Source organism: Mytilus edulis, chromosome 10 (assembly GCF_963676685.1).
Source record: "Mytilus edulis chromosome 10, xbMytEdul2.2, whole genome shotgun sequence".
NCBI lineage: Eukaryota > Metazoa > Mollusca > Bivalvia > Mytilida > Mytilidae > Mytilus > Mytilus edulis.
The window spans coordinates 6,817,586-6,920,526 of NC_092353.1; the positions used below are offsets into that span (position 1 = coordinate 6,817,586).

The 102,941-nt window shown below is 32.3% G+C and overlaps 3 protein-coding genes and 1 long non-coding RNA gene across 4 annotated transcripts; 3 read left to right on the top strand and 1 right to left on the bottom strand.

Moving 5' to 3' along the window:
• Positions 1 to 32,798: 32,798 nt before the first annotated feature.
• Positions 32,799 to 40,763, top strand: LOC139492329 (cerebellin-1-like). The gene is made up of 2 exons (XM_071280542.1): positions 32,799 to 32,971; positions 40,277 to 40,763. The coding sequence occupies exons 1-2, from the start codon at positions 32,809 to 32,811 to the stop codon at positions 40,741 to 40,743; spliced, it is 630 nt and encodes a 209-aa protein (XP_071136643.1). The 5' UTR covers positions 32,799 to 32,808; the 3' UTR covers positions 40,744 to 40,763.
• Positions 40,764 to 46,664: 5,901 nt separating this feature from the next.
• LOC139493252 (zinc finger MYM-type protein 3-like) lies at positions 46,665 to 49,804 on the top strand. The gene is made up of 3 exons (XM_071281480.1): positions 46,665 to 48,005; positions 48,703 to 48,935; positions 49,388 to 49,804. Exons 1-3 carry the CDS (start codon positions 47,062 to 47,064, stop codon positions 49,609 to 49,611), a joined length of 1,401 nt encoding a protein of 466 aa, XP_071137581.1. The 5' UTR covers positions 46,665 to 47,061; the 3' UTR covers positions 49,612 to 49,804.
• An 18,844-nt stretch (positions 49,805 to 68,648) lies between these two features.
• Positions 68,649 to 102,289, bottom strand: LOC139492330 (uncharacterized). The gene is made up of 6 exons (XM_071280543.1): positions 102,196 to 102,289; positions 95,187 to 95,255; positions 91,608 to 91,979; positions 90,151 to 90,423; positions 71,833 to 71,920; positions 68,649 to 69,315 (listed from the first exon to the last, which is right to left on the bottom strand). The coding sequence occupies exons 1-6, from the start codon at positions 102,236 to 102,238 to the stop codon at positions 68,853 to 68,855; spliced, it is 1,308 nt and encodes a 435-aa protein (XP_071136644.1). The 5' UTR covers positions 102,239 to 102,289; the 3' UTR covers positions 68,649 to 68,852.
• Positions 77,723 to 82,854, top strand: LOC139493253 (uncharacterized). Its single transcript, XR_011656958.1, has 3 exons — positions 77,723 to 77,796; positions 80,939 to 81,018; positions 82,268 to 82,854. It is a non-coding gene; the product is annotated as an uncharacterized lncRNA (long non-coding RNA).
• Positions 102,290 to 102,941: the final 652 nt, after the last annotated feature.

Here is a 102,941-nt window from a genome sequence, read left to right on the forward strand (position 1 = left end):
AAAATATGCTGCACAGCTCTATGTTTTGAACTTTAAACAATGGAAGTACATATCAACTTTTTATTCTAGGAAATATTTGTTTACGAAAACACCACTAAAAGTTTTAACCGCAAAGGGAGATCTGATGGTAAATAGTATTGCATACATTAACAGATATGCAACCTAGAGTTTTTTTTTTAACGAATATTGCCTTTATGTACCTTGAGAGCTTGGTTGTATATTTGGACAAGGATCTGGTACGATACATAAACTAACTGCAAAATAAAATGTGTAAAGAATATGTGTTAAATGTGTTGCTCACAGTCATTAGTATATTTGTGACTAATGTTTAAGTCTTTAGAAAACATGTGAATATCTACTGCAACACAAAACTAGTTTTTTACGGTTTAAGAAAGCCAGTGATGATTCCACAAGTTTGTTTATACCCTCGTGACCAATCGTATGCAAACAGTCGACCAGCTGTCAATATACATGTAGTAACTGTTTACATTACAGTATATAGATATACTTTATGACGAGTATATATTCTAAATGAGTAGATAGCAAACATATGTCTTTTTTGTGCAAAAGTTAACCTTATACCAATTTTATTGCATTGTTTAAGTGCTTTGAATTTAATTTGAAGGTAAAAGGTTCACTGTTAGATACCGATATATACCTAATGAACATTCTTTGGATAAGCATGACTATGTATAAATATAGATGAAAAAATATATATCATGATTTTTTAATAACACATACACAATGTACACTTCCTGGTTTAGTATACGTGTTTGGAAACCGAATAAATAAATGAACTTCATTTTCTTAACTTTAACAAATTACATAAGTACTTACATCTGCTTTTCCATATCCAGAATAAAATATATAAATAACCAGTTTTAGTTCCCATATTCACTTTACTAACAAAGCAGAATTGTCGTTATTTATTTTAATTTCATACTTCAACGATCATTTAAATAAAATGTGTTTAAATGCCATTTCTACATGTTTCTGAACATATAGGTAAGATAGTCAATCAAGCATTAATTTAAGTTTTTGTTATTTTAATTTAATTTTATTTTCTTTCCCATGCAACTTGTACAGGTAACACCAAATGCTACTTTACTAATGATACGTTTCATAATACATTATGAAGTGTTTATGCGTAATATATATACATTTGAAGTAAACGTGTGTTGTTTGCAATTGAATGATTTTGTATACTTGTTAAGAAAAATATTTAAATAAAGACACATTTCTTTAACCTATTTTTATTCTATGTAAACAAAAATGAGGGAGATAATAAACCAAGTGGCTTTAATAAAGGGATGTGATGTCACAAACATGTTACAACTATCGGTATACCTAACATGATTGCTGTTTTACAGTCGAAATACGCTGAAATACAAATTTTACTCTGAAGTCTAGATCGTAATTTTCATTATTATCTTTGAGATTTCTATATACATGTATCTCAATTTTACTACCTTTTCTGAGTAAAAAAAAACATTCTTATTTAAAGTAACCATTTAAAAGCTAACATTTTCGTTTCCAAAGTGGAGATAAACCTTTACATATCACTGACTCAAAACAAATATATCGAAGTAGACAGATATATTTAAGATGGATTCAACATGTTAAAGTCATTATTCTGAACGTCAGTTGTGTTAACATCTCATGCATGCATGTCAACTTGATTTTATAATGTATACCTCTTTGTGTGTCTTTGTCACATATGTTTAATAGTCATAGTGATAAAGATCATAACACCATGTTGACTGCTTTACTCCTAATTGTGACATTTTTGAAATTGAGAATGGAAATGAGGAATGTGTCAACGATTCAAAAATTCGACGAAAGAGCAAAAACACAGTCATCGAATACCACCAATGAGTCTTCAACACAGCGGGAAACGCCCGCACCAGGATGCATGCTTCAGTGGGCCCTACACAAAAATATGAAGCAGTTCAGTGATAATGGACGTCATACTATACTCCAAAATATATAAATGGACTAAAATTAAAAATTATACAAGACAAACGAAGGCCAGAGGCTCCTGACTTGGGACAGGCGCAAACATGCGGGGTGGGGGATAAAAATGTTTTGTGAGATATCAACCCTCCCCTTATACCACTACAAATGTAGTAAAACCTTTAATGTCTAGTTGGGTTTTTTCACAAATCATTGTCAATATAAATAGAATTTTAATGGACTGTCATAAAATGTGTGGGGTAACGCTAGCCATTCGTTTGATGTGTTTGAACTGTTGAATCCATGCAGAGGAAGATATTGAAAGTGAGAGTCTAGATCGACCTTAATTATCCGTGATATGCTCAAAATTATTGGACTATTAAATTACGGAATTAGATACGTGAGGGTGATCCGTGCTTGAAGAACGGGATGTCTTCATTTTAGAAAAAATATTGAAACCCTGTTAATGTCGAAAAATGTCGGAAGTACTGACAAAAAAGCGGTGATTCATAAAGATATATTATATATGATATGAGTCTTTAGTTTTCTTTGTTGTGTTAAGGACACTGCTGTTTGTTCTTTGGTCGCCTTATTATTGTCAGTTTATTTTCGACTATGAATTTGAATGCCGTTTTAATATCTTTCGCCTCTCTCCTATTCCTTAAATATACTATAAGATGTACTTTATATTAATCCTTTTCCACCTACAGGATGGGAGTGCATTGTAGCGGCATTAGCGTGCTCTTTTTCGACATCTACAAGGGTGTCAAAAAACTGCAAAACTCAGTTGGAAGAGCTTGACATCAAATCAACAAAAAACACACACATCAATATTTAAAAAAAACAAAGCACTGATATTAAAGACAGGCAGTTACAGAAAGCTAGTTTGAATATGATAATAAGAGATGTGATATGATTGCCAATGAGACATATATTTACAAGAGACCAAATGACACAGAAATCAACGACTATAGGCCACCGGATGGAGTACAACCCATACTTAATAGTGAGATATAAACGGACCCAAAATGACAAATGTAGAACCATTCAAACCAGAAAACCAACCCCTTGCTTTATGTACAAAAGAACGAACGAAAACAAATATAATAATCATTCTGCAACAAACGATGACCCCTGCATTACTGACACTGGACAGGCACATACAGAATGTTGCAGACTAAAACTAGTTTGAAACCAATTCAACTTATAAACAAATCATATATTCCACACAAAAGAGGATGCGGATGGTACAAGAGGGATATGCAAACTCATGAATGGCATAACTTGACAAATCGACAAGTCCATGGCAAAACAAACAACAAAAAGGCAAACAACAGTATAAAAATAAAGCAATATTCAAATTGAATTATTAATGGACTACAGCGTAATTCTTCAAGACATACACTTTATGATAAATCAGGACTTTCAAATACACGAAATAAACATAAGCTGATACTGTTTGATGAAACACCAAATGGGATGAATTCTGCATCTCATATCTAGGTAGACGTAGCTCTTATATATACATTTTCATTCATCCCACAATAAAGCTTTTGAAAAATCTTTCTCTAAGTAGGAATGAAATCCCCTAGTTTATGTTTATTCAAAAATAGTGTAGAAAAATGAGATATTTAAACATTTCAATAATGAAATAAGAAAACATAGTATCAGTCATTTGCAACTTAGACATAATGCTAACAACATATAATCAATTGTTATCAATGATCACTATTTGTTAAAATTGTAATCACCCTGTTTATGATAAGCTGCATTTGTCTCTTATATGCTCTTAGTTAAATTAAGATAGATCTTACTTGATGCCATTTTATCAATTAGTGATAATATTGATGACATAAATATTGACTCATTATTTTCGTATGATATAAATACTGCTTTTTCTTAATATTTTCAGAAATATATCAGTGACAAGCATTGTTTCACGTAATTTGTTTTAATTTTGAATACCTTCAATCGCACTCAAATCACAACTGTCTATATCTACTTTCTGTCTCTTATAAACCTTAAATATATTTCGTATGACTCTATACTCTATCTCACAATTTAAAATCTTATTAAAAAGGCTAAGTACTACGAATAAAGATGTACCTAAACACTATTTATATGGGCCGAGGAAACTGAATATAGTTGTAATACAATCTGATGCTTTTCATTTTTCTTGAACTATGACTTGTGTAGAGTCAATATAATTGCTGACACATCTTGTATTTGTGGTTGCAACATTGAGACTGTACACCATTTACTTTTCAACTGTTATTTATATACACACCAGAGAGAAATTATGATGAACATTATGATATGACTTTCTGATGACCTTATACTGAATGTTAAGTTACTGACATCTGGTAATCCTTATACATGTATGAGCAAAACATTCATATATTTTAACATGTATCCGAGTTGATTAAAAGGTTAGAGAGATTTCTTGTTATGAAGTAATATTGTATTTGCGGTACACTCACTTCATTATCATGATTATTACCAATTTTTACGTTATTACTCTTTCACTTTTTTTTAATAGATAGACTCGTGAAGTATTGTATATTCTAATTTATTGAATGCTTTTATTAATATTGTATTGCAATGTATTGCTCTTTGACACATTCCCCATTTCTATTCTCAATTTTATTATTCGGATCGGACTTCATACGTAAGGTTTACTTGTGTTCAATCCATTTCACTTATTAAAATGTGTTTAAACTAAACATTCTCAAGGTAATTCAATAAGTTATGATTAATTACTTACGAACTTCAATAAGATACGCTTTTAATCTGTATGTGTTTGTGTGTGCTTGTAAGTAGCATGCATGTCAAAAATCAGTTGTTATTATTGATTTATACCTTTCAGATGTAATGTTGAGCGAGCTTGTGTAGGCTGTGCCTGTTACTAAATTATTTTCATATCTTAATGAATAAAATTTGTTTAAAATTCAAAAGAACCATTCCATAGTTAGGCAGTTGGTGTATATCTGTCTTTTGTGAATCAGTTATTTCATGACGGTCAATCAACTAATGATGGCGTCCGTTTATTATTCTAAGGAATGGCTTCAATTGGAACCCCAACATTGACCGTTATGGACTATTTGTTTCAAAGATAATGCCAGATACGTTCCAATTGTTGACACGACAATTCCGTCCCATTTTCTTAAACTGTAACCTACTGTTTATCGGGTTTGTACTTAAATGAGTAACACAACGGGTGTCACATATATATATATAGATTAAGATATAATTACTCTTCCGCAGCACACCAGATCACCCCAAGTTTTTTGGTGAGGTTCGTGCTTATGCGTTAGTTTTCTTTTGTAGTGTTTTATGTACAAATATGTATTTCTTGGTCTTTTCGTTTGTTGTAATGTTGTAATAGCGTTTTATTCAACTTCTATGTAAAGTTTAAGATAGGTTACAAAATCAATCATGTGAGGTTTACTATTTAAAAAATAAATGGTGATGCAAGTCGAAGACGTTTTTATAATGTTTCACTATCTGTTATCAATCAGCTATTGTTTTGTCCATATAAATGAGAACCATTTGTTGTGGAAACACATTCCAATTCGATTTTAGTACAAATACATCTATACTGTGTAGGAGGTAAGTTCTAGTAAGTCCATTTCACTATCATTTTTGTGTATCAACTAATTCATACTGCTGATCATCTGCTTGCGCGCTGTTTAATGTACTGTAGTTTGAATCATTTCCTGGTTCAGATAAGCTGTCATACTGCATGTTTACGTTATCTATTGACATTGGCGGCTTACTCTTGGACCGATGTCTGAAAAGAAAACAAGATTTTTAAATGTATTTCAGACTTAAAGTCCAATAAATGTATTGTTAAGATATCATAATAAGTCTGAAAAATGCATGCCCTTGTGCAATGCCAACATATTCGTATTTAAAGGATAAAGGATCAAAAGTTTCAAAACTAAATAGTTATAGGCAAGGAATATTTTAAACATGTTATAAATTCGTATTTAAACACTTTAACAAAATAATCAGCATTACCCTTACGATTTTAAATGTGTATGGCAAGTCCATTTGGAATATACAATCCAATATTGTTTGGAGGAAAGAATCAAAATCTGGTGTTACCTTTCCGTGAATTAATCGTTAGGCTTTCCGGCCATACGACTATTCTTGTAGTAACTTGTAGAAAAAGTAACTTGATAGAAAAAAAAAGCACAATTGAATCTAAAACAAAATAAGTACCGTGAGAATATAAATTCTATCTAAATTTGGCCTCAAGTGGGCCTCTTGTTTTCTTAAATGGACAATTTTAACACTGAAAATTCTTCTAGTATGACTAAATATTGCCTTATTCCATAAACAGTACTAACTTAAACAGAACATTCCCCATTTTAATAGATTATAGCTAGAGAAATATCCAAGTGATACATTTAGGAAATTAAACAGCAAAGAAGGCAAATATCTCAGTTAAAAACATTTGTCGCGACTTGAATTTTGGTGTTTCCAATTGAACTCTATATTGCGAAAGGTGAAAAGAAATACAAAAGAACTATAGTTTGGTGTATGTTATACAATATAGTTCATATTGAACTCCTAGCAGTCCTTAAAGTTTTATCAGTACCCATCAATTTGACTTACAATGATGAATCAGCAATTTTCTCAACACAGTATTGTTCTTAGTGAATATTTTTTATTCTTTCTGATAAAAATCAAATGTACTAATCAAAAACTACTAAATAGTATAACATAACTGAAGTCTGATGCCCACTATCATTTCACACCAAATTTATGAAATTTTAATTTTGGATGTCTTTTCAAATAATTCTCTAGAAAATATTTCAATAGGTTTGGTTTCAAAATTTATATTGTAAATATACACACTGCAGTTATTCATAGATAAATACACAAAAATATATTGTACCCTTACATTCAATCACAGCGCTCCTAAGTTGACTTCCTTCACAAAAATAAAATCTTAATAATATTGAATTATATACATGAGTTAAAGCGGGGCAATAACTTTTTTATAATAAATATTGGCGGGGCGTAAAGTTTGTTTTTAATATTTGCTGTACACCGGCCCCAACCTCAGATAAATATTGCACAGTCCATAAACTTAAACTAAAATAGGGTACTATCATTCCTTAAACCTTGGATTTTCCTCAGCTTCGATTTGGCCGCTATCCATGCGTTATTATACTTATACAATTTCACAGTTGCGTTTCTGTGAGATGATAATGGAGACAATATCTAAGATTCAGTTAGTAAACAAAACAAAATATCTATGAATATCAAATAACTCACAAATAGAGACGTACCAGCTGTATTATAATAATACAAATTGCAAACATATTTATATAAAAAAAGATTTAACGACCAGTGCGCCAAGACAATTAAAATAAACATGATAAATCTATACACTCTGAAAACACGAACATGCTATGAAGAAAAGGCTTACACGTCACTGTAAAAGAGGGGCGAGATACCAGAAGGACATTCAAACAAATAGAACGAAAACAAACTGTCCACGCCATGACCAATGAAAAAGACAAACACACAAATAAAAGTACATATGAAACAACATAGAAAATTAAAGAATAATCAACACTAACCCCATCAAAAACATGAGGTGGTCTTAAGTGATCAGGAAGGGTAAACCGATCATTTGGCAGCCGTGTATGTTATTACAAACCCGGTAAATATTCAAATTCGATAGGTCACATTCGCCGCGAAAAGTGAACAAGATTGTAGTTACAATATAAGGATCATATCCAATATCATCTGTGAAACAGACATTACTTGTACGGTCAACAAACTTGTGATGGTGTTCGTAAAATATACGGAGGGATGATTTCAACTTCACAATTTGGAACTCGAGGATTAATGGCTTCCTTGTGAGAAGCAACCCTTTATCAAGGAATTCAAGTCCGGTAATATTGTTTTAACTAGGATATAAATACTCCATATACAGGCGCTGCTGGAATGTTGCTATATAAAAAGGTAAAGTTCACAAATTTTGGGAAGCTGAAATCATCTCTTTTGTCGTTAAGTTTTGTTTTCAACCGACCCTCATTGTCAATTTCCTAGATGCTAGTCAAGATATGAGGCGCACTCAACTGTATCTGTTGTATCCTTTATCTCTTCATGTAGTTCGATGGAATAGTTATCAAAGGTACCAGGATGAGGTCAACATAGTTAGGTGTACCTTTTACAGAAAATAATTGCTACCGCAGTGCCTGCTATAACAACCACTCCAGCACTTGCTCCAGTTGGTATGTATACTCTCGAGTCATCTGAAAGATAACAAAACCAGTAAATGCTGTTAAAGTTAATCCAGTGAGTAAGCATCTATTATATTCATACGAATATATTGATATTTATAAGTTAAAGGATCACATACTTATTTCGGAAATTAAGACAACCAAGCAGTTTTAAAACTCTAAACAGAAAACTAAACGATAATCAGACCGAAATTTAGAATTAATGGAATTGTGATTGCAGATACTTTTGTGAATTCACAGATCACATGGACTTAAAACAAAAAAGGATTTATAATGATAAAATTGAGAAAGGAAATGGGGAATGTGTCAAAGCGAAAACAACCCGACCATAGAGCAGACAACAACCGAAGGCCACCAATGGGTTTTCAATGTAGCGAGAATTCCCTCACCCTTAGGTGTTCTTCAGCTGGTCCCTTAAAATATGTATACTAGAACAGTGATAATGGACACCATACTAAACTCGCAATAATACACAAGAAACTAAAATTAAAAATCATACAAGACTAACAAAGGCCAGAGCCTCTTGACTTGGGACAGGCGCAAAATTGCGGCGGGGTTAAACATTTTTATGAGATCTCAACCCTCCTCCTATACCTCTAGCCAATGTAGAAAAGTAAACGCATAACAATACGCACATTAAAATTTAGTTCAAGAGAAGTCCGAGTCCGATGTCAAAAGATTTAATAAAAGAAAATAAATAAAATGACAATAATACATAAATAACAACAGACTACCAGCAGTTAACTGACATGCCAGCTCCAGACCTCAATTAAACTGATTGAAAGATTATGACTTCATCATATGAATATAAGGTACAATCCCTGCCGTTAGGGGTTTAGTATCATACTATCATAAAATATATGAGAAGAACATAACCCGTGTCATGCCAATAACTGGTTTTTTTTTTAATAAATGTGTTTAGTTCCGATGCAAAGACCCTATAAGTGAATCAGTATTAAAGCCAAAATATGCAATCTTTAATGACCTGACAACATTATCGTAAATATATCCCTTCTTAATAAATATGTTTAAAGGTTTTGTAAGCTTTTGAGGTGAATACTGACATTTTTTTGCTTTGTAAAGAATATTACCATAAATGATTGGATGTGAAATACATGAACGTATAAGATGTCTGCATGTTGAGTTATATTTACGAATTATTTCCTTATACCGATGATAAAATTTAGTAAATGTTTTGACCAGTTTGTGATATCGAAAACCTTGGTGTAATAACTTTTCAGCAATACATTAATTTATCGTATTTCTTTAGAATACATACTGAAGTCGTCATTATTGAGAGCCAATATATCATCCAAATATCTAAAAGTATAATTGTTAAATTTTTGTATCAAATGTTGTTTCGATGGGTCTTTGTTAATTTTAGTCATAAATTGTAACTCATAACAATACAAAAACAGGTCCACAATAAGTGGTGCACAGTTAGTCCCCATTGGAATTCCAACAAGTTGATGATATACGGAATTTTCAAAGCGAACAAAAATGTTATCAAGTAAAAATTCAAGCGCATATATAGTATCAAAGCATGTCCAATTGACATAGTTCTTTTGTTTATTGCTACTAAAAAATGATCTAAAAGAGTTTGAACATATATACTGGCATTCTAACTTTTTAAATGCCCAGTTAATAAGGGATGTGAAATTTTTCTTAATAAAAATATGAGGCAAAGTGTTATAAAGGGTAGGAAAATCAAAACTTTGAACAGATTCAAAATCACCAATATATGCATGCAATTTATCAAGTACTTCCAACGAGTTTTTGAAAATCCAAAAGTAATTAATTCCACTATTTTCAAAGGCTTTATTAGAACAATTTATTATCAGGGTTTTTATTGTACCAAGTGTACTAGTAAGTAAAACAGACAACTTAGTAGTGGAACAATGGCTTGAAGATGAAATAAATCTATATTTGTAAGGATGTTTGTGTAGCTTCGGAAGCCAGTACATAATTGGGACTTTCATTGTAATTGGTTCTGCTTGTAAAGAAGTAGCTAAAAATTTGTGTTTGTTACAGAGTCCAAAGATTTTTGTCAGCTTTTTCCCGTTTTACCCATTTCAAACAGTAGGTACGGAGTGAGTCGTGGATGATATTACGACACTCATTCCAATTAATAATTGACGTGGGACGATATTTAGGTCCTTTACTGAGGAATGATTTTAACTTTCGGTCGCGAACGATGTTAAGATCTCCTGTTATGACATGGGAAATGGGGCCATAGGTGTATTCGGAATTTCTACAATTACACGACATAGGTGTATTTTCAATGATATTTATATCTTTACACAATTGGCTATAATTAAACACATATTTCCGAGTAGATTTCTTGTAAATATAACAAATAAGAGGGAGTTCAATATTATCAAAATATCCAGGAATTCTGTCTTTAACAGAATGGTCGTTAAAAATACCGGCAATATTTACGAAATCAAAACCTTTATTGACATGCTTTATTTTAATAAAATGTTTTTTATGATCTTCGGGGGGGTCAATTTTTGGAAACAATTTAGAATAACAATATGCCATTATAATTTGAACAATTTCATACTGAGGACTGTAATATGAAATTGTGTTGCAATCCTCTAAAATTTTATTTTATTTATTCATAGGTAAAGATAAAAGCTTGGTTAACATTTAACAGATAATGTCTGCCGTTGTTTTTTGAAATAGAAATAAGGTCCGAAATATTTGTATGGTTGGTCCGAAATTTTCTTTGATTGCGATTTTTTCTGCGTCCATGAGAACGATTTTTACGAACAGTTTAAGAAACTATATCCAAAATATTAACAGAATCGGTGCTTGATATATTGCCAATTCCCATGATATTATCAATTAGACCGAGAGGGTAGACTGTCTGTAATTTTTTAATCCAATTTAATTAAATTATTTTCCGTGATCGTACAAACTTTGAATGAGATTCACCAGGCTGCTTATTTACTACTTCTAAAGGTTGAACTGTTAAATATTTAATAGGATGATTGTGCTTCTTAAGATGTTGATAAATGATACTTTTGAATTTATTGGGTCTTTTAAAACAATACAGGTGTTCTTGCGTGCGTTTAGATAAATATCGCCCAGTTTCACCTACGTACTGAATACCGCATCCCGGTTTGTTTCATGTGAGTAGATACATAATACTGTTTGTTTTTCAAGTATAATCAGTTTCAAAATTTAAAGAAAATGTGCGACCATGAAACGTTGAACTTACCGTATTGTTGGTGGAAAGACGGGGACATGTAAGTCATTTTTTGGCATGACACTTATCGATAGAAGGGTAACCACGATTTTATTGTTAAAACTGTTAGCGAATGTAGTATTTTTAGATAAGCGATTTTGAAGATTGAGACGTGTAGATACCCTTTGAACGAGTTTAGTATTTAATATTTTTCCATTTCTAAGCTTCATGTTTTTTTTTTGGTATGTATATTTTATTACAAAGGAGCAAAGACTGGCGTCCAGAATATGAACCAGCACACAGTAAATTGAATTGTGTAAATATGAAAAAAACTGTTCGACTAAAGACGTCAAACGCTTTTTGTCATAAATTTCCCGACAAATTTATCAAAAGATAGGGTATATCAAGGTAGCGGCTGACGTCTGACTACATAGATGAATAGGGCTGAATATTAAAATACTACTTTTTGATAAATAATCCTAAAGTAATGGACATAGAGAAGTTCTCGCTCGGACACACACTTCATAATCTAGTATAATATAAGAGCATAAACCCTAAGCACGGGGAGGCACTCTACTGTCTCCACACGGCACTAAAGACAAACTCTGTAAAAAATAAAGTTGAGAAAGGAAATGGGGAATGTGTCAAAGCGACAACACCCACCCGACCATAGATGTCTGAATAAACGGAATGTTGTTATGATTTACAAGATAAAACAGCCGAGAAATGTAGAGAGATTGCAATTATAATAGAGATATAAATATTAATGCAATAATTTACTTAAAAGATTTTTTCGATCCCTGTATCCACAACTTTAATGAACCAGCTTCAGTAAGAACACGAGTTAAACAAATCTTTTCTGCTGGATTTTAAATCCACTCAGTAACATGATCGAATCTTAAAGTTTGAACCCCACTGGGATAATGAAGTATCTATATCTTATACATTTTTTAAAGATTCAACAATTAAAGATTCATGTACTTTCTTGAATTAAAAAAACTATTGGTTGCTGCGTCATGTTTATTGTTAACTTTGCATCGATGTACGTCTCTAACATGTATCTGAAAGACAATGCATAGCTTTATTTAGAACTTTTTGTTTTATTCATAATGTTCTTCTCATTCATTTATTTTATAAATACTAAATATTTGCCCCAAAAATATAATTTTGTGCTATCATTGGAAATTGATTTGTTGGTCATATACATGTATTTCAAAATATGTCATTGACATGTTTAAATGGCCTTGATTTGTTATTGTATCTGGACAATTTTCCCTACCTTTTTAAGAATACAGAAATTCATCCTGCGTTGATCAATTTTACAAATATAGACTGAGGTTTTTTTTTTTAATATTTCTTTTAATTATTATTAATTTAATGCTTATGATACTGTATGTATTGCATCGTAAGATATATTTCATAAAAAAAAATTAGAAATCGAAATGTATTTGTTGCACATTGTGCTAATTTTGCAAATATATATCATCATTGATGTTTAAAACCTCAAAGTTGAAACATGTAAATGTTAATGTGAGATTAGTTTAAAGAAATGTCTCTTTTGTTATTTCAAATCGTGTGTTAACCAATAAATTCAAAAGTCGATTTAAAAACTTTAAATCAAGGCTTTTCGTTGACGGTCGTCCTTTGACCGATTATAGTTTACTTTTGCAAATTGAGACTTTGATAGAGTCCAACACTCATACCACATCGTCTTATATCCAATCAAAACTTTTAACTTAAACATGTTCTGCTTAAAATCTGGAATTCCTCTGCATTTAATTTAACTCTCATCTTCGAAATTAAGTGCCGACTTTTGTTATAATTTTCCGCCAAATGAATTTGACCCCAGTGTTCAATAACACGGTATTTTCTGACCTTCTAATCTAGGTAAGATTCTATGAAGCATTTGCATTTTCTATGTAAATGACTGTTTATCATTGGATAAATTAGCATTATTTCATATTTATTATATTTTTTGATAAATAGGTATTCAAACTTATGTATCGTTAATTTTGTTTGTGAGGGGTTCACACATTGCCGATTATTGCTCCCGTTTGAGACCAGACAGCGATAAGACACTATAAGTGAAAAAGTCAGATTACTATCCTAAATTATCTGGAATGTCCTATCATTGTCTGAACGCAGTCGTTTAAGTTCGTCACAAATTCCTATGGATCGGTAATGGTCCAAATAATTCGGCGAAGCACCCCGACAGTTAGGTGCGTCCTGTAATATTCGGGGAACTCAGCCGATTTTATCTAATCGGATTACAAGCGTAAATATGGCATGACAGATTCTGATGTATCGGATCAAAATCCTAACAATGTTCTGTGTTTTCTGGACGGTGTCCTGTGGAACGGGAATGATCAAGAGAAATTTTTCATTGCTGTTTTTCTGCCGATTGAGTCCAGATCTTGTCTATTGCGAACCGTCTTTGCCTAAACCGTCCAGTTAATAATACGAAATTCGTCAATAAAACCCACGCCAGAGTCCCGACAATTACAGAACGCAATACGACTGAGAACAGACAAAGCGTTTGCAATGCGATAGAGCGGACCGTGATCGGATTACGTTCCGACAGTACCTGATCATCCCGAGTATGCCGACATTTTTTGAACGGATAACTTCCGTCAGCGTCGGTTCACTGTCTGATCACTGTCTGATCCCTGTCGAAAAACATTCGGTAGAATCGGGACGACGTCGTGACAAACTAGGTCGAATTGTACTATGCGAAAGATACAAATCGGATTAGAAGTGGATTGAAAACGGGATCGTCGGGACAAATTCGCTTGGAAACGGCTGAATATCGACCGCTTCCTGAATAATATCTGATTGTTGTCGTGATTAAAATTTTAGTTAAAGTTTGAATTTCCATCCACGACTCACAGGATCATGATTAGACTTTTTACAAATTTTAATCGGGAATGGTCCTGTCAAGGACGGAAGTAAAAATCGTGAATGTGTGATCCCAGCTTAACGAGTTCATTTTAAGTAATTAAATATTGCCGTTAAATATTTGAAAAATGTAAAAAAGATATTAAAAAAAAATACAAATGCATCTCAGTTCTCAATTTACTTGTATCACGATCTTTAATGAGTAATTTGGCATATTATATTTACCAGAATGGTTCACTGGAGAGACTGGTGATGTCAATTGATCAATACTTGATGATTTGGTGATTTTATCTAGAGACTGTGTCGTTGTGTAGTGTGTGGATGGTATTACCCCTGGTACGCCACAAACAATCTTGAGGGTGCCATTTTGACCATTGACATGTACTGTAATTATAAAGAGGTTGTCAAATCTTTCTCTGTATTTATAGAATATTGTACATGTAGTTGTATTCGTTTGATCAACTTACTTCGTCTACGTTTTCATTTCCTTTTATTGTGATTAAATTCGATTACAACATCAACTTTTATTCATCGTATCCGTACAATAAATAGATTTTCTGTGCATTGTTTACCCAATGTTTTCAATGTCATCAAAGGATAAGCGCTTGAAAATATTTTAACTCAATCAAATGCTATGTGTGCTTGTCCAGAATTATGATCATTACTAAAGTCATTATCGTTGATTGATGTCGGTCATATATATTTGGTTTATTTGGGGTTTTTTTATAATTGTTTATTGTTTATAACAAAACTAGGACGTTTTGTTTTCTCGTTCGAGTTCTTTGGTATTTTGTCATGTTTGGACCTTTTATAGCGTACTATTTGGTATGGATTTTTTAAAAGGTCGTAAGTGGCCTGTAGTTGATTCAGTTATAAATGGTTATCGTGGTGAGTTCTCTTGTGGAATATTGTTTTTAAATCATGCAATTGATCCTAGTTTTATTCTTATACGTTATTTCGTTGCTGTTCAGCATAACACGTTCTGTAAACGATATGTTCTGCTTCAACTAAGCTATTGGTAAATATATAGAATTTAAAGTGGGTAACCCCGTAGATATTTATGTCAATGTTCATACATCGATAAAACGGAAATTTTTGAGGCCATTCTATATTAAATTTAAAGTATATGTCGTTTGGTTTTGAAGATTCAATGTTTAAACAATTTGGAATGTTTTCTCCAATTTAACGTGCATTATAAGGTAATAATTTAATTCTTTCCAAATTATAACTAGATAAAAGAAGTGATTTTGTCGACTTTTATTCAATTTATACGATACTGATATTTAAGGATGGACTTAGGATCCAATTAAGAGACTTGTAAGTTGTGTCCTGGAGCCATCTAAGACGCATCTTATGTTAAGACGTCCTATCTGCTAAAGTTTTTTTCATTAAAGATAAGAAAATCGTTTTACGTTATTCCTTTTAAAAAAACATTTATTAATGACGAAACTAATTGATAAAATTGTTTACGAATTTTATATTTTCATTTTTACATTTTAAATGTTATTCTAAAATTGTATCAGAAAGGATTGTAATTTAAACTGGAGAACAATTTGTTTTGAAACGAAAATTGGCATCACAGCGTAAATAACGAAGTTCAAAGTTTGAAATAATGCATAAAATATAAACTAGTTAATAACCGATGATGCGTTTCATTTCATTAACATCTTCATGTAAAATAATGAGCAAAAAGCGAAATCGAAACTTTAATGAGTTAGAATGAAGATATGATTATCTTAAGACACCTCATTAGGTGTCCTAAAGTAAGACCGAAAAAAAATGCAAATATATATCCCAAGTTAAGAGAGCTTCGAGAACACAACTGAGGACACACAATTGTCATAAGATGGTCTTAGGACACATCATTAACATACGAATGCTTCGAGAACACCACCCCTGAACTCCGAGGAAAATTCAAAACTGAAAGTATCTAACCAAATGACAAAATCAAAAGCCTAAACACGTCAAACGTATGGATAAACACTGCCTTATTTTCCGACTTGGTACTGGTTTTTTTTCTCATGTAGAAAATGGTGGATTAAACCTGGTTTTAAAGCTAGCTAAACTTTTCACTTGCATGACAGTCGTATTAAATTCCACTATATTAACAACGATTTGTTAACAAAACAAAGAGACATAATAGGTAAAGTGTCAGCATATACATGTATGTGTAGTTTAATGATAAGGATCAACTATATCTGAATTTAACATAAACAGACTCTGTAGTGTAGGCTTTGCTCATTGTTGAAGGCCGTACGGTGACCCATAGTTGTACATTTCTTTGTCATTTGGTTTCTTGTGGAGAGTTGTCTAATTGGCAATCATACCAAATTTTCTTTTGTATATGGCTTAGTCACTAAACTCTGTACTGTTCTATATTTACAGGCCTATTGAACTCAACTGTAAGTTAATAATAAGTATGGTAGCTTTATTAAGTTACCTCTTTGTATATCGATACAGTATCCTCTAGTAAAGTTTCCGGTACTAACTTTCGATGTAAATCTCAGCACACTGTTTTTGTTTAACACCAAAAAACGAGTTATTTGCCCGGATGTACATCCTATTGGAAACAGATTTTGATTTAGCTGTAATGTTTCCATGTAATAAAAGTCAAGATATAGCTCAATTCCACATCCTGATTCTTTTGGTGCTGAACTGGGTAAATTTCCATATGGTTGAATATACATTTGAGAGGTTTCTAAACTATGGTTTTCGATAAATACAAGGCATGTGCAATTATTTTCCTGTGAACTTGCACGAAGGGTAACATGATCAAAATTTTCATTCCCATCTTTTGATTCACCTATCTGTTCAATTGCAAAACCAGCTTGGCACATATTAGTTACTACGAAAAGAAAAAAAAACTATTAAACATTTGTGTCTAAAAATGCCAAAATTGTAAGTTTTAGATTCTTAATTTGATTTTGAAAAAAACACCTTCTGTTAGTCAATCATTTCTTGATAATTCAAATAAATCAAAACAAATCAAAGTGAAGTAAAGTAAATGACCAAAAATAACTCACTGTGGAAAAAATCCAGATAGGTCAACTATGCGTTGAGCTAGCCTTCTGTTTATAATGATGTGTTCAATATTATAATGATATGTTCAATAGTTAACAGTGTCTGCACAACAAGGATTATGTGTTTCAAAATATTGGAAAAACAATTCATTTTTACAGAAGAAACGTAAATTGATCCAAGGCAAATAAACTTCACATACAAATATTTAATACTCTTGTTTTGTATTCCATATTATAGGTTGTACTCAAGCCACGCCTGTTTTTGGGAGATATGATAGATATCTTGTTTTGTTTACGAAATGATTCTCGGAAATGATCTCTATGTTTCATCTCATAGAGACATTACTTTGAAATGTTGAAAATATGCTGCACAGCTCTGTTTTGAACTTTAAAAAAAAAGAATGGAAGTGCATATCAATTTACCATCCTAGGAAATATTTTTTTACGAAACAACTACTGAAAGTGGCACAGTTTTAGCCACAAAGGGAGTTCTGATGGTGAACAGCATTATATATATTTACAGAAATGCAACCTAGACAGATTTTTTTAAACAAATATTGCCTTTGTGTACCTTGGGATCTTGGTTTTATGCTTGGACAAGGATCTGGTACGATACATAAACTAACTGCAAAATAAAATGTGTAAAGAATATGTGTTAAATGTGTTGCTCACAAACATAAGTATATTTTTGACTAATGTTAAAGTCTTTAGAAAACATGTAAATATCTTAGAACTGTAACACAAAAATAGTTTCATTTTTTTATATTTTTAGTTATATTAATGAATCTACATTACAATTTCTATGTGTTCCATACATTTGGGATATGTATTACGGTTTAAGGGCATACGATACAGTTTTGATTCCGTATTCAAATTTTCATGTAGGCTATTTTTTACCTGCTTAAATCAAATATGTAATAAACAATATACCTTCATGTGCTACTTTTGAGTAAATTGAGGTTCAAATTTCAGATATTTTATAAAAATACGGATTTGTGGACGTATCTTATCTTTCTATAGAAATACATAACTTTTTTGTTTTAAAAGATAAACACAATCAGTTTTTGTTAAATTATTTGTAATTTATGTGTTTTATAAATATTGCAGATAATTGTACATTTTATTTTTACAAACAACTCAAATTTACCAAATGATCATGAATGTCGAAAAGAACGTCATTTTTTGCTGTATATTAATCAAATTAAAAAAAATTGCACTATTCACATTTTCATGAAAATTGGTACACATAATCTTCTCGCGTAATCAAACCAAATGGCATTTTTAAAAAGGGGTCCATGAACTCGTTTTCAAGTTAAATAAGTTTGAATGATAAAAATCAGTCGATAAATTAATCTTTTCCTGATAGTCATAGTTTGACGTCGCGAAAATAACAATTTACGTTAGCAACGTCATTACCTGCACTGTAACTGTATCGTATGCATTTAAGAAAGCAAGTATTGATAATTTTGAATGATTCCACAAGTTTGTTTATACCCTCGTGACAATCGTATTCAAATAGTCGACCACCTGTCAATGTAGTAAAATTCAGAATGTGTCAAAGAGACAACAACCCGACCATAAAGCAAACAACAGCCGAAGGCAACCAATGGGTCTTCAATGTAGCGAGAAACTCCCGAACCCAGAGTCGTCATTCAGCTGTTTACATCACAGAATATAGATATACTTTATGACGAGTATATATTCTAACTGAGAAAATTGCAAACATATGTCTTTTTTTTTTCAAAAGTTAACCTTATATCAATTTGATAGCATTGTGTAAGTGCTTTTAATTTATTTGAAGGTACAAAGCTTCACTGTAAGATACCAATATATACCTAATGAACATTCTTTGGATGAGCATTACTACGTATATAAATAGATGACAAAATATATATCATGATTTTTTAATAACACATACACAATGTACACTTCCTGGTTTAGTATACGTGTTTGGAAACCGAATAAATAAAGAAACTTTATTTTCTGAACTTAAACAAACTACATAAGTACTTACATCTGCTTTTCCATATCCAGAATAAAATATATAAATAACCAGTTTTAGTTCCCATATTCACTTTTCTAACAAATCAGAAATGTCGATATTTATTTGAACTTCATACTTCAACGATTATTCAAATAAAATTTGTTTAAATGCCTTTTCTACATGTTTCTGAACATATAGGTAAGATAGTCAATCAAGCATTAATTTAAGTTTTTAGTTACTCTTTTAATTTTTATGTTTTTCCCTTGCAACTTTGTAACACCAAACAATACTTTATTAATGATGCGTTTCATAATACATTATGAAGTGTTTATGCGTAATGTGAATATAAGTAAAAGTTTGTTGCTTGCAATTGAATAATTTTGTATACTTGTTTAGATCTAAATATTTTTTTATTATAAATATATATTAAGACACATTTCTTTAACCTATTTTTATTCTATGTAAACAAAAATGAAAGAGAGAATAAACCTTGTCGCTTAGTAAAGGGATGTGATGTCACAAACATGTTACAATTATCGATATACCTAACATGAAATTGCTGTTTTAAAAACGGAATACGCTGAAATGCAATTTTTACCCTGTAGTCTAGATCGTTATTTTCATAATAATCTTGGAGATTTCTATATATTTCAATTTTTCTACCTTTTCTGAGTAAAAAAAAAATCTTATATAAAGTAACTATTTTAAAGCTAACATTTTCGTTTCAAAAGTTGAGAAATCTGACTCAAAACAAAAAATATCGAAGTAGACCTAAATAAATAAGCGGCAGTACCCTAACGATTTTCGAATGTGTATGTCAAGTCCATTTGGAATATACATTGCAATGTTGTTGAAGGAAAGAATCAAAAACTGGTGTTACCTATCCGTGAATCAATCGCCAGGCTTTTTGGCCATACGACTATTCTTGTATATTAAAATTAGAAGCAGCAGGACAATACATTCGTGACTATTGCCGTAGAAATATTGTAGTGTCAGCTTTAGTCGTTTGTCGGCTGGGGTATTTTGTCTATACTATAAGAACACCGATGTGATCAAAAAGCTTATCAGACAAGAACTTTACGTATAGTTTAGATATGTAACTTCCAGAGACGTATTTGTTGCTACTGAGAAATGAGGCAACTGTGTTTCGTTTGCTATAATTCTAGCTTGAATGCGTCTATCTGAAATAATTTAAAGAAAAATATTTAGATCTGATACTAACCTTCTAATGTCAGAGGTATCTATAATGAATGACATCAGATCATCGATAAATACAACACCTGGCATATATATTGTCGAACAAAAAGTTTAAGGATAATGATGCTTGAGAATTTTCCGTAGAATTTGCTATGGATTTAAAACGATCTTTAAATTATCTGCTCTTTCGTCGGGTTGTTGACTTATTGCCCATTTCCATTCTCGATTTTATGTTTTCAAATTTAAATTCACGAAGACCAAATCTTAAAAGTTATGTCGCTGAACTTCATAGAGTGCAATCTTAAATTAAAATATTGTAAAATCCTTCCTGTCACTTTTGGGTCTTCCTCAGCTTCGATTTGGCCGCTATCCATGTGTTATTATACTTATACTTATAAGATTTTACAGTTGCGTTTCTGGGAGATAATATTAGAGATAATATCTAGGTTACAGTAAGTAAGCAATGAATATCAAATAACTCCCAAACAGAGACGTAACAGCTGTATTATAATTATACAAATTGCAAACACAGTTGTATTAAAAAGATCAAATTAACGACTAGTGCATCAAGACAATTTAAATAAACATGATAAAGCTATACACTCTGAAAACACGAAGTTGTTATGAAGAAAGGCTTACACGTCATTGTAATAGAGGGGCGAGGGATACCAGAGGGACATTCAACTAATAGAACGAAAACAAACTGTCCACGCCATGACCAAAAAAAAGACAAACACTCAAATAAAAGTACACAAGACACAACATAGTAAACTATTGATTTAGCAACACTAACCCCACCTGAAAGTGACTCAGAAGTGTCAGCAGATTTTGCTCAACATGTGGCAGCCGTCATGTTATTACAAACCCGGTAAATAGTCTAATAGGATAGGTCACATTCGCGAAAGAGGAAGATGAGTAAAGTTACAACATAAGGAACATATCCAATATCATCTGTGAGACGGATATTCCATTACGGTCAACCAACTTGTGATGGTGTCCGTAAAATTTACGAAATAATTATTTCAACTGCACCATTTGGAACTTTTGGTTTAATACCTTCATAATTATGAGCAGCAACTCTCTATCAAGGAATTCATAATATGAAAAGTCCAGTAACATCGTTTCAACTAGGATATATATACTCCATATACAGGCGCTGCTGGAATGTTGCTACATAGAAAAGGGATCTGCAATCATTTCATTTGTCGTTAAGTTTTGTTTTCAACCGACCCTCGTTGTCAATTTCTAAAGTAAGTGAAGATATGAGGCGGATTTTACTGTATCTGTTGTATCATTTATCTCTTCGTGTAGTTCGATTGGATAGTTATCAAAGTTACCAGGATGCCTTCAACATAATAAGTTTTACCTTTTACAGAACATAATTGCTACCACAGTGCATGCTATAACAACTATACCAGCACTTGCTCCAGTTGCTAGGTATACTGTCGAGTCATCTGAAAGATAACAAAACCAGTAAATGTTGTTATAGTTAATCCAGTGAGTAAACATCTACTATATTCATACGAATATATTGATATTTATAAGTTAAAGGACGACATATTCATTTTGGCAATTAAGACAACCAATCAGTTTTGAAAAACAGATAACTAAAATTTTACCAGACCCGAATTTAGAATTAATACAATTGGGATTGCAGATACTTTTGTAATAGACAGCGCATATAGACTTAAACAAAAAAAAACAAGCACTTATAATTATGTCTGAATGAACAGAATGTTGTAATGATTTACAAAATAAAACAGCATAGAAATTAAGAGACGTTTTAATTGTACTGATATCAAATTTAATGCAATAATTTACTTAAAACTATTTTTTCGATCCCTGTATCCACAACTTTAATGAACCAGATTCAGTAAGAAAGTGATTTAAACAAATCTTTTCTGCTGGATTTTTAATCAACCAACTAAGTGACATGATCGAATCGTAAAGTGGCAAACTCCACTTGGATAATGAAGTATCTATATCATAAACATTTGTAAATATTCAACAATTACAGATTCAAGAACTGTCTTGAAATCAAAATACTATTCATCGCTGCGTGATTTTTATTGTTAACTTTGCATCGATGTACGTCTCTAACTTGATTTAATGTATTTGTATCTGACACCTAAGACAATGCATAGCTTTATTTCGAACAGATTTTTTTATTCATAATGTCTTTCTCATTCATTTATTTTATAATTACTAAATATTTGCAAAAAGAAAAATGGTTTTGTGCTATCTTTGGTAAATTATTTTTTTTTTGTCATATGTTACAAAATATTTTATCGACATTTTAAAGTGGCCTTGATTTGTCATTATATCTGGACAAATTTTCCTACCTTATTCAGGATACAGGAATTCATCCTGTGTTAATGAAGTTTACAAATATAGGCTGAGGATTTTTATAAATACTTTTTTCATATTAATTTCGTGCTTGTGATATTGCATGTATACACTTCGTCACAAAAGTGTTGCAATCTAAAAGTATTTGTGGCACATTGTGCTCATTTTGCAAATATATATTATCATTGATGTTCAAAACCTCACCATTTACTTGTATCACGTCATTTAAAGTTGTAAACTTGTCATAATATATTTACCAGAATGGTTCACTGGAAAGCCTGGTGATGTCGATTGATCGATACTTGATTTGGTGAATTGGTCTAGAGTCTGTGGTGTTGTGTAATGTATGGATGGTATTAACCCCGGTACGTCACACACAATCTTAAGGGTGCCATTTTGACCATTGACATGTACTATAATTATAAAGAGGTTGTCAAATGTTTCTCTGTTTTTATAAAACATTTTAATTGTATCCGTTTGATCAACTTACTTCTTCTACTTTTGCTTTTCCCCTTTATTGTGAATTAACACATCTTCCTTCTTCTGAAATTTAAACCAAAGGACTGCCCAAGTCACAGAAATTTAAAGCCCTATTAAACGCATCTATAAAAATTTACATTGATAATATTATAATAAAGTTACCCCGTTGTATATCGATACAGTATCCTCTGGTTAGGTTTCCACTATTCAGTTTCGATGTAAATCTCAGCACACTGTTTCTGTTTAACGCTAATGAACGAACTGTTTGTCCAGATGTACATCTGATTGAATGAAGATTTTGATCTAACTGCGATATGTCTAACTGATAAAAGTCGAGGTATAGTTCCAAACCACATTCTGCCCTTTTTGGTGCTGAACTTTGTAACATCTGATATGGTTGCATATATATTTGATAGTTATTTAAACTTTGATTTTCAATAAATACCAGGCATGTGCAATTATCTTCTTGTGTACGTGCACGAAGGGTAGGTAACATGATCAACACTTCCACTTCCATGTTGTGATTCACCAATCTGTTCTATTGCTAAACCAGCCTGGCACATATCAGTTACTAAGAATAGTAAGAAATATAATTTTGGAAATGAAGATCATAAAACCGTAGTTTAAAAACATTGCAATAATTATTACTCGTAATTTCGAACTTTAATGAAGGGAAACATCTTTTTGCCCTGCTTAACTTATCAATTAAAAAAAATCAATTTAAAGTAAAAGATTAAATAAGAGATCACAGCGGCAAAACGCTAAATAATCAGCTATGCATTTGTCATCATCTTATTGTGTTTATATATCCTAGTTTGTTTTCTGTAGTGTCGTTATATATACTTAAAAGAACATCATCTGTGTATTACTGGTAAATATTATTTAGTCAAGTATTCCGTTTACACAATTACTTTTAAAAGACTTTCCTAATTATATAAATTAATCCATGAATAAAAAGGTTTGGTTATATGCTTGGGTTAACCATGGAAGTAATATTTATTACTTACATGGGTTAACCTATAGATGATTACAAACAGGATATCGATTGCAAATCTTATTTTTGCCGTGATTTTATTTGATCGAGCTCATATGTACCTTGAGTGCTTGGCTGTATGTCTGGACAAGGATCGGGTACACTATTTAAACTCACTGCAAAGTAAAATGTGTAAAGAATATCTATTAAATATGTTGCTTACAATCATTCGTAAAAATACAAAAACATCTTTTTCACTGATGTTTACGTCTTTGGTAAAATATATGAATATCTCTAAATTGCAACAATGAAGATATATTGCAAATTAATTATGCGATATTGTAATTTAGTTTCGTAGCATTATTATCTTATTTAGTTCTATATATTTACTTATATTAGTTAAACAAAACATTTTTCTTCTCAAAATTTATCATCGACGAACCTATTTTCCATTTGACGTCTATATATTTGCAGAAACAAATTCTTAAAAATTAATAATTTTTTCCTCGATGTATGTTTTAATATATGATATGTACGAACTCTGAACTATTAATTTCATAATTTTTGGTCAATTATTAAAAAAGTTTTCCATTAGGTTAATTTCGGTGTAGATTACCTGATGGAGTAAGTATAAGTAGTGTTACGGCCTTCCAACTAAAACAAAAACAACACACGTTTGTTTATTTGTACCATGTGACTTTGTATATTTAAATATTAAGATGACCTCTACTGACCATCAACCAAACATAGACTTCATGTCATGTGATTGTAATAATTGTTCTATATATGATAGGAAACTGTAATTTCCATTTTCTGTTTAAACAAATATTAGATATAGTATAAAATAGTATTCAAACTTTTTTAATTATTGACCAAAAATTATGAAATTAATAGTTAGAGTTCGTTCATATATTAACATACATCAAGGAAAAAAAATATTTTATAAAAACGAATTTTTAAGTATTTTTTTCTGCAAATTTATAATAGTCAAATGGACAATACATTGTATTACACTCTATAACAAGTGATAAATATAGTAATAATATGTATACTGTCGTGACAAGTAAACATAATGATTCATTGCCTTGAGTGTGTAGATAAAGGTTTATATTTGGTTAGCTTGCTTGCTAGCTTAACCGTGAAGTCATTGAAATAAAACTGTTTTAATAGATTTCTACATATTTCACTAAACGTTTCAATCAAGCTTTAAGTTTAGTTTCTTTTAAATTAGAGTGACAGTGGTATTCACACGAACAGAAGACGGTAAATACGTGTGTTTTGCAATGTTACCAATTAATAATGTCAATGAACAAAAACGGATTCATATAAATAGTATACATATATTATGGATATTCTAAATGAATTACAATCATTAATATATTTTGTGGTGATTTTTATAATGATTGACAAACTGATAACTGTGGTCATATGCCTCAATGGTATAGGTAAATGCAATTTAATAAAATTTAAATTAAGATTTTTATTTTTGTTTATATAGGTATTCCTCAATAATAGATAGTATGGACAGACTGTGAAGAATATTTCTTGCCTATTACAGGATAGACAAATGCATTGATTTCTTTCAATTGCTTAGGAATATGCACTTATTCTAAATTTACTGAAAACTGGTCTGTCATTCTTAAATTTACATGTATCAATATACAGGGTTTTTTTTTTTCCTTTTTTATTCTTACAAAAAATATTTTTAATTTTTCATATTTATGGATAAAACAGTTCATTAATTGATAAGCCTGGTCAAAGAATTTTTTATGAATATAGTATTTACATAGTATTGTGAATTAATGGGGTCAAAAGTAAGACCATTATAGTACAGAAATGATGAAAAAACATTTTTCAATTGAATTATTTTCAACCAACACGTCTATTTCACTGGAGACGCTTTAAAAGAGGGACGAAAGATACCAAAGGGACAGTCAAACTCATAAATCGAAAATAAACTGACAACGCCATGGCTAAAAATGAAAAAGACAAACAGACAAACAAAAGTACACATGACACAACATACAAAACTAAAGAATAAACAACAAGAACCCCACCAAAAAACTAGGGGTGATCTCAGGTGCTCCGGAAGGGTAAGCAGATCCTGCTCCACATGTAGCACCCGTCGTGTTGCTTATGTGATAACAAATCCGGTAAATAGTCTAATTCGATAGGTCTCATTCATGAAAGGGAAGGGGATTGTAGTTACGACGTAAGGAACATATCCGATATCATTTGTGAAACAGTTATTCCATAACTGTCAACCAACTCGTGATGGCGTCCGTAAAATTTACGAAGGGATTATTTCAACTTCACCATTTGGAACTCTTGGTTAATAGCTTCCTTGTGAGCAGCAACCCTCTATAAAGAAAATCATGAAATGGAATGCAAGCACGGGAATATCGTATCAATTGGGAGATATATATTCCTTATGCAGGTGCTGCTGGAATGTTGCTACTTAGAAATGGAAAGTTCACAATTGGAAAGCTGAAATCATCTCTTTTGTCATAAAGTTTTGTTTTCAACCGACTCTCATTGTCAATTTATAGATGTAAGTCAAGATATGAGGCTGACTTAACTGTATCTGTAGTATCCTTTATCTTTAGTTCGATGGGATAGATGTGTTCCACATAGTCACCAAATTTTGAGTTATTTACAGTCTTGAAAAGGTGTTATTTTGAAAAGTATCATATATTATGTCGCTTAGCAGCGATCAAAATGGTTGCCACGAAATCACTACAAAATACTGCTAATTATATTTATGTTCAAGATTCTCCCAATATAATAACAAATGTAATGTGAATATGTTATCTGCAAAATTATTTTTATTACTACCTAGCAACCAATAGGTGTCCATAGCAACTGTTATTTCTACCAACATTTCAATCTATTGCTTATAAATTTCAAATCAAAACAGAAAAATTAAGTACATGTTCACTTTGAGTACTAAACTGTAGAGAAGTCTAAGATATAAATCGGATAATGCTTTCTCAATCAGCAAAATAAAATCAAAACTCATACGAGACTAATAAAGGTCAGAGGCTCCTGATTTGGAAAAGGCGCAAAAATGCAGTGGAGTTAAACATTTGTAGTGAGATCTCAACCCTTTCCGTAAAACTCTAGCTAATGTAGAAAAACACACAGTAATACACACAGTAAAACTCATTTCAAAAGAAACCCGATGTCAGAATAGGTAACAAAAGAAACTAAGCAAAATGACAATGATAAACAAACATTAACAAATGACGACTAGCAATCCCTGACATGTTAGCTCCAGACCCCAACCTATTGTCTAACTGATTAAAAGGTTCTGTCAACATCATATTAAAATCAACACAATCTCTCCTGTAAGGGGTTTAGTATCATACCATTATAAAATATATAAGTAGAACATAGCCCGTATCATGCCAACAACTTGTTTTATAATAAATGTGTGTATATCCGATACAAAGACAACTTGAGTGAATCAATATTATGCCAAAACATGCCATCTGTAACAACCTGAAACAGTGTCGTAACTATATCTCTTCTTAATAAGTCACTTTGAAGGTTTGCCAAGCTTTTTGGGCGAATACCGACATGTGCGAGCTTTGTAAATGATATTACCATACAAGAGTGGATGTGAAATACCTGAACGTCTTGGTCTGCATGTTGATTTATATTACCGATTAAAGTCCTTGTAACGATGATATAACATTTAGTGGACTTGTTTGTGATATCGAAAACCCTCGAGTAGTTGTTTCTGTGTAATACATAGATTTCTTTCGTTAAAATCAAAGGCGTTGTTACATACACGAGCGAATCGAACAAGTAGAGATATATAAGTGATGTATCCATACTATTTTCTCATATGTAGAAATTCTGGTTTCATATACTAGTAGTTCATCTTTTGCACTGTTTACTATATACAACGCTTTTCTGCACCTTAATAATAGTACTTTAAGGGTATCAATATTAATATTTAAGGGTATCAATGACCATATCGGACTAGCTAACTGACTTGTGCTTAATATGAAAATAAGGTGTGTTCGTTAATGAGACAACTATCCACCAAAGTTCAAATAAAGCAGATGTAAGCAATTATAGTTAACCATACGGCCCTAAACAATGGGAAAAATACATACCGAATGATTGGCTATAAAAGGCCCTGTCATAAAAAATATGAAAATTCAACTACTAAGAAAACTAACAGCCTAAGTTGTAACGAAAACAAGAATGTGTCCTCAGTACACGAATGCCCCACTCGCACTATCATTTTCTATGTTCAGTGGACCGTGACATTGGGGTAAAATCTCTAATTTGGCATTAAAATTAGAATGATCATATCATAGGGAACATGTGTACCAAGTTTGAAGTCGATTGGACTTCAACTTCATCAAAAACTACCTCGACCAAAAACTTTAACCTGAAGCGGTACAGACGGACGAACGGACGAACGAACGAACGAACGGACGGACGGACGGACGCACAGACCAGAAAACATAATGCCCCTCTACTATCGTAGGTGGAGCATAAAAACAGGAAAAAACTAATAATTCTATGACAGATATGAACAAACGACAACCACTGAAAACTACAGGTTCTTTTCTTGGGACAGGCACATACTGATTGTGGCTGGGTTAAACCTATATGATCAACCCTCCCTCATGGTATCTGATAAATTCTTATATAAAACGACATGTTGGTAATCTTTGTGAAGAAAATTACAAATACCTTTAAAAACGTAATTAACAAAAGTTTAAACCATTTTCATATTTCCTCAGCATTCTAGTTTAGGACTATTTTAAATTATAAATCATCATAATGGTTCATTCAACACACACATTAAGAAAACATTTAGCTATGCTCAAACGTGTCTCAAACGTGTCAACGTTGCAATAATTGGAAAGTTTGCCTTTATAACTACTTATATGATTTCTTTTTTGTCTGTTCAGCCTTAACTGTTGCTTTAGAAAGTATTTATAAATATCAACCTTTACACTATTGTCATGAGAGTTTTGGTAAGAATCCATGCAGAAATAGTGAATGTAAGGTGAGGATCTAGAGCTACCTGAATTGATAGTAATACTGTAGGATGAGCCATTTTATCGGCAAATCCGCGCTGCAAGAATTTTAATCCGCAATATTACTTTTATGTATAGGATCTCAATAATGCTAACAGCACAGTTTTGTAATTTTGTGTATCATTTTTAAAGTATCTTCCTTATATTTCAACTAAAACATTTAAAGTCTTGATCTTAGTCAATTTTTGATTATTTTTACTTTTATAAAATGATAAATGATGAAATATGTGCATTTTTTGTCATACATCAGATAGTTGTTTTGAGTTTTTGAGTGATTTTTTTCTTTTTGGTGCATTTTATAGCTTACTATATATTTGTATAAGGGAAAGCCCATTATTTTTCCAATCTATAGAATCGTTTTTACTAGCAGGATGCTTCGGATATTTTATGTTATGTATAATATGGAATCATGTCTATCCTTCTACTTATATTTTACTTCTCTCTTTTTGGTTTTTCTTTTCGTCGGTAAAAACACAATGATAAGTGACTCATATGAAGAACCATTTTGTGAATGGAAACAAATATGCATAGGTAAATAATATTAAAGCTCATGAAGTATGTGGTTGACCCTATTGAACTCTATGCTCATATATAACAACTTCCTGGTGCAGTAGTCTTAACATGGTTTATAAACGAACAAACACAATGTAACATATAAAAATTGCAATTGTTCGAACCCTTAAACATTATTGTCGGATCATTATTCCATTATTTTACTTACTTTTAATTTTCCAAAGGATCCAAAATGAAAATTGAATATAAACTACTTTCCTTTTCATATTCATGAGCATTGCAGTGATAAAACTATTCATATATGTATATTAGTTTGAACATAACTTTCAATTCAAAAAGGAAATGTTTAAAGGCCGTGTGCATTGCCGTGCAATATTCAATCAAGTGATTATTTATACAATGTATCCCCATGACAGTACGCTAAATGTACGAATGAATGACAAAATGTCATGTGTATTCATCGCCATTATAAGCTAAATGTGTTTTCATAGACAATTAACATGTTGACTGAAAACACATGTTCAAGAAGTGTTAGTTGTTGTGAGAATTTGAAAAGAGAAAAACAAGCAAAAATAGATATAAAAATATGTGGTTTGAGTGCCAATGAGAAAACTCTCCATCTAATTCACAATTTGTATACGACACAGGTCTAAAAACTAACTATCTTAGTACGGTTAATATAACAGAATTTATACTTACAAAACACATTAACTAACATGCTGTTGGCATTCCTATGTGCATGCACCGGAGAATTGCTCCCTCTGAGGACAACCTTGATCCTCTATTGAAAAACTAACAAATTATTAACAGCAATAATTTAGAAATGAGATTTCACTGCCGACAACAATTTATCCATCTTTAAACAATTACGTTTCTTTGGCATCTGTCGACGATGTATATATAGAGACTAATAAAAACAGTTCTTTAATACATAAATATTGTCTTTTATATAGCCAATGGTAATTGATCATCTGGTTTCAAATTTCTTCCTTATTAATAGAACTATCAAGATATTATTGCGGTGGTTCATTTTGTACTGAACGTAAATTTTGTAATGTTTGCACGGTTTCAATATTTCTGTTGGAGAACAATGGACAAAACTGCTGTGCACTCTTTGTTTTCTGAATGTTTAGCAGATGCGGTTGTTATATGAAAAAATGTCCTTGACGGGATGCTTAGGCAACTATGAAAGGTATATTTTTGACAATAATGTGTAAATATGTAGCTAATACTTCACTGGTTCTATTAGACCAATACAGTGAATCCAGTGTTTGATATAATAGGTGTAATACCACCAAATCATGGTACGTCACATCCGGTTGTATACGAAAATAGGTCGAAAAAAATATTCCCTTGGATTGACAGTTGTAAGTAATTAATCCTCCATTTTATTGCAGTAAAACATTTCTGTTTCATAAACATATGTCTTGGGTATTTCAAATCACTATTATTTTTTTCATTTGAGGTCTATATAATATTTTGTAAACTTGAGGTTACATGGTTCCTACAGCTTGTACACATGTTAGATAAGGGGAGAAATTTGATTGGTTAACTTCCAGTGATGGTTATTTTATTGTATGCAATGAAATGTTATGTGAAAAATGAAAAAAAATTATAGTGTTGGACAGGATAAAACCTTACTCATGCCAAGTATTTCTTTATTTGAAACAAAGATAACGTCTGCAAATTTTTTGGAAAAGTGTTAATTTAGCAAAGACTAATAGGGGAACTTCAATAGTGATATTACACCTATAGCACTTGAGAAAATAGCCAGCCCGAAAAACTGTCACCGATCTTGACATATCATGTTGACTCTGAGCTTATTGTATAAATAATAATTTTCATAAAGACTATAAATAATTTAACACTTTTATCATATTTGTGCCTTTCAAAGACTCACATCGATATACATAAGATCTTTGCATATCATATACTATCTGACACAGAGTAGATTCATGCGAGTACACACAGTTTCTGGTAAGTTCAAAGCCAGTAACAACTTATAAAAAACATGCATCTAAGACTTAAATATCAACCAGTACACATCCAACAACCAATGAATTTAGTGTAAAAAGTCATTAACAGTCAACGAAAAACATGACCTTGTGCAATGCCAATGCCAGATACAGGTATCTTCTTTTTTTTGTAATGATAAAATCAATATTAATACTAATAACAACAATATTCAAAGATCTAATTATAATGTTGATTTCAATTGGTAACGTTTTAGAATAAGTTCATTTAATGGATCTATGAGTTTAGCCATGTTGTAATTAAGATTTAATTTCCCAGCTCGGTAACAACGTAACATCTCCGTACAAATAGGAATGTGTTATCCTGTTAAAAATAGTTTTCCACATATAATATCAAATTTCTAAACCAAATCTTTATATCTTGAGGAATTTAGTACATGTTTGAAGTAATTTAGGTAACGAAATCCAAAATTTTAAATTTAACTCGTATAAATGCAAGACTTAAATTGATTACACGAACTAACTGTTTAACTGCGAAAATTCAGTCTAGAATTTAGCGAGAGTCCTACATCATAAATGTGTTAGTGTAGATCTGATTCCTAGTTGAGTGTTCTGAATATTCTTTTAGACTAAAATGCACACTTTAGTGATATATAAAAATACCTAAGCTCTACTTTTGCAGGCATCTGCTTCACAGAGTCATCGTCAACAATTGGCTCTTGTTTTCCTAATATATATATACTAACACTATAACAAGAAACAAGATAACCAAAATAAATGAGCAACTCGCTTTCATCGTATGTTGAATGAATTCTGAAAATCTCTTAAACAATCCTAAGTGCAATAACAGTCATAAAAGAAACGTGACTTTCATTTCTAAAATTATTTGTAATCTACTGAACTAGACAGTCTTATCTCAGTTCTTGTCTTTAGGGGTTATATTTTATTTAATAGCAACATGTTGTTGTGTGTAGTTTGTCTGCTTTGTATTGTTTTTACCAGTTCCACTGATCAGGAGCTTCACACGTTAATCCAAAGAATGGAAAAGAAAATTGCAATGCTGGAAATGGAATTGTCCGACTTGCGATTATGGAAATCAGACATTGAAAAAAACTCTAAAGGTAATGGAGCTTTTACCAGACAAAAGTTGAGGTTAAAGTATACATTAGGCCGTTAGTTTTTCTTTTTTGATTTGTTTCACATTGTTCATGTCGATGTCATTTGTAATAGATAATTCAATATGAGTTATAATTCTTTATTTTTGATATTGGTACGTTTACCTATAACTGCTTTTATCTTACCTCTGATACATTTCTATGAATATGATTGGTTACCGTGGAGAATATGTATATTCCAAATTAGGTTAGTAGGGAGAAGGGGCTTATTTCAGTACCTGCTAGTAGAGGAGTTACGACTTTGGCACTATTTGCTTATTTGAATTATTGAAAGTTCTGTTTAATAATGTTATATCAAGATTTCTGATATAAAATTATTATTGTTGACATTATTTTTTTTGTGCAGACCAATTAAAGTAGGTTCTTAAAATTGAACACTTGAACACTTTAATATAAACATAAGAAGATGTAGCATGATTACAAATGAGATAACAAATAAAGATTGTCGGCAAGATGAATTCGTTACATAGTGTGCCAGTGACCTTATACGATATATACAGGGTCAGTAAATCCCAGTAAATTCCATATGGGGTTTGAGCTTCGCCCTCATCCCGTATGACACTTATTGACCCTGTATATATCGTATTAGGTCACTAACACACTCTGTAACTAATATTATCTTACGTCCTATACATTTCTAGGAATATGATTAGTTAAAAGCGTCCGCGTGGAGACCGTGTATATTTCATATTAGGTTAGTAGGGAGGCGGGGCTTAATTCATACACGGTAAGTAGTGGTGTTACGTCCCTTTATATTCCATATTAAGTAAAAAGGGAGGCGGGGCTTATTTCATACACGGTTAGTAGTGGTGTAAGGTTCCTTTATAAAAACAAAAAGGTACTGAGAAAAAATCTTAAAGGTTTCAACAGACAAAGAAATTGATGATTAAGATGGAAATAAATTCATAAAACACGTTTAAACTTAACAAGTCGTTATTGTTTGCATCTGTTTTTGTAGAATCAATGGAAGTAGTTTCGTAATGCTTACAAAATGGAAAACTAATAAAAAAAAGTCTTGCTCATTTTGATAGGTCACTAGTCTAAATTTCACACGTTAAGATAGTCGGTAAGATAAATTCGTTACATAGTGTGCTAGTGACGTAATACGGTATAAAATTATTATTGTTGACATTATTTTTTTTGTGCAGACCAATTCAAGTAGGTTATAATAAAATTGAACACTTGGACACTTTAATATAAACATAAGAAGATGTAGTGTGACTGCAAATGAGACCAGAAATATAGATAGTCGGCAAGATGAATTCGTTACATAGTGTGCTAGTGACCTTATACAATATATACAGGGTAAGTAAATCCCAGTAAATTCCATATGGGGTTTGAGCTTCGTCCTCATCCCGTATGACACTTATTGACCCTGTATATATCGTATTAGGTCACTAACACACTATGTAACGAATTTATCTTACCGACTATCTTTACGTGTGAAATTTAGACTAGTGACCTACCAAAATGAGTAGACTTTTTTTTTATTAGTCTTCAATACTGTTAGCATTACGAAACTACTTCCATTGATCCTACAAAAACAGATGCCAACAATAAAAACTTGTTAGGTTTAAACGTGTGTTATGAATTTATTTCCATCTTAATCATCAATGTCTTCGTCTGTTGAAACCTTTAAGATTTTTTCTCAGTACCGTTTTGTTTTTAAAAAGGGACGTAACACCACTACCAACCGTGTATGAAATAAGCCCCGCCTCCCTTCTTACCTAATATGGAATATAAAGGGACGTAACACCACTACTAACCGTGTATGAAATATACACGTCTCCACGCGGACGCTTTTAAACAATCATAAACCTAGAAATGTATAGGAGGTAAGATAATATCAAATATTTCAGTTTACTTATATAAATTAATAAACCGAGGTCATTTAAAAATCGGATGATCGATGGTACAAAGATATGTATACTGTGAATGGTTCTTTTAAATTTTTTCAAAAGAATAAGCTCAGTAGAAAAGTCAACATTGACCATCTGAACATACATGTTCTTACACCCCAGTTCTTTTGTTTGCTTTATAGTTTCTATTTCTGAAACAAGTGCAAGTTTAATAGATCTATTGTTACGAATAACTATTGAGTTCGACCACAGGGTGTGACGAGCGGGTTTTCTGGAAACCCCTGCTTCAGCATCCTAAAAACTTAGTCCATTGTTATTCATGACAATATAAATTGATTATTTTTTTAAATAGCATAAGATCATAAGAAATTACTTATAGTGTTCACTGCAAATTGGATCTCAATATTAAAAAAACTAATATTAGGTATCTATTTTGAACACAAAAACAAATCCTTTAAATACGCCTTTGCTCGAAGGAAGGTAATTGTTTGTATCCCAGTCATATCTATACTTTTAAACGAGAAGACCTCATTTTGTGTGTCGCTACTCTTTCTTCCACGATAAATTAATCATCATGCCTCTGTGTTCTATATGTAACATGCATAGTCGCATTTGTCATCCATTCTTATGATTATTCAGATTGAGTTATTTTTGGAGAAAGACGACAAAAAAGGAGTCCGGATATTGATTCCGTCATCAGACTGACTTTTAGTCAAAGATAAGACTTCCGGTTTGAAACATGCACAAGTGCAACCAATCGTATGATAGATAACAAAACTGAAAAATAAATAAGCCAATCAGATCGTTCTCCATATCATGGTGTTTAGAACGCAAGAACCACAACTATTATACCTCCTTAGAGTGGACAATTATTTTTCGCGTTTATCTACATGTAAATTACGATTATACTACTTTAATATATAGAGACTCTCTGTATTCTGTCTACTGTTTTCTTTGAAATGATTACTTTTTAAGGGGTCATACCAGTTGCATATATATTAAAATAAGTAAAACATGTGGAGACAAGAATGTGTCCATAGTACACGGATGCCACATCGGCAATATATGTAATAGGTTTCGAGTTGATTGGACTTCAACTTAATCAAAAACTACCTCGACCAAACACTTTAACCTGAAGCGGGACAGACGGACGAACGAACAAACTCACGAACGCACGGAGCACGGATACACAGACTAGAAAACCCTGATAATGCCCATAAATGGGGCATACAAAACATATTGTTGAAAGTGAAAGTAGTGATTTGGCAAAAATGAAATGAAAGTAGGGAGAGATTTGAGGGAGGCAGGACCTTTTTCGGGACGTCGGGATCGGGTGTTTTTATGCTTAGGGGGATCCGGGAATATATTTGTCGATTTCGGGATTTCGGGATATGAATTTCTTTAAATTCCACATCAAGCTGTAGATGCCCGCGATTTCGCGGGTGTGTTCTAGTGTCTATATACGAAAGCATTGATCTAAATAATAAAAGGAATTCTAACTCCTGGACCCCCTTGGTTGCCCAGTTGCGGATCCGGGGGTTGAAAATCCCCATTTTTGAACGATCAATGCATATATAGTAATGGTAAGAAACCTCCCCCCCCTTTTCTATTGAGTTGGGTCCCCTTTAAAAATGAATTAATCATCCCCTGATTTACCCCAAAAAGGGAGTTCATGGATATTCAATCTGTGTCTTTGTATGTTGATCCAGTCTGTTCCTCGGGTTTCTATGTTTGTTTATTCTCGTGAAGAGGGGATAAACCGTAAGATATAAAATACAGATATGATTACATTTATTAAACTGATACAGGTTTGTACCTTTGGTAATAATATTGCCTTTATCTTTAGTCTCCTCTACAAAATCCAACGTTTGCCACAAAATGTCCATATTGACAACTGCATTCAAGAAGCATAATGTATTTTGTTTGGTAATAAGATTACACGAAAAGAAACGGTCAACCTTGACCTGATTCATATTTGCACATGGATTTAACTGGAATATGCAAAACAGCAACTTTTACATTTGTACAATATACTCACTTGTCAAAATTTGCTGATGCTAACGCTGATGATGAGGATGAGGATGATGCATTGCACTAGACCGATACGCTAAACAAATTTATCGTGCCATTTTCACTAGTAAAACTAGTCGAAAAGCCCAATCTTATTATTCTAACTTCGATCCAGCCAGACTATAATATTACTCAGCTCCTTTGTTCTACCAGGGGCGATCTGAGCCGGATCACCCCTACCAGATCATCCCAGTTAGAGTTTCCTTGTTCTGCATGCTTGTCTTTGTTCTGTAACTTTTTGGCGGGAATGACTTATTAACAAAAAAACTTAGAATTAATTATTGAGAAAAGACACAATTTCAAAATTTATGTAAAACAAATCCATTGTCAATGCTTGGATTCGAACTCAAAACCTTTAGCATATCAACCCACGCCACATACCCCTAAACCAGGACGACTGGATACCAACTAAGTGTTATTTTACATACTAAAAGGAAGCAAGATATTTTCATAAGTGGGGACGAGTTGGCAGACCTTTATTCAAAGGGATTTTACCCTTTTCGAAATTAAAGCGAGTCGTCAGACTGATTGTTTAATGGTATCTAACCCATTTTATAGGTGGGGCGAGTTGGTAATCAAACAGTGGGACGATTTTTAAAAAAAGCAGCGATTTAATGTGGGCCGATTGGTTAGTCGGGCGAGTTTACATGATGTCAAAATTAAACATCGTGTTCAGGGTACCACTTATCAATTTAAAATACTAAAAAAAGTTTTCAAATTTTAGATTTTTGAAATTTTGATCAAAGTTTTAAAATATCAAAATTTCAAACATTTGAAAAATTTTGAAATTTTGAAATATTCACCAAATAGATAAAATTGCAAAAAAAATTTTTTAATTTTTTATCGATTGCATGACGATCATATATTGCCTTTCATAAGTGCTTAAAGTTTAAAGTATTGATCCGGAAGGAATACTGAATGTATTGTGTCGCCATGAACGTTACATGCTATCCACGAACGTGAGAGGTTGTTTGTATCTTTTTGACAATTCTATCCTCTATACACGCTGAATTTGAGAGTAAGATCAGATATAAGTAGCTTGGAGGTTGAATACATTTTTTTACATTTAAACCATTTACCAGTAAACGTAGACCAGAAACATTAAGCCTGTATATTTATATGATAGTTGCCGCTATACATTAAGCGCCCATCTATCCATTTGTATATGGGTGTCAACATTTTTGAAATGGTTATTTGAAAACAATTTTTAAAAGTTCATATCAACGATAATAATAGGATAGGATCAAGTTGAGGTGACCAATCGAGATGGTAATCTTTAATGGAATCGGAAATATAAATATTGTCACTAAGGTGACACTATATTTAACTTTAACTTCAATGTTAGTACATTTTTCAGGTGCAGCTCCATGAATTTAAAAATGTGGCCTAAGCCCTAGTTAGAAAACGTAAGGACCGATTCTTGTTAAACGGATATGCATTTATCATATACACTGTATGTAGTTCCGTAAGTGCTCGGTGGTCCCCCAAACCCGCCTCTGTTTTTAGATAGCGACTAAAAGGAAACGGAATATTTTTGCATCAATAGATAGTTCCGTATTTATTATCTGCGCATTTTAAAGTTATTTGCGCACAATCAACTTTGAGCAAGGAACAAGTAAGTTCGGACATATGAACGCTGAATTTTAAGGTAAGCATTTACCTGCGGAACGCTGAAAACTGAATATTTGAAAGTCAAGAAAAATATAAGAACTTGAACTATTGAAAAGGTTGATAGTCGTAGTCTAAGGGAGCAACCATTGACCTTAAAAAATGGGATATTTTTTTGTGTCGATGTGAAAATTTTGTTATCGCGCAAACTATTTCTTTTAGTTTTTAAACGCTATCAATCAAATTATTTGGTTCAAAATTTAAAACTATAAGGTATTGGAAAAATCTGGATTTTGTTTTGTCATTTGCTTGAACAGAATATTTCCTTCATCAAATTGGGGATCAAGTAATTGTTTTTTTTGGGAGGGAAACCGTACTTGAAGTTAAACGGTGGTTCCCTGACTAGGACCCATCCTTTTCAAATTCATTGATCTGTACCTGAATAATGCACCATTATTGAAGCCCCCTGTGGAAGTATCCAAGTCATATCAAGTACACCTTAATGAAAATATCTATATTTCCGATTCTCAAATATATTACCATTTATCGCTGATATGAACTTTCAAAAATTTCAATTTTCCAAATGCCGACACCTACAAACTAATCGTTCTGGTTTTGTAAAAGCTGAATACATTCATATCATATATTACGTTTATCATAAACATTATTTTCAGCCTGCATAGTGATGTAATAGTTGCTGCTGTACATTAAGCCCAATCTAGCCAAAAAATGTTTTTTTTTTATTAAAGCTTAAAGATGATCGTTCAAAATGTACATTTAATGCTTTCATCTGCCGACATGAATGCATGCAGATAGTAAGAAGTCATTAATTATAAGCAAAATCAAAAAAATACACGCGTATATTGAGCCATTTTATTGCTTAAAGTTTAGTAAAAGTATATACATAATCAACCCTACCAGACAATTTGTAACTGCGAGTTCATCAGTATTCACTGTAACTCTTAAACGATGGTCGCTGGGAAAAACCAAATAGTTCTGAATAGAAGTATTCGTTTCGTTCCACCTTTATTACGTTTCGTAGTTTACAGGTACCCCTCTATTCGACCCTTTTCTATTTTTGAACTTTCAAAAAGCGAAATAATCAAGACTGCACGTTAAGTTTATTACTTTCAAAGTTTGATCAAATATCTAACCTATCAAATATTAAAACGTTATTTAGAATTTTGAATTTTTTTTTAACCATTTGGTGAACATTTCAAAAGTTCAAAATTGTTCAAATGTTTGAAATTTTGATATTTTAAAACTTTGATTAAAATTTCAAAAATCTAAAATTTATAACTTTTTAATATGTTGAATTGAAAAGTGTTGCACGGACCGTCATACAGGTTATATATTATATAATTATATATAAAGTATGTTATAAATAGTTGTGTCGCGTTCTAAACTAGATTTTATGAATTGTAAATGCTTTTTCGTCTAACAGCTGGGATGTAAAATAGTTATCCAATTCGACCATCGGGGTGATCTGACACTGACACACCGCGTCCGTGGGATAACCATTACTGAAAGGTGCGGGCTAAAACATGTGAAAGATCAAATTCTAATTTTGATTTCAATGCCTTTAGTTTTACCCGCTCTGAGATTAAACCTGCGACCTTCCTCATTCGAGGCGTGCGTGCTCAATACTAGCTAGGAGGCATACTTATTAATTCATCAAACATTTAATGAAAACAACATATTGTTATTTTTGTAGAACACCTTCGAAAAGAAAGACTATTAATGCAACAGGCAGGCTTTGAATCTGGAGTGGCCTTCTCTGCATACATATCTAAATCGTTCAAAGCTGCGTCTTTTGGAAATAGCAGGGAAATTGTATACGACAAAATTGAGTGTAATGTTGGAAATGGTTATGATAACAACACTGGAACATTTAGAGCGCCTATTAAAGGAACGTATGCATTTACATGGTCAGTTTGTGGGTCGGGTGTTGATCAAGGCGAAATAGGAGTTGAAATATTAATAAACAATCAAATTCATGGATCAGTCTGGGTAGATTCAGAGCAAGTTAGTGATGAAGATTGTTCTACCGGGTTTGTTATACAAACCCTGAATGCTGGAGATGTTGTTTTTACCAGATCACATTCTACAGGAGCTTTGCAAGGAAGTGTAAGAAGTGATCAGTTCATGAGAACAACATTCTCAGGATGGGTTTTGTTTTGATAAATTGTTTATCACCTCGTTCTTTGTTTATTTTTTAAACGATATGTGATTATATGTCCTAAACACTAGTAAGGATTTTACTTTTAAATTGATTAATACGAGCTAACAGATGGTTTTTTTAAAAGTCGCATACACTGTTCTTGCTTGTCTGGTTTTTTTATATCCTTGTATTTGTGCTATTTTTATTAATTATGAATAAAACGAAGATGTGGTATGATTTCCAATGAAACAACTCTCCACAAGAGACCAAAATGACACAGAAATTAACATCTATAGGTCACCGTACGAACTTCTTCAATGAGAACAGCCCATACCGCATAGTCAGCTATAAAAGGCCCCGAAATGGCAATGTAAACAATCCAAACGAGAAAACTAACGGCCTTATTTATGTACAAGAAATGAACGAAAAACAAATCAGCAACATATAAACAAACGACAACCACTGAATTACAAGCTCCTGACTTGGAACAGGCACATACATACAGAATGTGGCGGGGTTAAACATGTTAGCGGGATCCCAACCCTCCCCTAACCTGTGATAGTAGTATAACAGTACTACATAAGAACGAACTATGAAAATCAGTTGAAAAAGGCTTAACTGATCATCAGATGAAAAAAAAAATACAAGTGGACGTGACCGAGTACTTGTACAGCCCAACAACAAAAAGACACTAGGTACAGATTTGAGAGTAATCGCTGTTAACTGACAGCTAGTTAAAAGGCACTAACAACTTATAAAAAAGAATCATGCATCTAAGACCAAATTATAAATTCAATGGATTTAGTGTAAAGACGTCATAAAAATCAGAGAAAAACATGACCTTGTACAATGTCAACATACAGTGTTTTTCTGTTTCCATGTTTGGAATTGAATAAAGTGTCTTTCAGAAAAACATTTGATTATGTGGTGACATGCCTCATTAGATGATATCCTCTCACTACATCATTCAAAGTTTGGTGACTATATTGAACGCATCAATCCCTTCGAACTAGGAATAAAGGATACCACATATACTGTTAGGACTAGATATATATCTCATATGATTCGACATTACACAGCTTATGTTTCCAACCGTGATTACCTTGATAGATTGCTTGATGGAGTGTAGGTTGCTTTACTTCCAATGGCATTTCCTTGATAGAGACATTCTTCTTAAAAAGAAAGTATTAAAGCAAGGTTTCAAAGTTTTATAAAGTGAAATGTGTCGATCTCTTCGATCACCAGACCGTAAAGGAATAGCTGGTTTACAGATGACAAAGAATATATGTTCCAATTGTCGTACTAATACCGTCCTCTTTTTCATTAATATGGCGTCACCAAATTAGACTTTCCAAGTTAGCTATACTGTGGGTGCAATATATGGAAAGAGTATCTGGTTGATTTAACTGAGATGACCCCAGGTTTTTGTTGGATTCTTGGCGCTCAGTATCTAATTTACTATGTCGTGTTTTGTAGCCTGTGTTGGTCTTTCGTTTTTGTTTATGTGAGATTATCATCGACTTATGAGTTTAAATAATCCTTGGACGTATTCAGACTCTTTCTTATTTTAGATCAACTTGACGTTAAGCAACCAACAATCAATCAATCAATCTTTTATTAGACTTTTATTAAGCTTTGTTTGAGAAACAATTTTGAGACGTCCTTCGATCTAGGGATACCATTACTTAAAAGAAAGAAAATCTGAAATAAGTAAGGTATCAATATTTCATCATGTAAAAAATGTATTCAGGATTATTTTCTATCTTAATTTTTTTTAAACTCAGTTACTTTTTTGTTAATGTGATGCACATTTCTATTATTTCTTGTAGGCTTTTTTCTTATTAGCATTTCCTTCGTATAATCTCTGTTTTAATCTGTTTGTAGCAATGTGTTTGAATTTTTTCTCTTGTTGTGACTCAGCTGGATGGACAGTAAGTTTATGTTCTTAGATTGCTCTATCATTTTGATTCTAATGATTTATCGATCATTTGGGTTTTTTTTTCAAATATGTTTCAAATCTTTCTTTTTGTTACCTTTAATTAAAATTTCTCATTTTTGTTTTTGTGTTTCTACACTTATGTTGTTTGATACTGTCATTTGATTATATCTATACGACATTCAGTGTTGTTAAACTTTCAATCATGCAGTATCTACTTTGACTATGTATAATTTCTACCTGAATAGTATTTATCTACTCGTGTCATTTGTACAGCACGGCCGACACTCGGCTAACCGAGAGATTGGTCGGTTAATCTATATTGAGTATGTGGCTATATGGGCGATTGGTCTGTTAATCGGGTTGGTTATACGTCTGTTAAGAGTAAAACGCTTAATTTAATGTTAAACTCTATTAAATATACAGATTTTTGGCATGTTATAAGAACCAAATCAAAAAAAGAAAAGTGTCTGACAAAATGATATCTATCATAGAACATTTTGCACTTGTAAAAACATTTCTTAGTCTGCGCAGTTTTCAGTAAAACTAAAAGGCGTCGCGCAAGTATGTAGTATTTATGCTTATACGCATAGCAATTTTTTTAATAAAGGCGAAACAAACAAATTTAGATATTATTTAAATGACAAAAAATAGTACTGTGTTTCTAAAAAATGAATTGACATTAGTAAATATTTCATAATTGTAAAATAACGTGAATAATACCACGTTTTAGTGAAAATTATGGGAATAAAGTCTGTTAATGGGTTGGTCAATTGAAATTGTGTCAGTTAAGAGTTATTTAGCCACGACAATATTTTGCTACCTTTATATTTTCCCCTTGAAAAATTTAAGAATGAGATGTTCCTGAGGGAACAAAATTGACAATTCGGTGCCACAGTATCCTAGAAAGAGCATTTTTATTTTGACTTTCTTTGCATTTTATTGAAGGGTGTGTCACTTCAATATAGCGTGATATGGATTGGCCTCTGGAATATGCATGAATTTTTAATTGACGTTTTCAATCAGCCTTAATTTTTGTGTCTGTTCGAAGTAGCACGTTCTTAATTCCGACTGAAAGTGTCTTTCTAATACAACACAGGGTACATATAACGTGTTCTCGTTCACATATGAACATGTGTACGGATTGATAGTTTAGTCTTAGTTGCATGATATTTTTATTAGTTGTTAGTGGCTTTGAACTAGCTGTCAGATAACTGCGAGTACTCTCAGATTTGTTCATTGTGTCGTTTTGTGTCGGGATGTATATGTACCGGGCCACGTCCACTTGTATTTTTGTCCATCTGATGACTTAAGCCTTTTTCAACTGATTTTTATAGTTCGTTCTTATGTTGTACTGGTATACCAGTCCAAGGTTAGGGGGAGGGTTGGGATCCCGCTAACATGTTTAACCCCGCCACATTATTTATGTATGTAACTGTCCCAAGTCAGGAGCCTGTAATTCAGTGGTTGTCGTTTGTTTATGTGTTACATATTTGTTTTTCGTTAATTTTTTTACATAAATAAGGCCGTTAGTTATCTCGTTTGAATTGTTTTACATTGTCTTATCGGGGCCTTTTATAGCTCACTATGCGGTATGGGCTTTGCTCATTGTTGAAGGCCGTAAGGTGACCTATAGTTGTTTTAAAACGTCTGTGTCATTTTGGTCTTTTATGGATAGTTGTCTCATTGGCAATCATAACAAATCTTCTTTTTTATATGATATTTGTCACTGGACGTTTAATCCTAATTCGTCAGCATCTTCCAATTGGTTCTTCTCTTCTATTACTTAATCATATGTTGTTTACAAATCACTCTAAAGAAGTAAACGGAAAGGAAGGAATGCAGCTACATTTGGTTATTTTAAGTTTCAATTCATTTTATTCCGTTTAGTTCCTTTCTATATAAGTGCAGAGGAAAACTACAGTTGTCTATGGTGGCCGGTAAATTACATTTCGCGTTTTCGCGATTTCGCCTTTCATATTCTATGAAAAAAATCGCGAAGTCAAAAAGGCGAAGTCGAAAACGAGAAATGGGTTTCGCGTTTTCGCGTTTTCGTCTTCGCAATTTCGCGTTTTCGCCATATAGAATATATATGAAAGGCGAAAACGCTAAAGCGCTAAAACGCAAAATGGAATTAACCTGCCACCATTGTTGTCCGCATGTAAACTTCTAGAATTTGTCCCCAATATAAGTACATCGCAATCCGTTACTGTTTCAACAGTCATCGGTGTTTCATGTATGTATTCTTAAACAAGTATTATTTTTCTTTCGTTTTTAGCAATGTATCACTCTCTACTGTCCTTATATAATATTCTATATTCTGCGTTTCCATCCAGATTCTCGTGTATACCATGAGGGTCCGGATTGGGGGTATATAATTGTTTATTTCTGTATTCTTTAAATTATTATGTCATTTTTTTCTACATTTTATTTTTGTCTTACTCTTTATTCTTTCTTTATTTTTCATATTTTGTCATCCCAATATGTTTTACTTACTGATGTTTAGTTACATTACGACGCTTATCTCTAATTTATATACTGGTTACCGATGTAGATGACAAATTTGTGTCATTCATGACAATTAAACAGAATCAATATGATATGTGCGATCATTCTTGGATGAAATTAATATTACTTTAATATTACACTTTTCGAAAACATTTTTATCAATTTTAAATTTCATGTGTTGTTTCCGTAAATGTTCTGTTTCATTGCTCATGTGTTGTTTTCGTATGTTTTAGCCGCTCGTCTTGAGCCTACTCATTTGATCCGATAACACCCCATATAGCAATAAAATTATACTTTTATTGCCATTCATAACTCTTAACAGACCAATTAACAGACCGGGTTTTATACATCCGACCCATTAACAGACCAAGTTTTAAATAAAGATTGATTTATGTCACCAAAATACAGATTTTGGTGTAGATTTTTCACACAATGATATCAATATGGTTAACAAAAATAATGCCTTTCTTTTTTTGATGTTCAAAATATTGAATGCAAGTAAATTTAACCAATGTGTCATTTTGTGTACATTTTATGTGTGTAAAATGTGTATAAATTTATCGATGAGTAACCCGCCTTTTCATTTTATAGATCGTACATCGAAGCTAGAAAAATAATAATTACACCACTGAATTCAGTACATTGAATTGTTTTGTTAGACATGAATACTTTTTATGATGAAAATATATTTAGAAAGTTATACAATGAAACATGCTGAACTTTCAATGATTTTCTCGATAACACCTGATTAACAGACTTTAGCCAACCCGATTAACAGACCAACCGCCGATATAGCCGCATACTCAATATAGATTAACCGACCAATCTCTCGGTTAGCCGAGTGTCGGCCGTGTACAGGCATGACAGGTTGTGGAATTTTGTGTTCCTGTTAAAATACTGAATAGCCGGTTTTTTTTCTCTCTCGATGAGTTGACATAATGTTCCAATATATGTGTTAAACTGTAACAAAAAGCAGAGATACACGATAGTAGATAAGTAATTATTCGTATTTGATATTCAATACAGTTTGAACACAAAAACGTTCATGATTTCAATTTAAATAAAATTTGAGTTTACTATTTCATACTGTTCATCATCCATCTCTGGTGACGCTCTGTTCAGAGTGTTGTAGTTAAATGTATTTCTTGACTCAGAAAGGCTGTCGTACTGCGTGTTTCTGTTATCGACGGGACCAGCCGCCTTTATAGATAGTTGTCTGAAATTAATAAGAAAAAGATCGAAAACATCAAATCTTAAACTTATTGTTAACCAAATTTCTAATCAATTGATTTTGGCATTAAAGAAACAAGTTCGGAAAACTTATATTTTTAGCAGTTTTATATTTCCATAAGCTTTCAACTTAGTAAAACGATAACTCATCGCTGAAACTAATCAAACTACATCTTATATCTTTATAGTATAATTAATCTTATTCCAAAGTAATAATTCTTTTCTAAATTGTCTGACTCTTAAAAAGACTGGGTTATAGATAATGCATATTTTAAGGTTTTTCTTGTCGTAGAACACACCGAGGGGTGTCAGGATTGATCAAATGAAAGACCGACCGAAGGGAGGTCTTTCTTTGGGCAATCCTGACACCCCGAGGTGTGTTCTACGACAAGAAAAACCTTAAAATATGCATTATCTGACTTATATACCGTCGAAAAATATTTTGTTTTTTTACAATTTTGCAGAAATTTCTATCCTATCTTACCGATCATTAAAGTGGGAGATTCTGCTCAAATTATTTTGGTTATAACCACGCCTAACATTTAAATTATAATGTATATGCAAATAAGGTGAAAATAATTCACTAAAATAAAACTCACTAATTAAGATATAAAAGTGTGTTATCATTGTCCAGTTATATTAAAAGTAAATCCGCATTACGACCATGGATGATATAGATTTGTTAGAGTGGGACCCGATTTTTCTTACGCAAAGTTCGTATTCTCAAGTAAGTGAGGAAAAAGAAAGTGACATTCTAAGTTATTTTGATTTAAAACCAAGTGATAATGATTTGGAAATTACCCGTCATCAGTTTAGACACGGTCAACCAGAGACAGTTAAATCCCTTCAAAACAAGATAGAGGAATCGGTGCCGAAAAATTCAGTCAAAAAATATAAATGGGGTTACAATGCTTTCAATAGTTGGCAAGCCGAGCGCCGTTTACGTCCGATATCAGATAATTTAGGAATTCCTCCGAATTGTTTGCAAAAGGATTTGGTACACATGGACAAAACAGAACTGTCCACTTCATTACAATATTTCATAGCAGAGGCAAAAAAAAAAGACGGAGGTACATATCCGTCCAATAGTATTTATGATCTGTTTTCCTCAATACAGGGATATATTCGCCATCAGAAATCGTCCAGTATTAACTTCTTCACGGATCCCGAATTTCTTAGGGCTAGACAAGTGTTAGATGCTATCATGAAAGAAAGGGCAACTGAAGGTCTCGGTGCAAATTCGCGCAAGCAGGCTGATGTGATATCGGTAGATGAAGAAAAGTCATTATATGATAAGGGTATCCTTGGCGTGGATAATCCCCAACAACTTCTAGACACATTGCTTTATTTATGTGGTTTACATTTTGCATTAAGGGGAGGCACTGAACACCGACGGCTCAGACTTAATTTCAATCCGCAAATAACCGGCCCGTTTCAAGATAAGGATGCTAAATTGAGATATCTATTGTACAAAGAGGATGTTTCAAAAGCTAACGCGGGTGGCCTAAAGCACAGAAAAGTTGTTCCAAAATGTGTCCGAGCATTTGAAAACCCAGAAAACAGAAATAAATGTATTGTAACAGTATTTGAAAAGTACAAGTCACTTTGGTAAGTAGCTTATTATTTATTAATAACTTTAAAAAAAAAAATGGGGCAGTTATTTAACGCGTTAATGCTTTTCAACACTTAAAAAAAAAAACAACCGACAAATGGTATTCCATGTACGTTAAAATGAAGATAAAAGAGGGGAGAAGATACCAGAGGGACATTCAAACTCATAGGTAAAAAATGACAACGCAAGTGGTATCACCACCCCCTAATTTAAAAGCCGTCTCTGTACCGATTTCCTTATACATTAAATTTTCCAATACAAATCCGCCGGATTTCATACTGTTTTCTTTGATATATCTCCTCGTCGTGCTTCAATGAATATGATAAAATCTGAAATATTTGTTGATCTTATCTAACATAATTTCCTTTTACAGCTTATTTCCTACTTCATGTAGGGTAATACTTTGGTTAGCTTGTTTGCCCTGTTACATATATTGACAATTGTAGTTGGGATAACTTTCAATCAAATTTAAATATATGCTTGTTTAATAATACTATATTGATTGCAGATGTCAATCTTAAATACAATGCTTCAGCTTACATTTATACAAACAAATTAAGTAAGCCAGCCAAAGTGTTACTCCACAAGAAATAAGAAATTAGCTGTAATTTACCTATGATTAAAATCATCTTTACATTATTACATTATGTGTGTTTGAAGTGAAATTTTACATAAAGTTTTCTTCTATTTCAGTCCAGCAAATGGAGGAAAAGATTGTTTCTACCTAACACCTTTAAAACATATCAAAGATGGACAATGGTATAGCAACAATCCTATTGGACACAACACTTTACAAGGCACTGTGAAACGGTTGTGCACAAGTATTGGTCTGACAGGAAAGCGCACAAACCATAGCCTCCGAGCATCTGCAGCAACACGCCTTTATAATGCTGGCATAGAAGAACAACGTGTTGCCGAAACAACAGGTAATATAATAGTAGAATGAAACATTATAATTTCTAGTCTTTTCTTTTCAATATTCTTATTTATCCAACACAAAATGGAATAAAAAAAAAGCACGAAGGTATTCCTTGTCTGCGTAATATTACCCAATATCTGTTCTTTTCCCCAGTTATTTTCAATTGCTTTAATAGAGAACTGATGATTGTAAGAAAAATGTATAATTATCTTTGTACAGAGACTTCAGGAAACTTATTATCAAGATAAATGATTGTATCTGTCACGACCCCGATATTTCGGGTAATCAGATCTACCATTACTCGTCCGATCGTCTGTTTGTCCGTCATGCTTGAGTTACATTGTACTTCTCTAAATTTTGAATATTATTTCATTTCTTGTATTGTGATTTTGAATATGCAGTTCAATAAAAAAAAAAGTGTTAACTTATACACAAAAATAATTAAGCTTTATATTGCAGGTCATCGTAGTAATGCAGTTAGAGTATACAAAAGAACTTCTGCTGATCAACAATTAGAGGCATCGAATATTTTATATGGATTAAGACCGTCAGACGGAAGAAAGAAGGCAAAACCATCAGCAGCTGCGGGTGCACCAGTTAGTAGTGTTTCGGTTGAATGTTCAACAGACGAGAGTGACAAGAAAACTGTGACTTGCAACTTTTCTTTAAACTTTTCGTTATGATCAATTTATGTAAAATAAAATGAATTAAATCTGTTAACCAGTTAAAGTAGTTTTTCAATCAGGATAAAATAATGACCTGCCACAGGTCATTATTTTATGCCTTGGAGCACATTGTATTGAAAAATGGTATCGTCCGGGTTTATTCTGAAAAAGAATGACCTACCGTTCTGAAAGAAAATAACTCCATATAGGTATATAATACGTATTAAACTACATGAATAATATAATTCCAGTCTTTATTTTTCTATGTTGTGTTTTGTGTACTATTGTTTGTCTTTTTCCTTTTATACCATGGCGTTGTCAGTTTACATTGATTTATGAGTTTGAATGTCCCTCTGGTATCTTTGGTCCCTTTTGTATTAATAATAATTATGACCAATTGTATTTTGAAAATCAAACTAAAGAAAATTGGTCACTTATGTATTTAAATCCTATTCAATTCATATAATACGGTATAAAAAGGAGATTTGGTATGATTGCCAATTGAACATAAATCTTAAAAGGACAAATATTATAACCAAGCGGCCTTCAACGTTACCCTTGATAAAGAAATAATAGTCAAATATGGTATAAAGATTGATTCTGGTTCATTCTTAAAATTGTAAGCAATTTATACTATCAATAATATTTTTCGAAACTTTGTACATTCCCTAATTTAGTTTTAAACTCTATCCATTCTAAAATTGCTTACATCTCCTTTTTAAACCGGATCTCCGCATGATGACCTATCTATTAAAATGCATGTTTAGTATACATTCTCTTTGGTTATTTTCCACTCGATGATATCCGCGTATATATATATATATTTACTATAGATAATTGAGCTGATCTGTAACAATAACATCTCCATGCCTTATATATCATGTACTGTAGTACGCCACTATATTAAAATTGACGAGGAAAGGTAACACACGGCCACTGAAAGCTTTATTTTGAGGCCCAGGTGGTCGTGTGGTCTAGCGGGACGGCTGCAGTGCAGGCTATTTGGTGTCACGATATCTCAGTAGCATGGGTTCGAAACCCGTCGAGGGAAGAACAAAAAATTTGCGAAAGCAAATTTACAGATCTAACATTGTTGGGTTGATGTTTAGACGAGTTGTATATAGAAACCTACATTGATCAAGGAATTATTCCGAAAGGATTAGTTTTAAAAGCCTCCCCACTTACAACAGGAGAAAAGTCAAACAGATTTTTCAACAGATGGAATAACATTTTATACCACAGTTCTTTTAGTCTGATGGATCTTTTACGTCAAGAAGCAATTCATCAAGTAAATTATTTATGTAAACTACGTGATAATTTGCACTGCCGATCTCGTGAACAATTGTCTGATCCTAAACTTGACGAAATTCAAATACGTCTTGGTGATATCAACCATATTGAATCACATAAGCTCCACGTCAAACAGATTAACAAATTTCAACGTGATGGTGTGCAAATTAACCACTCTTTAATAAGACCCTCTAAAATTCTAATAAAAAGCCCCGAAATCGTAGATTTCAAAGAAAAATTCGAGTTCCGACCAATCCCAACAACACCGTTGTCAATTTGAGGACGAAACTAAAGTCTTGTCTAAGGGTTTGAATTTTTGCCCTACTCCCAATAACATAGATAATATGAAACTGGGAGATGACCTTGATAACTTTGCCAGAACCCTCAGAATCAAAACATATTTTGGTAACAATGATAAAGAGGTGGATAATGAGAAAGACTCAGGCACGTCTGACTCGGATGAAGAAATCATAATTCCGCATTTTAAAAAGAAGATTTCATGGATTCCAAAACCTAGTAAATCTGCTACACTGGAAGATGTTATCGACAAAACCAAATCGGATGTTGTACATCTAGCAAGCAACAAGTACTCGTCATTTTATAACACCTCTCCTGACGAGAAAAAATGCCATACAATCGCTGAGAAACCGAGATGATATTGTGATAAAACCAGCAGACAAGGGCAGTGCCGTTGTGATAATGGATAAAGCTAACTACATCGCGGAAGCAGTGCGTCAGCTCTCTGATGAGAGATTTTATAAGAAGCTATACTATGACCCTACTTCCGAGTTTAGCTCCAAAATTATCACTGCGTTACAAACCATGTACAATGACGGTAACATAGATGAGGATACAATTGGTTATTTAAAACCAGAGAATGTCAAGCCTGGTCGATTGTATCTTCTTCCCAAATACACAAGGTTAACAACCCTGGTAGACCCATTGTATCCGCAAACGGCCATCCGACTGAGAAAATCTCGGAATTCGTCGATTTTCCTTTAAGATCTCATGTAAAAAATCTTCCTTCCCACATTCAGGACACTACAGATTATCTTCGTAAAATGGAATCCATGAACCCTCTTCCTCCGGAAACCATCCTTGTCATTTTAGATGTCACCTCATTGTATACCAACATACCTCATGATGACGGCATACAATCTTGTAGGGAAATATGGGACTCGCGCAACATTTTAGAACCACCTACTGAATGTTTAGTCCAGCTGATTACTCTGGTCCTGAAATGCAACAATTTCACTTTTAATGGTGATCATTATCTTCAAATAAACGGGACAGCGATGGGGACGAAAATGGCACCGTCTTACGTCAATATTTTCATGGGCACAATTGGAAAAACAAATTATTGCAGCATTTTAAATACAATGCAATACAATGATATACAATACAATATAATAGAACATATTTTAAAATATTAATTATAAATGTATGTATAAAACACAATCATGAGCTTGTCTGACATGGGTATGACCCCCTCAGTTCTAAAGACTTCTTAATGATATATAACGATTACTTACCTCTTGACGATGGTATTATATCAATACTGGAACAAGTATCAATAATACATTCTGAAACTAAAGAAAATCTAGAGTTTTTGTGATTCAATCAAAATAGCAGTAAAAGACTTTATTTCATAGTACACTTTTTTACGATCCCCTATCTGTAAAGAAACCAGACGACAAACGAGAAACATAGTTAGTCCTCAATGTCCATTGGCAAATATCTGAGGCATGCTATCTAAAACTCAAACCCGTTAATTAACGATCTGATTTGGTAAATTTTGATAGTTTGGTGAACTGAGAGAAAAAGGTATTTATTTTTCTTATGTTTGTGTTTATAACGCCTCTTTTAAGCACTGCTTTTGGTTTTTTTATATCGCACCCAGTTTTTATTGGTGGTGGAAGCAGGGTGGCCGGAAAAACCACCGACCTTCGATAGGAAAACTACCAATTCTAGGCAAATAAGATTGAAGACGACAGCACTCACAACATCAGTGTTGACTGGCTAGTGATTCTACAGTAGTAAGTCGACAACCGAAGCTCCGGAATGAAAGAGGGATAGATACGACTTGATAATCATTGCATAAGTTGAAAGGATAAGAGATATTTTCAGCAGGGCATTTATAAAACACAAAATGATAGAGAATGTACATATATTATTTGGACAAGACAACACACTAAAGGTCCATTAAGCAGAAAAAGGATGTAAGTAAAACTCTGCCTCATGTATGGAATATTGATAAAAATTCGGAAAATTATCATTAGAACATTATTTACAATAAAGTTTTGAACTTGAATACATTTATTTATAAATTTACTTTTAGAATATTCTTATACCCCACTACTAAAAGTATCTGTATTTTGGTATTCCTATTGTTTCTCGGAGTTCAGATTCAGTAAAAAGTTCTTATCTCTTGATACCCTGTATATCTTAAATTGTTAACACAATTTTACTTACTTTCAGGTTAGGATGTGTATAGGTATTTCGTTATGAACTGTACCATAAAATGCACATCTTTATAAAATTGAGAATGGAAATGGGGAATGTGTCAAAGAGACAACAACCTGACCATAGAACAGACAACATTGTAATAATATAGTCTCGATGCACCAGAGATATCGTTCTTACAGCCAACATTAACGTCTGGTGGCAATACGCAAGTTTCGGGTTCCTGTCTGAGTTATCGTTACTGAATGAAATCTCCGGTCTGAGGTTGCGTTCCGTGTATTTCTGTACCGGAAGGTGGGACTACTAAGGACGCCTGCGGGAAAATGGTGGTTTATCATTGTTGTGTTCCAAACTGCACTGCATCAACTAGAAAGTTTAACAAACTGCATAAGTATCCTTGGATGCAAGGTGTGACATTTATTTCTCTGCCGAATAAGATAAGGAATGCAAAGGAAAGGCGAGACTGGTTGTGATTGATTAGGCGGCCGAATGATTGGACTCCAACGAAATACACACGTATTTGGGATCTCCTGTAGTTGGTGATCGCAATACTGGTATACCAGTATTGTCCACAATAATTAATCTTTTGTTAAAGGTGTCACATATATGCATAATGAAATTAACATATGACATGACAATTTTATTAGGAATGATTGTGTTAAACTGATGATGCCATAGATGGTACACTGTGATTGTCATCAAATAAAGTTTTAAATCTTCTGATGTTTTTTTCTTAACTTTTCTGTCTCAGCATTTTAACAAACTCTGTACTTTCTTCTATGTTTTCTTTCAGCTCTCTCTTTCCAAGATTCATGTAGTATATTTTAGTGAATTTTATATTGACATTAATGCTGTTATAGCTTCTGTATCATCAGCATTGGTATTTCTTCTTCAGATGTAATTTCTGCAACCCCTCCCCCTTCCTATATTGGTATTTAGGTATTCAGTCTCTGTGGACTTTCTCTAACGCTTACTAGATTACAAGCTATTTCAGATAGCATTTGTATAGCTCTCTAACTGTCAGAATGCTGGTCTAGTATTTGTACCAGTAGATATACATGTATCTGCTACTAATTGTATTGTCCATGGTTCTGAATCAACTGCTTCAACCCTTAACATTTATGTAGACAAACTAGTTAATTTGATTATAACAAGGTTCCCCTATAAAGCAACTTTTTATAATTAATGAATTATATTGATATCTTTTGTTGTGAAAGATTAATAAGAAAATAAAGACAAACAAATACATATGATCTTAGTACACAAAAAATGTATACATGTATTAAAATATCTGTCAAAATATGTGATGGCATACATGTAAATGCTGAATTTACAGTGTTAGAGTCTAATAATTTGCTTGAATTTATTAAATTATTGCTCAGATAATAATAAGCTTTTATTTTATTTTATCTATATTAAATTAAATAAAATATAGAAATATGATAAAATTATTTGCAATTGTTTAAATAATAATGATGATATGAGTTAATTTCAATAATCCTTTGTTTATTTGTGCAAGTATAGTAATGACTTTTAACTGGTTGTTAATTGATTTCACAATTATCCTCTATAATCTTTTTGAGTTCCATTTAATCTCCCTTTGATCTTCAATATAGTCTAGTCAACAATACAACTACAATACTGGTATATCAGTAATGTACCAGTATTGCTGTTTTTTTTATAAAAGTAACAATACTGGTACAAAATTTGTTACCAGTATTGTGGACAATACTGGTATACCAGTATTGCGATCACCAACTACAGGAGATCCCGTATTTGTTCACTGCACTTTGATGAAAACAACAACAACACTCTACCAACATTGTTTCCTTACAACAATTTCAAGAAGCCGTTGAGTGAAAGGTAATTAACAGATTCCACGGTACTTGTGTCCTTTCCAACCCTCCCCCCCCCCCCCCCCACCCACCAAAAAAAAAGCAAAGTTTCGATCTTACTTGTACAGGTTTATGATGAGTAGGATGATGAACCAAAGGAACAGGTTTCTATCAATGGGAAGGTCGACTCTCTATTATAATCGAAGCATGGAAAGTCGAACTTCCCATTAATAAACAAGTGCCTGTGCTTACAACAGTTGAACAGGAAAGAAAGGGGATGGTGCAAAAACATTCTTAAAAAAATATACTACAATGTTGAGTAACCACAAAAAATGTTTTTTTCAAAGATTGCTTACTAACAATGGTGCAAGGTTTGTAGATTTTCTTTAGTTTCAATACTATACATGTAGTTAAGACTTGAGATGGTGTATGGTTTGATGTCATATAAATAAACCTGCCCAGCACCTCTTGATACAATGTATCTTTCTTGATTTCCTTCTGTATGGTCTGGGGAATAGGGGATGGGTGTGTAACAAAGCATATTTACTAGGAGAAGTGCTGCCCAAATTGTTTGCAAATCTGGACTTTGCCATTTTCAGCATTATTTTTTGGTGGGCGGGGGCTTTTTCAGAATCATACTTTAATTTTGCATAAAAAATCCTATTTTTTAATATCCGTTGTTTATTATTATTATGCAAAAACTCTAAGATCTGTCAGAATGCAAAAAATGGCATTTAATTTTGTAAAATAATCTATTACCTTTTAAGATGAAGAATTGGCAAACAGCTACACGTTTAAAGCTTGGATTTAAGAGGAGTAGGATGTAGTTTTTCCCCCATATACTTTAATACAATGTATGACTAAGTCATTATTTATTAAAGCTGCATTATATGAGAGATCTTGGTATTGTTACTGATTATGTATATTTATATAAGTTTTTAGAAAATTTAATCTCAGTGCCCATTCCCTAGCAATTGAAAGGGGGGCGTTATACCAACATTGAAAGAAATCAAAACATTTACTTATCCTGTAAAACAGTAATAAACAAGAAATTGAGGATGAATACCAGTTCTTCTCAATCTATCCTTTCTATACATCTTTGATGGATACTTATATACAAAACATTATACCTAATCTTTATTTAAATTTTATTAAATTTCATTCAGCTATAACACTGAGGCATATGACCACAATTTTAATTAGCAGTTTGTCAGTCATTATAAAAATGTAGAGAGATGTATGTTATATATATATATATATAATATATAATAATAATACTTTATTCAGAAGCAATACAGCTTATAGAATATACAATTTTACAATATTTTGTATCAGTGAAATATAAATACAATAATTATACACAATACATGTATGGCGGAGAATGAAAAATAAATTCATATGATAAATAATTAATTAAATACAACTACATATTACGAATTTTTTCAATATTAAACAAAAATTTACCTAAATTATTAAGTTCTTTCAAATTGTGAACTGATAACAACTGTATAAGTTTAAAAGTGGATGGATATTGCCAATAATATTTCTTAATGTATAGTTTTCTTACATCACTATATCTATTACATTCTAGAACAACATGGTATTCATCTTCTACAATATTGTTATTGCACATAGTACATAATCTATTTTCTCTATCTACATTGTAATATCTGCCTGTTTCTATATTGAGGCTATGGGCGGATATACGATATTTACATATAAAAGGTTTATATATTTGATTAACAGGTCTATCTAAATAAAATTGCAGTATATCTGTGTCATATATATATCTATAAAGTATACATTTTGATGAATTATTAAAAAAAGCATTAGCATCAGCAATAAAGGTATCTTTCATTCTTTGTTTTAACTCGTGTATGAATATATCAACATTATTTACGCTTTGTTTTAGCCATACATCATGAAAACCATATCTACATAAAATATCTTTGACTGAACATGCCCAATTCGATTTGTCATTGGGTTTTTTAAATGAACTCTCCAACATATCTTCATAACATGCTTTAAGGATACAGTTATCTGTATTTAATAATTTAAACCAAAACTGAATCAGTCTTCTTTGTCTTTCATAATACATTGGATAACGTCCCAATTCACAGTAAACCATGTTATTTACAGCAGTTTTTCTAACCTTTAGAATTCGTTTTAAAAAATATAAATGTACTTTCTCTATATCATCAGCTTTATGATTACCCCACACTTCACAGCTATAATTAAGTATACTAGATACATAAGTATCAAATAAGGACAGTAACGTTTCACAGTTATAATATTCATCTACAATTTTACTACATAAAGCAAAAACAGCTTTTCTTCCTTGATTGGCTAACATTTTTTGTGTATGTAAAAAACTGCCATTATAATTAAAAAGAATACCCAAATATACAAAACTATCACATATATCTATTTGGTTGTTATTCAAAAACCATTTTTCTTGACTTTTTACACTACCTCTATTTCTAAACACGACCACTTTAGTTTTAGACATATTAATATATAAACCATATTCCTCTGCAGAAGAGTTTACAGTATTTATCATATTTTGCAGATCATCTATGTTCTCACTAAATAAAACAGTGTCGTCTGCATACATAAGTAAAAATAAATTTAAGGATTTCAATTCATATGACTGACAGCCATTACTGATTAGCTCTACTTCCATATCATTGACATACAACGAGTATAATAAAGGGGATAAAGATTCCCCTTGCATCAAGCCAGTATTACAATTAAAAAAATCTGAAATTTTTCCATTACACTTTATACTAGTTTTCAATTTAGAATACATAGATTTAATTACAGTAAGAAGTTTACCAGTAACGCCACATCTAACTAATCTCAACCACAATTTTACATGAAAAACACTATTGAGGATGAATACCAGTTCTTCTCAATCTATCCTTTCTATACATCTTTGATGGATACTTATATACAAAACATTATACCTAATCTTTATTTAAATTTTATTAAATTTCATTCAGCTATAACACTGAGGCATATGACCACAATTTTAAATAGCAGTTTGTCAGTCATTATAAAAATGTAGAGAGATGTATGTTATATTCATGAGCCTCGCATACGATTTTTAGATTTTATTCCTAATACGCGATTGGATGGTATTTACATGTTGAATAATAAACTCCTCCCTTACTTCAATAACAATAACGTGGTCGAAGAGCACGTGTATCGTGCTGTTTTATTTTAAAGAGGATACAACTTGTAGTTTTATCTTTTATTCAGATGCATTTTATTAGGAATGATTTGTGTTAAAAGCAAGATGAACAAAATATTTTCATTGAATGTGTAAACCTCCTGTATTTAGATATAAAAGAAGCTTAAATAAGGATTCATATATAAGTATTTCCATATAAATCCTTGGTTAAAAAATAATATATATTGTTTTTTTGGTATAAAAGAAGCATTATAAATCTCGAACCCATTCTCCACCTCATCAAAAGATGAATTATTGAACGATCTATTTTAAAAAGCAAGTTTTAATTTCAGCCTATTGGTGGCACCACTCTCGTTTTGTTTTTAATGCGGAAAAAATATATGGGCTGAATATATAGGGAATAACCACATCAGACTGCATCGGCCCCTCTAAGACAGTAAGTGGAAAATTTTCTAGATACGCCACTTCACGTATATTGACATACACGCTTTCTGTATTATATCAACAAAATCGGGGTTTTGATGGGGTCACGGTTTGGGGGGGGGGGGGGGGGTTACACAAATCACTGATTTGTCAGTATCAATACATTGCGAATATTGACTGTGTTTATCTTGACAACAACTGATAGTGCTTTTACTCTCCCTTCCATTTCGGAAAGATGATTGATTTGTTGTTAGGAAAATAGTTCATGCATGCATTTTACAGAGGATGCAAGCTGTATACATGCCGATTGGTCATTATTGGTATCAAAAATAATGTTTTACCTTTGATTTTTTTATTTTCTTTCTTTCAAATTTCAAGATATGTTTACTTTGACTGTGACGTTAAACCAAGGAGTTGTATATATACTATCCTTCTTGAAAATGCATGCACTATTTTCCTAACAACAAATCAATCATCTTTCCAAAATGGAAAGGGCCTTAGTAAATAGTTAAACCTCATAGATTTAATCATATTGACTTTATTTTGTTTTCAGTTTAACTATTATCCTGACACGGTAGAAATTGGACATAACTGCTATACCTCAAATTAAACATCATGGTGCTTTTTTGGTGTATATAATTAAGTAAAAATAATTCGGATGGGGAGGTGGGTTGCATTTGAAATTAATAAAATGAATATTTTTCACATTTACATATATTAACATTAATAAAACACTTCGAATTCAATATTGTAAATCTTTCATTTTATACGGATTTTTTTCTAAATGCTAACATTGTCTCGCTGTTTTACACGGCTAATAGTTTCATGCGATGGTAAAGGCCCCTCTCTATATCTTTGGGAAGAAAGAGGGGGAATTATTATCGCACGAAAAAGATGCTATTGTTGGTCCCTGTTGATGGCCTCACTGGTTTTGAGAAGAAAACAGCGCTATCCATTTGTTTGTATATGCGTGTAGTGATAAACCCCAAAAAAAGAGAGAAAAAGTAAAATATGACACTGATGACCACGAAGGCAGAGTAGGGAATTCATAAACAAGGTCAAATAAATTAGTATAACCGCTGTGGAAACTAAACTTGAAATTGATAGAAAATAGCAAATGCAAGTTATTTGTAGTATATTGTAATTCATATGACATGGAAAATCGGGAAAATTTAAAAATCTTTAGGTGAAAATTTTACGGATATTGAAAAAAGGGCTTGAAACTATTGCTCGGTCCACAAATATGAGATGACCTTGGTTAAAGTATTGTAGTCTACAATACGACATCAATAAACAATGAGCAATATTATTACCGTATAGTCTAAATCAGGCCTGAGATAAACAAATGAATAAAATTTAAACCAGATGCTCCCAGGACGCAGCTTTATACGACCGCAGAGGTCGAACCCTGAACAGTTGCAGCAAGTGTGGACACAACATTTAAGCTTGATACAACTCTGAATTTGGATTGTGATTTAATAGTTGACACAACATAGGTTTCTGACACAGAATGAATGTGGTATAAGAACTTACTAAAAAACTTAAAATTTTTAAATTGGACAGTAAATTTTACCTATTATGGTCCAATATCCAAAATCTAAATAAATGGTTAGATTCAGCATATCATAGAACCACAAGAATTCAATATGTTCAATTTTAGACCCTTAAGACCTCAATGTGGACCAATTTAATAACCGGGCCCAAATATTAAAAATCTAAATACATGGTTAGATTCAGCATATTGAAGAACCCCATTTATTCAATTGTTGTTGAAATCAAACAAAGTTTAATTTTTGACCCTTTGGACCTTAATGTAGACCGATTTGAAAACGGGACAATACTGTGCAATTGAATACTTCTTGCTATTGCGCAAAACTGTGCAATTGAAAATTTCTTGCTATTGTGCAATATTGTGCAATTATATTTCTTGCTATTGCGCAATACTGTGCAATGAAAATTTCTTGCTATTGCACAAACTGTGCTATTGAAGATTTCTTGCTATTGCGCAATACTGTACAATTGAAGATTTCTTGCTATTGCGCAATATTGTGCAATTGAAAATTTCTTGCTATTGCACAATACTGTGCAATTGAAGATTTCTAGCTATTGCGGAATACTGTGCAATTGAAAATTTCTTGTTATTGCACAATACTTAATATAATAATTTTGGACCCCGATGTGGACCAACTTGAGTTGTTAATGTCTGTGTCATTTTGGTCTTTTGTGAATAGTTGTCTCATTGGCAATCATACCACATCTTCTTTTTTATATTGAAAACTGGGCCCATAATAAAAATCTAAGTACATGTTTAGATTCAGCATATTAAAGAACCCCAATAATTCATTTTTTGTAAAAGTCAAACTAAGTTTAATTTTGGACCCTTTGGACCTTAATGTAGACCAATTTGAAAACAAGACCAAAAATTAAGAATCTGAATACACGGTTAGATTTGGCATATCAAAGAACCCCAATGATTCCTTTTTTGATGAAATCAAACAAAGTTTAATTTTGAACCCTTTTGGCCCCTATTTCGTTCGGACTAAAACTCCCAAAATCCAAACCTTCCTTTTTTGTCATAAACCTTGTGTTAAAATTTCATAGATTTCTATTAACTTATACTATTATTGTGCAAAAAACAAGAAAAATGCTTATTTACATCTCAAATTGCAAAAATCACTCTTAGTCCTGTATCTTCTCTCTTCTACTGTTGATAGTAGAATTAGCTAGCAATAGTAGTGTAATGTAATCTTAAGGGCTAGAGTTATAGCTCTGAAGACCATTGTAAATATCAGTTGCATGTATACACTTCATGAATGGTTCTCTGCATCTTATTTCCCTACAAAGATATGACACAAGTTCAGACAACTGCTTTATTAATTGAAGACAAACATTATGTATTTAAAGAATTACTGCATGCGTTTACTCTTTTAATTGTTTGGTATTTGACAGTAAGGATCATTAGGTTTGATTAGACAGTTAAAAAACGTATCTTGATATGTTCCTTTGGTTATTCTTGTACTTGAGTTGCTGTCTCATTGGCATATACCCACATCTCTTCAAACAGTGTAAGCTCCATGTAATGATCTTAAAAAAGGTTCATACGAAAGCTTAAATCAAAAAGGTTATTGCGTATAAATTAAGTGCTTTATTTCTTCCAATTAAAGAAATTATAAAAATGCATTGAACAGAGTTAAAACGTTACATTTTTCTTAAAAATATGGCTAAAAAAAAAAGTTAAGACTTAAATTATACTTAATATTTTTTTATGGAAACTTAAGACAAGACCATATACATTAGAGAGGGCCATCATGGGGTTTTTGATTATGTGATTACTTGGCCGTTTTTTTAATGATTATTTGATTATTAAGCCAAATATTTCATGATTATTTGATTACCTAGGACTGTATTTTTAGTTTATGATTATTTGATTACTAAAGATAAGCAAATATTAAATGATTATGTGATTATATTGGCAAAAAAATGGTGATTATGTGATACTAGGACCCCCCCCCCCCCATGAGGGGCCTCATTAGACCGTATTGTTATGCGTTTACTTTTCTGCATTAGCTAGAGGTATAGGGGGAAGGTTGAGATCTCGCAAACATGTTTAACCCCGCTGCATTTTTGTGCCTGTCCCAAGTCAGGAGCCTCTGGCCTTTGTTAGTCTTGTATTATTTTAACTTTTAGTTTCTTGTGTACACTTTGGAGTTTAGTATGGCGTTAATTATCACTGAACTAGTATATATTTGTTTAGGGGCCAGCTGAAGGACGCCTCCGGGTGCGGGAATTTCTCGTTACATTGAAGACCTGTTGGTGACCTTCTGCTGTTGTCTGCTGTATGGTCGGGTTGTTGTTTCTTTGGAACATTCCCCATTTCCATTCTCAATTTTACATATACATTAGTTTCTTAAAGCCTTACAATTTCAGCTTTGGAAAGTCTCCTGTCCTCTGACAAATGAAATTATTCACCGTTAGTTGTCCATAGAACTGTGGTAAATTTTCGCAACTCCATCATGTTAAAAGGAAGTGCTAGAAAATACAATAATGGAATAATCATTAGTTAAAAACTATAAAATTTTATGAGATGATGAGTAGCAATTAATCATTATAAAAGGTAAATTTTAATAAGTATACAATGAACAATGTCTGCAGATCTGTTTTAATTTGCAGGGTTGCAAAATAATGAATAGCTATTTAGATAGTTTAGTGAATTGTAATTGGATAAAAAAAGAACCAGAGGAGCATGAATTGTATTTATATAGCCCTTCTATTAAACATTTATGGAATTGTAAACATCAATTAGTACTTAAGGATGGTATATTATGCTATAAATGGTTAGATCCAGTTCATTCAAGACTGTTACTAGTTGTTCCGAGATCTTTAAGACACAAACTTTTAGAGAATTGTCATGATACTAAACTATAAGGGCATTTTGGACAGGCAAACACTATTGAAAGATTAAAACATAATTACATTTGGTATGGTTTAAAGGAAGATGCGAGAAATTATGGGAAGTCTTGTCGTACTTGTAATGTCAACAAAAAAGCCAACGTCAAACCAAAGGGGCCTTTAGGTCAATTTCATGCAGGAATTCCTATGGTAAAATTACACATGGACATTCTAGGACCACTACATGAGAGTTCTTCTGCTAACAAATATGTATTAGTGTTAGTAGATCAATTTACAAAATGGATGGAAATGTTCCCGTTACCGATTCAAAACACAATTACTGTAGCTAAAACATTACTAGACGGCTTCATTTCAAGATTGGGATGCCCAGTTCAAATTCACACTGGTCAAGGGAAAAATTTTGATGGTCATTTGTTTCATGATATTTGCAGACTGTTACAAATCGTCAAGACTAGGACCACTCCATATAGACCGTGATCTAACGGACAAGTTGAGCGATTTAATTGAACCATTTTACAAGCCATCAGATGTTACTTGAAGGGAAAACAGAACGATTGGGACCTTCATTTGCAAACCATTGCTAGTGCTATACGATCAACTGTAAATAGACAGACATGTTTTACACCTAACATGATGATGTTAGGTCGGGAAGTACTGCATCCAATCAATTTACTGACAGGAACTTGTTCTGTCAATTTTTAGGCCAGGGAAACAGTTCATCGTGTAAATGTAATTGACCTGAAAAACACTCTTCAGGAAGCTCATAAGTTAGCGCGCGAAAATTTACAGGCAGCTCAGCTTCGTCAGAAAAGAACTTACGATATAAAATTATATCATAAAACTTACGAAGTAGGAGACATTGTTTTCAAGTTGGATTCAACATCAAAAGTAGGTCAGAGCAAGAAACTCAGGGCTCCCTGGCAGGGACCCTATGTAGTAATCAGAATTTTGTCCCCTGTGTTGTATGAAATTACAGGTAGGAAGAAAGAGATGATAATACATCATGATAGGATAAAACAATGTGACGACGAAATTGTCCCATTGTGGATAAAGAGACTTCCAAACCGTCTGTTTGGTCAGTGTGTTCCAGAGGGGAATGTGGATTCAAGAAAAGAAGAAAACGAGTTGCCTGATGGTTGGTCATATGTTTTATTTTCACTTCCATATTCAAACTGTAACAGCAGTGCTGTCCAATTGAATAGGAATGATGAAATTTGTGGCAATAGTGACAGCAGTGCTGTTCTCTTGTCTCCTGATAAGAATACTTTAAAAGTACCTGGATTGGATTTAGACAGTGAAAATGATATTAATCATGGTAGTTGTGCTGATCCATTGGATTTGACTAACATGAGTAGTGGCAATAGTGACAGCAGTGCTGTTCTCTCGTCTCCTGATAAGAATACTTTAAAAGTACCTGATAAAACTGAAACATCAGGTACAAATGTAGAGTAAAAGAAAGAGGTTTCTGCCAAGCTATTTGTCAGATTATTTGGTGGATGTAGTTAGCGAAGAGTTTTGAGTGATGATGTTAATCACAAATGTTTTTAAATATTTTTGTATAGCATGTTAAAGTATGTAATATTTTTTCCTATTTTTTTTATTTCATGAATACACATAAAGGTAATAGTATTTGCTAATTTTCAAAGCCTTATATAAAAAAAAAATAAGTAAAAATGAATAATGCGTAGGTTCATTCAGTATTTTCCAGACTGGTATAATGAATGAGGAAGAATTGGATTATGGGGAGGAGGAGAACAAGGACCACTTAACTGAACCTAAAAGGCAGGTAGCTATCAGAGGTGAGGCTACAAATGGCACAGGGAGTGTGATATTTGCTTTCACACATTTACCAATCCAAGAAGACACACCATTCAAACTCATCTACAATGGTATGTGGCGCCAGAGACTGCCTGTTGGATTTGTGGTACTCAGGAACAGACAGCCAATTTCCTGAACAAGCACATAACTCGCTGTCATCCCACAAATGCTATTGATGCTACCTTTAAGAACAGAGAAGTGATGTACGCTGATCGAGCTAATGAACGGTCTTCTACGAGATGTTAGCACGTGCACTAGGTACCTCCTTCCTTGTAGGCCTTGAAGAGAAACTGAATGCCAAAATGGGAATAAGGACACAATTGCCGCCTACAGAATTTTCATATTTCAGAAGTTTAAACTCGTTAAATTGTATTGAACCTCCCGCTGATTACAAAATTCCAGCTACTCCATTATTGGAAATTTATCATATTCTACATTGAAAAATTCTTAAAAATCTCATTGGCTAGCTGGAATTTTGTAATCAGCGGGAGGTTCCATACAATTTAATTTCAAGAAAGAATCCACGAGTTTAACTTCTGAAATATGAAAATTCTGGCTGTTAAAATTCGAGGAAAGAAAAACAAAGAGGGACTTCAAATTGGACAACTGAGTACAAAATTATCCGGACCACTACATATTATAGACTCTCACTTCCATCTAGATCAACTATGCAGGTAGATGGGTAGTGGAGCTTTCCAGGATCTGGATGACCTTGGTTCCCAAAGCACTTATAAGACAGAGTTAAAATATGCCATTGCTAACTTTGTTTTTCCGTCAGCTTGGCAAAACCGTTTAAGATTCACCTTTGGCATTCATCCTAAAATTGTAAGCTCATCGTCAACTTCATCTATTGAACATAATTGGACTGATCTTCAAAATTTACTAAAATCAACAAAAACAGTGGCTGTTGGAGGGATTGGTTTAGATGACTATACTAACCCTTCAAGAAAAGATTTTGAACGACAGATAACATATTTTAGAAAGCAACTTTATTTGGCCGCAGAATTGAATTTAACCGTAGTTATCCACTCAAGAGGAAAATCATCACTGCATGAACATGTTTTGGCCACATTAAGTGAAATATGTAAACCAGATCAATTAATTCATTGCCATTGTTTCACCTGTACCACTCAACTTTACTCAGCAGCCGTCAGTCAGTGTTCTAACATTGTTTTTTGGCATTTCCAGATTTATTTTGAAAGACCGGTACTCAAATATTGTAGAAATTGTGAAAACTTTTGGCATTACATGTGCAGTTTTGGAATCAGATGCCCCATATATCCCTCTTCATTCTCACACCATTGGAAATCCTTATTCAGTACATGCAGTAGCACTGAAAATATCTGAGCTTTTACAGCAACCGATTGAGGATGTCTTTAAAATTAGTACTGAAAATTCAAAAAATATCTATAAATTATAGTGAGATATAAATACTTGTGACTTTTTATATATATATGTACATATTTTTTGTGTGGGCTAATAATTATATTACCTCTTTAAAAGGATTTACAGAATGTGTGAATGATGGACATTTATATCTATATATGTAATTAATTATATTGGTGGAAGGAATGAGATAGAAGGATGAAGAATCAGAGTAATTTATGTTATGCGGAGTTCTAGTGTGCGACAGCTGTGCTGTTCACTTAGAATTTTGTGTAAGGATAGGATGATGAAGAATCAGAGTAATTTATGTTATGTGGAATTCTAGTGTGCGACATCTGTGCTGTTCACTTAGAGTTTTGTGTAAGGAAGGTAATCGGAATGGTGAAGGAATGTTCAAAGTCACAAAGGATGAAGAATCAGAGTAATTTATATTATGCGGAATTCTAGTGTGCGACAGCTGTGCTGTTCACTTAGAATTTTGTGTAAGGATAGGATGATGAAGAATCAGAGTAATTTATGTTATGTGGAATTCTAGTGTGCGACAGCTGTGCTGTTCACCTAGAGTTTTGTGTAAGGAAGGAGATCGGAATGGTGAAGGAATGTTCAAAGTCACCCATGTCATTCCGACGAGTTGTTAACATTTAATTACATTGAATTGGATTTTTAATATATGGATATTCGCAATAACGGGTTATGTATATCAAGACATGAATAAATAAAAATTCTGCGGATAGGAACATTACTGCAATTGCCTTCACAACCATGTGAATGGTCAACAAAAAGAAGATGACAGGAAGGAGTGTAGTGAGTCTCGGAGGTGATCCTACTCTCAGGAGAAATATATCTCCTTAGCCGGAAGTGAGATCTTCCAATTCGGGGCTTCCTGTTCTTACCCATGTTCTTTGTCAGAGGTGTGTTACACAGCTCCTACAAGAAGTCTAGATAATATATAGAAGCCACGCTAGTAACTGTCAGTAAGTTATTAGCAAGCCCACACAAACACTTCAATAGTTCTAATTAATGAAGTATTTGAAAGTATATTTACAAATGCACAAATCTTCAAATATAATAACCTAGCTTTACAAATTTCGGGCATGGTGATTGCCACTTCCTCCGTTTGTTTTTATCTAGTTTTACCGCAAAGGAAGGATAAGTCTAGAAAAATTCCGAAAATATCCAACTCGTGTGTTTGCATATTTAGACACGCCCTCACATTACAATCATTCGAACCGATTGGACCCAGACTCTACATATGCATATGAAGCGTCTGGATAATCGAGACTAGTAATAAAAGCGAGTTTTACCGTTTGTTTTTTTTTGGGGGGGGGGGGGATTGTTATTGTCTATTTGTCTTATTTGAAAATTATATTCGTCCATTTTGTTTTAAAAATACAGTATGATTTTATCTGTTTTACCCCATAATTTTTAACAAATGTGTATTCCCAAATGCCTATGCGAGAATTCTTATGTGCAAATTTCTATGTGTCTAGAATGAGGTTCCTGTTAGAAATTTAGGTAACATTTTTCTAATATATATACGCTCTTTAGTCGGATTGTCTTTAGACACATTTTCCATTTACATTCTCAATTTTAATAGAAATATGTCTTATTTTGAAAATAAAATTTTATTCAGATGCCTGAAAATATGAAGATTTTAAAAAGGCAGACGTGTTGTGTTATATTTGTATTTTTTATTAATTTAATTGTGACCTTAGAGTTATTTATGCATCTTTGAACGCGATAAGATGGTTAAATACATTTAAAATACAATATCAATTAAGAAAAGGCTTTCTCCGGGCAAATGGTTTCTTTTTCAAAATTCAACACTTATCCATTGTATCTATATAACATAATGTAACTTAATGCGACTGTCATACAAGTGATTATTTTTGCTAGCTATAAAACCAGGTTTAATCCACCATTTTCTACATAAAAAAATACTTGTACCAAGCCAGTAATATATAATTTCTTTTTCAGTCGTTTAATGTGTTTGAGCTTTTGATTTTGTCATTTTATAAAGCACGTTCCATTTTAAATTTTCAATAGAGTTTGGTGTTGTTATTACTTTACTTTATACTATGACAGACGGCAACCACTGAATAATAGACCCCAACAAATAACATCCTTGTATCTTTAGTGAGTTTTTATAAAGACAACAGTACCGATCTATCAGTACTCGCACTTTCCTTAAAGCCAGTTCAGGTAATATAACAATAAATAAATAATGTTCTGCCAGACCAAATGGCTTGAGAGAAAAAAGTGCAGTTGTTTTTACAGGTGAACTTGTGATCAATCTAGATGCGATTTATTAGAATAAGCATTCCCTAATATGTTTGGTAATCTAAGTTCATATGGCTATACATAATATATACCAGTTGCAATAGTCCTTCACGCTATATTATACTTATGGATATCAAATTGACCAATATGCAAACTATTGATCATTTATTCACTTCATCAGGATGTCTCACTCTATTTTTGCCCACAACGGCATAAATTGCACTTGTAGAAGCTGTTTCTATATTTTTTACAGAATTATTTGTTTTTCGACTTTTGTCTACAACTGCATACACACAACCACTTTCGGTAGGGGCATTGCTATGTTCAACGCCATCATCTTCTTTGTCTTCTAAATGAGTATTGGTGAATTGACGTGTATTCAGACTTGAATCTTGAATGTTTTTGTTGTCGTCAACAGTACTATAATCACCTTCATCGTCACCGCCTATATGTCTAGGTATATCTCCATCAACAGTAGAATAATTAAAATCGATATCGTCATGTCGTTCAGAAGAGGCATACAAAACATTGTATTTTAGGCCATCGTCATCATCATCGTCGGCGACATAATTACCTCTGTGGTTTGTACTGTTTTCTTCTTTGACATAATGGTGCAACTTTCTCCTGTAATTGTATAAAAAGAGTATTAAAATAAACAGAGTCTTTGTCGTAATGGATATCAATGGCGGATCCAAGATAGGCCTCCTCTTTTTGATAGCCTAAAACAATAAAAAAAAAAATCAATGTTTGTCAAAGAATTTTTCGCTAAACTCCGCTCAGCAGTTTCATTTATAAGGAATAACGTTCCCTTTTAAAATCTTCGAAAAATCACGACTCCTATAAAACAAATTGGAAAAAATAGTATTTGTTAAAAGTAAAGTCAATAGAACAATGAAATACATAAACTTTGTAAAATACTACTGATGACATGTACCTATTGTTCAATTTTTAGTTTTTTATGTTGAGTTTTTGTATTCTGTTGTCGTGTGTAGTTTTTAGCTATTGCTTTGTCAGTTTATCTTCTACTTATCTGGTTATATTATTGCTAAAACGAACATTTCTAGAAAAGAATATTTGTCGACTTATAAATGTAAAGCTTATTTTTAAGTCGTCTTTTCAGTAATCTATGAAAACGTGAAATGAGATGTCAAACCCTTAGCCTAAAACATACAATATGTAAAGGATTAAAGCAACCCATATTCATTAAATCTTTATATCAAATATTTGCGGTGCACTTAATATTAATTCATTCTTTGATTTAAAATAAGTAGACTTATATTTGTTTCACTTAAAAATGTACTATTTGATAAATAGTGTCTACATCAGAATTGTGTTTATTCCTACGCACTGGAAAGCTAAATACATGTTTTTTTTAGTAACACATTTCTGACAAACCAGGAAATTTAATTAAGCCCAGTCTGTAACAGTTGACACATATTGAAATTAAAAAATATATATCATCCTATTCAGAGCTTATTACACCAACTAAATGGAGAATTTATCTTTAAAATGCAATAATGTAAAACGGAGGAGTAATTATGGAACTCTAGTTGTAAATTGGGACAATTGTAAAGCTACTTGAGGTAGATTTTATTCAATATCTTATCACATTATGAAATAAGCCTATTTGGAGAGAAAACATAATATTTGCATGATTCAAGAATATATCTGTTTTGAAGAAATGTATGAACAAAAATCTGAACGTTATCGAGCAAATCAGGGAGTGCGGTATATTACCCTTACATAAAAACAGGAAAAACCACTTTTATCATGAAAGAAATATCTACAACATCTAAATTATTTTCAAAGGAAAAATATCTACAATGTAGATAAGAAGAAAAATAAAGAAACTATTGGAATTTTTGAAACAATGATTTTGTTATTGTTCAGTCATTATTAGAATAATAATTCGCTTTTGTCAAAATTGGAGAAGGAACATCGCTGGTGAACTATTCACGTGGAAGAGGATAATTCGGCTTCATTGAATCCGTATTTATGTTACCTTCAATTTAATCCCTTAGCTAAAGATGGATTACTCATGAATTAGACGTGTTTAGTTACCAAAAGTACAAGACTGTGAAACAATTAAAAGATACCAAGTTATGTACTTTTTGTAAACTTGGAGAAGAAACCATTGAACACCTGTTTTTTGAATGCCCAATAACTTTTCAATTGTGGCAGTCTTTTTCCAATATTGTGAAACTTTTCTTTGTAAATTTGATCTCAACAAAGAGAATGTGTTTCTTGGTTGCAAACATGAAAGTTTATTATTGAATCTGCTAATCATAATTACAAAGAATTATATATACAAATGTAAATTAAATGAAACAAAACCAAATATGATCGAGTTAAAGAATGAAATAAAGAAATACCAATTTCTTGAAAATCATATTGCAAAGAAAAATGATAAAGTCCAAGTTTGTGAAAAAATTTGGTCTCCTTTACAGGTAATATTTCACTAAGTGTTGTTTTCATATTATCTATGTTGAGTTGAAAGAAAAGAAATAATTTATAATTTTAAATTTATACATATTGTAGCAAAACAGATGAGTGAAAATATTAGTGTTGTATGTGAGTAAGTCAGAGAGAGAGAGAGAGAAGAGATAAATCAAATACAATTTATATGTAACCTAAAATATTTTTAATGTTAAAAATTAATTAGTCAGAGATTCTTTTTGTATATTGCTATATTTTTTTCTTATATATTCTGTATTACCCCTTGATACAATTGTCAGGTGGTAGTGTAATGGGGTGTGTAAAATCCTGACTATTGAAAAACAAATGAAAGATAAAAAAAAAAACATTTCAAGAGAAACAAGGGTAAACCATTTGATTGACTGATTGGCATATATCAAACAGACTTAGAAAACTCCAATTGTACGAGTTCTTGGTCTATTTCTATTTTTATTTATGTTTATATTTGGTTATATAACCCTTGACAGTCTTTGGAGGACACCTCAATTGTTAATTAGATTGCGGCTAGACTAAACTACAGAAAAAATGCAGATATAAACTATTGAGCTCATGAATTATGGTAAATTGTTTATTTCAGCCATTTTATAATTTTGATATGCGTTTTACTGTGTAGTAAATCAAATACGAGATATAAGTTTTAATATTTTTTACAATTAATATATGTACCTTTTGCATAACACAATCACAACTAGTAATGATACAAGGACAACAAACCCACCACCAGCTCCAATAGCTATGTAAAGAATACTGTCACCTGAAAAATATATGAAAAGACTGACTGACAATTGTTTATTCAAGATACAGTATGCTGAGTTGTACACTTCTTTCTTCTATACTACTATACCCGGATTTCTTTAAATTACGGACTATATTTGTGATAAAGAGTTTGTGGAATTATTTGTCTCAGTTTTTTGTAATTTGTGATTTCTGATTAGTTTTAGCTCACCCAATCAACAGGGTTAAGTCAGCTTTTCTCCTCAGTTTGCGGTCGTTGCTGTTCATTAACTGTTACTAAAATCTTCTTTACTGCTACCTTTTGGCCAAAGTGAATTAAACGTGACCACAAGCTTTTTAATTTTTAACAACTTAAGCTAGAGAACGGCACCAGTTTTCAGACTGTACGCGACGGATGGACTGGACTGACAGACAAGGGCTGGACTAGATTCACCCATCGTCTAGCGGCGGGGGCATACAAAAAAAAACGTGTTTAATACTCATAATTCGTAACTGATACACACTTATTTATTATTTTTTATAAGTCTTTTTAGACCGTCGTTTTCCATCGTGTGTATTGCCCATGAATATATTTTAAGCAAATAAACTCATCATAGATACCAGGAGTTAATTTTGTATATACGCCAGACGCGCGTTTCGTCTACAAAAGACTCATCAGTGACGCTCGAATCCAAAAAAGTTCAAAAGGCCAAATAAAGTACGAAGTTGAAGAGCATTATGGACCAAAATTCCTAAAAGTTTTGCAAAATATAAAACGAAAGTTCAATAAAATACGGTAGTTTTTCTTCCTGTAGGTTATTGTGAAAGTTCATTGCAAAGTTTCCGGTAACCATCACCACACATCTAAAGTTTATAATAAGTTCATTACATTCACCAAGTCCAATAGCTGGATATATTTACACATAGTTCATTTGAATCACCAGTTAAATAGTTCGATATACATAGTTCATGTTTTATTTCCGTCACCATCAAAGTATAAAGTTCATCAACTGCTGGAAAGGGCGCACATCTTTGTACAAATGTCGTCATCATCATCTCCATTACGTAGTATTTGACGCATCTAGCTGGTTGTTTCGTCCTTCTTAAGAGGCTGTTATCATCGACATTCGGTTAAGTTTTGTCCTTGACCAATGGCACGGAGGAAGACATCTCTCTGTTGTCAGTAACATCTATTCCAACCAATTGCGAAGACACCATTTGTTTTTACCAAATTGTTCGTGGCATTAGAACCAGAACTCACAACATTCTTTTTGGCTAACCAAGATATATTCTTAATTAATTAACAGTACAAAAATATGGCTATTCCAATGAAGATGGCACCTAAACCCCACTGATAAATTTATCCCAATTTGGACAAACTAAAACTTGTTTACTTCCCCTTAATTTCCTATTTTTTTATTTATCAATCAGATAATTGACAGTTTGTTAGCACGCCTTAAGTTCCAAAAGTTATCTAAGCCTAGCAAAATTAAGTTTTCACAATTTCTACGTATATAAATCAATACGTTCTTTTTTATATCAAATTATCTATTTAAAACAAATACGTTCTTTTTTTTTTTATATTAAATTGTCTATTCAAAACAAAAAAAATAAAAGGGGAAAACTGTCGTATACAACTTCTACAAGTTTTTAAAATCCTACATAATAAAAACAAATATATGTTTATTAACACAAGACATAAAAAATAGATTTAAAATTTCACAAATTAAAAAAAAATATATATATAATGTGATCCTTTTCTACAACCCCTACACCTACATAATACCTATAACAAATAATATATACTAAATATTATATGTGTTACTTTGTTCCCAATTGTAATACTTTTACAGTTTTATTTTATTTGCTTCATTAATTAATCTTAACGTTAAATATAGACCAACAAATTAACAACATTTAAGATTCCATTAATAAAATTTTAACTACCTCTTGCGCAATTTGTTACTGACTCTACATTTCATATTTGACAACAAAAACACCTTATTGCGGAAAAAATGTCGTTCTCTGTAATGTATTACATTTTTCTAAAATTAGTATATAGTTTCCTTATACTATTTCCTTTCTTTTTTATATATCTATTTTTCATTTGTTTTAAAATTTCAAACCTACTGCCTATCCCTTTTATACATTTACATACGACTATGTTGAGATCTGAGTTTAAAAATAGTATATACATTTAAAACTTAACTAACATCTTAAAAACTAAAACAATCAAAAAAAATCTATAACTACTTATGAACAAAACACATCGTTAAGATTTTTTTTTTCAATTCCTTTATAAATTATTTCCTTATTCTTATCTTAATTTCTAATAATAATCCTCATATTAAAGTGTTCATGAAAATTTTCAATTTTACTTCAAAGCTAGTTTTCCTTTTATATCAATTATATATTTCATTTACATTTTTGTCAATAGTTCATATGTTTCTCATTTTTTTCTTTACAAATATCAGTCTACTACAACAATACTAGTAAATCCTTAAGGGCAAACATATCCATGTTTTTCTTTAATGTGCTACTTTCTGAAGATACTTCTCTTAATCTATTACAATATGTAAATATGGCGTAATCTAACACCATAAACAACTTGCACCATTTAATAACTTAACATCACTTATGTTAATCATCCGAAGAAGGGGTTGGAATCTAAAATTATAGACTATTTGTTTTCTCTAAACAAATGTGCGTTAACACTATCCAACTGCGAAACCATCACCCAATGGTTCTTACACGCAAACAATGTATCCTCAAAGTACCCTTAACTTCATCTACCAAAGGTTCTAAATCAACCTTAATTGTTCACAACTGTCTTTAAAGTAGAATTGTTCGAATGTTCAGTATCTCACACGGGCACGTGATCGTATAGTGTAACTGTTCATTCCTGTTAGACTATTTCGGATATTAAGCACATGGGTTCAAGCCTACCCACGAAGGGGGAGACCTTGGCGGAATCTCCGGTACCAATCTCTTGTACCAAGCTGTCCTCCTTCAAGTCCAAAGCTGGATCTTATATAGTCCAGTTGTCCATAAACATTGGCCCATAGCTAATGGCCGGTTACGTATTCGTCTGGATGTTAAATAATTCTAGTCTATGGCCGTGTTCACATTGACCTAAACTCGGTGTTGTGTAAGTGTAACTCACACGTAAACTAAACAAAATTACGTTCCCATTGATAAAATTCAATGTTTACATGTAGTGTAAAACATGTTTTGTCTACATGCAGTCGATACTCGATGTAGGCCTTGTGTAGATTAAGTGTACACAAAACTAGTCATTTGAAACATTAGTTTCACCGTGTATATTTAAGGAAGAAACAATTTTTGAATAAAATTGATATTCATAACAATTATTAATAAAGTTCTTTACGGAAATATTTGTCTAAACTTGATATATTTTTTTTTTTTTTTTTTTAAACTTTACGTAGCTTTATTAAGCCCTTATCAAGACTCAAAGCAGCATCATTGCCGAACACTAATTCATTTGAGAATTAAGGTCTTTCCGAATCGACTTGACTTGCACAGAAATGTTTGCCACTGGTCTTTACTCAAACAACGGTTCACTCATAAATGCATTACTTAAAAAATGTGAGGTAAATGTATTGTTTGTTTAGTACATGTATCTCGGATCCGTTAAATTACCCTTAAATAAAAACAACATTACTCCCTCCTTTGCCAAATACTCCTTGGAGAAGAAATACCATTTGAAACAAAAAGAACGAATAGGAATATAGTGATCCCTAATATATCATTCCTTCTTCTCCTTCAATCTCTGTACCGTAATTTCTGTACCGACGTAATGCATTGGCTTTATGAGAATAAAAATATTTATCCATATTGGTATTATATTAGTAGGTTTCTCTATATGAATTGCATTTTGAATAAAAAAAGCATATTCACCTGAGAAAGTGAAATTTTTCCGCGCAAACGTTTTATTCCGTTTTTTTTTTTCGATGCTGGTAATCAATTTTTTTTCAACATTTAACACTATAATGTATGGGGAAACCCTTGATTTATAATAATTTTGTATCATCTGCAGGACCTTTTATTTTTATCCAATTGGGGTTCGGAATATTTCCATCGATACCCCCCCCGATTTGAAGTCAAATGGTCGTTCCCTTACTGCTAGAAAAGTTGTCAGAAAACTTTGCATTCGGTTATACGTAATGAACATTTAAATGACATAGAGTTTACAAGTGTGAACAAATATTATGTACAGGTAATTAAACAAGGTGTATAGATGTGAACAAATTTAATGTGAAACCAATGGCCAGTACGTTAAACTAATTGTAAACAAGTTTACTGTACATGGCGTTTGGTGTGAACACGGCCTATGGTTAATTGTCAAACCCTGAAGGATACATGTTATTTCACAGTAGACATGGTCATTTATTGGCTGCAGGGTATACATGGTATGTCTATAATATTTGAACAGATCGTTATTTAAAAGTGTCCAAAGTGTACATGATTGTTATTGAATTGTTTAATTCCTTTTTAATAAATTTCCTAATTAATACTCCTTGATAATTAATGATATGAAACACAATTGTGTTACAAATACAGCTATAAGGTAATGTGACCAGGTCTGTACGGTTGAACAATCGGTTCATCATTTACTGTGCGAATTTTATGTTTTACCGTCTTTGTATATCCAACATCAGCATCACTTTTCGAAAAAATATCACAATGTTTTTATTTTATCTCTCTGCTTGCTTGTTGTTGACAAGTGACTAATATCTACAGGAATTTCAAAATCTTCTATCTTTGACAAATTCACATCAGTTTCTGCACAATAAGCAATATCATGAATATAAATTTCCTCTGTATGTCCAGTTCGGATAAATTCAGCATGTCCTTTATCATGGTTTTCTACATCAGCTTTCAATAAAATACCAACTCTAGTTCTTGGAGCAAGCCATATATAATCATCTCAAATATTAGTAACTCTAAAAGTTAATCGTCCATTTCGAACAGTAACAAACGTATGTACAACAATAAAAGTAGAAGGCAAGTGTCCACTAGTGTGTAAAGGTTCAACAACAGCATCATACAATCTTGGTAAATTCGACCTAGTTCCATTTAAAATAATCACAGAATTTGTAGGAATACGAACTGGTGAATTAGAACAAAGTTTGATAAATCCAATAGTATTACAATGTTCGTTTTTGTCACAAACTTTAAAAAGTTTTCTAAGTTTAAAATTTTCGGCTATTTCGGTAACTTCTTCTGAATACTGGTTCCCATAATCTTCTTGCAAAAGTTTTTTACTAAGCTAACAACGTTCATTCCCAAAAGTCCAGGGACATTTTCTTTTCTCATACGGGTATACCTGTCAGTAGGATCCTTCACAATCAAAACACCTCTGTTTGGCAAACGTTGGGCCATAATGTCAATATCTACTGCAACATATCCTTTTTTTTTTTTTTTTTAAATAAAATAGATCCTTTATTGCACAATTTTCTGCTGTTTACAATTTACTCGACTCACAGCATTCAGTCGGGTATCCCTGTAAATTAGTTACTGTTTAACCAGGGAGATTATACAGTAAAATTATTATATATCCAATATGATTAGTTATACAGTAATAATATATAAATACATTGATTTTGACAATTTGTTTTTTTTACAGTTTCCTCATATTACGTAATTACGGAATTTGTACTATCTATTGTCTGATATTGTTTATAAGTTTGCATTTCTTCTGTAAATACTCCTGATTACCTAGTAGGGGTGTTCCTTAGATAGGAAGCTCATACAAGAAAGAAAGAAGTTAATCGTTGACCTTCACCTTGATCTAAACAAGTTCACGTGAAAGTTGAGATGATCGGATGATTAAAGAATGCCGTATAAATTTTATGATGAGCAGGAGGTTCTCATCTAATTTAAGTGTCTCTAATGGTGAGTTTTTGAAATATTTCCAATTGTTTTATTTATCATAATTTTGTAGAAAGCATCATGATTTATTCTATAATGTCAAGGAATTTCTTGTCTGACATGATTAGATAGTACAGTGTTAATGTTCACTAAGCATGCTGACTTTTTGTACAGGTAAACATTGATCATTTGTCATATGTAAACATACACATGAAACTTGTTTACATTTCCTATGAGTCATCCATGATATGATATTAAATATAAATACATTTATGATATAAACATGGTTATTATATATTTTTATAAACATCACTCAAAAACCTACTTGATTTTTTATCAAGAACTTTCATACTATCAAAGTATTGTTGAAATTCTAACTTAAAAATTCTGTAGACATCAACATTTTTTTGTTTATATTCTGATGCATATGTAGATTTATGAATAGAGAACATTAATACAGTCAGAAATAGATTGATGTCATAGTAGTTTTTATCATATATTTTATACCCAAGTATTAGATTTTTGAAAGTGATTATATGTGTCCCCATTTTTATTTTGTCAAGAAGTAATTTGACCTTTTTCCAAAAAATTTGAAAGTATTGGCATGTGATGAAAAAGTGTTCATAGTTTTCTAATTGGTTGCAAATATGGCACTGGTCATCGCTTTTCAGTTGCCAGATGTACAATAGCTGTTTACAAGGAAGGATATAGTGAAGTAGCTTCCACCGGAATATTTTTAATTTGTTAACTTGTAAACTGTAGAATATGAAGTTAAGCATTTTATACAGATAGCTTGACGATTCTAATTTAAATTGTGTTTTCCATTTTAGAAAGCCAATTGGTGTTTCTTCCTCTACATTACTTGAATTGATGCTTTTATATATTTCTTTTGATGGGAGGTTTTCAATGCAGATCAATTTTGTGTTGTTTTGTGTTTTTAAGTATAGTTTTTTATCTGTTTTAACTTGAGTATGGCACGATTTATCTGATTTCATTTCTATTTGCCATTTTTTTGGTATTGCATTTTTGATTCTTGATAGTTCTGATATCCAATTTGATTTAATTGTCAGTTTATCTAGTACAATCTTTTGTGAGATATTTCCTTCTTTGTCGATTATATCATTAATAAATAGTATCCCATTTGTTATCCAATTTGAAAATATTAAGCATTTGTTTTGAAATTTTATATGCTTATTGCCCCAGATATATTGTTGTCTTATATTAATAAAAGTTGTATCGTTGGTTTTGTTTGAGATATTTTTTATTTTAAACCAACTTTTAATTATTTCTAAGTAAAAAAGGGGGAGTGTTTTACTAAGGTTTGGGATTGCTTTTATGTTACCTGGATTCATGTTGAATAAGGAAAAGTTTTCTCCAAATATATTAAAAAAGAAGAGGGGAATAACTTTCCAGTTTGCAAAGTGTGTGGATGTTAATCGTTTGACCCAGGATAATTGTATAGCTGATAGGAAATTGTCAATATTAATCATTTTTAGGCCTCCTTCCAAATAATCTTTACATAAATATATCCGTTTAACTTTTTCTTTTTTATTGCCCCAAATGAAGTTGTAAATCAGTTTTTTGAATTCATTCAAATTTTTTTTGGATATAGTTGTAACAGATGCCAAGAAAGTTAAATTTGGTAGGATAAGAGATTTAATTACTGTTATTCTACCTATCATTGTAAGATTTCTTCTGTTCCAGCTATTGATTGCATCTTGAGACTTTCTTAAAATCTTTTCTGTATTTAATCTGTCACATTCATCTTTGTTAATTCCAAAATATACCCCTAGACTTTTAATAGGTTCTTTATTCCAGTTTATATTTTCATATTTATCTTTGCAGCTTTTCAATTGGCCTAACCATATGCCCTCTGTTTTAGATCGGTTAAGTTTAAGACCTGATAGTGTTCCAAATATTTCAATCAAGTTTAAAGCATAGCTTATTTCCTGCTTAGATTTTAAAAAAAGAGTAGTATCATCTGCTAGTTGTGAAATTTTCAGACTATGTGTTTTAGAGTCTAGTTTAATTTGAAATCCCTTAATACCAGTATCTTGTCTTATTCTACATGCTAGAATTTCTACTGCTATTGTGAAAATTAGAGAACTGCATGGACACCCTTGTCGTATCCCGCGAGATACATTATAGGTTTCTGAAATCCAACCATTATTTAGCATACAGCCTTTAATATTTTTATATAATGTTTTAACCCATTTAATAAATGAGTTTGGGAGACCAAATTTTATAAGGGCTTCATACATAAAGTCCCATTCTAATGAATCAAAAGCTTTTGAAAAATCAATAAAAAGTAATGCACCATCAATATGAAAGGTTTCAGCATAATCTATAATGTCTTGGATTTGGCGTATATTAAAACCAATATATCTATTTTTGATATAACCATTTTGATCGCCATGAATTATTTTTAACAGTATTGGCTTTAAACGTTGAGCTATTGCATATGCAATGAGTTTAGTATCTACATTTAATAGTGTAATTGGTCTATAGTTATCCAGTGACAAAGGATCTTTTTTTTTGTAAATTAAGGATATTATACCTATTTTTTGTATGGTTGTTAGTTCTCCTTCTTCATAGCATTTGTTAAAAACTTCAACAGTAAATTCTTTTAAATTACTCCAGAAAGTGCGATAAAATTCTACACTTAGCCCATCTATTCCTGGAGATTTATTTAATTTCATTTTAAATATTGCCTTAGTGCATTCTTCTACTGTTAAGGGGCCCCCCAAGGATTCACTCTCTATTTCAGATAGTTTGTGATCAATGTTGGTTTCATTTATATAATTTTTTATATCTTTTAAATTGGGAGAAGTGCTTTTATATAGATTTTCATAGTATGATCTTTCTATGTTAAGAATTTCTGAGTGTTCTGTAACTATTTTCCCATCTTTATTTTTAAGCGCTGTGATACTCTTTTTGGTTTGTCTTGATTTTTCAAGGCCCAGGAAGAATTTAGTGTTTTTCTCTCCTTCTTCTAACCATTGTACTCGGGATCTTATTTGTGCACCTTTAACTTTATTTAAATATAAGTTTTCAAGTTTTTCTTCAATGGTTTTAATTTCTTTTTCAATGGTTGGGCTTACATTTGTTTTTTCATTTAATTTTCTTAATTTTATTTCTAAATTTTTTATATCATTTTTATTTTCAGATGACCTTTGTTTGCAGTAAGTAAGAGTTGCGGTTCTTACCTCTGACTTAAACATATCCCACAGTGTTTTCAAATTTTTGGTGAGTATTTGTTTTTTATAGTTTTCGATTAATTTATTTATGAGATCAATATAATTTTGCTCTTTAAGTATACTATTATTTATTTTAAAGAATCCCCTGCCTCTTTCTTCCGAATTTTGTCTTACTTGTAAAGAAATGGCTTGGTGATCAGTATATGAGATCATTGCAGGTCGAATATCTGCTTTCATAACATGCGGTCTTATATCGGGACTTATTAAAAAGAAGTCAATTCTACTGGCTATTTTTGTATCATTTTTTCTTCTCCATGTGAATTGACTTGTACTTGGATGAAGTTCTCTCCATATATCTGTTAAATTATTTTTTTTTATTAATTTTTTTAAACTATTCACTGGTTTGTAGTTTCGTGAGATATTATTAGTGTTTTTTTATCATTAATTGATAGGGTTTCGTATAAGTATAAGAATACCCAAACGATTGTTTTCAATTATATTTTGAACCTTTTTGAAAAATTTGTTTCTGTTTTTGTGTTGATTTGGAGCATATACATTTATTAAAGTAAAAATGTTTTCATTTATTTCTATGTTTATCAAAATTATTCTGCCTTCAGTATCTTTTATCTCATTTATTGTCTTACATTTTAAATTATTTTTCACATAGATTGATACCCCTTTTGATTGTGTGTTACCATAGCTATGAAACATTTTGCCATCAAACTCATTATTTATTGTTTTTTCATTTTTTTCTATAAAATGTGACTCTTGCATGAAAAGAATGTTACATTTTTGATTTTTTGTCCATAATTGTAATCTTTCTCTTTTCTGTTTTTGGCCTAAACCTTGACAGTTTAGTGATATAATATGTAGATTTTCACCCATTGTTAAATTTTGAGTTTAAATGTTTTGTTGACATAAATGCAAAAAGAAGATATACATGTACTTGTTTCATCTCATATTTACAGCATATTTTCATTAGTTGTTTGATTTTATGATTACTATAAAAACAATGGTACACAGTTATGTGTGAGATAAGTGCATATAATAAATAAAATGTAAACACAAACTTGACAGTGTACATATATAAATGTAAATAAAACATAACACAAATAAATATAAGCATGCATGCATGTAGTTGAACATATAATTTTATTTACTTGTTCAATATATACTTTAGATTTTTTTGTTGCTACTTCAACATATTTTGAGACTATATACATGTTATATATACACTGAAAAAACAGATATATTTTATTCATATCATGTGTTTTAATTTCATGGTTATTTATTTTTAGGTCTGATGTTTTGGCAGAAGTATGAAATTGTTGGACCATGTACATGGTGTGGGAATTTACAATCAGTTTAGAAGCAATCAGAATGATTATATTTAGCAAAATCAGTACTTGTGTATTTCTATGGAGGAACATATTTGCTGATAATATGGGACTTGCAAAGGATGGACAGATGGATTTTATCATGTGGATTAAAATTGACGTTTGAAGTATTCCTAATGTATGGATTGAATAAGATATCCAAATCTTTTTAATGTGAAATGGAAAAGGACGAAGTATGAATTCTAATATGTGAATTAAAACTGATGGATAATTTGTTATAGAGCAAGCATTTATCATGGAGAGTTTATAGCTATTAACTATAAAAATCAACAGAAAAAGTGATTTTAGACTTATGTGATTTATTGAATCGATATTTATCAAAGATATTTTCTTTATGAACTTTAATTTTGTTGGATTTCTCTTATTTATTTTATCTTTATTTCTACTTCGAGCAGCTAGTGTTTTCCTTATAAACAGTTGAAGTATATGTATAATTATTGTGTTTATTTCATTTATCATGTTTATATGATTCTTTATTATGTTTATACGAGTAAAAGGCATCATAATAAATTTTATTATCAATACAGCTTTCCGTATATATTTATTTATACCTGCAAATATTATTTTTGTGGTACTAGTTTCATCACAACTTGACTTGTTCCAATTTGTCATTTGATGAATAGCATATTTAGAATAGAGACATTTATATCTTGATTTTGTGATATTATTCAGCAATGGGGTCGTTTGAAATTCAACCTTTTTTACAATAGGTCTTATACACAATTTATTACATATATATACATTTTCTTTTATATTTCTTGTAATTCTATTTTCAAGGTGTATATAATCTGAAATTATATCACACTCTGACTTATTTTTTTTTATTTTTTTTTCTTGACTAAAAACAAAAATAGACAAACAAATAAAAAATATAATACAGTATTTACAATAATTCATAGGTGTATTTTATATTTGGACAATTTTGTGTTTTGGATCGTTATGTGTTATGATCAGATGTCCTTGGTTTTGATGAGCCGATCTCACGGTCATGTAACTTATCAGTTGGTGTGGTGGCGGAACGTTTGGCTGATTTCTGCTGAGGGGTTGTCCCGAGGTATTTATCTAAAGGACCATAAGTTGTTGCTGGTGATTTGAATGTTTTTTTCTTTTTCTTTTTTTTTTTCATGTATTGTTCAGGATGCTGTTGATCTGGTTCATCAGACTTCAATTCAGATGGGTTTTGGTCTGGTACCTGTGTTTTGTTTGTATCTGTGGGAAGTTCAGCATTTTTGCTGATTTCCTCAGTATGTGTAATATCTAACAAGTTTTCGGTAGATTGTGATAGAACAATCTCTTCACCTTTCTCAGATTCAGATTCACTTGCTTCATCCGACTCTTCTGACAACACATCTGAGTCAGCTTGACTGTTGTTATCAAACCCAGCTGTGCAGTCTTTAGAGATATGACCATTTGTACCGCACGTCTTGCAACATATCCTATATACGGTATACAAGTTCCATTTGCACCTTTCAAATTAAACGTTATATCAGTTTGTAGATCAGTACACCTCCTGATAAAACCGTATAAAACGACTCTGTTACTGTTGTAACAGTTGACCCAGTATCTACTAGACAGTAAACTTTAAATCCTGCAACATACGCACTAACGGTTGGACATTTACCCACTAAACGATCAGCTTGAATTGAGTCCATACGGTTATCATCTACAATGGGACTCTTCACAGTAGATGCTAACAGTTTCCCGACTTCTTGGAATTCACAACTGTACAGTCTGCAATCTTGTGACCTGGCTCATTACACCCAAAACATAACAAAGTACGTCGTTGTGGCTCAAACGTATTGTATCTACTATTATAATTAGTCGACTGTTGCTTTGTATTAACGGTCTTTGTTAATTTTTCAATCTGTTCACTTTGTTTCTGGACAATACCCAATAATTGGTTGAATATATCGGATTGTTCACTACTACTGTCAGTTTTATCCTTACTAGCGCAAACATCAGCTGTGTGTTCTTCTGGTACAGTATTGTTTTTTTCACTTTTCATCTTTGTGTTGTATCTTTTATCTTAATATTCTTCCTCCTTGGACCACATAATGGCTTCTTCACGTAAATCCAAAAATAGTATATGAGATTGTGCACGAACTATTTGTTTCAGGTGTTTTCTCAAGAAACTGTCTTGTACATTTTGTGAAAATTGGTCGCACAATGTTTTCTCTTTATTAGGCATCCCAGTAGAATCTTTATTTGTAATTTTACTCATTTAATCCATTAACACATACGAATATTCCCTGAGTGATTCATTTGGCTTTTGCACACGATCCAAAAAAATCTTCTGTAGTTTCGTAATGTTATCCTTTACACCAAAGGCATCTTGTAAAATTTCTAAACTTTTATGTGGACTTTGTCGAACTAGATGAGAACGGTATTTCACTTCATCTTTAGCAGAACCTTCAAGTTGTAGATATATAAAATCCGCTAGTTCTTGTCGGGATATCTCACGTGCATGTAACACAGTATTTACATCTTCAATCCAATCTTCCACTGGAAAATTATACCTAGAAAATTCGGAACTTTTCTATCTTTCTACACATATGCAACATTTTTTTTCGTTCGACGGTGATCTTTTCACTTCACTTTCACCACTAGGTCTCCAAGACAATTCTTTAATTCTATTCTGTACTTCATTCACTTGCTTTTGTAAAGACTTACAAGTAGGATTACTTGCCATTATGAACTTTCAAAACTATTGAAAATTACCACAAAAATATTTACAAAAATTGCAAAAATACACAATATATAACTCCACTCTATATTCACAAAAAATGAATCAATGCATAACTATAATCCAGTGTGAATAATACACATAATCCAAAATGAATAAAACACATAATCCAGATTGAAAAAATAAAAAAACATATTTCATCATATGTCACCATGTCCCACAATATCACATATATTCCAAATACAGAAAACAGTTACTTCATTGGTAAACGGTTTCGGCACTGTTATACATCTCCGCCAATGTTCGTTTTCAATCGTAAACTCCGACAATGTTCGGTTAAGTCCTTGTATATTCCAATAACACAAATAATCTCCGTCACTGGTCGGCTCTTCTCGTGGATTTCCGGTCTAGTAGAAACTCCGTCAAAGTTCGTTCATCTCCGTAAATATCCCGATAACACACACATCAACTTCGTAAATATTCGGCTTCTTCCGTGGATACACCTCTCAGTCATCAGATGGAATGCCAGCAGTCATTGCCTTCTGGTTTGTCGACGACGCCATTTGTGACCAGGTGGAAAAAGGCTCAGAAGAATTAGTGCAGATTGTTCATGTACTTTATTAAATATAGCATAGAATAGAAGGCAACGACAGATCTGAAATATACAGATAATGACAAATAAATACAACTTTACATATAAATACATATGAATAGATCGTGTTGTAGCAAATAATGTATATTATGTTTAATTACACAATTGCAAATAAATAATAATGCAATATACAGTTAAATGACAACTTTGAATGTAAACAATTTGTAAATCAATGCTAATGAAAACTGTTCACTAAAGTAAGTTGACCATACTACTATATAAAATACTATATAACATTGAAAGTTAATTACAGGTAAATAAGAAAATATAAATTTTGAAATACAATTAGCAAAGTAAATGAAACTAAATAAAATATTTAAGTCAAAAACATTTAACCATAAACTAATTTGAAAAACCCTTAAATGTAAATACCTTATAATGCTGGCTACGACTCAGTGTTGTTTCTGGTGTTTCTTATTCTGCTTTGACAATATAGTTGTAAAGTACAATATTCATAGTCAAAATGTGAACTGTTAAACTAGATAAAACCAGATAAAACAATTATTAAGTAAAGTAGTTTGTCCGATAGCCAGCGGTGAGTAAATATCAAAGAGCCCAGATAGAGTATTTTGGATTCATTGAACCATATAATACAAAATATGTTCAATATAGAAAGATCATTATAGTATAGAGGAAAATAGATATAAACTAAGTACAAAGTTGGGAATAATATCAAATAGATAACCTAAGAATCTAATAGACCAATCACATTAAATTCATTATTGATATACTTATTGAAATATTATTTGATAATGACGAAAACATAATTGGAGAGCATGTTATTTGAAAGAACAACATGCCCAACATTACCAAAAAAAGAACATAAGTGTGAAAAACTGTCAATTGCCACTTTCAATCATATGGAAAAAAGTAAAATCACAAAAAAAAATCCAAAGAAAATTCAAAACGAAAAGTCCTTAATCAAATGGCAAAATCAAATGATAAAACACATCAAACGCATGGACAACAATTGTCATATTAGGACATATATATTATACTAGAACACACCCGTGATATCGCGGCTCCGTGACTGAATTAAAGTATATAACTATGCGCAAGCCTTATTTTAGTATTATTTTTTATCTGATAAAGTCATGCCGATTATAAGATACACTTTTTTCTCTGCTTTCAAATCTTTCTTTTTGGAAATTAATTATTTGGATAACAAAAAGTCCTGAAATGGAGTATTTTTTAATCAACAGCATTGTCCTATGTTAGTTATAAATAAAGTTGAATTCTTTGATTCACTGTTTTATGTCATGCCCGCTAACAAATTGAAAACGGTTCCTATATACACCTTATTTTTAGTATTCGTATTGTTATCTTAGAAAGTCTTACTGATTAAAATACTACAATAGGTAACAATTTGACAATGATTGAATTTAGTAGTGTCAACCCTGTGATTATGATCCGTGTATATAGCATAATCCTAAATACACCGTTTGGTGGTGCACCTGTTAGATGCGGAACGTACAGATAAGGTAATAGGTAACAGGTGAATATACTATTAGTATCGGTATCGGACTCGACCCGGAACTTCTCAATTATTGGCAATATTAATTACGTGGAAAACAAAAGGGCCTGGAGTGATGTAATTTTTAATCTACACCTTTGTACTATATTAGTTATATATAAAGCTGAATTCTTTGATTCGTCGTTTTTTCGTGATGACGGCTGACAAATTGGACCTCGTAATTTTAGTATTATAGATATACCAGGATTGAAATTATATATTTGAGCCCGACGCGCGGTTCGCATACAAAAGACTCCCAAGTGACACTCGAATCAAGCAATGTTTAAAAGGCCAAATAAAGTACGAAGTTGAAGAACATTGAGGACCAAACATTTTTAAAAGTTTTGCCAAATACAGCTTATAAGGTAATCTATTCCTGAGGTAGAAAAAGCCTTAGTATTTCAATGATCAAAGTTTTGTAAACAGCTAATTTATTATTATGACCATATCAATGATAATTAATTATTTGTAGACATTTGCTTTAATTATCGGTGGTAATTTTCCCTATAATAACTGATTGAAAGATTATCTCTATCTACTATATAAGAAATTCAATAAAGGAAAATTATTTTTTATGAATTGTCATCGTAAAAATTTGATGTAAATAGAGAGTTCGTCAATCCTGTGATTCAAAACAATTCTCTATCTATAGCGTTATTCATGATAAAAGAAAGAAGAGAAAATCGTATTTTACCCATGTGTTCTATTTAAAGCCATGTCGGCCATGTTTTTTCGCAAGCGGGTTCATTGCACACATTCTTCAAACATCGTTTTTTTTTCTCCCACTTTGCTTCACTCCTAGTTAGCCTTATCTTCTTTTACACTTATATTCTAATTTCTTCCTCGTTATATCTTGTGCTTGTTTTTAAATTACATACAATCCTATTATGTTTTTGTCATTAGAATGAAATTCAAAACAGTGTGGCTGTGGCCATTGATTGACACACTAAATTCATCCATTGACTGGGACAAAAGAGGGACGAAAGATACCAAAGGGACAGTCAAACTCATAAATCTAAAACAAACTGACAACGCCATGGCTAAAAATGAAAAAGACAAACAGAAAAACAATAGTATACATGACACAACATAGAAAACTAAAGAATAAACAACACGAACCCCACCAAAAACTAGGGGTGATCTCAGGTGCTCCGGAAGGGTAATTTACGTGAACGTTTGTCTGTAACGACCACTGTTCACGACGTACCTACGATAGACATTTAAACTGTGGGGTCACCAAAGATTTCTTAACGCCTTTAATTATAAAATAATTCGAAAAATTAATTAGGAATAACCTTTATGTTTTGATTTATATAATTGGAATAAATCAAAACATCGTGTTATTTCTGATTAATTTTTCGAATTACTTTATTAAGGTGTTGAGAAACTTTGGTGACCCCATAGTTTAAGTGTCTTTAACAAGTACATAGTGAGCAGTGGTCGTTACATACAAACGTTCACCTAAATTGTCCCAGTCAATGAATGAATTTAATGTGTCAATCAATGGCCACAGCCACACTGTTTTGAATTTCATTCTATTAAATAATTGTTAAATTATAAGCATATCAACAAATACTTGAATGTGATTGGTCAGTTAAATTTTCTTTCATAGGTTTACACTTCGATAAACTTTTTTGGTTAAACTACTTTCGTTGCCTCTGTGTAAAATTGGTCACACTAATTATATTCACCGCTCTAAAAAGACTTTAAATAAAAATCAAGGAATGAAAATTTATCGGTCATATGAGGATTGGACACATTTTGGCCACGCCATTTTGGCCAAAAGGTAGCAGTAAAGAGATTTTGGTAGAAGCAACATCTGCAAAATAGCTCACTTAACCATGTGGGTCTGGTGAGCTAAAATTCTATGATTATGGATTTTAATCCGAAATCACAAGTTACAATAAAAACTGATAACTAATTACACAAATTCGTTATCACAAAATACCAAAAAATGTAATAACGAATGTCATTGGTAATAACGAATTCGACCGATTCGTGATAACAAATTTAATCTGTAATAATGAAATATGAAATTCGTGATGACGATTAAAATTCGTGATTTCGAATTCAAATTATGTTTTTGGAAGGTCCTAAATGGGCTTCCATACAAAGGCTGCTTAGTATATGATAAATACATATACACATTTATGGATCTACAAACTGTCGATACCTTCATCTGCCATTGCACAAGGTCCATGGTTTTTCTCTGACTGTCTTTACAGTAAATCCATTGGGTGTTGGATGTGTACTGATTGATACTTTAGTCTTAGATGCATGACTGTTGTATTAGTTGTTAGTGGCTTTGAACTAGCTCTCAGTAACCGCGAGTACTCTCGGATTTGTAATTAGTGTCTTTTTGTTGTTGCGATACATGTATCCAAGTTCACGGCCACGTCCACTTAGGGTTTTTGATAGATGTATATCTATTTGTATCCTTCTGATTTTTTTTTCAACTGATTTTTCATTCTTCTGTTGTACTGTTACACAACTGTCCCAGGTAAGGGGAGGGTTGGGGTCCCGCTAACATGTTTAACCCCGCCACATTCTGTATGTATGTGCTTGTCCCAATGCAGGATTCTGTAATTCAGTTGTTGTCGTTTGTTGATGTGTTAAATATTTGTTTTTCGTTTATTTTTTGTACATACATTAGGCCGTCAGTTTTCTCGTTTGAATTGTTTTACTTTAATTTTGTCATTTCGGGGCCTTTTATGGCAGGCTAGGCGGCATGGGCTTTGTTCATTGTTGAAAGTCCTACGGTGACCTATAATTGTTATTTTTTGTGTCATTTGGTCTCTTGTGGAAAGTTGTCTCATTGGCAATCATACCACATCTTCTTTTTGATATCAAACAGTTTGACGTCGAACTGTGACAAAAATATTGCCAGCTAACGTAACTTTTAACACAAAAAAACGAGCATATAAGTTATTACTTACCATCAGAATCAGTATTGCCATTTATGTTGGATTTATCAGTCATAGGCGTAGCAGATGACATAATTGATGTAATTTGTTCCGAAGTCTTGAAATTCTTGAAATTGTCAAGTGTTGTCTGAGTTTTGGTTGGTGTATCGCTTCTAGTTGTCTGAGGGTTTGTTGATGTATCGCTGAGAGTTGTCTGAGCTTGTATTGGTGTTTCATTTGTTGTCGTTAGTGCCTGATTACCGCATGATATTTCTAGAGAACTATCCTCTTCGCCTATTTTGTTTTCTGTAGGTTAGACATTAGTTATGAACAAAGATGTGCAAAGACAATAATACAAAATATGAAGAGGTTGCAACAGTTACTATTCAAATCCTATGTAAATAACAACAGGTGATATTCACAAATATGTCGACAAAATCATCAGCATAGCCCCTGTATACATTACAAACAAGCAGCTGGCCACAATGTCCTGTGTCTCATATTTGTGTCATGAAGAAATATAAAATGAAAAAGAATTGAAATGAAATAAAAGCATTAGTCTATTTTTAAGACCCTGTCTAATGTCAGATAAGCTAGTCCCAACGGAAATATATACGGATTGTTACAGGTTGTAGTTGTTTTTGTTGTGCTTTGTGAACTGTTGTTAGTCTTTTCTTCGTTTTCTTTCTTTTTTTTTTCTTTTTTTTTTTGTCAGTCTGGTTCCATTTAACAATATATATTAAACTTAGGTCCTAGCCACACGAACTCCTCCAAACAACGCGTTAAAATCAAGATAATGCTTTAACCTCGCAACATTGTGTATGTGCCGGTCCCAAAGTCAGAAGTTTGTTTAATGGTTTGTTGCTGATTACAGATTTGTTTTTCGTTCATCATTTTATACATGAATTAGGCCGTTCGTTTTCTCGATTTTGCAATTTACATATAGTGAATATCAGTTTTAAAGAATGTATTTTATTTATTTTTGCTGCTGTTGTGGTTTGATGAAAACTTGCTCACTAAAATAAATTTGTGGGAGAGAGGAAAGCAGTGGTAATTTGGAATGCATTCGTTTTTTGAAAATTAATCAAAGTTATACGGTATGTGTCAATACAGTTAAACATAGCTCGTAATCTTTCAAAAATCAATAATTCGGCATCTTTAGTGTAGAAAATGCTTATTACATTTTTTTAACAAACTGATCAATATTCATTGATATTTGTGAGACTTTTAACAATCTTGAATCACAAGACAAATTTTGTATTTTTTAATGTCAAATGATACAATTCAACCATTTGTTTCAAAAACTTTACATCACATGTTTTATCGAAAAAGGTTTTGTATGTAATGATTGTTTTAATGCATAAGGTTTGATTTTGTTATAGTACGTGTCATTTTTTAATGCGTACCAATATTTTAATTGTTATATTCAATTCGTTCTGATTCTGATTATTATTGTAATTACTCAGAATGATCACATTAGGGTTACGAACCTCTAAGTATTTGTATGCAGTATCCAACTGAGAATTGTCCGACTATTACTCTGGATGTGAATTGTAAATGCTCATTTCTAAATAGTGAAAACTTTTGTGTGTGCTCTGAACTGTTACATTTAATAGGGAAGCTAGGTAGTACACTATCGTTTGGTCTTATGTGATATATATCTATTTCCATCCCACACAAAGACTGCTCGGTAAAATTGTTAAGTCGTTTGATAAACAGGTTTACATAGCTGTTTGTTTTCTTTACTGAGACAGAACAAGAACAATTATCTTCTTGCTCTATTAGAGAAATAAATACACTGTCAATGGTAGTGTCATCTGCATCTTCATCCACCACTGGTGTTGATTGACACAGTTTTGCCACTGCAATATACATGTATAAATACAAATTAGTATCTACATTTATAGATTTACCATTGTTAACCAATTTTATTTTATTTTAACTTCAGGCCGTTTTAAATGAAACGAAGATTGAAGTGTTCCGCAAGATGTGGAAAGACCACTATAACAATAATTTAGGATGTGGTATGTCATATATCATTTTTCTCTGGATATTTATTAAAACAAACTTGTTTTAAGTACTTTTCTCTTCTCTTTGTTTGAATTGTAAATATAGAATTGTAAATAAAACATACCGCCATGCTGTACACTTTGATCAAACACACCGGCATATGCGTTTTTGCGTTTTTCTAACTGCTGGAGGCCGTTCGGTTGACCTATTGATGTTAACTTCTATGTCATTTTGGATTTAGGTTAAGAATTGTCCCATTTGCAATCAAACCGCATCTTCTTACTTTAAATGATGAAAATATTATTTATAATTATGAAGGTTATACGTGAAACATATTAGGTGTGTCATCTGCCTGTACCTGGAATTAACTGTCATACTAAGACAATAACAATCAAAACCAAGGAATAAACAAAGACTCACAAAACCAAGGGACATTTACATCAACAGTTATAAATAATAATTAAGAAACAATTAACACGAACTCCACTAAAAACCAGGAGTCAAATCAAGTGCTCCGAATGGGTAAGCATTTCCTGCACCGTATACGACACAGCTGTATTTACAAACAAATAATTCAAGTAATTTGACTAAAACTAATTCATTTATTATCTTTTAAATACTCAATCAGGTAAGACTAAAATATATTAGTCATAGTAGAATACAGTTCAGTATTTCTTTGTTCAGTTCGGTAATGATTGTAGGTTATCATATGACCGAAGAAGATTATCAGATATGATTTCTGACACACTTTAGTTATACAATATACGATTATAGTTCCCTACTTATTTTAGATCAAATCTCAAAAAAATATTTAGTGAACTATAATCGTACGTATAAGAAATATATAGCAGTGAAACTAGGTCTGACCTTGACTTTAAGGTTCATGTGGACCCTATGGCTAAAATGGCCGTATTTTCACCTCAAAATTTACTCTGAGTACAGGAAAACCTGTGCATTTTGAGAAGTTTTAAGGCATAGCATGCCCTAGATGAATAGAGTTCAAATGCATTGTATGATTTAGAAAATTCATAACTTAACTGAATTTTACCGTACACTTTTTTTCGTCCCTGCAGAAGATGATAAAATTAACAAACAGTTGAGTTTACCTTGATATGGTCCACTCAGGTACACAGTTTAAATAACCAATTATTGTCAGGTATCTATTGTCCATCTCATGTCCATGTCAAACAAAACAGCTCACTTCAATAATTACCTGTGGGGAAGTTCTCAAACCTGTTTCCCAACTTAGTTTATTTTGGCACCTTCTGGAGGAATGAAAAAAGTGCACGGCAAAATCCTGGTAAGTTTTTATTTTTCTAAAACACAAAACAGATTTGAAATTTATTTATCTAGGGCATGCTATGCCTAAAAAATTTTACAGATGCACAGGTTTGTCTGTACTCTGTAAATTTTGAGGTGAAAATACGGCCATTTTAGCCATAGGGTCCACATGAACCTTAACATCATTGGTTTTTTTTCTGTTTTACGTTGGAGGTCAAAAACAAAGATAATGCAATTTAATACACTTATACTATGATGCAAAGATGTTTAAATAGGGAACGTGAACTGTATACTTCTATGACTAATATATTTTCGTCTTACCTGATTGAGTATTTAAAAGATAATAAATGAATTAATTTTAGTCATATTACTTGAATTATTTGTTTGTAAATACAGCTGTTTCTCAAACCACGCCTCTTTTGGAGGGAAATAGAATACTCATAGATAATTAATTTTGTTTACATATTCTGGTTCCCAGTTCTGATCTGTCGGTTGCATCTCATAGAGACATAACTTTGGAATGTTACCAGTAAATATACATGTGAATATTGTTGATAATGAAATCTGTGGTAATCCTACAGTCTAGGTAGGGGTAGTTAAGAAATTTAGTGTTAGTTTAAACTCTTAGAAGTTCGGGGCATATACACGTTGAAAATATGCCGCACAGCTCTATATTTTGAAAAAAATAGTAGTGCATATAAACTTTCCATTCTAGGATATGATTTGTTTTTCTTCAAAATTCTTAGTAAAAGTGGTACAGTTTTAGTCGTAAAGGGAGTTTCTATGGGAAAATGCATTGTCAATATTTACAGAAATGCAACCCATAATAACATGAATAAGAACAAGAACACACTCGAAACATCGTAGTCCATGACTGAATAAGAGAACCTATGTCTTATTCTAAGCCTGGATTTGTAGTATAAGTATTGTCATCTGATAAAGTCATGTTGAATGTAAGGCGCACAATTTCTTCTGCTTCCGTAATATTTCTTTTTTTTTTAAACCCGCGCTGGTTTTCCCACTACGATCAACTAACGATAAACTAGATTAAACGTTTTAACTAAATAAACCAAAACTATAACACGTATAGTGGTATAGAGGTGGGAGACAGACTTGTTAAATAGTGCACTATTGTGTAAAAAAGTAAAATGACAAAAATACTGAACTCTGAGGAAAATTCAAAACGGAAAGTCCCTAATCAAATGTCAAAATCAAAAGGTAAAACAGATCATACGAAAGGACAACGACTGTCATATTCCTGACCTAGTACAGGAATTTTCCTACGCAGAAAATGGCGGATTGACCTAGTTTAATATCGCTAAACCTCTGACTTGTATGACAGTCGCTTCAAATTCTATTGTATTGACAACAATGCGTGAAAAACAGACATAATAAATGAAATGGTCAAAATAAGGGTACAATGTAAGTGTGACATAGATATAAATCAGCTACTGGAAGAATAATTAGACCTCGTTATTTTAGTAGTACAATGTAGTATATAAGCTAAGAATATGTGTTTGTATGTTATTGATTGAATATTGAACCAACAAATGTGGTACTTCGTTTAAAACAAGATAAAAGCGCTTTCTTATTTCTAAAAAGAATAATAATTTTGAATTGTAAAGTTTTTCTAAGTTGTATGTTTATACTAGTAAAATAACAAAAACACCGAACTCTGAGGAAAATTCAAACGGGAAAAACCGTTAAATAAAAGCTCAAACTTATACTTATATACTTATATGTGTGTGTGTTTGTTTGTTTGTTTTCATTTATTTTACCTCTCGTGGATGTTACTATGTCATTTCCGTCACATGTATCACTTGCAGACTCTGAAACTGAAACTGAAACTGAAAAAAATACTTTAGAATCGTTATCGTACAGCAAAGATATGTGATTCTTCTAAAATTAGCTTTTCCATTCACATTCGAAGGAAAAGAGAAATATTAAACAAATCGAATGCTAACTAGGATACATATATTCTACAGTATTCAATAAAAATCATCCTCAATGTTTTTGAATAAATAACTAAAACTGTACTAATAAACACTATCGTTTCAATAGCTTTAGAGCTTAATACCACAGTCCCACAAGGCCACGATCGCACTACGAACTGTGAAATAAATCCAAATTTTGATGATCGTAGTACGATCGTGTACATCACAGAAAGGTCGTATCACAGTCGTAGTGTGAGCGCACTAAGATTGTAGTAAGATCGCAAAGGTCGCTGTACAATCGTAGCGAGAGCGTAGCGAAAGCGTGATTCTATTTGGAGAGACTGCGCTACGATCTCACAGCGACGTTATTACGACCTCTATTAACACATCTGTGTCATCTCTTCTATCGTTCACTCAAATATCGTCATTTGAGCTTTAAGACCAGCGATAGGTTGTAGTTTAGGTTGGATTGGTCGGTCCGACATCTCTGATTGATCCGGATTCGTTACTATCCGAGCTTCCTCTGCCTCTAAATCAACTCCTGCCACCACGCCTATGTGTTCTAGTAGATTTTGGTGGCATGACGGTATTGTTTCCGCTAAATCTACGTATTTATCAGAAATAGAAGGAATGGAACTATATTGATATGAAACACGATGTTGACGTTTTTGCTGAGAACGTAGTAAGATTTCGGTATGAACGTAGTATAATCGTAGTTAGAACGTGCTATAATCGCAGTAGAAGCGTGGTAAGATCGTGTTGCAATCGGATAATTCGTGGTATGGTCGTAGTGAAAACATGATGAGCGTAGACAGAACTTGATAAGCGTAGTGAGGTCGTAGACTAAGCGCGATGAGAACGTGCTATAATCGTTGCGGGATCGTTGTAGGAGCGTAATGAGGACGTAGAAGCAGCGTGAAAGCAACGGAAATTAAGATTTTCATGCCGCTCATACCGCGACCTCACCACGATCTGAATTTATTTTAGATCGTGGTGAGCGTGGTGCGATCGATGTCTAGTAGGACTGGGGCTTTAAGGTTTAATACAAATATATGACTTCGAGTTTTATATGAATAAAGATTAAATACAATTATATGATCTCATTTATATAAAAAAAAATAGGCATTTCACCACGGTATTTGCTGATTTTTCATGTTGGTACATGTAAAAAACTCAATCTGAATCTCCTAAATCACACATCTTCGTTAAACAGTCAATAAACAGTTGGATCATGCAACGTATTTGTAAACCTTGCTTTTCTGTAATTGGTCAATTCAAAAGTTATCTGAAATTTTCATATAGCTGTTTTGTGAATAATCATCTGTGCATGTTTTGTCTCTGTGACATTTTCTCTATAAGAGTGTTCAGGATATCACTCATAGACTTATATTTCATTAATGTACCCGACCATTTTAGTTATGGATAATATGCGTGAAAGGTTTGCGGGACAAAAACACAAGTGATGGCAATAACTCGCAATAGACTTAGAGACCTAGAGAAACAAAGGGGTGTGTTCCTAAAACAACAAAAGTTAAAATCGGCTCTTCTTAAAGTCAGGATCTTCGTCTGAAATAATCAACAGCTTATATACTAGAAGATGGCAAATACATTTGTTAGCAGTTAAATAAATGTTGCCTAGAAAAACATCTTTTTATAAAAAACAATCTTTTATTTTGCTTTATTGCTTTTTATTTCTGATACATGTTAATACAAATATCTGTATTTGCTAATGCTACTGTGAATTATAGATATTGTCGGAAAGTTATTGACAATCATTATAAAAATAATGAGATGTCGTTTGATTGCCAACCAGTACTGTTGTTAAACTGTTCATGGTAACTGTAGTTACCACGATCCCAATATGGCAGAGGTACAATTAGTAAAATAGTGATCTGCTAATTTCTCCATGTAAATGTGTTGCTTTCAAAAATTACTCAGCCGCCAATTTGATCTCTACGGTTTTGTTGTGGTATGTGTTATAAATTTGGTCTTGTTAACGAAATTACAGCTATCGACAATTTAAGGGAAAAAATCGAGAAAACTATCAACTTAAATTAAACTGATGTCCAAGTAAGTAGTTATGTATGGCCTTCGACAATAAGAAAAGTCTTTGACATGAAAAATTTGAAACAATTCAGTTGAGTAAACTAACGGCCTAATTCAAAACATTACAAATTACGAAAAAACAAATATGACTTAGACTTACTCCTATACCATACGCAGACTAATAGAAATAGATAATTAAAATTTGAAAAGATTGAAGCAACCTCTTAAAACACATTAAGGAGTCCTCTGGTTTCATCCATTTGAATGCCTTTAAAAAAATGCACATTGACCCTCATATTTTTCTTTTTATAAATCTTTTACATCTTTAATTATAAGTAATCGGTAAAAATCTTTGTAATTTTTTAATAGTTTTGAGAATTTAAACTTGTCAATGATATAACCAAGAAAAATCAAGAGATAACATTTTCCCACCAAAATTTCAATGTCTCGAAAACAAACATATTGACCTATATGTGTTTTGGTCTTTTGGTTCCTTAATTAATCTCCTATTAATGTATACTAGTGTTTTTAAAAGCTTGTTACTTTGAAACTGATTAGCGAATCTCCATAAAGCTTTCATGCCAATTGTTATTTTTGGCATTTGTTTTGTATGACACATGGAAGTAGTTTCGTAATGCTAACGGTATTAACTTGCCCACTTTCATAGGTTACTTGTCTAAATACCACAATTCATAAAAGTCGTTAAGATAAATTCGTTACATAGTGGGCTAGGGTGGTAATACGGTGTGTATATATATATATATATGGAAGTAGTTTCGTAATGCTAACGGTATTAACTTGCCAACTTTCATAGGTTACTTGTCTAAATACCACATGTCATAAAAGTCGTTAAGATAAATTCGTTACATAGTGGGCTAGGGTGGTAATACGGTGTGTATATATATATATATGGAAGTAGTTTCGTAATGCTAACGGTATTAACTTGCCCACTTTCATAGGTTACTTGTCTAAATACCACATGTCATAAAAGTCGTTAAGATAAATTCGTTACATAGTGGGCTAGGGTGGTAATACGGTGTATATATATATATATCATGTACTGTAGTACGCCGCTAGATTAAAACTGACGTGGAAAGGTAACACATGCCCACCGAAAGCTCTTTTTTTTGAGAGCCCAGGTGGTCGTGTGGTCTAGCGGGACGGCTGCAGTGCAGGCGATTTGGTGTCACGATATCACAGTAGCATGGGTTCGAATCCCGGCGAGGGAAGAACCAAAAATTTGCGAAAGCAAATTTACAGATCTAACATTGTTGGGTTGATGTTTAGACGAGTTGTATATACATTATGTACACAGCCATGTATCACCATCATTGATGGCGATCCGATGGATACATCTGTTGTAGGGTTGTCACTGACTCAGACGTACTTATGAATATAATTATTTTCTGTGACTGTATCTTACATTAATTTGCAGGATCCTTTACTATAGATAATTTAGCTGATCTGTAACAATAACATCTTCATGCCTTATATATCATGTACTGTAGTACGCCGCTAGATTAAAACTGACGTGGAAAGGTAACACATGCCCACCGAAAGCTCTTTTTTTTGAGAGCCCAGGTGGTCGTGTGGTCTAGAGGGACGGCTGCAGTGCAGGCGATTTGGTGTCACGATATCACAGTAGCATGGGTTCGAATCCCGGCGAGGGAAGAACCAAAAATTTGCGAAAGCAAATTTACAGATCTAACATTGTTGGGTTGATGTTTAGACGAGTTGTATATACATTATGTACACAGCCATGTATCACCATCATTGATGGCGATCCGATGGATACATCTGTTGTAGGGTTGTCACTGACTCAGACGTACTTATGAATATAATTATTTTCTGTGACTGTATCTTACATTAATTTGTAGGATCCTTTACTATAGATAATTTAGCTGATCTGTAACAATAACATCTTCATGCCTTATATATCATGTACTGTAGTACGCCGCTAGATTAAAACTGACGTGGAAAGGTAACACATGCCCACCGAAAGCTCTTTTTTTTGAGAGCCCAGGTGGTCGTGTGGTCTAGAGGGACGGCTGCAGTGCAGGCGATTTGGTGTCACGATATCACAGTAGCATGGGTTCGAATCCCGGCGAGGGAAGAACCAAAAATTTGCGAAAGCAAATTTACAGATCTAACATTGTTGGGTTGATGTTTAGACGAGTTGTATATACATTATGTACACAGCCATGTATCACCATCATTGATGGCGATCCGATGGATACATCTGTTGTAGGGTTGTCACTGACTCAGACGTACTTATGAATATAATTATTTTCTGTGACTGTATCTTACATTAATTTGTAGGATCCTTTACTATAGATAATTTAGCTGATCTGTAACAATAACATCTTCATGCCTTATATATCATGTACTGTAGTACGCCGCTAGATTAAAACTGACGTGGAAAGGTAACACATGCCCACCGAAAGCTCTTTTGTTTGAGAGCCCAGGTGGTCGTGTGGTCTAGCGGGACGGCTGCAGTGCAGGCGATTTGGTGTCACGATATCACAGTAGCATGGGTTCGAATCCCGGCGAGGGAAGAACCAAAAATTTGCGAAAGCAAATTTACAGATCTAACATTGTTGGGTTGATGTTTAGACGAGTTGTATATACATTATGTACACAGCCATGTATCACCATCATTGATGGCGATCCGATGGATACATCTGTTGTAGGGTTGTCACTGACTCAGACGTACTTATGAATATAATTATTTTCTGTGACTGTATCTTACATTAATTTGTAGGATCCTTTACTATAGATAATTTAGCTGATCTGTAACAATAACATCTTCATGCCTTATATATCATGTACTGTAGTACGCCGCTAGATTAAAACTGACGTGGAAAGGTAACACATGCCCACCGAAAGCTCTTTTTTTTGAGAGCCCAGGTGGTCGTGTGGTCTAGCGGGAAGGCTGCAGTGCAGGCGATTTGGTGTCACGATATCACAGTAGCATGGGTTCGAATCCCGGCGAGGGAAGAACCAAAAATTTGCGAAAGCAAATTTACAGATCTAACATTGTTGGGTTGATGTTTAGACGAGTTATATATATATATATATATATATATATATATATATATATGGGGTCTGTAAATTCCATAGGGAGATTCTCACCCCATATGGAATTTACTGACTCCATATATACCGTATTACGTCATAAGCACACAATGTATTTAAAAATAAATGGATTAACCTACATCAGGAAAGTTGAAAACCAAGTCCTTGCGAGCCATGAATGCACACATAGAGGGAAATTATCAAAAAATCTAAATTCAACTTTAGCGAAGGGAGTTGGAACCGTAGTTTCTTACTATTTTGAATATTTATGTATAAGTATTTGATAGATCCTTTCTGTCAAATATAATATTAGTTACATAGTGTGCTAGTGACCTAATACGGTATATATGGGGTCAGTAAGTTCCATATGGGATGAGAGCGAAGCTCGAATTCCCATATGGAATTTACTGACCCCATATATACCGTATTACGTCACTAGCACACTATGTGACGAATTTATCTTACCGACTATCTTAACGTGTAAAATTAAGACTAGTGATTCTCAAAATGAGCAAGTCTTCAATACTGTTAGCACTAAGAAAATACTTCCATTGATCCTACAAAAACAGATGTCAACAATAACGACTTGTAAGGTTTAAATGTGTTTTATGAATTTATTTTAATCTTAATCATCAATTTCTTCGTCTGTTGGAACTTTTAAGATTTTTTCTCAGTACCGTTATGTTTTTTATAAAGGGACATTACACCTTTACTAACCGTGTATGAAATAAGCCCCGCCCCTTCTTACCTAATAAGGAATATAAAGGGACGTAACTCCACTACTAACCGTGTATGAGATAAGCCCCGCCTCCCTACTAACCTAATATCAAATATACACGGTTTGCACGCGGACGCTTTTAGCCAATCATATTCCTGGAAATGTATAGGAGGTAAGATAAAAGTTGTTGTTTAGCTATATTTTTTTGTAATAATGATACAGGAACTGGACGGAAATTAACATCGTTTTACATTGCAATATGTACATGTACATTTTTGTACTTATATTTGTTACTCAATAGCAACATTTTGCGAAAAAAAAATTTATTACAAGGTTGTTTATTATTCTTCTGAAGGGATTTCGATTTCGATAAAAAAAAAATGACACTAAAATCCGAAAATTTTATAATGGGACATATAACAGTTACATTGTACTGGTTGGATTGCTTTTACATTCTTGTGACCGGCCAATTATGTTCTACGGATCAGAATGATAGTGAATAATGTCCAAAAAAAACATTTTTTTTCTGCATTCGATATCCCGCTATTCAAATTCATGGTACTTTAGTTTGTCCAGCCTCAGATTTGTGAAGTTATCTCAAATCTCTTTGACGTAAGGTCCATTCAAGTATGTAGTCGTTTGTTTATTGTCTCCTTTTTTATTAAGTTAGTTGACTTTCAGTAACGTGAGGTTATATGGGACAGGTACATATACTTCGATCTAACCTTGGACTATGTTGTTCCAACACAGCATAAGAACAAGCTATATAAATCTGTTACAAAAGGGCTCACCATATCAGATCGGAGGAAAGCACAAAAATTATCTCGGTAAAAGTCGTATCTATATATAAATGATTTTGACAACAAGAAACTTTCTTTGATGACAATTTGACAATCATAGGGCAGAACTAGTTAAAAAGTAGACAGGTTTGAGAAAAGAAAAAAACGAGAATACGTTGGACACAGATTTGATTCTTACATTAATACACAGAAAACTTATAAATTAATTTCTTACCTTTTACGAATAGCAGAATCCATTTGATCACCATGAGATGCATTTTACTGTCAATATCAACAAGGAAGTAGTGAACAATTCAAACAACATTGAGTAGGTAGTTTAAACAAATTAATGCCTGAACAAGTTTTTTCAAATAGTTTAATATAAAAATATGAAGGCTATATTTTATGGAAAGCCTCAGCTGTCATATATTAGAGATTTACAAAACGTTATGCTGAAGCTTAAAATGTAAAGTTAAGACAGCGTGATGTTGAATTGAGCTATCAAAATGCTAACTCTGAATTACAATATACTAAGTTGAATCTGCGCAATGTTGACTTGCAATGACAAGTGCTTTAGTCGTGATAGTATAATGATAAGTCACGATGTTGTGATGATATGCCAAACACATGTAACGTTGAGTTAAAAGTAAATGATGTGAAGTTGACGTTGCATGATGTTAGGTTGCAGATTGATAATGCTCAGTCATCCACTTCGATTGATATGATAACAAATAAAATGAATAGCTAAAATGAATGGTGCGTACTTGTTATTAATAAATGTTGAGCTGAGATAGTGCGATGTTATCTCATTGTGATATTACGATAGGTCAATCATGCAATCTGTTGATTTAAAACACCATGATGTATAGTTGAAAGTACATGATGATCAGTTGAGATAACACGATGCTACACCACTATATTGGAACGAAAGGCCTACCAAAATCCTGGGAATTTGTCCCTCATTCTTTTCCATAGAATTGC

Coding starts and splice junctions, on each gene's coding strand:
- LOC139493252 (XM_071281480.1), top strand. CDS start 47,062: ATGGATGATATAGATTTGTTAGAGTGGGACCCGATTTTTCTTACGCAA. Junction 48,006..48,702: donor GAAAAGTACAAGTCACTTTG/GTAAGTAGCTTA, acceptor CTTCTATTTCAG/TCCAGCAAATGGAGGAAAAG. Junction 48,936..49,387: donor ACGTGTTGCCGAAACAACAG/GTAATATAATAG, acceptor TTTATATTGCAG/GTCATCGTAGTAATGCAGTT.
- LOC139492329 (XM_071280542.1), top strand. CDS start 32,809: ATGTTGTTGTGTGTAGTTTGTCTGCTTTGTATTGTTTTTACCAGTTCC. Junction 32,972..40,276: donor CATTGAAAAAAACTCTAAAG/GTAATGGAGCTT, acceptor TTATTTTTGTAG/AACACCTTCGAAAAGAAAGA.
- LOC139492330 (XM_071280543.1), bottom strand. CDS start 102,238: ATGCATCTCATGGTGATCAAATGGATTCTGCTATTCGTAAAAG. Junction 90,424..91,607: donor CTGCATACAAATACTTAGAG/GTTCGTAACCCT, acceptor TCTAACCTACAG/AAAACAAAATAGGCGAAGAG. Junction 69,316..71,832: donor GTGATTGTGTTATGCAAAAG/GTACATATATTA, acceptor ATACAATTACAG/GAGAAAGTTGCACCATTATG.